This window comes from Heteronotia binoei, chromosome 5 (genome assembly GCF_032191835.1).
Source record: "Heteronotia binoei isolate CCM8104 ecotype False Entrance Well chromosome 5, APGP_CSIRO_Hbin_v1, whole genome shotgun sequence".
Classification (NCBI taxonomy): Eukaryota; Metazoa; Chordata; class Lepidosauria; order Squamata; family Gekkonidae; genus Heteronotia; species Heteronotia binoei.
In genome coordinates this window covers 96,075,352-96,219,530 of record NC_083227.1, presented here as the reverse complement: position 1 = coordinate 96,219,530, position 144,179 = coordinate 96,075,352, and the positions used below count along the sequence as shown (strand labels likewise).

The 144,179-nt window shown below is 41.9% G+C and overlaps 1 protein-coding gene and 1 non-coding gene across 3 annotated transcripts; both read left to right on the top strand.

Moving 5' to 3' along the window:
* The first annotated feature begins 24,957 nt into the window (after nt 1-24,957).
* On the top strand, nt 24,958-126,138 carry PPARG (peroxisome proliferator activated receptor gamma). Of its 2 annotated transcripts, none has more exons than XM_060239866.1 (7): nt 24,958-25,072; nt 78,325-78,552; nt 88,152-88,321; nt 90,569-90,707; nt 103,959-104,158; nt 110,856-111,306; nt 125,582-126,138. In XM_060239866.1, exons 2-7 carry the CDS (start codon nt 78,333-78,335, stop codon nt 125,827-125,829), a joined length of 1,428 nt encoding a protein of 475 aa, XP_060095849.1. In that variant the 5' UTR covers nt 24,958-25,072; nt 78,325-78,332; the 3' UTR covers nt 125,830-126,138. The 2 variants fall into 2 exon arrangements, with proteins under 2 accessions (XP_060095849.1, XP_060095848.1); XM_060239865.1 differs by lacking the exon at nt 24,958-25,072 and adding an exon at nt 70,375-70,506.
* Nucleotides 65,873-65,939, top strand: TRNAS-GCU (transfer RNA serine (anticodon GCU)). Its single transcript has one exon. It is a non-coding gene; the product is annotated as a tRNA-Ser (tRNA).
* Nucleotides 126,139-144,179: the final 18,041 nt, after the last annotated feature.

The following is a 144,179-nucleotide window of genomic DNA, read 5'->3' as shown; positions in this document are numbered from 1 at the left end:
TGATGGGCTCCAGGGATAAGGGAAACCCCAGCCACCACAAGGGGCTGAGGATAGTCCAGGAAACTGGCCAGGTAGGCCACCCCAAGACACTAGAGGGTTAACCAAATTAAACCCCCAAGCCCAAGGCTGAGGATTAGTAAACGCTGCAAACTGGCTATTGGCCACAAGCCCAAATGTATCTGACTGCCCCCACAGCCAAGCTATATTAGTGCATTGTACAGACTCGCCCCTACCAAACTGCACACCTTGCCGGGCATCCACATCAGGAACTTCCACCAGAAGAGGTGACGCTCCATCCGTCTCAACAGGGCCGGACCTGCTCTCAAGAGAAGACAAGTGGTTAAGAATCTCTTCTTGCAACCATTTCCTATCAGCAGCCTTGACCCTCCAAAGCAGCCAACCTAGCTAATACAGACTGCTCAAAGGAGTCATCCTCGTCATTATACGACATAGTCTGAGGTGCCGGGCGCTTATAAGAAACTGGCCGGTGAGGCTGGGATTTTGGTGCAGGGCTCTGGCCCTTTGATTTGCCTTGCCCCTTAGGCATGGCTAGTGAACCCAATATCTAGCCTGTAAAAAATGGGGTGGGAGCTCTAAGCAGAGACTAAAAAAATAGCCGCCGCCCTGCCTAGCAACAGGGAAGTAATAAGCAGAGAAAATGGCCACTGCCTTGCCCAGCAACAGGGGAGTAATAAGCAGGGAAAATGGCCACCACCCCGCCCAGCAACAGTGCAGACCACCCCAACAATCAGGACGGGGGAATGAAGAGGGCCTCAAAGCTAGACCCCCTAAATGGCCAGGACAGCTGGCCCACAAAAAGAGAACACTGGTGGAGAGTGAGGGGCTGAAGAACCCAAGCTGCAGTGTCCACCTCCGACCGCAGACCCACTCCCAATATTCCCAGCTACAGAGGGGGAACAACCCCCGGGAAAAGGCAGAGAAAAACACTGGCTGAGCTAAAAAAAACCCAGCCAGCAGCAAACCACCATGCCAAAAAGCGCTCCCGTCGCCTCCATGTGGCCAAAAACCGGGTGATTGCCATCCCTCAATGCACAAAAGCGGCTGTGGCTGCCAGGAAACCGCTGCCACTGAGCTACAGCCCCTTCCTCTGAAGCTCAGCCGAGGGATCGCTGCCGCTTCTCATTGCGGCACGAAAACCAACGCGCCGAAAGGCCCCGTGCTGGGAAGGACAGGAGGAGCTCGTCCAAGCTCTCTGCTCCCCAAGCACGAGGTGAAGACTGGGCGGCAGAAGCGGAGATAGCCGTTAAGGCATGCCTGCTCCACCCTCACCTCCCATAATGCCCTGCCCGCTCCTCCTCCTTACGAAGGGGCAAAACAGCCCCCAGAGACAAGGCTGTGCAGCCTGCATCCAGTTGGGAGCCACATTCCATGATTAGTTCAGCTCAGTTCAATTTTATTATAGTCAGTGACTAGATCCAACAGATAATTCCATGAACTTAGTTTAAAAAAAAAAACTTGCTTTATCTTCAGTTTCCAATTCTTTGTCTTAAATTCCATGTGATTATACAGTATGTTCATTACCTGATTTTTCTTTGTGATTTTCCCTTTTCCTGATGCTTGGATGTTTTGCACCTTTTACTTGCTATTTATTAAAATTCTGGAGAAGAGACTGAAGACTAGCTAAAACTTTGTGTGTGCTCCTATTAATCCCATGCTATGTTCTCATTTATTAGAAACAGGATGCTTATCAACATCAAGATTTTTTAAAGAAAAAGACAAACCATTTTATCTTTTCCCTCAAAAAAAGTATACATAGAGAAATCATGTATAGATTTCTTTTCTCAACTACATCTTTAAGATAAGGTTTACGTGCCTATATGAATGACAGCAAAAAGTAATATATTTCTTAATCACTTGAGTTTATAAGAAGTGATCTCTTCCCCCATCATTTAAGACCCTTTTGATTTTATCCCCAAAACTCAAGAAGTGGTTGGGTACCAGGAAATACATTGGTGGGTGCCATCATGCCCCTTGACATTGTATTTAGGTTTGCCAGGCATGGCAAACAGTGGGAGACAGAGGGCAAGGGCCATAGGGTAACTGCCATCAGCAACATTGTGATGTCATTTCTGAAGGAAATCCATGGAATTCCAGAGATTTCTAGAGAGGAGTGACATTTCTTGCTTTTTGCCTGAAGTGACATCATGACCTATGACCATTAATGAGAACTGGGGGGAGGGTCTCCTGCCCTCACTGGGGGGCTCAGCTGTCCTGTCTGTGTTGGAGACCACATGTCTAGGCATTACACAAAATTAAAATCAACCTATGCTGCTCACAGGCTGTCAATTTAAACATGATCCACACAGGAATAAAGAAAGGGAATTCAGAAGTAAAACACAATTTTCTCTGTAATCTATTACTGAATGTTCAGCAAGCATTTCTGACAATGCCTTACAACTTCTAGAATTATCTCTCCGGGCTACTGAGAAATCCGCATTCTATCTTTATTACATAAATCTAAGTTATCCAGCCTCAATACTACTAGCATTGGATAGCAATATCATTACATGGCAGGTGAATTATTTATCTTCTGTTGTCCTTTAACTTCCTTTGTTCCTAATAAGACATGTCTTGTCTATCAAGGGAGTGAAAATACGTTTTCCATATTCCTCACTGAGAACAGTTTGATCTAAAATATTGTGTTGTACTCTAATTGGCAAAGAACCTTTGTTTAGACTTACCTATATTCCTTTCCTGCCAAGAAAGGAAGCCTAGTTCTGCGATCTTGGCAAGTTTTCTGGGGTTTGCTATTGTGTTCTCAGAGCACATATTCTCAAAAGGCTCTTGTGAAAATAGCAATAAATAGACTTCTCAGCATCAAGATGCAAGGAACAACATCCAGCTGTAAAGCTCTGTGCCAAATATGGATGTGACTGTTGATCCCTTTCAATCCTACATGGTACAACCACATTGCTCTTAGCTACTGGATACATACTGAAAATGATCTGTTGAAAGTAAATAAGGTTTAGCAGGACAGTTTAGCAAGCACACTTATTACTGTAAAAATATAATTAGATAGATCATTTAAAAATTAAGGTTTTTATATTACTTTTTCAACTCAATTCACTTCAACATGAGAGGAGCAATTCTAAATGACAACAGCTGACAAATCTGCTTATATTGTCTGCATAAGAGTGGCTTTGCACATTGCTCATGTACATAAACACAAGAAGTGAATCACATTTCCTGTACTCAGAAACACTTAATATTTGAAGTTGGTATTTTTAAAATTATTATTTATTCGACATAGTGAATTGCCCTAACCTGGATCACAATATGGGTTAAAACAACATATAAGTTAAAACAACACAATAAATTAATTACGGAGATGTATAAAATCTCAGATAACACCCTGTAATATTTCTACATTCTGGACCACCAGGGCATCCTGGTGGGGGGAGGAAAACTTTCATGTGTTGGAGAGGGGGGAGGAGATGGTGCCAGCTACATAGCAAACCATTGCTGCCCTCAGCCAAAAGCAGGTCCTGCGGCATTGCATTAGATCTCACAGGGCCCTGATGTAGCCTGGCAGAGAGTTCCACTGGGTCAGGGCCAGGACTGAAAAGGCCCTGGCCGAGGACAGCTGGACCTCTATAGGGCCAGGGATCACCAAAGCATTTCCAGTAGAACACAAGGCTCTTCCAGGGACATACTGGAAGAGACGGTCCTATAGATATTTGTAGATCACGTGCAACTAGAGATGCATGAGTTCCCTCTCTGCATTGTTAATACACACATCCAGGGCTTCTTTGTAGAAAAAGCCCAGCAGGAACTCATTTGAGAGAGCTCTGTGAGAGAGCAGGTAAGAAGTGCTGTAAGGGTGCTGAGAATTCTGAGTTTGTGTGGTTGCTGGGGAACTGCTGTTTGCTTGTTTTGAGTGGGCTGGAGGTGATTGTTGCTGATTGATTGGGAGTGGCTGTGTTCCTGGGGCAGACTGAGGCCCCACCCTCTTTGCATTATTAGGCTGCACCTTGCCAGAGGTGCGAGCCTTGGCCTGTGGTTCTTAGCCTGGGGGCTGTGTAAGAAGCCCAAGAAGGACCAGGAAACCGGATCTCTATTTTCCTTGTGTTCCCAATAAGGTAAGTAGAACCTTCAGGAGGAGAGCAACATAAACACAACAGGATTTAAAGGGGGACTGTATATTTTAAAAAACTATCATGAAGGTAGAAAGCCAGCAGGGGGGTGGGGGCTTTCCAGTGTTTTGCACTGAGTGTCACATATATGACTATCTGCCCACAGGACAGAAGTCTTGGGTGTGTGCTCGATGCAAGGAGCTCCTGGTCCTCAGGGAACAAGTTCGTACCCTTGAAACCGAGGTGGCTGACCTGAAGAAGAGACAGTCAGTTAGGCACTCGGAGAAGACTCTCGGGGACATGTTAGATGAGCCCCACTCTGAACATGGCAGCCCAGTTGCTGCCAGGGAGCATGAGGGTCAAGAGGGAACAGGACACCGTGCTGAGGATAAGGGGAATGCACCCTCAGAAGGTAGCAAATGTCACCCCCATCTTTAAATAGGGTTCCAGAAAAAAAGGCCAACACCATGCTGGGAATTATTAGGAAGGGGACTGAAAACAAATCAGCCAGTATCATAATGCCCCTGTATAAATCGATGGTGCGGTCTCATTTGGAATATTGTGTACAATTCTGGTCACCACACCTCAAAAAGGATATTATATCATTGGAAAAAGTGCAGAAAAGGGCAACTAGAATTATTAAAGGGTTGGAACACTTTCTCTATGAAGAAAGGTTAAAACCCGTGGGGCTCTTTAGCTTGAAGAAACGTCGACTACGGGATAGCATGATAGAGGTTTACAAGATTATGCATGGGATGGAGAAAGTAGAGAAAGAAGTACTTTTCTCCCTTTCTCACAATATAAGAACTCGAGGGCATTCAATGAAATTGCTGAGCAGTTGGGTAAGAACGGATAAAAGGAAGTACTTCTTCACCCAAAGGGTGATTAACATGCAGAATTCACTGCCACAGGAGGTCAGCTTCAAGAGGTGATTGGATAAAAATATGGAGCAGAGGTCCATCAGCAGCTATTAGCCACAGCATATTGTTGGAGCTGTCTGGGGCAGTGATGCTCTGTATTCTTGGTGCTTGGGGGAGGGGGCAAAGTGGAAGAGCTTCTAGCCCCACTTGTGAACCTCCTGATGGCACTTGGGGGGGCGGGGTTGGCCACTTTGTGACACAGAGTGTTGGACTGATGGGCCATTGGCCTGATCCAACATGGCTTCTCTTATGTTCTTATGCATATTAGGCCTCATCCCCTGACACCAAGCCAGCCGGAACAGGGTTCCTGCTAAAAAAAACAAACCCCTGCACACATCTCTTCTCAGCAAAGACACCTGAGCCTCCAGCTCAAGCTTGAGTATGTGTTAATACAGGAACTGCTTCTCCCTTGAATTTTCCTGTATTCAGATACTCTGCGGGACTAAGAACAAACGCTCTCAGGAAGTTTTGACAGTAAATTTACTCAAATGTTGAAATCTTTTAATTAATTGTTAATAAAATTGATCTCATTCTCATTATGAGATTAAAAAATCAGACTTAGGTAAACCTTCCTCCAGCAATCCTATTTCTGCTGGGTTGGATACATAGCTTCATCCTACACATGACAGTTGGGGGAAAGAAAAAAGGAAAATTTTGTATCCAGGCATGGACTGTACATACAACTAAATCCACAGCTAGAATGGCACCAGAGGCTGAAAAGAGAGATGAGCATACAAACAAAAAAATGTTCTCACCTACCTAGGAATATTATCTAGGATTTTTTTTTTGTCCTCTGAAACAAGTTTATTGATGAGAAGCGCTTGAGGCGGTCCCAGAAAAGTGTAGTCCTTTTTGGGTCCTTCATTGAGCATGCTTCGGCGGGAGTGCAGGATATAAATAAAATCAGATAGATAAACAAAATTGAAGAAGTCAGCAGATTGAACATCCCAGGAAGTGTCTTGAGGGAGCAAAGCTATGAACCAATACATTTAACTCAAGGTTTCTTCAGCAGATTTTTTTTTTTAAACCCTTTAGATGCTGTGCCCTTGGTTACTTGCAGAAAACCATTTATTGTTGAAGGAGCATATTTCATAGTAGTGAGTAGTTTGGCTGAGCTTCATTTCTTGAAGGTAGTAAGAGTCAGTCTTTTGAACTTCTTCAGGTGTTATTCCCACGCACTCCGGCACCATAGTTGGAGGAAGTTAATGGTGAGTCGTTTCCAAAACAGTTCAGAACTCACAGTAGAGCTCAGGTGTCCTAATTATGCCCCTGTATAAATCGATGGTGCGGTCTCATTTGGAGTACTGTGTGCAGTTCTGGTCACCGCACCTCAAAAAGGATATTATAGCATTGGAGAAAGTCCAGAAAAGGGCAACTAGAATGATTAAAGGGCTGGAACACTTTCCCTATGAAGAAAGGTTGAAACGCTTGGGGCTCTTTACCTTGGAGAAACGTCGACTGCAGGGTGACATGATAGAGGTTTACAAGATAATGCATGGGATGGAGAAAGTAGAGAAAGAAGCACTTTTCTCCCTTTTTCACAATACAAGAACTCGTGGGCATTCGATGAAATTGCTGAGCAGTTGGGTAAGAACGGATAAAAGGAAGTACTTCTTCACCCAAAGGGTGATTAACATGTGGAATTCACTGCCACAGGAGGCGGTGGCGGCCACAAGCATGGCCACCTTCAAGAGGGGTTTAGATAAAAATATGGAGCAGAGGTCCATCAGTGGCCATTAGCCACAGTGTGTGTGTGTGTATATATATATATAAAATTTTATATATATATATATATATATATAAATTTGGCCACTGTGTGACACAGAGTGTTGGACTAGGTGGGCCATTGGCCTGATCCAACATGGCTTTTCTTATGTTCTTATTATATTTAAAACTTCTCCACTTTGCTGTTAGAGAAGCTTGTAGAGGCTTTTCAAAGTTACAAAACAAGATTTATAAAACAAAATAAAGAGAATGTGGAGCCCACCATTACGCCCCAGAGCTGGATGCCACCCAATCTTCCTCCTCCAAGGGCTTCAGCAGCTTCTATTTCATAGTAGTGCACTTGAGGACCATGGTCCACATGGACCAAGGGATTCTTCTGCTCACTTATTTGGTAGCTCCTGGAAAGCTCAACTTTAGTGTCAAGCTTTCTAAGGAAATCAATGTACAAAAAAGCAAGATAGACAATTGTAGGATACATAATAATCTAACAGTGCAGTCCTAATAACACTTTTCTGGAAGTATGTCCCATTGAATGAAATAAGGATTTACTTCTGAGTAGACCTGCTTAGGATTGCTCTAACTAAATGTTGCCTCAGCTAAAGCATTCTTGCCAAATGCTACCAGTGCAAACTGTTATGAGATAGTCCATTCCCAAAATGCTATGTTAAAAGAAAAAACTTTGCACATAGTAACAGCATAGGATTTCAATGAGACCAAAACAAAAGGGTATGCTTAGATCCCCTAATTTTGTGTGATTTGCATCAAGAAACACTGCAAATAACCTCATCTCTCCCCATCCTCTATTCCACAAATTTTAATCTCATTTTTAGGACCAATTCTGCTCATACCCATACATGCAGTTGGTCAAGGCAAACTTACACAGTAGGCACATTGCCTTACCATGATACTTTTAGGGGCCCACAAAAATGTTTTAATTTCTTTTTTTAAATGAGAAGAAAAAATGAACTTTTAGGGTCAAAGAAAACATTTTAATTTTGTTCTTACATGAGAAAAGAATGAAAATCTATTAAATTTTGCTTTAAACAGAAAAAAATGAAGTATTTAAAGTTATATCAAAATACTTTTTAATATTTATATTATTATGGTAGGAGGGGCCCACAAAGGGAGAAGTGCCTACGGCCCATGAAAGTCATAATATGGCCCTGGGGTTGGTTGTTTCTGACCAATTAACACTGTTGTCTTTCAAGTGTCTTGAGTCCCCCTCTTTTTTTCTTCATTAATTACATTTCAACAGCTGATGTTATTTTGAATGCCAAAACTATCCAAAAATTATCTAAAGCAACACAAATATAATGACAGTATGTTACCATGAGACTAGATTCTAAAAACAGTTATTTTGAGGAACAATAAATGTTCTGGGGGGGGTGGATTACTGGTGGCAAAACATATATAGCTAAGTTTTGTTCTAATTATGTTGAATACTCATAAAAACGAAGTATGCCACTTGCTGATATCAAACTAGTTTACTATTATAGAATTACAGCAGTAAAACCATGATTAAAATCCCCAGTTACAAAGTACACTGTGACTAATCACTATTCCTTATTCTAACCTACCTCACAGGATTGTGACGAAGTGTGCAAAGACGAAGTGTGCAAACTTTTTTAAATTTTTTTTTATTTATTTGATTTGATTTATATCCCACCCTCCCCACTGAAGCAGGCTCAGGGCAGCTTACAGCATAAACTACACCAAGGTCCTTGAAAAAGTGCACAATAAAAAAGTAATAACATAACTTTATTTGAAATAATTTTACAGACACACATACATAAATAACAATATACATTTTGATGTAATTTTAGATTCAAGGATGTCCAAATTAACCCTGCCCATAAAAAACACACACTGAAATGGCACTATAGCACTATTCAAAAATACTACACAATGCAGGGTTTTGTTTTGCACAGAAGATTCCTGAGGACTGGAAGCCATCCAGCATAACTGTGCTTCAAATATGAGTCTAGGGACACATTTCATTGGGAAATTAATTATGGGAAAAGCTCTCAGTACTTTTTTTTTTGTGTGTAAAGGGACACATGAGGCAGCTCCCAGGCTGGTTCAGTAGTTATTGTTACAAGATGGGAGGGAAAATGTCATACAAAAAATTGCTACAACTAACTACTAAGACTTTCTCCTGAAAGTCAATCTGTGTCTTACTAGGAAAGGTAGTTCATGATATTGTAGCTGTGTGGTGTTAGCATATGCCAGGTTAAAACTGGTGCATGGCTAATTTTCCTCAGTATTCTCTGAAACAGAGAGCTCAGGAGGATGGGCCTTGCCTTACACTGGAGATATTGTTGGATATTTTAACTCTGCATGCAAGAGGATCTGGAAGAGAAAGGGTTAAGAGAATAATCTCCATCAAGTACACTTGGCAGTTGGTCCCACCCTCTCAAGTTAGATGTTGATTCTCTTTAGCTGTTGCTTACCTTCTGTGTTTCATCTTATATAGAACCTCTCGTCTCTCTTACATGGGCTAGAAGCTCTAGCAAGTTCACCTTTTCGAAGTTAATATGTTCACAATAAGTTAAATGTAAATGGCATGTAAGATATGCATCTATTTTTGTAAGTAAAAATTCTTTCGTTTATTACCCTTGGAGTCAGATCATCTTTGTAATTTCTTTAAACAAATTTTCCCTTTAACTGCGAAACATGGAGGATTAAGGATAAGGTGTAAAGCTTCTATGCTTCTAAGTTATTTTTTTTTACATTTAACCCAATAAATATAGGATGGATGAGTTCTAGGATCATGTTTTCATAATATGAATATTAAAGAATCTTCTAAGATACCTGGAGAAGTTTGTGGAGTGAGGCTGAATAATCCAATTGTTAAATCAAGAAATCTGGACTTGGAGGAAGTTTGTTTGGGAGTTGCCAAACATTTGAAATGAGCCTAAGTCACTCTGACCCTGTGTTTAAAATAACTTTGTACAATTTGCTGCTTCTCAGACTGTAAAAAGGCTGTTCTCAAGACCCTGGCAGGCCAAAACACAAGGCTGGTGGACTTCATTTGGCATAATGGGTTGTCAGTTGGGTAGGTGATCTAATTCTGAGAGGATAAAAGAGCAACTTGTGAGCTGTTTACCTATGTATTTTACTAAAGTTTTTCATTTATTCCCCTGTTCTTCAGTATTGATTGTGGGATTTTTTTTTTAAAGAACCCTATCTCTTTGCAATTTTCAAGCTGCATTTTATTCTGTTGCTAAAGTGTTTCATTTTGCTGTGTTCCTTGACACTTTCGAGTTCAATAATTTGTTTGTTGCACTGTTTACAAGTACCAGGCATTCTAGAAATTCTGGTTTGTCAGAAACTAAAATATGATTCAAATATTTGATTTCAGTTTTTAAATTTCCACTGCCATTATATCTTGGTCTCAAACTATTAGTGTTTATGAACATTCAGAAATAGTTGGTTCTGTCTTCTACATACACACACTTTTTAAATTGAACATTTGGAAGTCTCAGGATCTTTAAAAGAACATTATATCCTATTTTACCATCAAACCAGCCTTCTCTCTGCTATTCTTAACCGTCCTGTACTCTCATCTACTCTTTTTCACAAAGCCTTCACATACATACTTATATGCATAACCCTCTGCTTGAATGCTCTTCTGGATAATGTCATAGTACTTAGCCTTCTATTAAATAACTCTTAAAAACATTTTTTAAAGTCTAGTGGCACATTTAAGACCAACAAAAAAATTATTCAAGGCCTTATGTGCATGCACACTTCTTCAGATATAATGTGTATCCTTAACTGTGGGACACTGAGAGTAATTAACTAAGACCCTGGCATTGCATTCCATTCCATCCATCTTCTCTCAAGCATGGAGGTGACCTTACAACATCTTTTTTGAACTGGGGTGACTGGCTGTGTAGAATTATTTGTTATTATTCACTCTTAGCGTTCCACAGTTAAAGATACATCTGCTCATCAATCTCCAATTTTGAGATTTATTTCCTTCACTATATTTTCTCCCAGAAAATGGTAACCTAAGCTTATTATTTCCGTTTGGTCCTTGCATCTGTTAAATATCTCAATTATGCTGTATGCTAATTTGCTGCTCAACCTCTACCTATATGTACGAAGTGGTAACTTTCATTCCATTGAAGCAATGTGTGTGCACAGATTTGCACAATCAGAAGAAGTGGGAGTGCACACAAAATCTTATACCTTGAATAAAACTTTCTTGTCTTAAAGATGCTATTGGACTCTAACTTTGTTCTACTGCTTCAGATGAATATGGCTGCCCATCTGATTCTGTCTTTAAAGCTTTGTGTACATCAAAGAATATGCAATTACATAAGATTTTCATAGATGTTATAGCCCTTTAAAAGGACTTTAACAAAAAAAGCATATCTACCTTTAGCTTCGAGGCTGCCCTGACATTGTTTTACCCCCTCCTACTCTGATCCTCTCAACTATTTAAATATATCTGAATGTGTGAACACACTTCCTAGAAAAAGGTTCATAACTCTTCTTTCCATGACTCCTTTGTTCAAATGCAGTAGAAGAAAACGGAAGCTGTGGCTTCTACTGTATTGAGTGTCTAACTCACAGGTTGGTCTCTAATAGAGACTTTGTGAGTTTTAACACCGTTAACTGAATACAGAGCCTGTAATGTCACAAAACTAAGTACCAAGGTTAAAGGTGGAGTTGCAAGCACATAGTGGGCAAATATCCTAGTGCACTTAAAAAGCAGTTATATGAACAATAATGGAGCTGTGCCAAATACTGAAAGTTATCAAAGATAATTAGAATTGTTGTAGATATAATGGTGTTCAATGACAACAGCTGTTTTGGAACAAGAATGTTACTTCCTGCAAATTACTGCAGTATTCTTTTTTTGCGGGGGGGGGGGGGGGGAGGAGCTGGTGATTTGCTAATAATGTTGCCTCATACCACAAATATCCAAATATCCACAGTAACTTACAACCTATGTGATACATTTATCTTGTAAAAAGGGGTCAAAATTGTCAAAATCACCCTCACACCAAAGGTAGATAAACCGTGTGGAATGTCAGTGTGAATTATCCAATGACTTGCTGCAGGAGGAAATATTGTTGCTTCATTTCTGTCCATTATATGCAACAGAATGGTCCCTCAAACTCCTTATCTTGCTCAAGTTTCATGATGTGTGAAAAGTACACTAACCAATTTATTGCTCCTGAGAACACAGAGGCAAAGCAGTTATTTTGTCAATATGAACTGTAAAACCAGAAACTGTGTGCTTTAAAGAAAAGCTATTCACTTTAAGAACAGCTGAAATTATCTGATTTACTGTTAGCCTACCATAGTATAAGATTGTCCTCTAGATGCTGTAAATTTGGCTAGATACTCTATTATTCATTCCAGAATACAGGGATTGATAGGCTCAATGATTTATGCTATTAGAACTGTGCAATATATGAAGAAAAGATGTGGGAAGTCACAAGTAGGGGAGAAACAAACAGAATTAAACAGGAACTAGAGGTAAGATGTTTACAAATAGAGAGAGCAGAATTAATCTTTCCCTTCCAATTTTCTACAATTTTTAAACACTAATTTAGGAGTTATTATCACCAAAGAGCTGGGATTCTGTTAGAATCATAGAGCTGGAAGGGACCTCCAGGGTCATCTAGTCCAGTGGTCCTCAACCTTTTTGGCCCCAGGGCCGGTCCTCCCACTGCAGTCTCAGGGCCGGCAGGGTGGGGGTACCGAATCTGGATCCCCTGTAGTGCCTCCCCCTCTCCCCTTGGGGCGCCTCCTCCTCCCCGCCCCCCGCGATGCCTCCTCCTTCCCACCCTCTGCGGCGCCTCCTCCTCCCCACCCCCATGTTGCCTCCTCCCCCCCCCCACCCCATTTGTACAAGTTTAAGGCCGGGGAAGGCAGCAGTGAAGCACCACCCCCGCCTTTTTAAAGGCTGATGTCTTCCCCCTGCCGATCACCTGATCGGCAGGGAAACCACAGCAGCAGTGCAAGTGACCGGCTGAAAAAGCTGCGCTGCCCTTGCCTCCTTCCCACTTCCTTCCTGGATGTGGGAAGGAAGTGGGAAGGAGGCAAGGGCAGCGTGACTTTTTCAGCCGGTCGCTCGCACTGCTACCATGGTTTCCCCACCGATCACCTGATTGACAGAGGGGGAGGCGTCGGCCTTTAAAGAGGCGGGGGTGGCGCTTTACCACTGCCTTCCCCAGCCTTAAACTTGTACAAATGGAGGGGGGAGAAGGTGCCATGGGGCGGGTGGGGTGGCAAGGCTGCCCATCACTGTGCATTACTGTGGGGGGCAGGGCAGCGGGGCTGTGCGGCCCGGTTGCCAACACACCACGGACCAGTACTGGTCCACGGCCTGGGGGTTGGGGACCCCTGATGTAGTCCAACCTCCTGTACAATGCAGGAAACCAACATATACCTCCCTCCCACACCCCCAGTGACACCTGCTTCATGCCCAGAAAATGGCAAAACAAAAAAAACAAAAAACCCCACCTCCAGGATCCCTGGCCACACTGGCCTGGAGAAAAATTACTGCCTGACCCCAAAGTGGTAAACAGCTTTCCCTGGGGGTGTAAGAAAGGACCACAGGAACTAAGCACTGATGCAACCCTTCCTGCCCTCCCTCTTATGGTCTGCCTAAGTTCACAGAATCAGCATTGCTGTCAGATGGCCATCTAGCCTCTGTTTGAAAACCTTCAAAGAAAGAGAGCCCACCACCTACTGAGGTAGCCTGTTCCGCTGTGGGGCAGCTCTGTCAGGAAGTCCTTCCTAATATTTAGTTGAAAACCCTTATGATTTAATTTCAACCTGATGATTTTTGTCTGACCTTCTGGGGCCATAGAAAACAACTCCACACCATCCTCTATATGACAGCCTTTCAGGTACTTGAAGATGGTGATCGTATAAGTATCTTCTTCTTACCATGCTGACTTAGTTGTTAGGATGAACTTGGCCTGATATACAGTGCAATCCTTAGCAGACTCAATGGGTGCAGAACAGTGTGACTCTGTTTAGGATTGCGCTGCCAATATTCTATATTACAGCTCATTATTCTTGACCAGCTGCAGATATCCTATCAACCAGTCAACAAAGCATGAATGGCACTCAGGAGCTTCTCACAGGCTCACTTTGCCCCTTCCTCTTTGTTCCTTATCCACTTCCTGATGTGTCATAATTTGCAAAAACAACTGAATCAGGTAAACTAAGATAATCAATAGCTAACCTTCCCTCTAACTGTAGTTAAACTCAACTACAAACTATATGGTTTCCAAGCATGATTTGGAGGCTTTGCTTGTTTAGGACTAACAGTTACCTTGATGTGGCCATCACAGGGAGCCAGCATGGTGTAGTGGTTAAGAGTGGCAGACACTAATCTGGAGAGCCGGGCTTAATTCCCCACTCCTCCACATGAAGCCTATTGGGTGACCTTTGGCCAATCACAGTTCTCTCAGAACTCTCTCAGCCCCACCTACCTCACAAGGTGATTGTTGAGGGGAGAGGAAGGGAAGGCAATTGTAAGCTGCTTTGAAACTCCTAGAAAACTATGTTGGGTAAACCAGGAGAAGATACCCACCATGCACCAGAAAGGAGAGATAGAAAAGAGGGAGCCCACAGAGTGCTCTCAGCTGCCAAAACCACAATCTGATGATTGGTTGCCCCATCTAAATTATTACACTTTGCTCAATACAAAAAGACCCTTTCATTATCTAAGTAGTCAGACAACTTTTAAATGTCTATTGAAGAAACTGCTACTCAAGTTTCAGTCCCAAACACTGCATTCTTTTTGACTACATGCTAGAAAAATGCCTATCCCAGTAGCTAAGATGGCCCTCAGGACACAACAAAGTAGTGATAAGCATGTCTACAAAAGTTTAGATTTTCAAACTGCAGTTTGATGATAAGAGCTTGTTCAAATGATGTCACACTTGTAAAATGGATAGTCTATTGAGAGCATGGATGGGATGACTCCTCTAGGACATGTCTGGACTGGATGTCGGTATGTTGTTGCGTTTATTTACTTGTTGATCTATTGAGGTACAATATTTATAGCTTAGCACACTGTAACCCTCTAGTTTCTATTGTGTACCCTAGTTTCTGAGTGCAATTTGAAGTTGCAATGTATGCTGATAGCTTTGTTGACAAGAGGTCTGTTGAAAGAAAGGAGGGACAATGCTATGGCTGCTGGCCTGTTTAGAAATTAGCAATCTTAAAGTCTGATCATGCAAAATCACCTGTTTTACTGGGTATCCTCCTAAGTTTCTTTATGATTCACCAATTCTGTATTATTTTGTAAAATATCTGCATAATGAATCTTCACTCATTGTATCTGCAAAATCATAAATGATTTGGAGTTGGGAGTAAGCAGTGAAGTGGCCAAGTTTGCAGATGACACTAAATTGTTCAGGGTGGTGAGAACCAGAGAGGATAGTGAGGCACTCCAAAGGGATCTGTTGAGGCTGGGTGAGTGGGCGTCAACGTGGCAGATGAGGTTCAATGTGGCCAAGTGCAAAGTAATGCACATTGGGGCCAAAAATCCCAGCTACAAATACAAGTTGATGGGGTGTGAACTGGCAGAGACTGACCAAGAGAGAGATCTTGGGGTCATGGTAGGTAACTCACTGAAAATGTCAAGACAGTGTGCGATTGCAATAAAAAAGGCCAACGCCATGCTGGGAATTGAAAACAAATCAGCCAGTATCATAATGCCCCTGTATAAATCAATGGTGCGGTCTCATTTGGAATACTGTGTACAATTCTGGTCACCGCACCTCAAAAAGGATATTATAGCACTGGAAAAAGTGCAGAAAAGGGCAACTAGAATGATTAAAGGTTTGGAACATTTTCTTTATGAAGAAATGTTAAAACATTTGGGGTTCTTTAGCTTGGAGAAACGTCGACTGCAGGGTGACATGATAGAGGTTTACAAGATTATGCATGGGATGGAGAAAGTAGAGAAAGAAGTCCTTTTCTCCCTTTCTCACAATACAAGAACTCGTGGGCATTCGATGAAATTGCTGAGCAGTCGGGTTAAAATGGATAAAAGGAAGTACTTCTTCACCCAAAGGGTGATTAACATGTGGAATTCACTGCCACAGGAGGTGGTGGCAGCTACAAGCATAGCCAGCTTCAAGAGGGGGTTAGATAAAATTATGGAGCACAGGTCCATCAGTGGCTATTAGCCACAGTGTGTATGTGTGTATGTATATATATATATATATATATATATATATATATATATATATATATATATATATATATATATATATATATATATACATACACACATACACACATTATATATATATATATATAATTTTTTTTTGCCACTGTGTGATACACAGTGTTGAACTGGATGGGCCATTGGCCTGATCCAACATGGCTTCTCTTATGTTAAGTGAGAACAACTACTATCAAGTGCACTCAGCCATTTTATCAGACTATTTAAAGCCATTCAGTGGTCTCATATGCAGAAGGCTGCGGGTGATGGTATAGTGTGAATGTGAACTATTTTGGAATATTCAGCTCTATAAATTGCTAGCCGGAACTCCAAAGCCCATGATAAAGCAACTGTAGAATATCCTTTAAAACGTTTAATGACTGCTCTAATTTGGCATGTTAGAAGTCCACCTGATTCTTTTAAATGACGCCCAAGAAGAGATCAAGGGTAATCAAAGATAAACTATTGTTTCCTGGGGTATCATGAATGCATAATGACTCTAAAACCAGTAGGTCTCCAAATACTGTCACTGGATTACTCTTTCCCACAAGAACAAGGTGGCTGAAATGGAAGGAGCTGGTTTACATTTCTGAACTTGCTTTCAAAAGCTGGTGAACTTTTGAAAGCAAGTTCAGAGAAAGCACCCCAGTATAATCTGTTTGGTGTTCCTTCTGTTTTCTTGAACAAATGTCTAAATGACATTTAAAGGTTTTTTAAAAAATCAATGTTCTTTCATTAGTGAACTAATATTGAGAGGGGAAAAAACATTTTTTCCCAGTATATACCAAAGATACTTCTGGAGGGACTGTGGCATGATATAGCCCAGGAATGGCCAAACTTGTTTAACATAAGAGTTGCACAGGACAAATGTCAGATATCTGAGAGCTGGAAACAAAGCTACTTTAACTTTAAATGCATTCTCCAAGCTGCTGGCTGGCTTGGCTTGGAGAAGTGATTTAAAGAGAGAAATGCCTACTCCAAGTGGGCCATTGGGGTGATGGGAGCTTTGAGAGCCACAAGTTATGTGTGAAAGCGCCACAGTTTGGCCACCCCTGATATAGCCCAATCTTGTAAGGTCAGATCTCAGAAGCTGGGCAGTGTCAATACTTGGATGGAAGACCACCAAGGAAGAGTCTGCAGAGAAAGGCAATGGCAAACTGCCACTGACTTGCCTTGACAGCTGGTTGCTATGGTCGCCATAAATCAGTTGCAACTTGTACCTAAGGAATGATGAAATCCTTGAGTAAATTTATGTCTGCTTTAAACTGAAAACAGTAGAAGCAACAATTATCATGAACAACAAGCCTCATGTACATTGATGGAGAAGAAAGCAGGAAAAAACATGAGAAACCTTCCAGTGCATTTCCCCCCTCCATGTCATTTATCTTCCTGCTTTAAGTTCATCTGCTTAGATCTGAGTTCAGACCTTATAGACTACACTTATCATAGTATTAGTAGGACCTATTGAACTGAATCAATAGTAGCAAAATTATTTAAAAGATGAAAGAGAAATGAAGATCCCATTAATATCTGGCAAAGTAGGCTGATGAAAGCTTATGGCACAATACATTTGTCTTTATAGTGCCAGAAGCCTCTTCTGCTTTAACTAGATATGATCACTCTAGCAGGGGGACCCACAATAACTTGCAAATAGCATCTATTTTTCCACCCCACCCCCTACTGTTTCCTCTTTCCCTTCCCTGGAAAATTATGGCTCAATGTGCAGTGCCAGCTTACAGGCCAGACGCAGTTATGTGGGAAATGAAGGGACACCTCATTTTCCCATTTCCCTTCCCCACACTATTCTCTCTTTTCCTCCTCCCGGCAGCACCATATTCTTCCCCTGCTTTCTTTTCTCCTTCCCATCTGCCAAGTAACCTATCTTTTATATGCCCCCTTCCCAATATTTAGATCCATTTATTTCATTTATACCCTGCCCTGCCTTTGGGGACCCAAAGCAGTTTACATTATTATGCTTTCCTCCACTAATCCTCACAAGAACCCTGTGAGGTAAGTTAGGCTGAGAGAATGTGTAACTGGTAAAGTGACAATTCAAACCTGGGTCTCCCAGATTCTAACCACTATACCAGACCTGCTTTTGTGGGGTGGTTGCTATTGAACAGCAGTGAGAAGCCAGGTCTGGGTAGGTCATTAAAGTCACCAGTTGATTCGCCTGGTGGCTGTTGTCAGGCCTTGCCCCAATGAGTCCTCTTCAAAAGCTAAAACAGCCCTGGAAAGGGCCTGCCTCCACCCTGTCTTTTACTGAAAACACCAAGGCTTGAAGGCTGTGTGCTCGTCTAGCAACAATCATAGAGGACATTTGTTTCTAAGCTAGGGGTAATGCTTCTATCATTTTGGGGGGCTTTAACTCCCATTTATTTACTTATTTGGTTTTGTTTTTTTTTGAAAACCTGGGCTCTTTTTCAGCTTTGTAAAAAGATCTGCCTTGCCTATTCATGGCTCCTCTCCAGTCTCTGGATTTAAGTATCCACAGATTTAGGAACTAGATATATTGATATTCATCTGGTTTTAAGAAGAAACAAAGCCGTTTCAAAGTATGTTGAAATTATCTCCAAGGAAAAAGTAACGCTGACTATGAAGCTGACATGAATAATTGCTAATTTAATTTATAATATCAGATTGAAGTCCTTGAGGAATCAAAGTAAAAATCTCTGCGTTAAGAACACGTTATTTAATGTACTCTGATATAGAGAAAGCACGGGAGTATCAGAAAAACGTCTATTTCTGCTTCATTGACGATGCTAAAGACTTTGTGTGGATCACAACAAACTGTGGCAAATTCTTAAAGAGATGTGAGTACCATACCACCTCACATGTTCCCTGAGAAACCTATATAAGGGTCAAGAAGCAACTGTCAGAACGGGATATGGAACAACTGATTGGTTTAGAATAGGAAAAGGAGTTCGACAAGGATGTATATTGTCACCCTGCTTATTTAATTTACATGCAGAGTACATCATGCGGAATGCTGGCCTGGAAGAAGCACAAGCCGGAATTAAGATTGCACAAGCGGGAATTAAGATTGCCGGGAAAAACATCAACAACCTCAGATATGCAGATGACACTACTCTATACTTTACAATACTTTAGCTCTAGAGAAAAAGGCCCAGCAACGACTATACTACTTAAGACTCTTAAGATCACTACAATTGTCAGGGAGTCTGCTGGTTGCCTTTTATCGTAGTTCCATTGAGAGCATTTTATCTTATTGCCTCTGCGTGTGGTTTGGGAGCTTCACGGAAGCAGAGAGAAGGGTGCTCCAAAGAGTGACGAGAAGAGCACAAAAGATTTGTGGATGTTCTCTCCCCTCATTGGTGGATCTGTATAATATGGGATGTAAAAGGAAGATACAAATGATCCTAAGGGACCCTTCACATCTGGGCCATTTGCTATTTAAGATCTTACCGTCAGGTAGATGATATAGAGTGTTGAAGGCTAGGACAAACAGATTTAAGGACAGTTTCTATCCAAGTGCTGTGGTTAGGTTAAATGGGGGGTTATGAATGATTATTTGTTTTAGATGTATTTAAATGGTTTAAAGGGTTTAAATGGTTTATGAATATGTGTGTTTGATGTGTTGGTATGTTTGTGGAAGAGCACCTCATTTCGTTGCTCTCTTTTTGTTGAGAACAATGACAATAAATTTATCTATCTATCTATCTATCTATCTATCTATCTATCTATCTATCTATCTACCTACCTACCTACCTACCTACCTACCTATCTATCTATCTATCTATCTATCTAATGGCAGAAAATGAGGAGGACCTAAAGAACCTCTTGTTGAGGGTGAAAGAGGAGAGCACAAAAGTAGCCTTGAAACTCAACATAAAAAAAACTAAGATCATGGCATCTGGCCCCATCAGACCTTGGCAAATAGAAGGGAAAGACATGGAAGTAGTGACAGACTTCACATTTCTGGGATCCAAGATCACTGCAGATGGTGACTGTAGCCATGAAATTAAAAGACATTTGCTCCTTGGGAGGACAGCTATGGCGAACCTGGGCAGTATAATAAAAAGTAGAGACATCACCCTGCCAACAAAAGTCCATATAGTTAAAGCGATGGTATTCCCAGTAGTAACGTATGGCTGTGAGAGCTGGACCATAAGGAAGGCCGAGTGCAGAAGAATAGACACTTTTGAGATGTGGTGCTAGAGAAGACTCTTGAGAGTCCATTGGACTGCCAGAAGATCCAATCAGTCAGTCTTAAGGGAAATCAGCCCAGACTGTTCCCTGGAAGGTCAGATGCTGAAGCTGAAGCTCAAATACTTTGGCCACCAAATGAGAAGGGAGCACTCCCTGGAGAAGATCCTGATGCTAGGAAAGACAGAAGGCAAAAGAAGGGGACGGCAAAAGATGAGCTGGCTGGACAGTGTTACTGATGTAACAAACACAAATTTGAGCAGACTTCGGAGGATGGTGGAAGACAGGAGGGCCTGGTGTGACTTTGTCGGAGTCGCAAAGAGTCAGACTCAACTGTGCGACTGAACAACAAAAGATTACTATAGAGTTGTATTGCACAAGCAATTTCAATAGGATAAGAAAAATAATTTGCTTATTGTCAAGAGATCAATAAGAAATGCAATTTATTCTCTATTTGGAACAGAAGATGAATGTTTGGTATTATCAAAACCCAGAATGCTTGCTTTAAAATAACATTAATAGCTTTTTTGGGAAGCATTTAGCATGCCAGTATTTTATACTTGTAAATGTTAGCCTCAGTTATAAGATTCACAACCCTCCATGTGCTCCCAACTCATTTATCAGAGTAGAAACAGGTATGGTCACTGTGAAAGCAAGACTGTGGATTGCTGCTATTCTTTACTGGTATAAACTAATGACTCAGCCCACCAGTTTGGCGGGGCTGATAGCAAGAGACTCGTTTGTGCCACCGTGGATTAGAGAAACGGAGTCCAAGTTGGGTTATTATGGACTATCTAAACAATATCTGCTCAACATGGAGTACAATCTGGTTAAACCCTTTCTTAAACAGAGAATCTTGGATGTCGAAAGACAGCATGATTTGAATCAGCTTAAAGGTTATTTACCAGGAATAGAGGAACTACATAAAATAACACTAATGCCATACTTGCTTAATCTTGACAAAGTTGAGTATAGGAGAGCATTTACCCTTCTCAGACTTGATATGTTACCGTCAGCCATTATGGAAGGCAGATACACAGGACAACCATATGAGGAGAGATTGTGTATTTGTGGGGACAAGAAACCGGAAGACAGGGAACATGTATTATTCCAATGCAAATTATATCAGTGTATTAGGGCCGACTATATACTCCCGATCTGTTCCAGTGTCCCTGGGAGGAATATTAGACATCAGCTAGACAAATTATTGGCGGATAGGAATAAAAGAACCACTTTATGTGTGGCAAAATTTGCTTCGCGAGCTATGAGTCTCCGGAAGCAATTCCTAAGGGAAATATCCAACTGAATGCCTTGGCCATGGAACCTAACTACTGTTCTGGAGGGAAATTATATCATACTGTGTATGTTTTATTCTGATTATTGTTTTACCTGATTGTATTTTCTTAAGTTATTTGCATCTAATTTGACTGGTCTATGACTGTTTTAAACTTGATTTGACTGTTAAGCTTTCATCCAAATTTTAAATGAATTTTATGGATGTTTTTATCCGATTTCTTTGTAATAGTCATAGGCACCCAATTTTATGAATGCTACTGTTGGTTTTATTCTGTTTTTGATGCAAAAAGTTTTATGTGATTCGATTGTACAAGCTGGTCACTGACTGTAACAATAAATTTGATTTGATTTGATATAAGATTCACAATGCTGAAAGGGATGAAATTTCCTCTTTTACCATTTTAAATGATTTAAAAAAAAATTATGGCTCCTCTTAATTCCAAGAAAATTCCTCGAGTACTGATAGGGAGAGTTATTTTGAAAAATATAAAGGAGACAATGCAGCTACCATCCCACCAACCTATCCATACATCACAGTAAATCTCACTGGGAAAAAGTGCATTTACTTCTGAGCAAATATGTATAGGAGTAATAGTACAATCCTAAACAAAAAAGAGTTACACACTTGTCCATTGTGGGCTTTCAGGCTCCCTTGTACCTCCAACCCTTTTAGAAAAATTATCAGTGGCTATCATCTATGCCTTCCAATTACAGTAATATCACTGAGCTTCCTCCCTTTGGTTCTGGTTGCCAACATGATTAAAGGGGGGAAACACTCTATACCTTCAATGGAGGCTAAATGGGATTCTATTTATTGGTTGATGCCAGGAAAGGTCCCACTACTCTATTTAAAGAGACAATTTTTTTCTTCAGGACTTTTGAAAACCAGCCTTTAGTCTTGACTCCTCTTTGCCAATTCAACAACAACAACAAAAATTCCTGAAATCCAACAATCCATTTCTTTTCCTCTTTTTCGTTTGTTTTGGGAGACTGTTTTTGAAGCAATTCCGGTTTGATCAGAAGGAATGAAACAGGAAGGGAAGTTCTACACAATTTCATTCTGTGCATTCTTAGAGGCAGGCAACATCTTTCCAGATTTACCTAGACTGCCCTGTGTTGTGTAACATAAACAACCCAACAAGGGCTTAAAGTACAAAAAAGACGTAACAGAAAACTACACATTTTTTGAAAGGAAAAAAAGAATTACTGGCTACATCATTAGAAAATTAATCAGGGGGTCCCAGTCCCCATAAAAACGCTACTCCCCCCCCCCCCAAATTGTCTCTACTATTTATCCCTTTGCTATGAACATATGAAGCTGCCTTATACTGAATCAGACCTTTTGGTCCATCAAAGTCAGTATTGTCTTCTCAGACTGGCAGCGGCTCTCCAGGGTCTCAAGCTGAGGTTTTTCACACCTATTTGCCTGGACCCTTTTTTGGAGATGCCGGGGATTGAACCTGGGACCTTCTGCTTCCCAAGCAGATGCTCTACCACTGAGCCACCGTCCCTCCCTTGCTAGGACTCATTCACTGTCCAAGTGGCTGCTTAGGTCAGCCAATATGGCCAAGCGCAATCGTGGGGGAAGGCAGTAGGCACGGCTTGTGCCTTCCTCTAGGTTAGCAATCCAAGGCAGAGTACAAAGGCTCTTTGTCTGTACACAGCCCTGTACCCAGAAATTTTTGGGTGGGGGGGGGGGGGCAGGACATAAAATTTTGGGTGGAGGGGGGCCACGGAGTCTTGGCTGCTTCTTCCAGCAACTAGCCTCCGGACCTCAGCTCTCTCTCTCTCTCACGCTCTTGGGGGTGGGAAGAAGAGCCCAGGGAAAGCTGCGGTGGCAAAAATGGGGCTGTGGGGAGACCTCGGGAGGCAGGAAGAGCCCAGGGAGAGCAGCGGCAGTGAAAACAGGGCTTTGGGCAGTGTGGGAAGAGCGGGAGAGGCAGGGAAGAACCTGGGGAGAGCGGCAGTGGCGAAAATGGGGCTGCGGGGAGAGCTTAGTTGGCAGGGAAGAGCCCAGGGAGAGCAGTGGCCGCGAAAACGGGGCTGTGGGGAGAACATGGGAGGCAGGGAAGAGTCTGGGGAGAGCAGCGGTGGTGAAAACAGGGCTGCAGGGAGAGCGGGAGAGGCAGGGAAGAGCCGAGGGAGAGCGGGTGGCAGCAAAAACCAGGCTGCAGGGAGAGCGGGAGAGGCAGGGAAGAGCAGCTGCAGCAAAAACAGGGCTGTGGGGAGGCAGGAAAGAGCCCGGGGAGAGCAGTGGCAGCAAAAACTGGGCTGCAGGGAGAGCGGGAGAGGCAGAGAAGAGCCTGGGGAGAGCGGTGGCAGAAAAAAACAGGGTTGCGGGGGAGGCAGGGAAGAGCTTGGGGAGCGCGGCGGCGAAAACGGGGCTGCAGGGAGAGCAGGTGAGGCAGGAAAGAGCCCGGGGAGAGCTGTGGCAGCAAAAACGGGGCTGCGGGCAGTGTGGGAAGAGCGGGAGAGGCAGGGAAGAACCTGGGGAGAGCGACAGTGGCGAAAATGGGGCTGCGGGGAGAGCTTAGTTGGCAGGAAAGAGCCCAGGGAGAGCAGTGGCCGCGAAAATGGGGCTGCGAGGAGAACTTGGGAGGCAGGGAAGAGTCTGGGGAGAGCAGCGGCGGTGAAAACGGGGCTGCAGGGAGATTGGGGGAAGCAGGGAAGAGCCGAGGGAGAGCGGCGGCAGCAAAAACCAGGCTGCAGGGAGAGCGGGAGAGGCAGGGAAGAGCAGCTGCAGCAAAAACAGGGCTGTGGGGAGGCAGGAAAGAGCCCGGGGAGAGCAGTGGCAGCAAAAACTGGGCTGCAGGGAGAGCGGGAGAGGCAGGGAAGAGCCTGGGGAGAGCGGTGGCAGAAAAAAACAGGCTGCAGGGAGAGCGGGAGAGGCAGGGAAGAGCAGCTGCAGCAAAAACAGGGCTGTGGGGAGGCAGGAAAGAGCCCGGGGAGAGCAGTGGCAGCAAAAACTGGGCTGCGGGGAGAGCGGGAGAGGCAGGGAAGAGCTTGGGGAGCGCGGCGGCGAAAACGGGGCTGCAGGGAGAGCAGGAAAGAGCCCGGGGAGAGCTGCGGCAACAAAAATGGAGCTACGGGGAGAGCGGGAAAGCAGGAACCAGGTGGGAAGAGCCCAGGGAGAGCAGCGAGGGAGGCAAAAACAGGGCCGCAGGGAGAGCAGCGGGGAAAGGCGAAGCCGCACAGATGGAAGTGGGGGTTGGGTGTAGGGGCCGTGCTCCCCCCCCCCCCGAACCTCTCTGTAAGCCTTGGGCTTTACCAGGAGACACGTGTTTGTTGTGGATGGATCCAAAGCAGGCACGAGGGGTAGGGCAAATCAGCGAGTGGCGATGGTATACCACCTTCTGTGCACCCAACCTTTAGCCGTCAACCCTGGGAACAAATGGCCCGTTTTCATTCACCGTCTGCTTCCCTGCCTCGTGCCTGCCGTCCGAGCGCTTGGTTTTGACGCCCGCCCCACACGCCGTCTGAAACTGCCTCCTCCCGCCTTTCTCCGCTCCGGGTGGTGGGTGGGGCGCCGGGGGGTTGGCTAAAGGGCGGGGAGGGATGTGCCGCTGGCCTGAGAGGCGGTGCTTGCCCATAGGACGGGCTGGGAGGGGGGAGTTCATGCCACTAGAAGGGAAGAGTTTCTGCGGCTGAGTTGACAGTGCCAGGTCAGTGTGTGAGCGAAAGCGGCAGCGAGAGCCTCGCGCGGCGCGGCGGGACTGGGGCTCAGCTTGCCTGCCTGCGCTTTTCGGGTTTGCGTCTCGGGGCTCTGACGCAGGGCGCTCCGGCCATGCGGGGCGCGTGTCTGTAGTCATAGCGAAGCGGGAGGTTGGATCGGCAGGGACTAGCATGCTCGTGGGGCGTGAAGTGAAAAAGGAGTAGCGTAGCCGTAGAAACTAACCTCCGCGCACGTTTTTGCCTTACTGGGAGAGGTTCAAAGAAGCCTGACAAGAGACGGACAAACTAAACGGGAGGGATTGTCGGCTGCAGTGTTTGGGCGGTAGCGAAAGCAAACACCTCGTTGATACGCGGAAAGTTTTTGTGCTCTGTGGGGAGCGTAAGCGTAGTGGTTGGTGCCATAAGTTATCTTTCTGGTTGGTGCAAGGTCTGCGGGGGTTTCGTAGGTGAAGCTCTGTGGGACAACAAAAACATGAATCTGTCGAGTCAAGGAGCACATCTACGTAACACCAGTTTACCAAGTTTCGTGAAAAGAGCATGTCATGTGCATGGACAAACAAGTCAGGTGGGCTTGGACACCTGGAGACCAGACCTCTGTGCAGTTCAAAGGCCAGAATTCAGATTAGGGTTGCCAAGTCCAATTCAAGAAATATCTGGGAACTTTGGGGATGGAGCCAGGAGACTTTGGGGATGGAGCCAGGAGACATTGGGGGCGGAGCCAGGAGCAAGGGTGTGATAAGCAGAATTGAACTCCAAGGGAGTTCTGGCCATCACATTTAAAGGGACAGCACACCTTTTAAAATGCCTTCCTTCCATAGAAAATAATGAAAGATAGGGGCACCTTCTTTTGGGGCTCGTAGAATTGGACCCCCTGGTCCAATCCTTTTGAAACTTGGGGGGTATTTTGGGGAGAGGCACTAGATGCTATACTGAAAATTTGGCACCTCTACCTCAAAAAACAGCCCCCCCAGAGCCCCCGATACCCGCAGATCAATTCCCCATCATTCCCTATGGGAATTGTTCATGGAGGTGCATAATGGCTGTGGGGAAGGGGCTTCCCCCACCGGCCAGCTGGCTGGGGGAGGGGGGAAGTCTGTAAAACCAGGGGATCCCCCGCTGGGACCTGGGGATTGGGAAGCCTAATTCAGATACTGGTAGATGAGTGCAGAGTGTATGTGTGTCGGTGATGGGGTACTATTTTTGTAAGTCTCCAGAAAAAGAGTATAAAAATCTTTGAAGCCCCTTTAGCTGTATGCCTGAGGTCTGACTTCCTAAGATCCAGCATGAATTATAAGGATAATAATAAGACAATAGTAGGAGATTTGTATAAGTTATAAAGGTGTATAGGTTAGACACACAATCTGGGAGGAGAATGTGGGCTTCGGAGTTATCAGATTCCTTTACTGTATTCTTTCATATGTCCAGGTGATGCTTTTTGTGGCTGTGAAAAAGTAGCTTGCCCCAAGGAACTGTACCCATGTTGCTGCATTTGTGATGCTGGAATAGTTTGAAAAACTCAAACTGTTCCTGTGTGGAGGTCCATTCAGGCAAGATATTGAGCAAAAGCTTTCTCAAACTTCTGATTTAATTTTCCATCATTTTTTTACTTTCTACCTAAGACAGGGAGTATAAATAGAATTCCAAGTGTGATCCTGCCATAATAGTGAATATATATTGTGTTGTGAAAGATATTATTTCTTCGTGTCATATCCCAAATCTGTGTTGTGTTTTGTAAGTTTCCCAGTGTCATTTCTCCCTAGGGCAGACTGGCTAGAGACTGCAAGTTCCTGTGGGTGTTGTAACGTTGAGGCAATATGTGTGAGTTATGATCCAACGTGGTAACAAGGTCATGATTTAAAACTGCTGTAGCAGAGGACCAGTTTCTTCTGGTAGCACTTTACTGATAAGGCAAGGAAGTTGCTGACCTCTTGAAGTTTAGAACTCCTAATGTACAAGGCATATTTTTTCTTGATGATAGGTTGAGACCATCAGTTATCTGATCAAAATTCTAGATCCAGGGTGTTAAACTGTAAGACTTTGTGTCTTTTTCTTTCTTTCTTTTTGCTATCAAGTAACAGCTGACCAGTGATCCTGTAGGGTTTTCAAGGCAAGAGATGCCATTGTCTGCCTCCGTATCACAACTTGGTGGTCTCCCATCCAAATACTGCCCAGTATAAAATTAGCTTATGAGATCTGACCCTTTGTGATGACATATGCTGCACAACAACCACTGTCCAATACACACACACACCACCTCTTTTTGAAGTAACAATTAACATTCAGCATCACTTTTAAAAAATACACATAATCAGGGTTCCTGAACATATATATTAGGGGAGACACATGGATATCAGTAACTCTACATTAATTTGTGAATCATCTGTCATACTGGATCCTGCATTACTTTGACTGAGAATGTTTTCACACAGCTGAAAACTGAGTGTCTCTCTGGCATGTGAGAATGTTGCTAATGTAAGAGAGATGGTAAAAGAGAAATCAACAGTACCATGTAGCTTTTATATTTGCATTATAGAACAGTTTATAGGGGGAAAACAATTTAAATTTGGTATGGGAAAGCCTTCTTCCAACTACTGGGTCCTATTGATTGTACCCAGGCTGGATTTTTGTACTGAAGCTGGTCCTTTCTGGGTGCCTACAGATAGCTGTGTAAAAGTTCCTTCCATTCCATCACTTGTCTCAACAGTTATTCCTATACAGATCTTGATAATCTGAATTCTTTAAAAAGTCCCATAATATCTCTGTTGCATTTGCTTAAAGGTCTTCATAAATATGTACTCCATCATATAGTACAGTGGTCTTCAATCTGGGAACTTTAGGTTGGCCCCAGAACCCTGCATGCTAAATTGCAAGACGTGTGTGCGGGGGGCGTGCCTTTTGGAGGTTTCTACTGTTAATGTGTATTTGTAGAGAGCAGGGGTCCCCAGCCTTTTTGAACCTGTGGCCAACATTAGATTTCTGACAGTGGGTGGTGAGCACAATAGTGAAATGGCTGCCACAAGAGGCAGAACTAACTGCAGAATGAAATTCTTCAGCGTAACTTTTCAACTCAAATGCGTTAGCATTTTAGTCAGAAGCTCTATTTAACAGAATGTCTTTTAAAATGAACATATTGTTTTAACATATTTTCTTGGATACACACAGTTTATCTTCAGTCATACGGTAAAGCTCCTCATGCTGGGGTGGCATGCTAAAAAAATCTGCATAGACTCTCCAATCTCTAATGGCCAGTCAGAAGCCCAGTTGGGCAAAAGTCTGACCTGGCCGCACCCGTTTTCTAAAAAACACTTGGCAAAGCCAGGAAAAGTATCTGTAAATGCTATGGCACCCACAGGCACCATGTTGCAGAACTGTGGTAGAGAGTAAAGGCAGAACCATTGTCCCTGCTTATTTTTTTTGCCTATACATAGAAATAAATGACAGTATAGTAGGTGATCCCTATCCCTTCCCTCCATGCCTCTGTCTGTTGGTTTGTTCTTCACTATGGTATGCCTTCTGGTGTTTGGGTTATATTTCCTGTATCCAGTTCCTAGTTTGTTGCCCACAGGCCTAGCTTTGACACTGGTGGCGTCATAAGACTTTCTGGTGATTCTAATGTCACATAATTTACTGTCTCCCTTTTCTTGTAGCTCAGGGAGTCTCAGGTCTGTTCTACTATAATCAGGCCCACAGCTAGAAAATTTTAGGTGGGGGGGGCACCAGGGGATAAAATTTTAGATGGAGGGGCCTCGGAGCCCAAAATGATGTCACAATTTTTTTTAAAAAGGTAAATAGCACCCTGAGCAGCTGGCTGCAAGATAAATCAAAGCCTTGTGTGGCAGCCGGCTGCAAGAGTTCCCTCCCCAGCGAAGGCTGACCACCCCTGCTGTTTTTCCCATCTCTGCAACTGCACATTTGGGTTGTGGGAGAGGAGAGGGCGGCAGGTGAGCTCTGGTGTTGGACAGCACTTCCTTGTCCCAGATTAGGGAGGAGCAAAGCCCCTCCAGGAGGGCAGCCCCTCCAGCTTCCTACTCTTATTCAGAAATGTGGTGTTCTGACTTAGGACGGAGGAAGGGAAGGAAGCACCAGGGTGAACAGGGAAAGAGTATGAGCGCCTGCCCCTTGCTGCTTTTGCTATCTCCGCTGCTGCTAGTGAGACCCCTCGGCAGTGGAAGACGGGAGAGGCAGCATTGCTGCTCAACGAGAGCAGCAGCAACATATGAAAATAAGGTGGTAAACCAATGGTATGTGATAGTGTCATACTTAAGTGAAGAAAATATTTTGCCAAAAAATGCTGTACATGAGAAAATGATTTATTTTTAAATATAAGACTACCTAAGGTTAAGTCAATAATACATGATCATTATGTGCTTCAGCAGTTATTGCTGTTATCTTAAGGTTTATTTTATTTTATTTTAATTTTATTTTGTATGAATATCGGATACTTGTGCATTGTAACAAATATCTGAAAATCTGTGAAGAATGATTTGTATATATAATCTGTTGTGATTTTGGGTTTAATAAAAGTTGAAAATTAAAAAAAGAGAGAGAGAGAGCAGCAGCAGCAGCAGGTGCTGTTCGTTTGGAGCGAAGGCAGAAAATAGAGGCAGGCAGCATTGCTAGTAGTAATTTGCTACAGTAGCAATGCTGCTTTTCAGAGTGGCGGCAGTGAGCAGTGGTGAGCAATGGGGGACAGATTGGAGGGGCCATACATATGGAAAGGGGGTTTGATTGAAAGGGCACTCCATTGCTATGGGCCTGACTATAATCACAAAATCCATGTGAAACTCAGAATGTTTAGGAGAACATTCTGCGCTGAAACTGGTTTACTTATACTGTTAAAGCCACCACTGACAAAAATGAAGATTTGAGCATTTTTCATTCATCATGGTGCCTTCTTTTATTTTTCTTTTCATATAGGAAATTCTACTGTGTGAACTGACTCACAACTAGGCAACATTTATATGGGATTTATTCTTCTTGTCTTCAGCATCCTAATTCTAAAATTAGTTACAGTTTAGTCCTATGCAATATTTACTCAGAAGTCAGTCCCAAATAAATGCACTGGGGCTGCTGCTTTAGGACACATCGGCTGATTACAGACCGGCACTTTGGGCCGACTCAGAGACGCCCCTGAAGTCAGCCCAAATAATCCCTCCACACACAAACATCTGCCCGGCGTCCCCAGCCCAACTCACCCCGTCCTTCCGGCCAATCCACCTGGCTCAAAAAGCAACCACTTTGAAAGTGGTCACAAATGTTTGAGCCGCCCGGTAGTCGCCTCCCCGCCGTCTGGAAGGGGAAGGGCACAAATGAGGTGGCTTGGTGATGTGGAACTTCCAAGCTGCCCAAAGCTGTTTCCGGGTTTTTTTTAAAGAGCTCAATGAGAGTGCTGGTGCGCATCAGCACTTCCCTCAAGGGGGGAAAAAAAGAAATCTGTCTTCTAGGTCGCCTTCCCATGCGGAGGTTCCTAGCTGTCTGATGGACCAGAGGCGGGTGGCTTGCGGGTGAGTGTGTGGAGACTCCCGAATGGCTCTTTTTGCACCGCTCTGATTTGGGACGCCTCCCAGCCGCCCCAAAATGCCCGTCTGTACTCAGCCATCATAATATTGACTTTCAGTGGGACCGCCAAACATGGAAAAGTCCATAGGGTTACAGTTTTAGATCATTAACTTAAAATTGCCATATCTTTACGCGTTGTTGTCCCTTCCTCCATTCTCTCACAACAACCCTGTGAGGTAGGCCAGGTTGAGAGTTTATGACAGGCTCAAGGCCACCCAGGAAGCTTCCATGCCAGAAGTGGGGATTTGAACCTAAGTCACCCAGGGCCTAGCCTGCTACTCTATCCACTACACCCCTTACCTAGCTTCCCATACACAGTTTTGAATTAGCAGGAGGTTTTCCTTGGGAATTTTGAAAATAATTTACTACTGGATTCAGATCTAGCTGTGGTACTGTAGACTACCTTCCTGAACTTACTAGAAAGAATAAATGATTGCAGGAGTTATCTGGTAAGCAAGTAATACCCAATTTCTGAAAGTAAAATTCTTCAAACTGTCGCCTTCCAATTAGTTATTAATAATTCACTATGTAACATCTTTGTTTTTATCAGCCTTTACTTACAACCCCAAAAAACACTAAGGCTATCTATATGTTAATATTCTTTGTTCCAACAGTAGCTTCTCACAACCATCATGTTATTTTTTACTGTGTGGTATTTCAAAAGAGGTTTGTAGTATGTGCAGGAGGATTACTATTTGGAGAATACCTAAGAAAAGCAGCAAATATAGTTGTGTGTAAATTCGATTTGATGTGAGTTGCTCAGATTGTAAACCCAGATTTTTAAAGAAAAAGTCCTGTAGGTATCACCTAGCCCACACTGGCTTGATTCATTTGCATCCTTTGAAATGCACAGATTTTATTTTTTTCAAGCAAATCCATCCCATACATCTCATAAAAAGATGCAATGATGCTATGTAACAACATAGAAAGGACTTTAGAAGCGCTACTACACTAAACTTGATCTTAGCCAAAAGTCCATGAATCTACTGCTATTCCACTCTCCTTTAAAAATTCCTTTCCTTGTGTACACATACACAGGTTTCTCTTACTTCTAGAAGGAGACATAGGCACCTACCCCCAAAATCTAGTTAGTAAATTAGAATTATATTTCTACATGAACTAGAATTACATAGCTGGAAGGCCTCAAAGACATGCAGAATTTACCCCTTTCCCTCATGACTCCATGTATAATCTGCGTACCAGGCAGACTTTACACTGTCAGGACAAAGTCTCTGTGAATCCAATATTATGAATCCAAAAGTTCCATTGTGCTAAACATTAAGCAACTGACTTGCTACTTTGCTAGTTGATAATTAGCAATTAAATATATATTTAAACACACGCACACATATATATGCACGTGTGTGTATGTATACACACACATACGCATACAAATATATATATACACACACACACACACAATTTTGGTGCATGTATGTTGTACAGTATCTTTATATAGCTATTGCAGAGCCTTAAAATACAAACATGTTGCAGTTAACAATATATGAATTCGCCCTCAGAAGAAAAATGTTAATCGCTCATTATTTCTGGCCAGAAAATATTTCACAGGCTAATCAGATATTTTTCCAAATAAAAATATTTTGAAACTGAAGTTTGGCATCAACTGTAGTTTGTTTGGCATTTGTGAAAACATTTCTCCCATGATTTTTAGAGGATCTGAAATGGATTATTGGGCTGGCTTCCCACTGAAATTGTCATTGAAGTAGACATGCGGGGTGGGGTTGCGGTGGAGAGGAACCATGCAGTGAGAATAATTTATCAGCAGACTTCTCCCTGTTGTGCTGTGGAACAAGAATGCAGAATACAGGGATAGATCCTACTTCCTTAGCCATGAATCTCAAAAGTTTAGTGCTTCATTGCTATTGGTTTCCGAAGTTCTGCCTTTGAACCAGAATGACATAATGTAGGTAGAAGATACTTTTCTCTCTCCCTGCCTGCATAGGGTTGCCAGGTCCAATTCCATAAATATCTGGGGACTTTGGGGATGGAGCCAGGAGCAAGGTTGTGACAAGCATAATTGAACTTCAAAGAGTGTTCTGGCCATCACATTTAAAGGGACCAAACACTTTTTAAATTGGGCGTCAAACTCATTTGTTATGAGGACTGGACCAGACATAAATGTGACCTTGTCGGGCTGGGCCATGTGTGTCATAAAACATAAGGCCAGGTAGTGGAGACATAAACTTTATAAAGGACACAAATACAAAGATATTTTTTAAAGCTTTAAATCATGCATAAAAGATTAGCACTCTTGCAATATTTTATTTAACAGTCTCTGATAACTGAAGGAAACAAGAGAGGGAGAAGGAAGCAGACTTGCTCACAGGCCTGATTGGGTCACTGGGCTGCATGTTTGATGCCTGTGTTTTAAATCAAGGGTGTCAAACATGTGGCCCAGGGGCCAAATCAGGCCCCCAGAGGGCTCCTATCAGGCCTCTGAACAACTGGCTGTCATCTGCTTCCTTCTCCCTCTTGCTTCCTTCTGTGTCACAACTTGCTTTGCCAGACTTGCTCAATTGCACAGGAGTTACAGAGCAAAACCTCTATTTTCTCCATTGACTGAGGCTCCTCCCTTGGGAAGGAAGGCGGGGGAGGCAGAACTTGCTTTGCTAGATTCTGTCAATCGCACAGCAGAGCTACTGAGCCAAGCCTCTCTTCCTTCTATTGGCTGAGGCTCCTCCCTCTCCTGATCCTCTAGGGAAAGAAGGAAAGAGCCAGAGCTTCCTTTGCCCGGTTCCCTGGATCCCTTGGGAGAAATACAAAGGAACACCTTTTAGACCAATGAGTGCTAATGTTTTAAGCATGTTTTATTTTTTAAAAAAAATCTTTAATTTTGTTTGTTGTGTCCTTTATAAAGTTTATATCTCTGCTACTTAGTTTTAAATAGGTACACACATGGCCTGGCCTGACAAATTCTAATTTATGTCAGATCCAGCTCTCATAACAAATGAGTTTGTCACCCCTGAAAATGCCTTCCCTTCATTGGAGATAATGAAGGATAGGGGCACCTTCTTTTGGGGCTCATAGAATTGGACCCCCTGGTCCAGTCTTTTTGAAAATTGAAGGGTGTTTTGAGGAGAGGCACTGGATGCTATGCTGTGAGCCCCAGATACCCACAGATTAATTTTCTATTATATCCAATGGGAATTGGTCTTCAAAGGAAATAACTGAGTGCCCAGCAGATGTTTTCTCCCCACCACCACCACCACTTTCTGATAACCTTGAAGCAGGGGGAGGGCCTCCAAACTGAGGAATCCCCTGCCCCCAACTGGGGATTGGCAACCCTATGCCTGTGTGTTATTGTTGAGTTTGGGAAGGATCCTTTAATTTTACCCCTAATTCCAGGAGATGGGAAAATATTAAGGCCTTGCCTCCCAAACTTAGAAGTGATGGAGGAGGTGGGGCTTTTTAGTTTAAGTTAGATCAGAATTGATAAAAGCTTATTATATCCTGAAGCATAGTGGCTTTTTTTTCCCCAGGGGAGCATGCCTCAGGTTAGGCATCTCACAACCCTAATTTCTCAGACACGCTATAAAGTGTTAAGGGCTCAAAAGTGCAACTGTTTGCTGTTTTTTCCTCTCCAAGTTACCTCCACCCTGAGATGTTTTCCTTCCAGTGGGAGAACTATTTGAATGTTTTCTCATCTATATCTTTTTCTCCCATGGGAAGAAAATCAGTTCAGGGCATGTGTGAATTTGATAGGGCAACAGTAGGAAGAGAATAGGATTAAGTAGCCTTACTCGTATTCTACCCCCACCAGTCCTTTTCTTACATTTCAGCATTCCTAAACTGTTTTTGTTTTTTAAAAAACCACTTTGGGAAGAAGCACAATATAACTGCCTATCTCTTCCAGCGTTGCCAGTTGTTGCTGAAAGAATTCTGAAAACCTGTTCTCTTAAAAAAAAAAAGAAGGGATTGGGTGTTTTTTCAGCAGAATCTGCATTTAACACAGAATTCAACCTGTCTGCACAGCTCCTGCAGTTTCCCCCCTTTTATTTATAGTTGTTATTCTTTCTTGATATACCATGCACAGCATCCCTTTAGCAGAAATTTAAAATTATACATTAAAAATCTATCCCTTGTTCTGTTAGTCAGAAGTTATTTGGATAAATTTCACCTACATTTATATAATCTGTAATATATTTTAGTGAACTGCCTAGGTTTTGAGTTACATCAGTAAGTTTTTAGTGTGGGTTTCTAGACATGAATGCAGTTTAGAAGAGTGAGTAATATATTAAGAACACAGATTACAGATTTTTGCAGGTTAGGTGTGTTTCTTCTGTTCTTTGTCATCAAACCACAGTATCTATCATCATCAAAGGAGTCTAATATATTTGTAGCAGCTGAGGGCTGTAGAATAAGTTACTTTATGCTGTTTTACAGCTCATTCATGATGATGATAACAAACTGCCTGAGGAGCCAGGATTCCATTATTCATTCTCATGGCTGAGTGGGACAACTATATGCTTCTTTTATTCCCATTAAACAGGAAAATGCTGAACTACTGTTTGTCTAACTATATTTTGTGGACTGTAACTTGTAGCTTGCTGTTCCTAGAGGACTGTACCCAATGTATACATAAAGTAGCATAAGAGGCTAGTCTATATAACCCAGTATTATTCCCCAGATGTTAGTTTTCTATGTGCAGAGAGATTTTTCTTTTTTCTAGAGAGAACATTTAATCATGCATCACCCCACTTACATTCTGAAGTAGCACAGACCAACAAAAACATTGCCACTTTGTTCTGCTGAGTATGCATGCAGGCTGCAGCCTTAAACAAACGTATGAGGGGAAAATTCCCATTAAACCTAGCTGAATTTATCAATAAATATATTTGGGATAGGCAGTAGGAGGTACAAAACAGATAGGACACTAACTTTTGTAAAGCTTTGGTTTTTTTGTTTTTGGTGTAGAAGTATGTAGAAGTTTGTACATCTGAAGACTTGGTCCTACAAAGGGTGCACCTGACCTGTTCTATACAAAGTTGAGTCAGACTTTTAGTCTGCTTAGCTACTCTGTCAACCATTCTCCAGGGCAGGCTGAGATTTTTTTCTGAGCGTGCTACCTGAAACTGGAATTGAACCTGCTGCTCTATGCATGTAAAACTTGTATGCTAACCCTGCCATATTATTATTTTTATACATTTTGAGACTGTTTCATGATGCTGATACTTTTTGTAATGAGAATAGCAGTTGCAAATTGGTTCTACACATGTTGTGGAGAGTTAATATTTCAATATACTAAATGTGGGTTTTAAATTTTTTTGGAAGAGATGTTTATTGCTCTTTTCTTTTGGAAAGTGTGATATTCTATGGATTCTTGATACTTGGATTTAAAGTTTAAATTACAATTTTAATTTTATTTCTCTTCTTTTTTTGTATTGCTACTGTGAAAGGCATTCATTACATCACAAGGCTGTTCTATTAGTTCAGATCAGGTAATACATAAAAAAAATTAGAGGCTTTGGAACTGGCTAATCACTTAACCTGTAATGGTCAGAAGAACAGGTTTTACCACTGAAGGGGAGGGGCTTTGATAATCTATATCATGAGTTTGAGAAAAGTTGCTGTATTTTCTACTATTCATTGGCATTGCACTCTTCTTTTCTAGTCTGGTATCTACATTGATTAAAGGCAAGGGCCCTGATCCACAAGGAATTAGATGAGTTGTATCCCCATGGAAATGAATGATTAAATCCGTTGTTACTAATTGTTCGCACTGGTGTCATAATTGCGATGTGATTCCTCCGAATTCAGGCCAATGTTTTTTTTATTTTCTATTTGTGAATGTTCTATTTTGCTTTAGTTATTGAATATCAAAATGGAAATATTTTCTATGCCAGTGAATGGCTTTAGATGGGTGAATACTTAATTGATGCACTAACAGGTCACTGCAAACCACAGTATCAACACTACAGCCCAGATTCGGCTTTATTTTTAGAAGCAGAGAGTTAAACCTAATGCCTGGACCACTGCAGCAAGTTCCTGGGCTTGATCCTGTATTGTCAGCTGCTATGTTGTTTAATAACAGTCAATTTTAGTAGATTTCAGTATATCTCCAGTCCTTCATGGGAAAATGTAATGTTCTTTCATTAACAACATTTAGTTATGCTCAGGGAAAAAATGGTGAGTGTTGCTTATGAGCATCAACATCTGATTGGGAGCTCATTGCATATTTTCTAAAGAGATTTTCAACCTTTCCAAGAATCTCTAAGATTACACTAAATGTCACAGTCTGTCTTTGAAATGATCTAGCTATTCCTAGAACTGACAAACATTGCTACTGAGTATAAGAATTTAGAAAATAGTATTTCAGAATCTTTATTATGGCTAGAACCTATTTGTTTTCATAATACAAAAGTGCATACTGATGGTCGGTCTGAGGTTTTTGTTTTATTTTATTTTTTTACAAAATTGATTATTTATGAATCACATCTCACCAAAACTGCCAATGGTGATATGGAAGAAAATACATTCCACTGAGGTTCCAAAACTTTATTTGCAGTAGCTGCTTTCCATGCTGGCATAGGGTAATTGAGCCTATTGTTTATCCTCATCAGATTATCTAATGAAGTATTCTTTCTGCTCTCTGGGCAAAATGCTTTTTTAGCAGCTGAGTGGGAACAGTTGATAGAGGAAGGGGGCACTTCATTAGGAATGACTTGGAGAGCTGGATGGCAGGCTACTCTCATCGGGCTGTTTTGTCTTCCTTAAAAGAAAGAGCATAATTGAGTGTAGAAGTGGCCAGACTTCCATATCCCCTTAGGTATAGAGCAAACATGAAAAGTAATAACAACAGAATAACTTTTACTTCAGAATGCCCTAAACTAAAATAAGATCTCTCTGTATGTTTGGTGGTGTTGATGCTCTTTCCCTGTTTCAATATGGTGGACTTAGTACAGTTTAAAGCTACACAGGCCTGACAGTAGCATGAGGTTGTCCTTGCCTCTCTCTGTGGTTCTCCAGGGTATTATATCTGTTAGAGTAGCATGAGCTTGGTGAAGGGGCAGTCAGCACTTGTTAAGCAGGTATGAGCTCTTATCTATCGTTTCCCATGCCTGTAACCCCAGAGTGTTTCCCAGGACACCATTCTAGTTAGGTTTCCTATCTCAGCATCCTAAATAGCCACATGAAGTGTGTGTCATCTCTCCTGATTGTTTGATAGTGCTGGAAGAAACTGTCTATGATTTTTAACCCCACTCCTTACTTCCATTGTATTGCCAGGAAGCTAGAGGAAAAGGAGGCTCCTATGTTTGTTAAAACATGGCACAAATATTATCCCATCGTGGTACACAAATGGTTTTAATTCTAGAAATAACTTATATGGAAACATTGTTTCTGATGGTTGATTTGTGGTTCCTCATTTTGTTGATGAAGGCAGTTTTTTCCTGTATCAGCAGAGAGTCACAGAAGTCACATCAAACAGCTGACCCCATGCATCATTTGCTAATGCAACCACTGCATGAGGTAATGTTGTGGTTGTGCAAGTCATGTGCACATCTTTCCATTCATTTTTTTTGATTGACAAGATGTCATTTCTATGTAGGTGAAAGTTCAAACCAAGAAGTAGAAAGCCTCCCAAGTGATTTATCTTTGTTTTTAGAAATAAAATTTATAATTTTCTAAACAAGAAACGTTCTCCATACAGAAAAAAAAAGGCACAGAGCAGCTTGTAAGATGTTGCAAGACTGTGACACAGGCTGTGCTTGCTGTGTTTGGAATATTTGCAGTATTGTTACTCTAAAACACAGGAATCTTTTTTCGATGCTTTGTACACATTGTTTTCCAAAATCATAGTGATAGGATTTCTGGGATGCAAGCCCAGTTTTCTGGAGGAACCTGGTAGAAACCAAATATTGGTCTAGAAAGATTTATAGGAGAGAAGGAATATCAGGTATTTAAAGAGGAGCCAAGAAGAAGAATTTGAGAATGCCCGATGGTAAGGTTTAAAAGTTAGTTTTCCCATATGGTGTTGATTTCAGAAATGTATTCCTATGACAGGACAATCTCAGATGCTGGCTTGGAGCCTTTTTTTCCCAGACCATTCACCTCTTGAAATACTCCTATATTTGCATCATTGGGAATTTTTGGTACTTGTTGAAATCAACACTGCCTTGAAAGATCTTTGCTATACCTTGAAACAGTATATCAGAAATTATCAATAATATTATTGGAAAAGAGATAATAGAACAGTGAATGCAGGTTAATGTGAAAATTACATTAATTTCACATTGCTTCTTTGCTGTCACCAAGGTGTGGTAGTAGCCTCTTGCCCAAACAGAATTTTGTTTCATATTCACCAGCTAGCTCAGACACAGTTGCATAACTGACTGAAAGTTTTTCTACCCATTTGCAAACTGTTATAGCAGGTTTGCATATAATAAACATGAAAAGGTGAAATGGGGAAGGATAGACAGTATTACATGCAAATCTTGGTATCACATTATTGTTCATGAGCAAATGCTTCATCAGAGTTCTCTAATCAGAGTTAGGAAGGGACAGAAGTAAATACAGGGATTGGATTGTGAATATTCAGTTGCTTCTTCAAGCAGAGATCAAAACTTGGTAACACTACTAGGTTTTAGTATCTATACACATTTTTGTCTTTGCTGAGTTATGTTCTGTATAAACCCAAACATACGCTGTCCCTGATACAATCTATTACAAAGACAGACAAAACACTTCAGAAGGCTTTCTTTTTCACACAAATGTTTTTGCAAAGCTGGAATTTTAGCCAGCTTAACTCAAGTGTTTAACACATGAAAGATATTCCTTAAACTAAGATTTCTGAAGTTTTCTCCACATTTTTTGTCAGATATATATAGTGTAGGTATAATGTTTGGTACTTTGTAGTACAGATTATAACAACTGAGATGGTGAACATGTAAATATACACTGAGAATTTTTTTTTCAGATTATCCCTGTGGTCCTCAGATAATACTTACCGGGTCACACCACATTGCATATTTCCTACATAGAAATATATTCCACAATTCAACCCTAGTAGCTAAAAATGTGTTACATATCTTGGTTTTAGAAAGTGGATGCTTGTTCAAATGTAGATTAGCAGGGCTAATCTCCCATTGAAATCTATGGAACTGAAGAGTACTAAACTTTGGTTGACTGAGTACATTATCCTGTACATCATACATATAATTATAGAGTTGGAGAATCATCTAGTCCACCTTCCCTGCACAATGCAGAAACTTCACAAATACCCCCCCCCCACATCCTCAGTAACCCCTGCTCCATGCCCAGAAGATATAATATATATTTTCCTAAAAAAGAAAAATAGCTATCTGTGTGTGAGCTTCAATAATCAAACAGCAATTCTGTGTGCAAATTACAATTAAATGTCTCCTGATATTATCATAAGGATTTGTTCAAATGAACATATGAGCTTCTTCAATTCTACTGGTGCACTATAGATGTTAATAGAACAAATACATTTCCGCTTCTCCCATGACATTCTAAAATATTGACTTCTCGAGATTTTAAAACATAGAGGGAGGTATGAATAACAAGCCTATGAGATTTGATTCAGCATATTTAAATGTCAGCTATCTTAATGACAAAATCTAGCTGCTACCGTATAACTATGATTTGTTTTGGCTCTTTACAGTCATTACCACAATGTCTGTTCTGCTGAAATACCATCATTTGCAAAGACAAAATAAAGATAGCTAAGTGACCTACTGTAGATAACTGGTTAGATAAGAAAAACAGTTGATTAACTAGAAGATTCCTGAAAAGCTGTAAGAAAATGATTTGACAAATTGGTAAGTTAACAGCAATGTTGTCTCATTATTAAGCAACTTGATCTGCTAAATGGGACAGTGCTTCATCAGGATGTCAGGCAGCTTCATCTTGCAATGATGTATGACATTGGGGGAGTCGCATGCTGAGTGTTGGTAAGGAATGCTGAGAGGAGGAGGAGCCCATTCCATGCTACTTCTGGGGTGGGGATTATTTATTGTTAAGATTTATGCAGTGGGATAGATTCAGCATCTTTACCCTGGGGGGAAACATATGTGCATAATATTCAGTGACTTAAATAAATTGTAAAATTCTGCTATGAACTGATGTACAAAAATGACTGGGTGGTGGAAGGCAGTATGTGCTTGTACATCTCTTTAGATTTCCTGAATCTTCCTCTTGCTTGGACTAGCTCTGACTTCAACCTTCCTGTTCCAAAATTTTTCTCCTAAATTGGTGCCTTGCAAGGGATGTTATACTCCTCTGGTAGAGTCACCTTTATATCCTCTAGCATGTGGGGGTCTTTGATTTATAGGAGCCAGAGATAATTAAGGGGCTAGGGAGAATCCTGTGATCAGCTGCGTAGATATACTTCCAGTCTCATGGACTCAGACAGAAATAGAGCATCACTTAAGTCAATCGAGGTTTTGTTTTAGTTGTGTTATTCTATTCAAGCTTGGGGAGAGCTGTGAGTTCACTTTTATTATATACTGAATTAATGACAGAGCAGGGTTTTTTTTCATAATTAGCAGTTTATAGAATGGGCAGCACTTCTAAGAGCATCTTAAACCTGCATGTGGCTTATCAGTGATGACTTTTCCATTTATTTTTGTTTGGGGTTTGTGCTTCAGTGCATCAACGACTGAAGTTTGAGAACAAGTGTTTAAAAAACAGTTCTAAAAGTTTGGATTCTGTTATGTAGGGTTTTTTAATGACTGGGATATTTGGTCTATGGGAGAGTCAGTTCCAGGGTTAATTTATAACCAAAGCAAATGGATCTATAAAAAGAACAGTTGCATAAGAAATATGCCAAGAAAAAGTGACACACAGATAAGGGTATCTGAGCATGTTTAGTCCCAGTGCTTTTATAACTGAGGCATTCAATTAAAGGTGTGTTGGGAGTAACATATCACAATTCTGTAAATTAATAGGACACAAATATCTTTATCAAATCCGTGTGTGTTCACATGCAAAGTCCAATCCTACCTTCCATAAATACACTCTTAGAAGTTATGTTGGGAACCTGTGCTGAAACTTGAGGCCACAGCAGTAAGAAATGCAGATACTGCATGAACTGGATGGATTTTCAAACATACATTGTGATATAAAGTATTGTTTAAAATGAGATTAACCAAACCAGTTGCTTTTTCCTTTAGAGAAGTGTTTGGTTGTGCATTTGCAGCACTGTTAAATCAAGTCCAGGATACAAAGGACATTCTTACACCTCTGTGTGTGTGTGCAGCTTTGAGTTTTGTGTTCTCTAATGTAAATAAAGACGATATTTACTTAAGAGCAAGCAGATTAGGCTCTAGTTAATTGCAAATTAATTGCTATAACTTAATTTATATAGATGTTTTAAACTGCCTGGTACTGGCTTCTCACGATAATAATTCAGCACCATTTTTCAGTCATGTACGGTGCAGCAGCCATGGAAAGTTGTAACCCTGCTCAGGAGTGCAGTGTTAAAGAGGAAAGGCCTACTAAAATGCTGTGAAGTAGAGACTTGCAATGAAAGATGTACCATACTGTCATGATCCAGTTTACACAAGGTATAGTAATCTAGAATAAACCCAGTAGTCTTCATGCTGTGATAGGATCAGAAATTGTTTGACATGAATGAGGAATCTGTTCAAAGCTAAGTGCTAGAGAAGTGTTGCCAGAATGACGAATCTATTCAAACGGAAGTGCTAGAAAAGTGTTGTCAGGGTTGCCAACTGCCTGGAGAAAAAAATGCCCCATCTTTTCAGTAGAGTGTAATGGGATGTTATTTACCAGGTGAGCCATGAAAAGCTTCAGCTGCCCATTTCATCTTCCCATTTCCATACATGAAGCCTCTGTTAAAAGGACAGGACATTTTCCTCCAAGCTGTTGTCAGTTCTAGAGGTCAAGGTAAATCCAAGTGTCCCATAGCTAACATAACACTATAAGATTAATGGCAAGTCTAAATGTGTCTAATACTATTTCTGTGACTACATGAATGCTGTTAACACAGAAAAAGAAAGTGCAGAGAAGCCGTTTTTAGATTAAAAGTACATTATAGTATAGATTTTGCATTCATGTTACAGGTGTTGAACCCAAGTTAAATTTCACATTTGAAAGTGTGCATTTTTATGTGAATTCCTTGGATTCAAATATCACAAGCTGTAAAAAAAGATGTTCCCCCAATGAGGTGACAGCAGCAATCCTGTTCACTACAAATTGTCTGGCATAAGATATTTTCATAGTGCATATACATATTCAATTAATGACTCCTGCTCCACAGACAAATCACCTATTTGCTCACTGTGCATTATTGTCCTTATATGCTGAAACTGTGCCTAAATTTTAAGTATAATGTTGCTGGTTAGCTGACAAAGTATTGTGTCTGCCTTGGGAAATGAATTATGCAGCATGCTAGTGTGTTAGGGTTGCCAATCCCCAGGTGGGGGCAGGGGATCCCCCGGATTGGAGGCCCTCCCCCCGCTTCAGGGTCGTCAGAAAGCGGGGGGAGGGGAGGGAAATGTCTGCTGGGAACTCTATTATTCCCTATGGAGATTTATTCCCATAGAAAATCATGGAGAATTGATCCGCGGGTATCTGGGGCTCTGGGGGGGGGCTGTCTTTTGGGGGTAGAGGCACCAAATTTTCAGTATAGCATCTAGTGCCTCTCCCCAAAATACCCCCCAAGTTTCAAAAAGATTGGACCAGGAGGTCCAATTCTATGAGCCCCAAAAGAAGGTGCCCCTATCCTTCATTATTTCCTAGGGAAGGAAGGAATTGAAAAGGTGTGCCGTCCCTTTAAATGGGATAGCCAGAACTCCCTTTGGAGTTCAATGATGCTTGTCACAGCCTTAATCTTGGCTCCACCCCCAATGTCTCCTGGCTCCACCCACAAAGTCCCCAGATATTTCTTGAATTGGACTTGGCATCCCTATAGTGTGTACCCATTCCTTCCCCCCCTGCCCCCCCACCCTTCATTGGACCACCATGAATAGATGGAGAGCAACAAGTGGCTTTCCAGTGACTGCAGTGTCCTTTGTTTCCCTGTTTGTTCTACCTGAAATGAATGTGAAGGCCCTGAACAGCAGACAGACACAGGGGCACAGCATCAAGAGGAGGGTCTTCTTGCGATTCCCCAGTCTCAAATAATCTTCCAGAAGGAAGGAGAATTTGGAGTCTTAATTGAACAGCTGAAAAGCCAGACAGGCTCCCAGTGACGCTCATGAGTCAAGTCATGAATGGTCATTTGCCCAAATCTATTATATTACATTTTGAAATTCTGAATCCGGTAACTTTTAAGAAATTGAAAGGTAAGCGTATTTGTTCGATTTACAGGGGAAGTCACATTTTAAAAATTCATGGTCAGAAATGGCACTAGACTACATCAAAATGTCTTGTCTATTTGACTTCTTCCATTTGGCCATAAAATGCAAGAACTGCCAAACAACTGTATGATATAATCTTGCACTCTCAAGGAGACCTGGTTTTTAAGATTAATTAATGTGTATTAATGTAATGGTTTACTAATGTATTGTTGTCTTTTGTTGTTGTTAGCCGCCCTGAGCCTGCTTGGCGGGGGAGGGCGGGATACAAATAAAATTTTACTTTACTTACTTAACATTTAATGGTGATCCCTCACCATTACGTTATTAACACTTAATGGAGATGGAGATGTGGGCTGGCCAGAATTGCCTTGCAGTACCAGTCAGAGTTACCCCCTTCTAGGTCTAATAAAACCAGTAGTCTTAGCAGGATGAAACCCTGCATAGGATTGCATTGTCCGTATATTACATTAATACATTTTTGCCCTCTAATGAATATTTATACAGTTTTATAACTTTGAGGTCATGCTCACTGCCAGTGCTGTAGTAATTCAAAATGATGGCAGAAAGTTTGTTTGGAGCCTTAGTTATTTTTCTTTTGTTCTTTTTATCTGACAGATTGGGAGGTATTGGGGAATGTTATGGAGATCCACAAATACTAGAATTTGGGTAAATGAAAAAAAATGTAGTTTAGCATATAAGACAGCAGGTATTTCGAAAAAAATGAAAAGGGATTGTCTAAAAACAAATAATTGGGAGCTGTGTCTGGGATCCTATAAAAGTTAGTTGCTCATCAGTCTTGCTAGAATTAATAGAAGATGTAATTACAACTAGCATGTCTCCTTAATTTCAATGGATTTTATGTGTAACCTGTCTCTGGATTGAGATGTTTGAGTTTTTAAAAATCTCTAAGGAAATATTGTTAGCTTTGTGGTCAATAGAGTGTTTAAATCCAGTGTTTACACCCCTTCTCCACACATTCACTTGCTGACAGCAGCTCACAAGACCATTTTGCTTGACATCCAGAGCGCAGAGACGGATCTCTGCCCAAGCAGGCAAGGCACTGGCAGCATTTCTGAGGCCATTGGCATTAGGGTTGCCAATCCCCAGGTGGGGGAAGGGGATCCCCCAGTTTGGAGGCCCTCCCCCCGCTTTAGGGTCGTCAGAAAGTGGGGGGAGGGGAAGGAAATGTTTTCTGTGAACTCTATTATTCCCTATGGAGATTTATTCCCATAGAAAATCATGGAGAATTGATCCGCGGGTATCTGGGGCTCTGGGGGTGCTGTTTTTTGGGTAGAGGCACCAAATTTTCAGTATAGCATCTAATGCCTCTTCCCAAAATACCCCCCAAGTTTCAAAAAGATTGGACCAGGGGGTCCAATTTTGTGAGCCCCAAAAGAAGGTGCCCCTATCCATTTTTTCCTATGGAAGGAAGGAATTGAAAAGGTGTGCTGTCCCTTTAAATGTGATGTCCAGAACTCCCTTTGGAGTTCAATTATGCTTGTCACAGCCTTGATCTTGGCTCCACCCCCAAAGTCTCTTGGCTCCACCCCCAGTCCCCAGATATTTCTTGAATTGGACTTGGCAACCCTAATTGGCATGGAAGAAGGCAGCAGCCATGATTTATATCTCTCATCACCTCCCAGACCTACACAGTCTCCAGGTTAAACCAGGGCAAATCCATGAGAAACTGGCAGCACCACTGGGGACTTGATTTGCTCCAACTGTACCTGGCCATGCTATACTACCAACACTCCTGTCTTTATTTGTTAACACACCAGGGTCTTTATACAGGTGAGCTCCTACACTGAAAAAAGAATTGTCTATCCATGGTTTGAAGTGTGAAAACTGAGCGAAGTGTAACACCATCTCTCTAAGTGTTGGGCTGCTGCAAGTAAAGACTCAGGGAAATACCTTTGTTACGTTTTGGTGTTCTTTAACAAGCCATTAAACTTTGTTTTTGACCTCTAGCAATACTTTGGACATCTGTCAAGACCTCAGTGATGTGTACTGTAGAAATATATGGGAGTCCTTTCTCTAGAACTATGTCACTGCTGTTTTCCTTATCTGTGAAGGAAGCACAACTACTCCCAGTGGAGAAATTTCATGGTAGCTTGGTCTTAAAATAATTTAAAAAAAAAAAAATCTGAGGGAAAGGTCACATCCTAATAACTGTGAAAATCTAAATTCCCAGGGAGTTTCAGAATGATACTGAATGACTACTGCATTGACAGTTTTCCTGTATATGTGGCTGAAATGCTGCCAGGGAAAGTCTTCTGTGTATGGGTATAAAATGCTATCAAGTTATGGCAACCCCAGCAAGGGGCCTGTCCATGTGGTCACACCCCTTCAGAAAGTCTGCAGGTGAGGAACAGTGATGTGTGATGGCTGTCTTTTGTTTGAAATTACTATTTATATTTCTGTAGATGGAGTTATCCTAATACTAAGAAATCTTGTTACACCAAAGTACTGTTAAAATCCATTAGATTTAGTGATACTTAGTAATTTGTCCGGTTGATTTCAACAGAGCGAACGTTCTTTGAATTAGGGGTACTCTTTACTCTAAAGGCCCAGTTGACCACATTCTGAAACATATCATTCAGAAGAACTAGAAAACATTAGGTTTTCCACACCAATCTTACATAGACTGAGTAAAATTTACATATTACTGGGTGTCCCTGTTGAATTTCTAGGAGCCTGGAAGTACAGTCCTAAACAGAGTTACACCCTTCTAAATCCATCAAAGTCCACTGATTTAGAAGAGTGAAACTCTATTCAGGATTACACTGTATTCAGTCAAGCATGTTTCCCTACTCACAAGATGGAGTCCAAGTCAACATAACTTCATTGCCAGTGACTATAGATCAATGATAGGTTGCAACAGTACATGTCAATATTACAAGAAAAAGCAAAATCCAGCATGCAGATTAGGGATGGCAGCCTTCAAGTAGGATTTGGGGATCTCCCAGAATTACAGCTCATCTCTTCAGACTACAGAGATCAGACTACTGGAGAAAATGGGTGCTTTGGAAGGTTGACTGTGGCATTGTACCCCACTGAGGTCCCTGTCCTCCCCAGGCTCCACTCCCCAAATTTCCAAGAGTTTGCCAACCAGGAGCTGGCAACCCTACCTCCTCACTATCCATGGGTGGCTGGGGGCGGGGGACACCTGGCAACCCTAGTGTAGAGCTTGGTTGAAAGAAGCCCATTTTCAGATCCCTACTCATTCATGAAGATCCCAAGGAGCCTTTGGACAAGTCAGGCTTACTGATGTCACAGGGTTGTGTTGCTGCTGGGAGCTGTAGTCTTGGTACAGATACGAACAAACAAATCCCAGCTATGGCTAGAAGACATCAATCTGAAATATGTTTTGATTGTTGTGTTGCTGTGATGCTGAAGTCATTAACTCTCTTGATAGACTGTTCCAGAAGCTATTCACTTAGAGAATGCAAGAATATATACATGTTCAAATAGAATTTGTCCAGTCTTAATTTTCAATTATGTCTTTTAACCATGTGTGCAACTAAAACAAAACAGAACATAAACATTTGTTCCAATTACTACTAAGTAATTAGTAGTAGCTTAGTTTAGTGCAGCATTTTGAAGAGTTCAAAGCACTTCACGTATATTATTTCATCAACCTTTGCAGCTGCCGCACAAAGCAGATCAGGATTATTATAGCAGGTAGAGTTCTGAGACTGAGCGACAGTTGCTTGCCTAAGGCACCAATGAGTTCATGGCAAAGGCAAAATTTGAACTGGGGACTCATAATCTCAGAGCTTCTATGCTACACTAGATGATTCAGCTACTTATTAAGCTGTAATCAGCCATGCTTGAAGATACTTGTTAAACCATAACCTCAAGCCTGCTCAAGTCTCTTACTGTGGACATTGTCCTGGTCTCAGTCTGTGTGTGTCTCTCTGCATCCACCACAGTGTTGCAATTATTTTTCCTTCATGTATCATATTGCCTTCATGTGCTCATGACAGAAGCTTGTCCCTTGCTGTCCTTGCCTTTTTTGATGTGGCAATGAAATGTGTGCTTTCCCCCCCAATTGCACAGCATCTCTAACCTAACTTGCTTGAGCATGGTCAGGAGACTCATGTACCCATGACTTCCAGAGTGCTGTATTTTCACTCAGCTATGTCTAAAGAAGACTTGTAATGAGGCAGTGTTTCATTGATTGAACACCCTTTCTGCAAGTGGCTTTTTGTGTGGCACACTGTTTTTACACTACATGATCTAAGTATCAAACAAGTATATATACTCCTTGATCCCTGTGATTTTCATTTTGGTAGAGGTAATCCACTAATAATGAACTAAACCATCTCCCTTCTTGAGTGCAGATGTACAAATTAAATCCAAGAGTTGTGTGTAAAGGATCCCTCCTAAATCTAAATGGAAATTGATGCAGGATAGCTAAAGACAGTGAATGTTTTGTGGAATTCCTTGTGAGATGTATGAATATGAATTTTTTGTTTTGCTTTGTGTCAGTGTTGGCATGCTTTTTTAAAAAAAAATCGTTTATCACTGGTTTCAACTATTTGCAGTGAAATTAGGATATTTTCATATAACTTTGTTTGTTAATCTATACAGTCTCTACACCTCCCTGTTTGTTAATCAACAAATTCAAGCAGCGGTCAGATGAGCAGCTTGATCCAATGTTGTTGCTGTTCCCTTCTGGATTTAAAGTGCATGATCAGACAGCAACATCTCCCTCCCATTCCCCAGTCATTGGCACCCCATCTTGACCTGTCTTCAAATCAGAGTTATTTGATATCGAGGAAAGTCTGGTCTTTACGGTTGCCAGCACTTTCACCGCACATTTTCAGCTGTTTGAACTTCCTGTTGCAAAGTCAACCCATTATGGAAGTCTAAACCTTTCCTTTCATTTTCATCTCATTTTTTAGGAATCAGTGATGTGCGCATAAGCAGATCTTCACCCCAGGGTTTTGAATCACCACTTGCATGTTTCTGCACCCAAACACTATAACAGGATTGGGAGCCCTGGGGAAGTTGTCCTTGAGCGATGAATTCCCCCCTCCCCCTAAAAAACCCTCTCTCCTGTTTCTTAAGGTTGGAAAGCCATTGAAATAATCCCTGGTTAGGCACCCATATTTTTATGGCTTCAGAGTTACTGTTTGAGAGCAACTCATGATTGACACAAGAATAAATTATTGAATGGGGCTACTCTAATGTAAATCTGCATGATGCTTACACTCCCCCACCCTGTATTCTGGGGAAGAGAGGCACAGCAAAGGGGTCTGAGAGGGGCCACAGTACTTGGCAGAGGGATCACAGAGCTGTCAAAAAGGAGCTGGTGCTTCAGCTATATGCTTATGTGCATGCATGAAAGATAAACAAAAAAAAGTCACCTGCTCAGCCACTCCATAGTTGACGTGCAGTAATAATCTGAACAATCGACCACTGGGTGAGCACACAGTGAAGCCGGTTCAAGGTGGATGTCTATCAAAACTTCCTGTTATGAATAAAATGGTATACAGGCATGGCCAGACCACACCAAGCTTGTCATCTGACTGCTTATGAGACCGTGATGTATTAGGAACATTAGAACAGTGGTTATCTAGAAAAATGGAATACATTAAGCTGCCTGTACTTAGTCAAACCATTCCTGTCAAGGTCAGTACTGTCTAATGTCTGGCAGCAGCTTTTCAGAGTCTCCTGCAAAGAGGTCTTTCACATCACCTGCTACCTTGATGCTTTTGAACTGAAAATGTCACTGCTGAACCTGGGTCTTTTGCATGCAAAGCAACATCTACCACTGAGCCACAATCTTTTCATGTGATGTATCAAATGTGATGGAATGCAATTTCCTAGCCCTCATATTTTGCTTCAGTGACTAAAAATATGTACAGAGTTAGCTGAGAGATGTTCCTAATAGGAATGGATCTCAGGATTTGTGTGCTCAGCACTTAATTGCTTAGATCCTCATAGCTGGCTTTGCCCTCCTTCATCCTGGTTCTACAAAATCCAATATTGCATGATGAATAATTAACAAATGAATTTGTATAATTTGTTCAAAACACTGAACTTCAATATCTTTCCATGCATGTACTGGGACCCTGTCATATTGTATGCCAGAAGTTATAGAATGTCTTAGAACACTAGAGTGAATGTATAAATAAGAGTGGCTATCTCATGTGAGATAAATCCTGCTAATTTATTCTTTGCACTGGAGAGGGTTCCAGACCATGAGTGAGCTACTATTGCTGTTTCCATCAGAGGATTTTGGAAGTAAAGACCAAAACAAAGTTTTTAAAGTTTCCCTGTAAGGCTTTAAAATCAAAATCGCTAGCATGGATGGCAGAGAATGATTGTTCAAATAGCCTGTTTCTGGAACAACTGAACAATTCCAAAAAAAGGATTGTTGTTGAAAACTGTATGCTACGTGGAAATTATGTGAGACTACTTGCTTTTGCCTTATTTCACAAAGTACAGGAAGGGCAGGATGTGGGATGATGTTGCCTCTAAGGACCCATCATGGATATAAAATGGTTCCAGTTGTAGATCTGCATAGGGAAGGAATGCAGGAAGTATATTATTCTTGATTTTCTGTATTCCTTTCCAGCAGATTGCATTGGAGCATCATCTATGCTTAGATTCAGAATTTATTTTAAGGTATCATCAAAATTGTAGATGGGGTATGCGTGTATGTATAATTTTTACTTTATTTAGAAAAATTAACTTTATGTGCATGTATAAATGTACACACGCTGAAATATATTCACTCATTCTAGATATATACAAAATTTTAGCTGGATTACATTTTCAATTAAACTCTAAGCGCCAGCTTTGGGTGCACTCAGACATCTAGTAAGGCTTGTTTTGGGGGACGATGTCAGATGTTGATTAAAGGACTGTGAATTTTCATCTGATTCAGCTGAACAGTAAAGTGCCACAGTTACTCAGTTAAGTAATACATCCCACCAGAAGCACATGACACATAACAGCAGGCAGCATGCTTCAGGGGTAACAGAAGTCACAGTTTCTTCTTAGTTCCTCATAGACTCCTTCCTTAAACAGAAAAACAGTTCCATGTAAAGTATTTCAGCTCTGTCCGTAGGGAAAAACGCTGCCCTACCATTTTAGACATGAAGTGAAAATCAGCTTATTTTTAAGTAGTTTCTTTCCTAAATGACCCAGAGTACTTAAATATTATATTGACAAACATATTTTTCAGTTTTTAGTAAGGAAACAATATATGATTTAAGTTATTTCTCTACCCTAAGATATTTTCTTTTTAGATGTTTTCATCTAGTAAGGCTTGTTTTTGGGGATGATGTCAGATGTTGATTAAAGGACTGTGAATTTTCGTCTGATTCAGCTGAACACTAAAGTGCCACAGTTACTCAGGAAATAACTGGAAATAACACCAGCACCAAAATGTTTTGTTTTAATATGTTTTCACTGTTATATTTGTTCAATGTTTTAATGGTTAAAGTTCAGAATTGCAAATGTCTTCTATTTCTGTGAGTAGCCCTGAGCCTGCTTCAGTGGGGAGGGTGGGATATAAATCCAATAAAATCAAATACATAAGTTTCAGAATTTGTACATTTTTGTAACATATATAATAGGGAAAAAGAAAACTATATGTATATGGACAGGCATAAGTGAGACTGAGTTTTCTTGTTTCCAGGATATTCAAGTGGCTCTCCATCTGTGGACTGATGACCTCCTTAGGTCAGCAGCATTTGTTCCATGGATTATTAGGAAGTCCTGGCTATAATGTGTAACCAATGGTTTTGGTAGAATGATAGCCCAGGAAATACCAACACATGGCTACACTCCTTTGAATAGAAGGTACTAATCACAAGGAATGGAAGCAAATATTTTGAAGATTACACATACGCAAAATAGTGCATTTTCAGTATAAGACTATAAACAATGAATTGCCTCATTTAAGTGATTTGTGAGAATGCATTATACTTCATAAGACACAATGAAAAACTAATTTTGTAAAACAATTACATATTAATTGAAACATTTGTATTACAAGTGTGAAATAGATTTTTGTGTCAATTCCATTTGAAATATTTCCATTTAATTAATTATTAGTTCATTCATTTTGATTATTTTATTCATTACCATTTCAGTTGGCTTGAATGGGAAACACATTTTTATAGGGAAAACATACAGTGAGAAGATATCTTTGATTTTGTGCAACATGGATGAAATTTTCTGGGTTTGTAACACTTGTCTAAAGGAGCAGCCCTGCCACATTTCAGGGGGTTGGGGAAATGGCTGCAGACATGTAATACCATTAAAGGGTCATGAAACTTTAAAAAAAAATATGCTGCAGTATGTATTTTATATTATTTATAGACTGCTTAATTTCTCCTCAGCAGGGACCCAAATCAACTTAGAACATTGTTCTTACCTCCTCCATTTTCTCACAGTAACAACCTTGGGAGCCATAGGGTTGCCAGGCTGCCACTGGGATTACCTGGGAGCATTTAGGAGGTGAAAATGGCACACAGCTTCATGCTAGCATGCTGATATCACTTCCAGTGAAAACTACAGCGTTTTTGCAACTTCTAGATCATCCCATGATGTGACTTCCAGGTTCCACTGGAGGCAATATCAATATGCTAGCAACATGCACACACACACACCCCCATTCCCCCCATCACTGGGTGCCATCAACAACCCTAACGTGAAGTAGGTTAGGCTGAGAGAATGTGACTGGCCCAAGGTCACTCAGTGAACTGTCAAATTGATTGTATTAATTCACTCTATGTAATCTGCCGAGTCCAGTAAGAAAAGCAGACTATAAATAATGTAAATAAATAAAAAATAAAGTAGGAACTTGAACTTGGATCTCCCAAAATCCTAGTCCGACACTCTATCCACTATGCCACACTGGCATAGTATGTACTATGGATAGATAAAAATAGATATGCTACAGATAGACTAGAAGTGTCTTTTTATTTATAAGAACATAAGAGAAGCCATGTTGGATCAGGCCAATGGCCCATCCAGTCCAACACTCTGTGTCACACAGTGGCCAATATATGTGTGCATATACACACACACACACACACACACACACACATATATATATATATATATATATACACATACAAACTGTGGCTAATAGCCACTAATGGACCTCTACTACATATTTTTATCCAATCCCCTCTTAAAGCTAGCTATGCTTGTAGCCGCCACCACCTCCTGTGGCAGTGAATTCCACATGTTAATCACCCTTTGAGTGAAGAAGTACTGCCTTTTATCCGTTTTAACCTGACTGCCTAGCAATTTAATCGAATGCCCACGAGTTCTTGTATTGTGAGAAAGGGAGAAAAGTACTTCTTTCTCTACTTTCTCCATCCCATGCATAATCTTGTAAACCTCTATCATGTCACTCCGCAGTCGACGTTTCTCCAAGCTGAAGAGCTCCAAGCATTTTAACCTTTCTTCAAAGGTAGTGTTCCAAACCTTTAATCATTCTAGTTGCCCTTTTCTGCACTTTTTCCAATGCTATAATATTCTTTTTGAGGTGCGGTGACCAGAATTGTACACAGTATTCCAAATGAGACCGCACCATTGATTTATACAGGGGCATTATGATACTGGCTGATTTGTTTTCAATTCCCTTCCTAATAATTCCCAGCATGGCATTGGCCTTTTTTAATTGCAATCCCATACTGTCTTGACATTTTCAGTGAGTTATCTACCACGACCCCAAGATCTCTGTCGTGGTCAGTTTCTGCCAATTCACAACCCATCAACTTGTATTTGTAGCTGGGATTCTTGGCCCCTATGTGTATTACTTTGCACTTGGTCACACTGAACCTCATCTGCCATGTTGACGCCCACTCACCCAGCCTCAACAGATCCCTTTGGAGTGCCTCACAATCCTCTCTGGTTCTCACCACCCTGAACAATTTAGTGTCATCTGCAAACTTGGCCTCTTCACTGCTTACTCCCAACTCCAGATCATTAATGAACAAGTTAAAGAGCATGGGACCTAGTACTGAGCCCTGCAGCACCCCATTGCTTACCGTCCTCCACTGCGAAGACTGCCCGTTTATACTCACTCTCTGTTTCTTATTGATTAGCCAGTTTTTGACTCACAAGAGGAGCTGTCCTTTTACTCCATGACTCTCGAGCTTACTAAGGAGCCTTTGATGAGGAACTTTATCAAAAGCTTTCTGGAAGTCAATGTAAATAACATCTATTGGGTCCCCTTTCTCCACATGTTTGTTTACCCCCTCAAAGAACTGTAACAGGTTAGTGAGGCAAGATCTTCCCTTACAGAACCCATGCTGAGTATTCCTCAATAACTTGTGTTCATCAGTTTGCCTAATCATTCTGTTCTTGATAATGCTTTCTACCAACTTTCCCGGTATTGAAGTCAGACAGACTGGCCTGTAATTTCCCAGATCTCCTCTGGAACCCTTTTTAAAGATAGGGATGAGATTTGCTACCTTCCAGTCCTCAGGAACAGAGGCAGATTTCAATGAAAGATAACATATTTTTGTCAGGAGATCCACAAGTTCAACTTTGAGTTCTTTCAGAACTCTTGGATGTATGTCATCAAGACCTGGTGACTTATTAATTTTTAATTCGTCAATCACTTGTAGGACCTCCTCTCTTGTCACCTCAATCTGACTCAGGTCTTTCAACACCCCTTCCAAAATTAGTGGTTCTGGAGCAGGCAAACACTTCTCATCTTCCACAGTGAAGACTGAGGCAAAAAATGTATTCAGCTTCTCAGCCATTTCGCTATCCTTCAGTAATCCTTTTACCCCTTGGTCATCCAAGGGCCCCACTGCCTCCCTGGCTGGTTTCCTGCTTCTAATATATTTGAAGAAATTTTTATTGTTGGTCTTTATGTTTTTTGCAATATGCTCCTCTAGTCCTTCTAGCATTTGTATACAAACATCTATAATTTCCCAGACAAGCTAGGCCCACAACCTTCCTCCTGCCGCCTCGAGACTTTGGCAGACACTCCATACTGTTTGTCACCATCTCAGTGGACAACTCTGATCCATTACCCGGTAAAAAAGTAACAGTTAATCCTTCATCTCTTTGAGATGAGTCCTCCTGAACCAGAAACATTTCATCTCCTGTCGGCTTTCCCCCAAGACTTAATTTAAAAACTGCTCTGCCACCATTTTGATTTTAAGCGCCAACAGCTTGGTCCCATCTGGGGACAAGTGGAGACTGTCTCTTTTGTACAGCTCCCGCTTGTTCCATCTCAGTGCATAACAGACTTAAACCTTTCCTTCTGACACCATTGTCTCATCCACACATTGAGACTTCTAATTTGTGCCTGTCTCTCCAGCCCTGCACGTGGAACAGATAGCACTTCTGAGAAGGCTACCTTGAAGGTCCTGGCCTTAAGTCTCCTGCCTAGCAGCCTAAATTTTTCCTCCAGGACCTCACGACTGCATTTCCCCATATCGTTGGTGCCAACATGCACCATGACCACTGGCTCCTCCCCAGCACTGTCTATCAGCCTATCTACAACACACATAATGGCCGCCACCTTTGCACCAGGCAGGCAAGTCACCATACGGTCAGTACGCGGTTTTGCCACCCAGCTGTCTACTTGCCTAAGGATCGAATCACCAACTACCAAGACCCCCCCCCCCCTCTCTCCCTGCCCAGGGATGGTTCCTTGGCGCGAAAGGGTACCCGCTCACCAACTGAAGAAGAGGTCCCTTCTGAGGGCGCATTCCCCTTATCCTCAGCACGGTGCCCTGTTCCCTCTCGACCCTCATGCTCCCTGGCAGCAACAGGGCTGCCACGTTCAGAGTGGGGCTCATCTAATACGTCCCCGAGAGACTTCTCTGAATGCCTAAATGACTGTCTTTGCTTCTCCAGGTCAGTCACCTCGGCCTCAAGGGTACGAACTCATTCCCTGAGGACCAGGAGCTCCTTGCATCAAGCACACACTCAAGACTTCTGTCCTGTGGGCAGATAGTCATACATGTGACACTCAGTGCAAAACACTGGCAAGTCCCCACCCCCCTGCTGGCATTCTACCTTCATGATAGCTTTTTAAAAAATATACAGTCCCCTTTTAAATCCTGTTTGTTTATGTGGCTCTCCTTCTGGAGGGTCTACTTACCTTATTGGGAACACAAGAAAAATAGGGATCTGGGTTCCTGGTCCTTACACAGGACCTTGTGCCTGTCTCTCCAGCCCTGCATGTGGAACAGGTAGCACTTCTGAGAAGGCTACCTTGGAGGTCCTGGCCTTAAGTCTCCTGCCTAGCAGCCTAAATTTTTCCTCCAGGACCTCATGACTGCATTTCCCCACATCATTGGTGCCAACATGCACCACAACCACTGTATAGTATCTATAGAAGATACTTAACCACTTACTATAAACTATGGAAAGATATCTGTACATCCAAGGGGATTCTTAGATGATATAGTGGTCAAGATAAGACGTTTTGCCCTCCTGAAGACTGGCCACATTATACAGCGGTTACAGGGAGGCATATATTATCGAGTGGTATAGTTACAGAGCAGGCCAAGATGAATTTGGATAGACCCAAGAACTTAGGTGCTGTGATTCTTTTTGTGTGACTTTTGATATATACCTTTTTCTGACCAAAATGCATGGCTCTTTAAGTGGGGAGATTATCAAGAAAGATTGCTATGGTGGGAAAACGTCAATCAGGATTGCACATCAGATTGTGGCATTAATTTGGCACCTCAGGAATTCGGTCAGCCAAACCATTGAGCCTGCAATGTAATTGGGAGATAACACTGGAAAAAAAGGCCTATCAGAAACTTTCTACAATATAGTCAAATGATACATGTCCATTCATTTTAAATCCTATTCATTTTCTTTAGCCTATTGCCTAAAACCAACATGGCTTTAAAAAAATGTAATTTTTTGAGTAAAATAATTGTTTAAATTAAAAATACACATCCCTAACATTACCAGATTTTCAGAGGAGAGGACAGTGCAAAATAATAGTAAAAAATGGAAGGGCAACTGAAATTTACTGACTTTTTAAAATCTTGCTTATAGTACACTGTAAGTAAGTAAGTAAAATTTTATTTGTATCCCGCCCTCCCCCGCCAAAGCAGGCTCAGGGCGGCTAACAGCATCCGTAAATAAACAATACAATAAATAAAACATTAAATTAACATATTAAAACCAATCAATACTTAATTAAAACATTACTAAATCTGACAGTAACGTTGTTGTTTGACGCTATCCCTGTCAGTTGACATAATAATAACAAGATCCCTGAGCCGGACCGTTTTGGCGTTTTCCTTTGTTACACACTTATAATTCAGCAGTTCATAAACGCCAGCTTGAAGAGGGTGGTCTTGCAGGCCCTGCGGAACTGATCAAGGCTCCGCAGGGCCCGCACCTCCTCTGGGAGCTGATTCCAAAGGTATGGGGCCGCGGTAGAAAAGGCCCGTGCGTGGGTATTCTGAAGTTTAACTTCTTTTGGCCCAGGGATGGTCAATTTGTTTTTCCCTACTGACCTCAGTGCTCTCTGGGGCTCGTACGGGGAGAGACGGTCCCTCAGGTAGGTCGGTCCTCGGCCATATAGGGCTTTAAAGGTAATGACCAGCACTTTGTACTGGACCCGGTATACAATCGGCAGCTAGTGCAGTTCGCGTAGCCCTGGCCGTATATGCTCCCACTGTAACAAATGCTATGTAAAGTTATGTTTGTTCAAATTGCTAAACCCGTTACTCAGAAGCCTCTCTTTGGCCCAAAGCATGCTGAATAAAAATTACTAAAAACAAGGGTTTCCTGTTGTGTTTTTTAAAAGGGAAACATATCAACATGCTTTTTCTGTATTTTGTAAGAAAATTGAGTAAGTAGAATGAGTTAAATGCTGTGACCTCTAATCTGCAGTCCTATGTACTGTATTGATACCCTGAAGATGTACAAACTGAAATCTTCAAACCACATTATTCTATAATGATTTCTATTTCATATTAAGTGACTGGATGTATTTTACCTGTCCGTGGGAAATCCAGTTCCCTGATCTGAATTGCTATTCCCATCCTGCCAGGGCTGAGGGACAAATGCAGACAAGTAATGGAATCTGATTTGGTTTCCCTGTTCAGAGCTACACTGTTGAGGCACAAATTCATCTATTTAATTAGTACTGGAGATGTAGTTGCAATTATACAGCACTTGAAATAAGACTTTCGAACACAGTGAAGACTAGGTCTGTCCTTCATTGGTAAGAATATTGTAATCTTTTTAGTGAAATTTAATACTTTTCAGACAGCAATCATAATGTTTAATGTTAACTGCTGTAGCATGTTTTACATCAAATTGCCCTGATGACTGACCGGCTTTCAGTTTTAGCTGTTAGAGAAAGTGGTGCCCCTTATCCTAATCCAAGGAAGACTTATAGGAGCAATCTCTTTGCCAATGCCTTTTTTATCTTCATTTTGGGGGTTGGCTTATATGCACGTTAAGTAGTGCCATACAAAGAATAATTTAATGGGAATAAGACCAATTGAATAAATTAAATTTACTTTCAAGTAAATCTTTTTAGGATTGCTTCCTGAGTGTACTGCAGAAGAATCTCCAGCAGCTCCTTGGTGATTGAGAAGACATACTGAGACATATTGTGTTCTTTAGAGGGCAATCACTATTAGGGTTTCCAACCTCCGGGATCTGGAGATCTCCTGGGATTACAACTGATCTCCAGATGATAGAGAAAATGGCTGCTGGGGGACCTCTATGGCTCCACCCCCAAATCTCCAGGAATTTACCAATCTGTGGTTCGTAACCCTAGCATGATCCCCAGAAGTACTGGGATTCCAGCAGTAATGCCAGAAAAAGAGAGGATTCATAAACCAAATCTTTACCTTATAGCAACCCAGAGTGAACTTTAGTTCAAATTAGTACTTTATTGTTTGAGGACTAATGGCTTTCTTAAGTGTGAATGCAGATAAGAGAATGCCATGATTTATGATGGTCTGATACTGACCGAGAGTTAATTCTCCGGCCTCCCCACAAAAAAAAACCTTTCTTGTGTATAGCAGCTGGCTGTTACACTGGATAACTACAGCAAATAGAGCAGCATCTTCAGTGGTCACCTGAAAGGTGGGAAGTTGCTTCCATTTAGCATGATGAAATCTACCCAGTTGTATGCATGACAGTACATCAGAGACCCTGGTACAGCCTTTCTCCCTTTAGACCGGTGACTCCCAACCTTTTTGGCACCATGGACTGGTTTCATGGACTGGGAGGGGGGGTGGCGCTGGGATTTTTGCCGCTCCAGGGTGCCCCCCCACCCGTGCCCTTTTCCTGCCCCCTGGGGGGGGTCTTTAAATGGGGGGGGAGAGACTAAAGCTGTTTCTGCCACTTCCACACTAGGTGACCAGGCAGCAGAAGGCCAATCTGCCTCGCCCTCCCATTTAAAGGCCCCTGCTGATCAGCTAAGGTCACAGCAGCACTGTCCCTTCTGCCAGCTCAGGACTTGGGTGGATGAAAGAGACAGTGTGGCCTAGCTCCAAGGCTGCCTTTCCCTGCAAGAGGAGGCAGCCTCAGAGCGAGGCCGCGCTGCCTCTTTCATCCGCCCAGGTTCCAGATGGGTGAAAGGGGAAGTTGGGCTGCTCTGCCTTGCTCCATGGCCTGGTTGCTAGCAGGTCACGGACTGGTACTGGTCCACTGACCAGTGGTTGGGGACCCCTGCTTTAGACTATACATGGGTGGTTCCTTTGGGGATTTTTAGCTGGTGGTATAGTGAAAAGAACATAGGATTGTAAAGTTGAACTTTTAGAAAAACTTGAGCTGGTCATCATCTCTCTGTCCAATTTACTTTGCTTGGCTGCAGATCACCTGTCCTAAGTGCCTTAGAGCCAGGAAAAAACATCTTCAATCAGGATAAAAACATAATGTTGCAATAGAATGAACTGTGTCCCTTCTTCAGCAAGGGAGAAGTGTGATCTTTCCACTGCATTACATTTTTAAACCCATAGATGAATAATATGTAATATATGTATGTCAATAAGTGCCACACCGAATTAATATTCCATTTACAGAGAAAAAGAAATAAAGAACTACTTCAATAATTAATAATGCAGTTGTTTAGGAAAGAACTAAAACGGAATCCTAATTTCACATTAAGGTAGGATTGTAATATGTTCAGAGGTTCCCAAACAATGTTGTTTTTTCTGCTGTTACACAAGAGCAGCATAATTGAATTTCATTTTGAATGCACCATGACATGGCAAAAATCTCAGTGAAGATGGTTTGATAATATGATACTATTTATATGTTATGACTCTAGAGAACTACCAAACTGATTTGTACCTATGCATGTTAACATAAGTTAGCATTCTTAGAATGGATTCTTTTAGTTCAAAAGGACAGTTGTATGAAAAAAGCTTGATTTATCAAAAAAGAAAGTAATCAGGCAGTTTGCTTTTCTTGATGAGAAACAAGCTACTTTTTTCTTGTTGAGAGGTCATTTTGGGCCCCTGTAGTCTTTGCTAAGCCAAGCGTGATTCATTTTATTTACAGTATTTTTTGCACCATAAGACTCACTTTTTCCCCAAAAAAAAGTGGAGGGAAAAGTGTGTGCGTCTTAAGGAGCAAATACTGCAAAAAATTCACACAAATGCCTCTAAATTCACACAAACGGCTCTAAAAACTAGGTGCGTCTTATGCTCAGGTGCGTCTTATGGAGCGAAAAATACGGTATATACCTTAAGAACTTCTGTGGGAAAGCTAACAGTTGTTGAGATGTTTTTTGGTATAAGACATCTTTGGGGTTCAGTAAGATGTACCCCTTTGGCTGGCAATGTTCTTTGCCCGTGAAATGGAGATGGCATAGAAATTTGCATACGTGTCTAACAACATTTGTCAAAAAGATTCAAGTTACAGGAAATAAGTACACAAAAAAGAGACATTTTAAAGAGGGATACTAGATAAGGAAACATTACTACCAAAAGAGAATATAGATATATGAGGAAATCGCAGAAACTCAATTCAGAAGTCCAAAATAGTTGTTGTTGTTCAGTTGCACAGTCAAGTCCAACTCTTTGTGACCCCATGGACCAAGTCATGCCAGGCCCTTCTGAACATATGAAGCTGCCTTATACTGAATCAGACCTTTGGTCCATCAAAGTCAGTATTGTCTTCTCAGACTGGCAGCGGCTCTCCAGGGTCTCAAGCTGAGGTTTTTCACACCTATTTGCCTGGACCCTTTTTTGGAGATGTCAGGGATTGAACCTGGGACCTTCTGCTTCCCAAGCAGATGCTCTACCACTGAGCCACCGTCCCTCCCCTTCTGTCTTCCACCATCCTCCAAAGTCTGCTGAAATGCATATTAGTTACATCAGTAACGCTGTCCAGCCATCTCATCTTTTGCCATCCTCTTCTTTTGCCTTCTGTCTTTCCCAGCATCAGGATCTTCTCCAGTGAGTGCTTCCTTCTCACTTGGTGGCCAAAGTTTTGAGCTTCAGCTTCAGCATCTGACCTTCTAGGGAACACTCTGGGTTGATTTCCCTTAGGACTGACTGATATGGTCTTCTTGCGGTCCAAGGGATTCTCAAGATTCTTCTCCAGCACCACAGCTCAAAAGCATCTATTCATCTGCTCTCAGCCTTCTTTATAGTCCAACTCTCACAGTCATATATTACTACTGGGAATACCATAGCTTTGATTATACGGACTTTTGTTGGCAGGGTGATGTCTCTACTTTTTATTACATTGCCTAGGTTCGCCATAGCTGTCCTCCCAAGGAACAAACGTCTTTTAATTTCATCGCTACAGTCCCCATCTGCAGTGATCTTGGATTCCAGAAATGTGAAGTCTTGTCACTACTTCCATGTCTTCCCCTTCTATTTGCCGAGGAGTGATGGGGCCAGATGCCATGATCTTAGTTTTTTCGATGTTGAGTTTCAAACCTACTTTTGTGCTTTCCTCTTTCACCCTCAACAAGAGATTCTTTAGGTTCTCTTCACTTTCTGCCATTAGAATGGTGTCATCTGCATATTTAAAATAGTACTCACAAGTAAACCCCACTGATCTGAAACTATAGTTTATGCTTAAGTGTGTTATGACTTCCTTTTTCCCCTTTTGAGATGGCATTATTTTGGTCTTTCCTGCTTATTTTGCTGTGATGTAAATGTATTTAAATAACAAATAGGAGATTTCACTACTAGAGAACTGTAATTTAAACAGGAATTAAGCTATTCTGAACTAACTCCATAAAACTGATATTTTGTGTGCGCGTGCGTGCATGTGTGTATGTGTGTGTGTGTGATATAAATGATAAAGCTGAGACAATTTTAGAATATTGGTACAATGTTCTGTGGTTTTTGCCACTCCAGGGTGCCCCCCCCCCCACCCTGGGATTGAACCTGTTTTCTGTTAGGAAAGGTCTAATTTATATGTCAAAGTTAAGGAGCAGAAACTTATATTCTGTTTTAGCCTTGTTTCCTATGAACATTTGGGATTGGATCCAAAGGTTCCAATCCACTTATTTTAAAGGCCTTCTCTGAAGCAGTGAGCATTGCTCCAGTGGAATATATCTTTTCCAGCACAGCAAGCCACAGCATCGCCAGAAGGATCCACTCTTAATGTGGGAGGGGGGGGGGAAGTCCTTTGGATCTGTCCCAGTGATTTTGCATCTGTTCATATAAAGTCATAGCTAAAGAAATAGCTGTGTATTCTAGTTTTTAATCCTGAAAGTAAATAGATCTTCAGTTTATGAAAAAAATGAAGAGAGATAAATTTAACGTAACCAAAATACTGATTTTTTTCTTTTTAGAAAGAAAATGGTTCTCAGAAAAACATATTCATTTGTATTGCATCAGAAGTATTTGCAATAGCAAGTGAAATCTTGTTATGAAAGTCATAAGTGCTGCTCTCTATGAATCATGTTATTAAAGTACTAGTGGGAGGGTGATATATCACTATCAGTTCCATAATCAGAAAACCTGGCCAACTTAATTGAGACTTTTGCTCCTTTTGGCAAAGATCAGGAACAATGTATGCCAGCCTACTAATGTAGAACTCTGTGCCCCTCTGTCACATAGGTGATCTTAATATTGTTGCATTGAGTTGCAGTGAAAACGAAACACATCCAAACCTTGCAGACCCTGAAATAAAATTCCACAAGAAGTACATTTTTTTTACAATGGCAGTGATGGTGAAGTTCTTCAGATCAGCACTTTATGTCCACTGTGTACTTTAAGAAACACAACAGATTTTCACCTCCTATGCTAGGGATATAAGGACAAAGACAATGTGAGAACAGCAGAATTTGTTGTGTGTCTGCCCTGTTAATGTATCAACTAGGAGATAGTGGGGTCTAATTTTAACATCCATTCATTATGGGGGAGAAGGAAGCTGGACCCTCAGATTCCTCTACCTTACCTCTTTACACTGTCAGTTACCCTTTCCCCAACTAGGACATAGTGGAAAGATCAGATGGCTGGTAGGAAGAGTTCTCTCCTTTCACTCACCTTCTTGCCCATTTTTATGTTAAAATTAGATGCTCCTACTCATTACACATGAAAACCTTGGCACTACGAACTGTTTTCATGGCTAGTTTGGCCCTTAATACAGCACACAAGGTTGACTTATACTAGCCTTGTTCACAAGTTACAGTGAATGCTCATACATTCTGCATGCACACATGTACATCTGTTTGTAAGATGCATTCACTCAACAAACTGAACCAGGATAAATTTGCAGTTTCAGACACATGATCAGCTATACACACAGTGAAGGTAAAATGAGAATTACTCAACTCATGTATAAAATGCAATCAAGTTTACACTTTCATGGATGGGCTCCCACTGTGATGTGTGACAGGGCTATTGAAGCAGACTATTGGTTGATTGAGTCAGTATTGTCTACCCATACTGGCATTAGCTCTCCAGGTACCCAGACAGAGAGAAGTCTTTCTTATCATCTACCATCTGATCCTTTTTATTAGATTGAGCCTGGGACTTTCTACATGCAAGCAGGTGTTCTAACACAGAGCCATAGCCCTTCCACAAATACCCATAGGCATAGAAACCTCTGGGTTTGGATCTGTAGATGTCTTCCAAATATTTGTAGAGAACATCCATAAAATTTAACATGGATTTGCAAATATATAGGACAAAACATTTGCCAGGGTTGGTTACTCACACATACTAAATATAATAATATATGACGCATCAGTAGCTTAAAAGAGGGAGGGATCCATTTCCAAAAACTTCCCCACCTCTTTGCCTGAAGGTGAATCTTGCATGCTTTAGGCGACTAAGCAGGTGACTATTTACAAGCTTGCATTAATCACATTTACAATGATTTGAATACATTGTGAAACAGCACAGAACATTTCCGTGTTTTAAAAGAAATAATTATTTTACCACCTACATTGACTTCATTATGTTAAAAAGGTCATAGGCTAATTTTAACATTTACTAATTAACAGAAGGATTTAAAAGGGAATTTGAAAGCAGGATGGTTTACTAGATTATTGTTCCTAGTTGCTGAAACACAATTGAGCCTCCGGGAGCCCGCCGCAACGCGGCGTGGCGAAAGGGGGAATTTCCCCCCCCCCTCGGAGGGAGAGCGGACGCTTCGGCGCACTTTGAGCACGTCCCGAGGGGGCGGGGGCTTCAACGTGAGTATGGAAGCCCCGTCTGTTGCCGAGGCAGTCCTCTCGGCGTCTTTGGCCCACCCACCCGCCCTGTTTGTTATGTAGGCAGCTGCTGGTCGCTTCCATTTGGAGGGGCCGGGTAGGAATTTTTTACTCCCCGGCTATTTGGCATTTGACTGGGGGGTGTTTTTTGCCTACCCTGCATAGCATATCAGTGGATTGAGGAATTGGCTTTGGGTTGGTGCCTTGGTAGAGTTTGGTCACTTTAGGGCAGGTTTTACGGGGTTTATGGCACCATGTGCCCTGGGGAGGACTGGTTAGCCTCCCCCTTTGGGGGAGTTAGGGATCAACCTTTGGTGTGGCCCGAGGTGTGTGAATGCAGACTGTCCTGGAGACTCGATTGAATGGGTGCCTTTTGCTGAAACGCACGTCTGGTGTTTGGGCCCTCCGGTGCGAGCCTCCCTGCTGGGCCTGCCTAACGGGAGCTGTGGCTCACAGCTCCGGCTGGGGGGCTGGGTCTCTCGCCCGCTGAAAAGGCAGGGGAGCGGTCTGAGGAGACCCCTGGCCCTGACCTGGCCGCAGTTCGGTTGCCCTTGCCGTTGGCCATGTTATTTAATAAAGTGGCCCATAGTTTCACCAATATAATTGTGTCCGTCTCTTTATTCCGACTTGGGGGGCAAAGCAGTACTCCTTTATTTCTTAAATATTGCTGTTGGCAAAAACTGAGTTTAGGTGACCTCATCTACCATGTCACAAGCATCCTTAAAATCCATTCACTTAAACCTAGATAAATTGGTTTTCCTCTAGGGTTGGATTGTAATCTCTTGACTAACCTCATCCCCACTACTTCCAAAGGCACAGAAATTGACCATTGTATAATTTTTTTCTGTACACTTGTAAATGTGTAGAACATTTCCATATTCAGTACTAGTGACAAAAGAGCATATAATAGTTAAATATATATACCCAATTAGTATTAAGCTAGATCAAGATGGGAAGCCGCATTAGTCTGTCTGTAGCAGTAGAAAAGAGTAAGAGTCCAGTAGCACCTTAAAGCCTTACACAATTTGTGGCAACATAGGAGCTTTCATAAGTCACTGCTCACTTCTTCAGATACAGCTAGCAGTGACTCATAAAAGTTTATAACCTATCACAATTTGGTCAGTCTTTAAGGTGCTACTGGACTCTTGCTCTTTTCTGCTAGTATAAAGCTGACACCAATGAAGTTCACCTGCAGCAAGTCTCATTCTAATTATCCCAAAAGATGATTATGTCAATGAAATGGAATAACGACATTTATGCTTCACTGACTACCCTGAAGGAAAGACAGAAATCAAAATCAAATAAGTACAAATTCAAATGGTGGCTCACTGGTAGAGCATCTGTTTGCTAAGCAGAAGGTCCCAGGTTCAATCCCTGGCATCTCCAACTAAAAAGAGTCCAGGCAAGTAGGCATGAAAAACCTCAGCTTGAGACTCTGGAGAGCTGCTGCCAGTCTGAGTAGACAATACTGACTTTGATGGACCCAGGGTCTGATTCAGTATAAGGCAGCTTCATATGTTCATGTTCCTGTAACATTTGGAGGTGATGGCAATTTAAAGAGTAAATTAGGTTTGGTGTCATTTTAGAAATTATATTAGTTTAACTTTCTTCATATGTTCATGTTTGCATATTCCCCTTACAAGCACAAGCATTTGGGGGGAAAGTTGAATTATCAGCTTCTAAAACTGCAGCAAAGCTACAATCAAGCTCTAAAGCAGGGGTGTCAAACATGTGGCCTGTGGGCCAAACCAGCCCCTGAAGGGCTTCAGTTAGGCCTGCTGAACTTTCTTCTCCCCCCTCCTGTCCTCACCCTGCAAAGCTCCTTCTGCCTTCTCTTTGCAGAGGCTAAAGCAGAAGCAAAGCTGCAATGAAAATGTGGAATGGATTTCCAGCTCAGGCCTTTAGGCAGAGCAGACTGGAATGGGAAATCCACTCCACATTTTCCTTGTAACTTTGTTTCAATGGAGAGGTTTAACTTCCCAGCGTTCCTATGGCCAGCTGAAGCTTCCTGGAGTTGCAAATCAAGCATGAATGCTTTGAGTCAGCTTTGTCTCTTCTCAAATGGAGTGAGAACTGGCATCTAGTGAGTATTCTAACTTGGGAACCCCCAGCTAAAGGGGGATATTACACTGAAGAGCTATTGCTAATCTGAGTAGACCGGGGGGGGGGGGGCGGAGCTTGCAATGCCTTGCCTTGCCATTTCATGTTTTCCCAGGCTGAGAGCATTTTTTTTTTAGTTTTCTGCTGTTTGATCCTTGTGCTTTTCCTTGATGTTTTATTTTTAAAATTGCATTGCAAAATCCCACTATTCCCCTACCTTTCCATTCTAAACAAAATTTTGCAAGAGTTTTAACATGTTTGTAAATTAAGTTAAAAAATAATATCTTTAATTATGTTTGCCTGTGTCCTTTATAAAGTGTACTTCTCCTCTCTCTGGCATTACATTTTAGGACATGCATGACTCGGCCCCACAAAGTCCCATTTATGTCAGATCCGGCCCTCCTAACAAATGTGTTTGACACCTCTGCTCTAAAGGTTGGAACAAAAAAAATGTCCCTGGATTATTTCTGAGGATTTAGCAAATTAAACTTTGCATGATCATGTCCATGAGGATCAAAATATTATTTTTCTTACATCCATTTAAAGCACTGCAAATATAACAGACTTCAGCTGAAAACACTTCCATGTTGACTGTAAAGAATGGAAAGAACTCAATATATTTGAAAAGGACCACTTGGCTGTAAAGAAAGGAATGTTTTGGCTTTGAGAAGTACCAGTTAGAACCTGAATGACCTGACTGGTAAATTTAGCTCTTTTCTTTTGTGATATGTAAATCCTGAGACCAAATTTTTCCTCTTTCTTAAAGTGATTATGAGAAGACTGATGGAATAGAAAACAGGATGCGGTCCTTGGTATAGTATGCAGTTTAATTTTGATAGATTGCTGTAATATTCCCATAAAGTAGGGGTGGCCAATGGTAGCTCTCCAGATGTTTTTTTACCTATAACTCCCATCAGCCCCAGCCATTAGCCATGCTGGCTGGGGCTGATGGGAGTTGTAGGCAAAAATCATCTGGAGAGCTACCATTGGCCACCCCCGCCATAAAGGCTATTTCATTCCTGCTCTGGTTAGGGACATAGGGTTGCCAGCTTCCAGGTAGGGCCTGGAGATCTCCTGCTTTTACAATTGATCTCTCGCTGGCAGAGATCAGCTCCCATGGAGAAAATGTCTGCTTTGAAGGGTGGATTCTATGGCATTGTACCATGCTGAGCCCCCCTCCCTTCCCCAAACCTGCCCTCTCCCAACTCTACCTCCAAAGTCTCTAGGTATTTTCCAACACAGACCTGGCAAACGTAGGGACATGTTGATCAAAAGTAAGAAATAGGATTAGGATTGCCAAGTCCCTCTGCTGCTGTGGTGGGGTACTCCTCTCTCACATGCTTTGCGTGTGCAGCACAGTGATGTCACCCAGAAGTGATGGCATCACACTGGGCATGCTCTAGAATTTTCAATAAAACTCTATTGTACCAGGGTTTTACCATAAATCCTAGAGCATCCCTGCAGTGATGTGCCCGGCATAATGCTGTCACCACACAGGGCACGTCGCACGACAGCGGGGTTCTTTGCTCCATGTTGATGGGTTGGGCCCCTCCAAACCAGGGGATCCTCTGCCCCCAGAAGAAGCTTGGCAGCCCTAAATACGACTAGAACATCCTAATTCAACAAATACAGTAAAGATGGAGGAAGTGTCAGTAGTCTTTGATCTGCTTGCTGACTTAGCACTGCAGATTTCATTTGCAACTTTGGTGGTGAAACTTATTATATCCTTTTATATCTGAACTTGTATAGCACAATGACAGTGCAGCCCAAAGTAGAGTTACACCCTTCTAAGTCCATTGAAGTCAGTTGGCTTAGAATCTGTAACTCTGTTTAGGATTGGATTGTAAGAAAATGAACTATGACCCAGAAGATTCCCAGTTCAAATATCACCTTTACTGTGAAATCTCTAGGTGCTTTTAAGGCTGTCAATTTCCAGATGGGGGATTAGGTCTCCCAGAGTTACCCTTGATCTCCAGACTATGGAGGATTGTTTCCTTGGAGAAACTTTCCCATTTTGGAGAGGGAATCTATGACATTAAAGCCTATTAAGGGTATACATCTGACAAACATAGAAAACTCACAAGTCCAAAATTAGGGTATTTATATAAAATTTTTGCAAACCTGCCCTTCTTCCAGAAATCTGTGACATGGTTCGCTGCTTGTATTTCTTCCACTAGCCAAAGCACAGAAGCTTAGATTTTCTAATCAAGATGAATCACATGGTATTTACAAAAGACAGTGTACTGCTATGCCTATTTTTATAAACTTTATTTTTACTGTTTCCCACTTATTGTGCCAAAGTCGCAGTCAGATGGACCAATGAGTAAAATCAGTGGGACTTACTCCAAATAAACTGGTTTCAGATTGATCTGCAAAACTGTAAACACATGGATGTGTTAAGTGTTAATCTATTATACATATGAATGAATTGGTTTAAAAAATCAGATTTAAAACTCTTCATCACATTAGCTTGATGCTGTTACTTTGAATTTCCCCCTTCAACTTTAACTTCACTGCACTCTGTCAATTACATCTTTTTCCTATAAAATGACACAAGAGAATGGGACCAGTGCAGCTCTAAGTTTATTAGATATGTTGTGCTCCCTCTGCTGATTCTGTAGCAACATAGCAAGCTAGCACAGAAAATCATTATTTTGTGGACAAGGGTCTTGGTTAGTGTGTGTTGGTATAGCAAGAGACAATGGAAAACAGAAACATTACTATTTACTTGCTGTTCTCTAAACAACTGCAGTGACATTAGCAGCCAAAGGAGGGATACAGTGCGCCAAAGCAGAATATACTCTACTTTACCTCATGGTAGAATTTGGTGGCAGCCAAGTAACTGTCTATTGGGGATGATAATAAGTGGAACCAGCCATAATGTGGAGATGGCAACAAATTAAATGCCACCACACCCAAACTTACATAGATCCCATGGGGGGTGGCTCCTCTCTTGCAATATTAATAGAATAGTATATATTTATGTACCGTAGCAGTTACCTCTGGGCAGACACAGCTTCAGAACTGGTTGGTAAGAACACCCAATACTCTTGGGGGGTGGGGTGGAGAATAGCAACAGAGTTCTTTCACATATTAATTGTAAACTTTCATACTGTTCTTGCATCAACAGAAGCCTCTTGAAGAACCTTATCAATTAACCTGTACTGTTTCATTAGAATCCTGTTCACCTCTGTGCACAAACAGTGATTATTTACCGCTTTAATACGTAGGATTTAACATTCCTATGTATAAACTGCAAGGTGGCTTGTTCAGAATGTCCTGCTTTCAAAGCCAGCTATGAAAACATTACAATTAATGTATATGTTCCTGTCCCAGAATGGAAATACCCAAATATTTCCGTTGCTATACAAGCTCTGATTCTGTGAAGGTGCTGAATTAAACACAGCACAATTTAGTCTTATCCCCTGGAGTGCACCACATGCATAGAGTAGGATTGTCTATTGTAGGTAGCACAACAAAATGGATTGCACCTGGTACAGCCGACACAACTGCAAAGCACAAAGAAAACTGTTGGTGGAAGATGCACTTTATTCACATCCCTGCACCATTCCCTAGACACACCTGACCTTCTCAGTGGTTCCACATGATCAGATTGTTAGATATTCTGTATACAGTGTCACAATTTAAATATACATAAAACCCACATTTACCTACTTTTCCTTTTCTTTTTGCTCTTCTTCCCTTACGGGTTTGTGCTTTTCCTCTGCTGGTTTTGTAAAACCGATATTAAAACAGGATGTTGTGGCCGCTTCCTTTTGACAGCTGTAGGGACAGAAATCACTAGTTTTTGCCTGTCTAGGATGTTTTCTGTGTCTAGAATGCAGACATTCAAGTTAGTGGAGAGCCATCGTGGATTACAGTAATGAGTAATTTGTTATCTGGCATGTTTTTCATACCGTGATGATTTCATTTGTGGTGTTATTGGCATTGAAATAACATGGAAAAACCACAGTGAAATTCTTAAAACTTTAATACTGTTTTAGGTACAATTCCTGTATGATTATTTATTTTACAAGGAATGTAATTGCTTTTCTGGTCAGCAAAAAGTTCACTGTAAATAAGGGTTCTTTTACCCTAGTCTTTGTCCAACTGCTCAGGGTAGGTCTTCCATCTGTCCTGCAAGGCGGGGGTAGGCTGACAGAGAACAACTAGACTAGATGAAGGTCACTTAGTGGGTTTCACAGCATAGTGGGGAGCTGAACGCTGTCTTCCCAGCCTTATTGTGGCCATCTAATTGCTGGATTTCTATAATATTGGGAACAACACTAGAAATGAAGCCAGGTAACTTATCCAAGCAGTAGCACACATTTTACATTTTATAATTTTTATTGTTTTAAACTACAAAAGAAAGAAGCATTACAAAGAATACATTAAAAAGGGCAAAAGGGGGGAAAGGGGCATTAACAGAATGAGGAAAACAGAAACAGAAACCAGTACAAATATATCAATTATAATTCCACCTCCTAATAAAATACTCAAATCATTCTACCTACAAGTATAAAAATCTCCATAAATTTTACCTTCCTTCCATTACCAGGAAAGAAAAAAAATAAAAACTTCTTTTAATAAACTAGTAATAGCAATGTAAATCTTAAACATTTCTTCTTAAACACAAATAGATATAACAAGTTTAAAAAAACAAAAAAATGTTTCAAATCTTTCTCAATGCCAATTTTATCTAATTTACCTTAAGCCTATTATAAGCACAAATTAGATTATTGGTTTAACAAGATCCTTATTAAAACAAGCACATAGGAATCATTTCTTTTTCCTTAGTAAATTTCATAAGATACAACTGAATAATTTGTCTATCTCAGTCTATAGCATTTCTCCAAATAACATATTAAAAACAAATCTACCAAATTACCAAACCTACCAGATTACACAGCAATTAGGCTATCTGCCTTTTCAACCCTTAATCCAACTCTTACACCGTTATAAGCAATTTCACTAAGTAGGCATACTGTAAATACATCTACTATATAGAGAAATATGTTATCTGCACTCATTAACATTAATCCCAAATGACTATGTATTTAATTACAATTTTACCAACTCTCTACTTCTTCAAAATCTCCCTTGTTCTTTTAAAATCGAACATATGTTCATTATTAATGGTTACATGTTTGTTTATCCACAAGGAAAAAAAGAACCCAAAGAATCCTTCTTCCCAAAGGTTAAAAACTTTTAAGTTCCTTTAATTTCTGCACCCATATTACATCCGAGGCACCCCATTTAGTCACAGTTACCTTTTAAAATCATCACCACTTCTTAATCAGAGTTTTATGTCCAGCCATTCACAAAAATAAAAGAAAAAATCCAAAATCCTTTTTCCGAAAAGCTTTCCATATCTTGATTTGTTGATTGGAGTGCAACTTTTCTCTTCTCAACATGGCCTGCCCCCTCAACCACAGGAGGAAAAATTCAACACCATTTTTCCCTCTCAGCTTAATTCCACTGGGTCTTGATTTCCGGCCTGGTTTTAAAACTGTGACACAGGAGACCATCTTAATTTTCCTTTGTTTATTTCGAATCGTATCACTTTCTCCTTCCAATTTCAGAGCCGTCAGTATACTCTCTTTAGCATTCAGCCCCTGTAGGTTTGCAATTTCATTAGCTGTCAGCATAAAACCACTCATTTGGTCTTTAAGGAGCTGCATAAATGAGATAAGATCTTCTTTCAGAGAAACGAGATTTGAACAGATATCTTTTCCATGAGGCATTTCGCTAGGCAGTGCCATTTTTCTCCGATAACAAAACTCAGTCTCTTAGATCAGATTGTAAAGTAGCTTCAAGCTCCTGCTAATCCACATTCCACGTTAGCTCCATCTGAAGTTTTAAATGCCATTCTTTCAAATACAGTCAGGTGATAGAGAGAGCTGTCTCTAAAATATATCTCCTTTGTGTTCAGATCATATTGCGACCTCTTAATGATCTCTTTAGTATGTGTCCAATTATAATCCGGGTCAATTTTAGTAAATGTATTCAATCCAATTTAAATAGTTGACTGCTCATGACATTCCAAGGCCTCTTGTTCTTCTTTTGAGCTAGTCTCTCGTTGTTATGCAGAGTGACCCATCAGGGAGTAGAATTAGAAAAACACCTACTTGTTAAGTAGAATCATCACTTTAGGAGTAGAAGAACACTACTTCAAAGACGTACTGGAGGAAACAAAAGCAAGAAAGCGGTTGGGCGTTCTTCTTTTTCTGCTGACATGCCAGCTTTCATGGCCGCGGAGCTTCGGGATATACAGGAAACACAGAGGCAGCTGCCGCTGAACCCCTCTCTTCCCGTAAAAAACCCATGCCGAAGAAAAAGCCTCTCCGGGCTTTTTCTATGGGGACATCACTTCTGTGACACCCCTCCAACAGCCAGACTCAGAGTTGCCACAGAGAGGTGATCTGCAAGCCCCTCTAAAGCCAAGATGACGGAGCCCGAAAGTTTCAGTATCACACATTTTAATGTGCTCATTTTAAAAACTATTTTGATGGTTTATATGGCAATTTTATTTTTTACTGCCAAGTTATATTGCTCATTCATAGAAGGATAATAGCAATATGAATTCTCAGCATGCTTCCATCTGTTGATACTTAAATCTGGAGACTGGGGCCATGGACAGACAAAATGGATATTTCTACAAATCTGAAAAAGCCCCAGGATTGAGGAAAAATCTGAAATCTTAAAAAAGGACATGGGGTTACCTTCTTCCAATAGAGGGAATGCTTGTAACTGTCTTATTTTCGTAATAAATGCCCTCTCTGTGGCCTGAGGCCATTGTTAGGCGACCACAACAGTACTGTTAGTCTTCAAATCTTGGTTTCTGTCAGTAAAAGACAGGAAGGAGGTAAGGCCCTTTCCAGGGCTCTTTTGGCTTTTGACGGAAGACTCATTGGAGCCAGACATGGCAGCAATTACTAGAAAACTTAACACCATTTATCTAGATTATTTATTTACTTCATTTATGCCCCACCTTTTCCACAATGGGGACCGAAAGCAGTTTCCATCATTCTCCTCCTCTATTTTATCCTTACAACCATGCTATGAGGCACGTTAAGCTGAGAATGTGTAACTGGCTCAAGGTCACCCAGTGAATTTCCATGGCAGAGTGGGGATTGGAGTATTGGTCTCCCAGATCCTAGTCTGAAACTCTAACCACTACACCCACTCTGGCTTTTGTAGGGTAGCTACTGTTGAATAATACCAAGCAGCCAGGCTATCCATGGCTAATGTAGTGGCACTGCCAGTGTGCAGCATCATTATTGGTGGAAGCTGCAGGATTGGCAGGGACACTGTGAGAGTAACTGTCAGTCTTGTTGTTTCTGCAGCCTTTAATGTAGAGACTTCAATGTTGTGTGGTTCCTAAAATTTCCTTTTAAGCCTTGGAAATGCAGGGAGATATCACAGAAAGATGTTCTTATCTGTGATTTGTCTCCTCAAACAACACAGATTATTGTGATTTGTCTCCTCAAATAACACAGATCGTTGTGATTTGTCTCCTCAAATAACAGAGAGCAGTTTCAAAAACTTCATCTATCCATCTCTTCACCAGCATGCTCCTTTTCTGAACCATTAGATTTTATTAGATTTTACTTAGTGTGGCCATTAGATTTTATTTTTGAAGCAGAAATGGCTAATTTATGGACAACTACATGTTTTCCACAGTCCACAGCTGATGTGGCAGCATTTTATTGACTTCATAGCTAGTTTTCATTTTATATTTTCATAGAGATACAAAAGTGTTTCAAACAAAAATAAACTAAGCCTACTGAAAATCATAAATGTTATGCTGAATTGTTTGTATCTGATTTTTTAAAAACATCCTATTTAATCAACGTTAAATACTTTGGTATATAAAAATTCCAAAACAAGAAAAGAACAGATGATATTATATCACTGAATCCTCAAACCATGAGAAAAAGGATGTGGCAGTACAGCAGTGTTTTCCAGCTAGCACAGATAATCATTTGTTTTGAGATTGTGGTTTGAAAATATTAAGTCTGACTGGCTGCTAACATTTTAACAGTGACCCAGCAAAATTCAGTGATTGGTTCAGTCCACTGATTCTTTCCTTCCAATTTAGGAGTTGGTTTTTATACCGTGCCTTTCATTACCCAAAGGAATCTCCAAGCAGCTTACAATTTCCTTCCCTTCCTCTCCCACAGCAGACACCCTATGTGGTAGGTGGGACTGAGAGAGCTTTAAGAGAACTGTGACTGACCCAAGATCACCCAGCTGACTGCATGGGAAGGAGTGGGAAAATCAAGCCCAGTTCTTCAGATTAGAGTCCGCTGCTCTTAACTGCAGTACCAGACTGGCTCTCCATTGTATACATGGAGTGGATTCTAAGCTCCTTCCCTAGAGTGAACAGCAAGAGAGATCTTGGCAGGACCTTCCACTTTCATACCTTTACTGCTCACTTTCATTTGCTTTGTAGCCGGGCACATAGGAACAATCTGCTCAAGAGCATCAGAGGGGGAGGGCTTTGCATTGATATTTCCACTAGGTAACAAAGAGTTGGAATTCTTGGTGATTGATGGAGCCCTTTGCATAAGATGTGAGAAGGTGTGCGTGCATGTAATAGGAGTCCTTGGGATCAGGGAAATGCAAAGCTTTTGTGGTTTCAAATGGACCTTCAGTTGCCTGTTATTGACCTGAAGTCTTAGGAACTGATGGGATACAAGCATAAAGTGCATGAATAAATAAGTATATTCTATAAAGAAAGCTGGTGGGGGGGAACACATCTTTCCCTCACTATCTTCAGTTCTTCCCTCAAATACATCTACGCTTCCTGACTCTGTCCAGTTTTGCACTAGACCTTTAATCCTGGTTTATCTCTGTCCCCAAGCTGACATTCTACACTAAAATCATAGAATCGTAGAGTCATAGAGTTGGTTTCTCTGATTCTAGTGCAGAATGCCAGTTTGGGGACTGGGCTAAACCAGGATTAATGGTTTCCCTCCAATGAATTCTGAGAGTTGTTGTTTGAAGAACATGCTGGAAATTTTGTTAAAAATGTACAGATCCTTTCCAATGCTCCCTCTAAGCTGTGGAGTCTTGTGAGTAAAAATCTTACTTCGTGAGCTACTAGCATTTAAGTTGTGAGCTACTGCATAAATTAGTTTGCTCTGGGGCCATTTTTCCTAAGCTAAGACAAAAATATGTGAGCCAGAGGCTAAAAAACTGTGAGCTAGCTCACACTAATTAAGCTTAGAGGAAACATTCATAGAACTGCAGAACTTCCAGGGTTTCCTAAGGATAGGGAAACACTGCTCAAATTGGTTTGTTTGTATGGTGAAGATGTCTCTTCATCCCTTCTACCTTTTTGAACTTCCACTCTAACTTGTTTTTTCTGGATCTAGTTTTAGCAAAAGTATTAACAGTCAAAAGTGTTGTGTGGGATATGCGGCACCTGTTTACTTTATCCTGACAAAGAAAGGCATAATCACTGAAATAGATTCTTTCAGCCTACTCCCAGATGTGTTTACTCAGGAAGCTCTATTGATTCCAGTGGGGTTTATTTCCAAATAAGTGTGTTTAGGATTGCAAATCTCAAGGCATGCCCAGGCTCACCCCAGTCACAGAGTACATCTGCTGCCTTAACAGTGGCACCAGCTACTGTGAAATGTTTGTATATGTCACAGAGGAAGTTAAAAGTTGACACAAGCCTCTCCTCCTTATTCTTATAATGTTAAGAGTCGATAAAACTTTGCTGCTTTGGGGCAGAAAGACCAAGCAGTGTTAGCTCATTCAGAGTAAACAGAATCAAACAGATTTTTATTACATAAAGGTGTAAAGTCCACACATGCCAATAGGTCCCAAGTTCAAGTGAAATACCCAAGCCAGCTAAACTCTTTAAAGTTCCTGATGTTTGTTCTAATATCAGAAGGCTTCTTTAAAAAGAAAAAAGATAGAGAAAATGTTCCTAATAAGCAGCATCCTATATGAATATTGTACCTTTACCCTGCTCCACATATCCGCATTTCTCTGTTGTGTTGCTATATACCCAACTGGGGATTGGCAGCCCTATCACCAGCTAAACAACGGAGAGATTTAAGAGCTGGTGCAGTTGTGAGCTTGGAAATTCCCAGTTTGACCCTAACAATTCTGCTCATGTTATGTAGTAAGAATTGGTTAAATTGGTTAAAGGACTGGAACTACAGTGTTACAATAGTGAGACTTATATCTATAGTTAGGGCTTAATTCAAAGGCTTATTTTTAACGAGTTGGGTCCAGATTCCTTGGGTTTCCTGTAGCCACACAGAGGTTTCAGGGAATGGCATTTAAAAAAATAAGCAGAACCCATTTGGGCTAGGAACACCACCATAGGGGAAGGAAGGGCTCTTGCCTCTCCGCCACCCCAAGCCATTTCCCACACCAAAACAGTGCTAGGGGAGTTCTTTCCCTGCTTTTGCTGCTCTACATGAAGTTTGCTGTGCACATGGAGCAGCAAAAATGGGGAAATAACTGCCTGAGGAAAGGAATATGATTGCTTTGAGACTCCTTAAAGTAGAGGAAAGTAGGGTATAAAAACCAATTATTCTTCATTCCCTGTACCAGCTGTATGGCTTTAGGGAACCGATGTTGGATCCAGGGAACCTGGACCCAACTCTTTAAAGTTTGGTGCTGAGACAGGGTGGAATCCAACAGCTGGCTATAATGGTTTTGGTGAAAGCACGTATATCTTCTCACTGCAGGGTCAATAAGGAATGGATGCTAAAATCAATACTTCTGCATTCATATAAAATGGTATTGTGAGGAAATTGTTCCTGGTAGCTTTGTTCACAATGGTGTGAAATATGGAATTTACTCCTTGAGATGCCCCTGCTCCAATAAGTTATCAATGACTGTTCACATATTATACTTGATAAATGCATTACATCACATTAACAGTGCCTCTGTGTTTGAAATCAAATGCAAAAGCTTTCTGTTACAGGATCCAACATATACGCTGGTATAAAGATATTAAGCTGTAAACTGGTGTGGCATTTGTATCTATTAGTACCCCTCCCCCCGCAATGCAAGAAATACAGGTAACACCATGGGTTTTCTCCTAGTTGGAAATGAATGGGAACAACCCAGAAATGCTATGGGTATCTGAAGGGTACAGAAGTAAGAGACTTTCTGTAGAATTTAATTGGTGATTAGAAAGAGAATTAGATGCCACAGAATTAAAAGAGTTCATACTTTCCCATTTTTTTATTTTGAGGCATATATTTTTAAATCAGAAGTAATAATATTCACGTAATAGTCAATGAAATTAAGTAGCAAGTTTGCATGGATCCTTATATGATTCTTACTCTAAACATTACCAAAACTGAATTTGTGCTTTGGCCAGATAGAATCATTTGTTTCACATTAACTGCATTTGCTGTTTTCAGGGTGAAAATATTGGCTAAGATCCAAAAAAACCCTATACTACTAATTCCCTGTGTGCTTTCAACTTGTTCCCACTTTTAAGTTCCATAGCAAGCTGCTTTTGTAGCTGTCTAAGTTAAGCACCTTTTAAGCATCTGGTGAAGCCCATTATATTTACTGTGCTTTAAATATGATTTATCATGTATGCTTCAGCTTATTTTAACATCTTAGTTTTATTATTTACTTATATCTAGATACATTGTCTTACTGTGATCCCCCCTTTTTTCCATTTCAGGGTTTACAATGGTTGACACAGAAATGCCGTTTTGGTCCATGAACTTTGGAATTAGCCCAGTGGACCTTTCTGCAATGGATGATCACTCCCATTCCTTTGATATAAAGCCATTTACCACAGTTGATTTTACCAGCCTTTCCTCACCACATTATGAAGACCTTCCCCTTGCAAGAACTGACCAGACAGCTATTGATTACAAATACGATATGAAACTTCAGGAATGCCAAAGTATGTCATGTTGTGCTATTGTTGCTTAATTGGGTTTAACCTTTGAGAAGAGTTTCTGGGTCTTCAATTCTTACTGATATATATATAGCAAAATGCTTATATCTTCACTGAAAACCACACACAGCAAATAGTCTAGGCCAAGGGTGAGCTTAAGGTCAATCAGAAGTAACCAGTGTCTCTTCAAACATTTAAAAGTGGCTCTCCACCCTCCTGAAATTATTTTCTCATTCTTATGTTCAGAGGTACCACACCAGCCACTGTCTTCTTCTGTGCAGAGGAGGCGGCATGCACATATCTTTGCTCTGGGTGGGAAAACAAACAGCACCACCACCCTTTCCCATCCACCTCTCATTCTCCTCCAGGATGGGAAAGGAGTGTACTGTTGACTTCCCCCCAAAAGCTAGTTTTTTGCCTCTTCCAGAGAAGATATAAAAGTGACTGTATATTTTTCCACTAGAAGGCAAATTACACTTTGGGGTGGGGTGGGGCGGGGGATGGTTTTCTTAGGGAAAACATCACAAAGATTTCCCCACTTGCTCTGCTCTGAAATGCTGTATTTGTACAAACCTCCATTTTGACTGGTGGCTCCCAAAGCTCTTGAAAAAAATCAGGTGGCTCCCAGAAGCATAAAGTCTGCTCTTCCCTCATCTAGATTTTCTAAACCTGTTGCATCACACAATCTGGGATGCAGAGACTGGTTTTGTACCTATAGGGAATTTTGTGGCTACATGAGAAGAACTGAACTTATCTTTATTTTTTTTCTTTAGTTGATCAATCACCTCTTCATTACTTTTAGAAATTTTCACAGCCTTCATCTCCATTTGTAACTATCTATCCCATTTTTGTCCTGCCCTTTCTTCAAAGTGTTCAAGTCAGTATATGGATTTCATCCCATCTCCATTTTATCCTCACAGCCACCAAGTAAAGTAGATTAGGCTCTGAGGATGAGTGGCCTAAGTTAACCAGTAAGCTCCATAGCTGGCAAATTAAAACTGTGCTGCCCTAGTCCTAGTCAGATACTACACTGGACATCAATATACCACAGAGATACCATTTAATATACAATCACACATTTTAAAGAGGGGGAAAGAACCTTTTACATATTTATAACTCTTGAATTAATTCCAGAGAAGTAAAGTTACAAAATTGTTAAAAATGTTATGATATAAGAAATACATTTTGACAGTTTAAATTTTTATTAGTTTTCCAAAGAGTAAAGGGAACAAGGGAAAGGAGAAATAGAAAAATAGATATAATCATCTATAATAATATAGTTAACCTGAATAGAAATACTTCCTTAAATTCACACCTTATCAAATATTGTTATCACTTTACACTATATCAACATACTCTTAGTAAAATATTTTAACGATTGTAAGCCTATGGCTAGGTTATCCACTTAGCTTTAGATTTCGAATATATATGCCATTATACTCTAGATTACAGGAGAAGGGGGCAAAAGTTCACACCAGAGAATCTTAAGTATCTAACCACACATATAGCTTCACCCAAAGTTTTCTTGCTTCTTCCTTAGATTTCTCGGCAAGTAACTGGGATAAATAGTCCATCTCAGCCGTTTCCAGTATTTTCTCCATCGTCCGATCTCGTGGGAATTTCTTGGAATTTCCATTTCTGTGCCAAAAGAATTCTAGCTGCTGTATTAATATGCGCCAATAGATGTCTCATCTTTTTCATATAGTCATCAGGATATATGTTCAATAAGAATAATTCTGGTTTAAATTGAATCTGAGTCTTCAGGATTTTCTGTAATAACTCATGCACCATCTTCCAGTAGTCTTTCACCACCACACAAGACCACCACATATGATAAAAGGACCCAACATGCTTAGTACATTCCCAGCACTTATTTGATATATTTGAATACATTTTAGAGAGATTTGCGGGGTTGCATACCATCTATAAAACATCTTCTACAGTTTTCTTTAAAAGCTACTGTCTTAGTTAATTTGATATTACGTTTCCATAACTTCTCCCATTCCTCTAACATGATATTACGACCTACGTTCTTGGCCCATTGAACCATGCATTCTTTTACAGTCTCGTCTTGCATCTTCATCTGTAATAAATATGAATATAACTTGGAAATTAGCTTGGCTTGAAGCCCCAGGAAAATTTTATCAAATGGGTATTGTTCCCTATTAAAATCTACTATCTTATCTTTAGCTGGACTCTACTTGTGTGCTCAACCACCAACTCTTTTTAATATCCATGTTTTCCAGTTCTTCCTTGGTTTTCAATTGGTTATCTTTTTTCAGCAATTCTTCATATCTATAACTCTGGTTTGGTTTTATAAGATTTGGGGGTGTAAATGCTTCCACAGGAAGCACCCATCTTGGAATTTTCTGATAGATTCTTGGTTTTAACCAAGTTCATGTATGGTACAGGGATTTCCTGAACCAATGATTCTTGAAATACGAATGCCCTTCTAATCTTTGGTAACATAAATACACATGCCAACCCAAAGTAAGATTATGGCCCTCTAACATGAACTGTCTTCTATCATTCGAAAGAACCCAGTCTCTTGCCCATTTCAGCACCGAAGCTCTGTAATATAATTGCCAGTCAGGTAGACCCACGCCCGCTCTTATTTTAGAATCCTGTAATGTCTTCAGTTTAATTCTTGGTTTTTTCTTTCACCAAATAAATTCAGAGACCATTTTGTTCAATTCCTGAAAGAATACATTAGTTAAAAGCCCTGGTGTAGTTTGGGGGGGGGGGGGAAAGCAATCTTGGCAAAATGTTCATTTTTACTGAAGCTATTCTTCCCATTGAGGATAAATTCAAAACTTGCCATTTATCAAGGTCTTTTTTGGTCTCTTAAAGCAGTTTATCATAATTGTCGTCCTTTAAATTACTGCATTTATTTGTAATATGAATGCCCAGATACTTAGCTCTTTTCTCATAAGAAAATGCTGACTTTTGTTGAAGTAGTTGGGATTGTTCTGTCATCATATTCTTAGTTAAAAATTTTGTTTTGTGATAGTTTATCTTCAATCCAGCCCAATGGTCAAATTGATTAATCTTGTTCAGCAAATGTTCAATAGAGTCTATTGGTTGTTCTAGTATAAAAACCAAGTCATCTGCAAAGGCCCTCAGTTTGTATTGTTCACCCTTGATCAACGCTCCCTTAATACTTGAATCTTTTCTTATTTGATTATTCAATGTCTCTAAACACAAAATAAACTAAAGTAGTGACAGTGGACAGCCTTGTCTTGTACCCTTTTGAATAGCAATTGCTTCAGATAATTTGCCATTCACCAACACCTTTTCCATTTGTGAAGAATATATTGATTGTATTGATCTCAAGAAGTTCTCACCACACTTCATATTCTTTAGTTGTCATGACATAAATTGCCAATGAATGTTGTCGAAGGCTTTCTCAGCATTAAAAAAAAAATAATGCTAATTGCTTCTCTGGATGGTTCTCATAATATTCCATTATATTGCGTATTGTTCTGATATTATCTTTCAGATATCTTCTGGGAAGAAATCCTGCCTGATCTTGATGAATCGTGCTCAATAATACTTTCTTTAGACGTTGTGCCAGTATTGAGTGAAAAATTTTGTAATCCACATTTAAGAGAGAGATTGGCCAAACATTCTTTATATCTTTCAAGTCTGTACCCTCTTTAGGAATTAAAGATATTGTGGCTTCTTGCCATGAAGCTGGGATTTGGGCTTTAATTTGGATCTTTTCAATAAGAGATTTAAATGGTAACAACAGACAGTCTTCGCAAGCTTTATCGAACTCTGCAGGCAAACCATCTGGTCCTGAGGACTTACCATTCTTTTGAGATACAATTGCCTCTCCAATTTCTCTTATTGTTATTGGCTCATTTAAAGTTTTCCATTGCTCCTCTGTAAATTTATTAAGATTGTTCTGTTTGAAATATTCTACCAGATCTTCCTTTTGAACTTGTTTGGCTTCATATAATCTTTTGTAGAATCACTCCACAATTTGGCATATCTCCTGTCTTTGGAATTTCTCTTTATTATTTTCATCTTTCAATACCCGAATTATTCTTTTTGCACTCTCTTTTCTCAGTTTGTAGGCTAACCATCTTCCCGACTTGTTGGCATGCTCAAAATAATTCTGTCTAGCAAATCTTAATTTTCTCTCCACCTCCTCTACAAGTAATAGGTTAAGTTGGTGCTGTACTTCTTTAATCTTATTTTGAAACTCCTGTTTTGTAGGTTGTACTTTTAAATTTTTCTCAGCCTGCAACATTAAATTTTGAAAGTTTTCGGTTCTTTCCTTCTTTTTCTTGGCACTAAATCTGATTTGCCAAATATTTAAAGGTTTTCCTCGTTATAGGAGAGTTAAGTCCATTTACATTAATAGAAACAATTGAAGCCATTATGAATTTTTCTTATCACTATCTTTTTTATCTTTTTTAGTCTGAAGTCTTGTTGGGTATTTCCTTGCTCCACTTGGGTCCTCTTCATCTGAGATTTCCTCTTCCTCTTCCTCCTCTTCATCTTTTTTCTTTTTCTTCCCTTCTTTCTTCTCAGTTTTCTCTAAGAAATTCTTGGCTTTAAAGGAAAAGTTAATCCTGTACCTATTTTCTTCATAAGTAAAAAGAAGACCTTCTGGAATTAGCCACGTATACAGTATCTCTCTTTCCTCAAAAAGTTTGTCAAGTCTTGTCGTTTGTCTCCTCTTTTGTCTAATTGGCCATGGTACCTCTCTTAAAATCTTCACCGTGTTTCCTGCAATTGTCACTGCTTTGTCTCTTGTTTGTTTCAAAATGTTGTCTCTGGTTACCTTCCTTGTCAGCTTCAGATGGATTTTGCTAGGTAATTTATTTATTCTCGTGAAACTTGAAGGTACCCGCCTCACCTGGTCAAACTCTTCTTCCATTTTATCAGGAGTCACTTGTAAGATTTCTGAAAGAGCTGCGCTTCAGATTTTTCTTCTGGTACATTTTGAAACCGCAGCATATAAGCTGCTTTGTCCATTTCCAATTGAAGACATCTACTTTCATAAACTTTCTGCTCTTTTTCCAGTTCCACATTTTGAGTGTTATCAGACACTTGTGTATCTAAGGCCTTCAAAGCTTCATTAGTCTCTGCCTTTCTGTTCTCTTGAAGTTCTTGTTTGATCTTTGCCATCTGTTCACCTATATTGTCTACCTTACCAGTCAGTTGTGCTATGGCCATTAAAAGGGTATTTTGCATCTCCTTCATATCCCCCTGCATAGTTGCAGGTGTGAACTTTCCAGGGCCAGATGCCAAGCTAGGTGAAGGGGTCAAAGGTCGACCTTCTCGGTTCTCTCTTTTCCTTTGTAGCTCCTTAAACCCAGTAGATGCTTTATTGTCCATCTCCTTTAGCAAGTTGGTCCCCAGACCTAAGCCACTTCAGATATTTTCACTTCAGCAACCTGTTTTGGAACACAATGTTCCTGTTTGTATCAACAAACTCACAGTTCAACAAGAGATGTCAGGATTATGAAAAAAAAGTGGTTTGTTTGGGAACAGAACCTTCTTATTTAAAGCAACAATTTAACCAGCCCCAAACAATACTAAGCAAAATGTTAAGCAAAACCTTTTGGGTCAAACCAACCTCCCAGTGACTCAAACACAAAGCGTTCTAACTCACAATAACAATTCACTAAAGTACATTCTCCAGCTAGAAAGGTCCAACCTCACTGTTCCTTTAAATTCCCTTCAGGTATTCCAAAGTGGAGGAATATAGAGATTCCAACAATTATAATCCAGGGCTGGATGCCCAAAAAACACAACCCCCCCCCCAAAGGACAAAAACAAAACCCAAAGGAAAAATTGAGAGCGAGGCAAGGATCTCCTTCAGCCAGCCAGCTTTTTATAATCCAACAAAATCCATTAAAAAAACAGGGAAAAGATGCTAATAGCCAAGAGCCTCCAGTATTTTTATAATCCACTTAAAGGCTTGGGAACTTCACAGTTAATCTTTTCAAAGTCAACCCGATAGTTATTTTGGTAATCCACTGAAGTGTCAAGCCTGCATATTTCTGTAACATAATGGTTCCTTCGACAAGGAGCACATCACCCATCCTCCACTGCTCCCCCTTCCTTTACTATCTTTGGGCAAGTAATAAATCCATCTGGCCCAAGGATGTTTACGCTACAGCCTGGCTGATACCACTTTCATGCTGCTTCTCTCCCCAGGTTCACACAGACAGTCTTATCTGAGCTGAAAGAAGTGTGAGAAAGGGAGATTTTTTTAATAGCCTAAATTCCTTAGCAGTAAAAGAGATAGTAGTAACCTCTGAACCCATGACTCAAGCTGCATCTCTATGATACCCTTTGAAGTTATCCTATATAGCAACTATGTAACACTGTGTGCCTCATTACTTCCAAGACTTGTGACCTTGGTAAAGCTTCTGAGTTTCTTAAATAAAGCAACTTTTGATTAAATAACAAAAGGCTGTTTATTGGGAAATATCAATGCTTGACACCGGATAGCTCCACAGGTATATAATTAAGACCAACAAAGTTTTATTCAGGATGGGTGCCTTCCTTTCAACACAGCCGTGGCAAATCTTTATATCTTTAAGACCAGAGAAGTTTTATTCCAAAACTGAGTCCTCGAATCGATACAGAGTAACTCCCAAAGTCATTCGCTGGAATTGCAGATTTAAATCAAAGGCTATACAGCCCAGTATGCTTGCCAGACTTTTAAACTCCTTATGCATCCACCGCAGCTCCACACACACCAGAAAATGAGAGGTTGCGTGGAGAAACAAGACAAATCAGGTCCATGTAAGCCAGTTAGATAGCATACATGCTAGGGTTACTGATAAGTAGCAAAATCCTTAAGGCACTGAGTCATAAACACAAGCTCCAACTTCTAGGCAAGTCTTTGGAAGGCCTCAGAAGCAGGAAAGAGGGAGCTGGGGGATTCCCCCCCCCTTCTCCCTTAATGATTGCCTCTTCTCTTTGCCTCTTAAGTTGCCCACTCTCTGAATCCCAACACCGCAACAATCCAACTTAAAAAGTAAATAAAAATGTAGAAAGGCACTTACAATCTGCTTGTCAAAGAGAAGTAGATCAAACAGGCATTTAAAGTTGAAGTTGAAAGAAAAGAAGAAAGCCGGTGTTCAACTCTGATGCTATTTAAAATGGCAATCGGGGTAGCGAGGCTTGCAGCTACAGCGGGCTTGGGATACAGCTGCCGCAATTATTCCTGCTCCACGCTGTCAAGCGGCCAGCCTTCCCAGATCCTCCCTGGATCCAGGAATTGAGCCCCCAACACTGAGGAGCCCCTCTGCTGCCCGATTGGTGAGGGATTCTTGGGAGCCTTCCCAGCTCGCTCACCACCTTGGGTCGCAGAAACCAGAAGTCAAGAAATACATTTTGAATGATCCCAGTGGCTGGGAGGAGGCATCATTAATGAAAGATTAGTTTCTCGCCTGCAAAAGATGCATTATTTATATAGCTGTGACATATTGCATGGAGCAGAATCTGTCAGATAACAAGAAAGTATAAAACACTGGTGTTCAGCATAACTGATGTACATAGTCATGTGAAATTCAGACAAAGTCACATTGATTAGTGTTATACAACGGGTGCGCTGCCAAGTCTCAAAATGCTACATTATTTCTAGGATATGGTACTTGGCTGGTTTTAACTTCTGGAAAATGTCTGGATCTTTCACTCTTTCACAGACATACCCTGTTTGCTGCTCTACTGAAATTCAGTAAATAACCTCTGCATTACAAAGTAAAGCCTCTGACTTATTTGTTGTATGCACAAAATCTGAGCCAGAGGCTAACAGACAATGATCATAATACTGATACTAATATCTGTATAGATTCATTGTGACATTTTCTATAGTGTCTTTTGGAAAGTTCTTCTAAAAAAGTATCTTTATGTTAAAAATTCTTTTATTCTGTAATATATTTGGTTTTTTTCAAATGGAATGAGTACTTTTCTAAGTACTTTTAGATCAAGAGTAATAATACACAAAGAATGCTGTCTTTTCTTAAAATTGATATCACATTATGCAACAAAACTAAGATTCTTTGTTATTCATCTTAAGGTAAAATTCACCTCATTTATGTAAAATATCATTGAGAATATCATTTATTTTCCCAAACCATGGAAATCTTTAAACCACCATTGTTGTGGAATTACATCGTTATCCAGGGATCATTTTGTAGAAAAAGCCCAGCAGGAACTCATTTGCATATTGGGCCACACACCCTGACATCACCATTGTTTCACACAGGGCTTTTTGTAGAAAAAACCCAGCAGGAATTCATTTGCATATTAGGCCACACACCCCTGCCACCAAGCCAGCCGGAAGTGTATTCCTGTCATTATCTGTTGTCCATGGATACAAAGGTTCCATTTCATTAACCAAGGATTATTCTCCTTATACCTAGAAGCTTCTCCCTGCACAAAGAGCCTCACTCCAGTAGAATAGGCATGTTCTATCAGCAGAAGGCTTCTCACATGAGAATAAAGTTCCGCTGATCGCAAAATAGAACCTTTGGTTCCAATCCTTAGAAGACATTAATGATCTTCCATATAAAGTAATTCATGAGATGAAAACTGCATAAGGTGTCTGAGTTCCTTCTCTAGTTTTGGAAATATCTAAAAGATAGAATGTGTAGGTAAGCTGTGTCTGCTCTGGAGAAAGTATTTGTATTAGATAAACCCTTATTTCCCCATTTGTCCCATAACTTGTGGTGAAGGCTGCAGTGAAGGCTGGCAATATGAGAACAAACCCCATAGTACACATTAATCTTTGCCAGCTGAAATGGTAAACAAACATGACAGTGAATCGAACACTGCTCCAGCCGTGTTTTTCCTCTCACCATACTGCATGTATAGTGCCTTCTCTTTTTTCATCTTTGATATTGCCACATATACATTCATGCAATTACCTGCTCCTATGTCAACTTTTCTTTAGGGACACTTTAAAAAATGCAAAAACTCTTCAGGGGTTGGAAGGGAGATTTCTGGGTGACATCAGATAACAACTTACTTCTGCTTCAGAGTAGCTAGGCAGGTCTTATTTCAGAGCAGAACTCCAGAGGAGTGGGTGTATGTTTAAATATTAGACAGTTGTGAGGCAAAGATGTCAGTAGCTGCAAAATGGGTTACACTCTCACTGTCCACTCCATTGTGTGTAAGAGGAGTGAATCAGTTCACCCAGCCTAATAACTTCATAGCTATCCATTCCAATCTCATCAGAGCAGAATATTGGTAAGAATAATTGGTCCTCAAAGTACCTCACATGATTATTTGTTACAGCAACCCTGTAAGATGAGCTTGTGTATCTCCACTTTATTCAGGAGAGAGGAGAATCTGAGGCTGAGACAGAGTTTCTTGTCTGACTGTCCAGTAACTTTATGACTGAGCTGAGATTTGAACAGGCGTTATGATGTTCTGAACTTCAACAGTACAACCAAATAGCTCCAATAATAATTTGCTAGTTGTTCGATTCTTATGTGTATCTAATTCTCAGGTCTGGGGGGAGGATTCTAATGTGGATAATTATATACTGGTCACATATGTCACTATTATTGGTTATGTCTGCATGCAGTTCAAGACTATAGTGAATCTCCCTTTGGAAATCTTTCATTGTTCAGGTGCCATCAAGATGGAGCCTCCCTCTCCACCATACTTCTCAGAAAAAGTTCATCTATACAATAAAGCTCATGAAGAAGCTTCCAATTCTCTAATGGCTATTGAATGCAGGGTGTGTGGAGACAAAGCATCTGGGTTCCATTATGGAGTGCATGCATGTGAAGGCTGCAAGGTAGGGTGGTCCAAAGTATTATGCTTCATTGAAAAAAGTATTTGCTGCTGTTTCAGATCTCTTATTCCATTCCTGTTTTCAGAAATGCTTAAGCATCATGCTTGTAGTCATTTGATATTACTAGAATAGGGAGCCTTTACTTGGAACATCTGTTATCTGCCATTTTCACTTGAAATTTGTCATCTCTGATAACTAATTTGATGCCCCACTTCAACTTCCATTCCTCAGAGGCAAAATTTTCCCTCCATTTTTCTTTCTCTTTACTGACTTAGTCACCCTAATAATGTGTTTTCTTCTTTGCTGAAGAACTCTGGCTGTCCCACCCTGTTACAGTATGATCTTTTGGCTGTTGGCTCAGCCCAGGAACCTGAGAGAAGGCTCAGGAGCCTGCTTTAACTTTAAAAACTTAAATGACACTCAAGGCATTGAAAATCAAAAATAAAATATTTTATTTAACACAGAGGGGAAATGTCAGGTGAAATCAGGGGTTGAAAATTTCTGAGGTAAAATGAGTTCTTATGTTTCAGGCAAATGAGAGTTTCTTAAGCTACTCACAGTTACTTAAATCTTTATGTTGAGAGGCTTTTGTTCCATTGTTCCAGTACACTTTGAGTATTCTCTGACTCTTTTGGTTTCCAGAAGCTTGGTACACTTTTTCTAGTACCCAGTTCTCTTCTCTGGAAACACCAGTACTTGTCTTGAGTTTTTAACTGACTCTGAAGGTCTCCAAAGGCAATTTCTAACCACATTAGACCAGGGATCTCTCCACTCTTCAGAATTAACTCCCTATTAGACTGGTAGGGAATTTTCTTCTCTCTCTAGAAAAGCTATCCTTTTCCTTGGCCCAAATGGGAGTCTTCACCTACTTCCCAAACTTCCTTGCCAACTTTCCCCCAGTTCTCCTGTCTGTACTAAACTGCTCTGTCACGGCTGTATTCTGAAACTGTCAGTACTTGACTCTTCTCAGCTATGGCTGAAATCAGACTGAATTCTCCTTAGCATCCTATTCGGAAGTCTTTCTCTGCTCAGCTGATGCTAATCAATCAGATCTCTTGGTTCAGTCTGTCACTCAAGGCTCTCTGGCTCTGAGAAGAATTAACCCTTCACAGTCCTTTATCTGTTTACACAGCACTTGTAAGCTTTTAAAAGTGCAGTCCATCACAGCTAACAGTTATATGATAGTCAGAAAAGTTCTTTGCTAAAAGTCTGCCTGCTCTACAACTAATTTCAGTTGGGAAGGCAATGTCTAAATCCACAAGTGCCCATAAGTTTTTTTATTTGCTCGGTTCCACAAAGCAAAATAAGAGAATCAAGCAAATTGAATTGTATTGGTCTAAATTGTATTGGGCAAATACCTTTTCAAGACTGTAGGTAAGAGATTTTTCCACGCAGTCATGGCACATGACATAAATAGAAAGGTATTTCCCACCAGACTTCAAAAAAAGCTGTTCAGGCTACACTGGTTCCTTTGCAGTCTTCCTCTCAAGATACAGATACAAGATACCAATAACCAGGGCTTTTTTTGTAGCAGGAACTCCTTTACATATTAGGCCACACACCCCTGGTGTAGCCAATCCTCCTGGAGCTTACAGTAGGCCCTGTACCAAGAGCCCTGTAAGCTCTTGTAGGATTGGCTACATTAGGGTTATGTGGCCTAATATGCAAAGGAGTTCCTGCTACAAAAAAAACCCCTGCCAATAACTCTGGTGAAGTGTGCATGCACACAAAAGCTTATAACCAGAATTAAACTTTTTTGGTCTTAAAGGTCCTACTGGACTCAAACTTTGTTCTTTTTAGAGCATTCAATTCATAATGTTTTTCAGTAGCTATAATTTGGCAACATTATTTTCCCCAGTAATACTTATGAAATTAGTTTTGCAATGCTATAACAAGCAGAAAATGTTTCCACACAACAGCCTTTCTTTTTGTATTATTCAGTCTAAAGCATATTTGTTAGATATGGTGTTATTAAAGTATAAGCATAAACACCAGGAAATAAATTCCATGAAATCAATGTGACTTGCTTCTAAATAACTGAATTGATGATTTATAGTTCATAAATGTATGTTCTGAGGTATTGTATTGTCCAATATGATTCTAAAATGAAAAGAGAACCAGCCCTTGCATTTTGTGACACAGAAGTTAAAAGCAAGTTTCTATGATATAATAGACCATAGATGTGTCAGGGAACAATGGAAAATTCTTTTGAGATTACTATTTCTAACTATTTCTTTATTCTTATTGAAGGGTTTCTTTCGAAGAACTATTCGGTTAAAGTTAATATATGACAGGTGTGATCTCAACTGTCGAATTCATAAGAAAAGCAGAAATAAATGTCAGTACTGTAGATTCCAGAAATGCCTTGCTGTTGGAATGTCACATAATGGTGAGCATGTTTCTATCATCTGTATTTCTTATAGATGCCACATATAATAGCTTGGTACTATTAGTTATTTGATTGTTGCAGCTAAGGATTGCTTTGGTGTAATGGGGCAGCATCTGCAACTGGAAAAATTAGACAAGATAGGGCTAATTCTGATAAATTTATTGGTCTTAAAAGTGCCACTGGGCTCAAAATCTGTTCTGCTATTTCAGACCTACACAACTGTCCACCAAGATTGTACCCATTTACCTACCTTCCATGAGTGCCTATCCTAGTTTCAGACAATGAGGTGTTGTTCATCTAATTATAAACTATGCCACAGAGGATATGATCAATAGACCTACAAGATGTAACAAGGGACAGATGGGGGCGTTTCTCTTCAAATCTGAAGGGAATCTCAGGTTTGCAGAAAAATCTTAAATCTTAAATGAAAACTACACCAGGGAATTAAAAGATCCCCAAAATAACACAAACAATGCATGCAGCTTAAAGAAACTCAGGGCTTTTTTGAGCAGGAACACAGTTCTGACTGGCTTGGTGTTGGGCATATGGCCTAATATGCAAATGAATTCCTGTAGGCCTTTTTCTGCAAAAAACCTGTGTGGAACAATGGTGATGTCAGGGGTGTGTTGCCTAATAGAATCATAGAGTTAGAAGGGACCTCCAGTGTCATCTAGTCCAACCCCCTGCACAATGTAGGAAACCCACAAATACCTACACCAAATTCACAGGATCTTCATCGCTGTCAGATGGCCATCTAGCCTCTGTTTAAAAACCTCCAAGGAGAGCCCACCATGTCCCAAGGAAGCCTGTTCCACTGAGGAATCACTCTAACGGTCAGGAACTTCTTCCTAATGTTGAGCCAGAAACTCTTTTGATTTAATTTCAACCCACTGGTTCTGGTCCTACTTTCTGAGGCCATAGAAAACAATTCCACACCATCCTCTATATGGGAGCCCTTCAAGTACTTGAAGATGGTGATACTTCTGTTGATACAGCCCAAAATAACATTTGCCTTTTTAGCTACCGCATCACACTGTTGACACATGTTCAGCATATGATCCACTAAGACCCCTAGATCCTTTCCGCACATACTACTACTAAGACAAGTCTCCCCCATCCTATAACTATGCATGGGATTTTTCCTACTGAAATACAGAACTTTACATTTCTCCCTGTTAAAATTCATTTTATTGGTTTTAGCCCAGTTTTCCAGCCTGTCAAGATCATCCTGTATCCTGTTTTTGTCTTCTACTGTATTTGCAACCCATCCCAATTAGTATCATCAGCAAATTTAATAAGCATTCCCTCTATTCCTTAATCCAAATCATTTATAAAGATGTTGAACAAAACAGGTCTCAGGACACATCCTTGAGGCATTCCACTTGTCACTCCTCTCCAAGAGGATGACAAACCATTCACAAGCACTCTTTGGGTGTGATCTGTCAACCAGTTACAGATCCAACTAACGGTAACAGGATCCAAACCACATTTTACCAACTTGTCAACAAGGATAATATGTGGAACCTTATCAAAAGCCTTACTGAAATCAAGATAAACGTCTACAGCATTCTCCTGATCCAAGAAGGTAGTCACTTTCTCAAAAAAAGAGATCAGGTTAGTTTGACATGACTTGTTCTTGAGAAACCCATTCTGGCTCTTAGTAATCACATCCATTCTTTCTAAATGTTCCAGGACCGACTGATGATTTGTTCCAAAACTTTTCCAGGTATAGATGTCAAGCTGACGGGTCGGTAGTTACCCGGATCCTCTTTTTTCCCCTTCTTGAAGATGGGGACAACATTTGCCCGCCTCCAGTCTTCTGGCACCTCTCCTGTTCTCCAAGAATTCTCAAAAATAATAGCCAGAGGCTCAGAAATTATATCCGCAAGCTCTTTTAGAACCCTAGGACGCAGTTCATCTGGCCCTGAGGATTTAGTTTCATTTAAAGAAACTAGGTGTTTATGTACTGCCCCTATGCTGATCCTAGGTTGAAACTTCATACCCTTCTTATATGTTCTGTTTTTGCCGTGTTGAGCACCGTTTCCCTCAGAAGAGAAGACTGAGGAAATATGCAAATAGGTTTCTGCAGGACTTTTTCTACAAAAAAAGCCCTGAAGAACCTAATGCCCATTAAATTGTCAGTGGCCATGACAGATGTTGTTAGGCAACCAGATGTTGCTAGGCTGAAACTTTTGAGCCTTGATTATTATGACTTGGATGCCCAAATAGCCCTGGAAATGTTGCCATACCTGTCCCCTGTCATGTCCCCAGGTGAAGGAAGCCTCACTGAGGGCAGAGATTTGTGAACGTATATGTGACAGAATCGAAGGGTTAATGGAGAAGCTGAGGACTCAGAGAGCCCTGAGTCAGAGCATTGCTGGAGGGTCTAGTGGACATAATATATAGCAAATGTTATTCCTACAAGATACAAACTAGCCTCTGTACATACATCTCATCCCCCATTTAAAGCCTATTTTGTAAATAAAGAACTATAGTTTGCTGTTACGTTCTCTGGTGCCTGTGTGATTGGGAAAGACTTCAAATCTGCAGTGGTCCCCTGTTCATCTATCGTATCAGACCCCCGAAGAGACTAACGTATATTTAGCTGCCCTCGCTGAGGCAGGAGGCGATAGGCTGGCATCGCCATAGCAGGGTGTGATGGTATATTAGATACACACAGGGCTTTTTTTGTAGCAGGAACTCCTTTGCCTATTAGGCCACACACCCCTGATGTAGCCAATCTTCCTGGAGCTTACAATAGGCCCTGTACTAAAAGCTCTGTAAGCTCTTGGAGGACTGGCTACATCAGGGTATGTGTGGCCTAATACACAAAATAGTTCCTGCTACAAAAAAGCCCTGGATACACATAATTATTATTGTTCTAGGACCACAGATCTAAGGATGTGTGAGAAGCTTAGACAAGGGGCAAGTAGGAATGCTAAAAGGTAGAAATATTCTGCTACAAAGGAGAAGATAGCACATATGGGAGTTTGATATCAACTAGTGGCACTAGTTTGGACCTCTGGTACCACATAACTTCTGCACCAGGAGGATTAAGGACTGTGATGTTTAATGTCCTGGTTGTTTCTGCCTTCATTCCCCTCTTTGACCAATAGCCATGATAGCATTTGGAGCCACTGTCTGATACAAGCCTTATGGCTTGACCTTCATGTAGGGGTCCCATTCCCCAAGAGATGGGGATGGTGGATTCCCTGCTTCCATTGTTGGCTGCCAAAGTAGCAGTGGGGGGGGGGGGGGGGGAATCCCAGCAGCGTTTCATATGGTACTATGTGGGTTCTGTTAAAAAAAAAATGGAAGTGACATGTGGTACCTCTAGGAATTGCTGGAAACTGATTCTAGAGTTATCTATAATTATCACTTCTGGTTTTTTACCAGCCACAGCCAACATCATGGCCTCCCCCCATATTCTTACCCACAACTCTTTCACCTGGCAACCCTAGCTTCACGGCCCCTGATATTCCCTTCTGAAAACGTGCACAAAATTAACTTCTGTGGCAAAGATTAAAGAGACAAGATTTAACTTTTTAGATAACATTTCTAGAGTTGTCAAAATGAATCATTTTTGTGAAAACATTTTTAGTTTCACACCCACACACATATGAAAGTATCTTCTTTCAGCAATTTGGAAAGAAATACAAATAGGGATAAAAGTATTTACATTGTGTGAAATAAAGAAAGAGGAACAGGTCTCTATGTTGCCAAGGCAACCAAAGCTTCTTGTCCTCCTGCACTGTGCTGTGGCCATTTCATCCCTTGCCTTTACAGCACAATTCAGCTAAATAGAAAATACATCCCACTTTACTTGCTTTGTTTACTTACAGTCCCCCCTCCCATCTCTTCCTCTGACAGCCACTGTTTCTTCCCCACCTTTCTGATACACCTTCCCTCTTTTATGTTGCTTCTTTTTTTTTTGCCTTACCTGTTCCCCCCTCTCCAGTTTCACTCTTCCAATTCCATCCCATCTTATCCCTTTCAGTTTATTTCCCCTCCCCCAGTATTGCTACTAACTGAGGCTGAGAATTCACAGCAAAGTTGAAAAGTAAGATCAGTGTTGTTCTAACTTTAAACAAATATGTCTTTACTCTACTTGTATGTATTTCTCAACATATATTATTATTTCCTTCTCTAATTTCACTGTTGGGCAATAATCAAATTGAGTAGGATGGGTGTATCAGCATAGGAAAGAAACAAAGTATTGACAGGATCTTTTTTTTAGTCTATCCTCGATTTTATACTAAATTTATATGTTTATAGTTTAAAATGGCATTTCCTTTTATAATAATTGTATTACCTCTGTAGTGTATCGGCAGCCACAAGCGCCATGCGCAGAGGCGACTGGGCCGTCCCAGGCGCCTCCAGCGCGGGGCGCGTAATCCCCGCCAATCAACAGCTGCGGCGGGAAGTTCAACAGGTCCGGATTGGCCCAACCTGTCCAGTAGGCTGTACCGGAGATTGTACATAAGCGGGACCCGGCCCGCGTGTTCGCTTTCTTGCAACGTGCTCCTAATAAACTATGTTGCCCTACTCTCGTCTCCGCTTCGAGTACGTTACACTGGCGACGAGGATGGGATTCTAGCCTCATCAGCTACATCGGAGACCAAGGGCATCACCCAGCTACAACCGCCGCCGCAGCCACCATGGCCAGCCAGGGCAGAACCACCGGTCACGTTGAGCCGTTCGACCCCGCGAATCCAGAGGCCTGGGAGTCCTACCTGGAACGGGTCGAATGTTACCTGAGGGCCAACAAAGTCACGGAGGACAGCATGAAGAGGGACGTTCTCCTGAGCGTCTGCGGGGCGGCCACATTCGAGATCGCCAAAGGTCTCACGTCCCTCGTCCGCCTCACGGAGAAGTCCTTCGCGGAGATCAGCAGACTCCTCACCGGCCACTTCTTGCCTCAGCCTTCACGCGTGGCCCGTCGGTTCCTGTTCCACAGGAGGGACCAGGCTGCGGGAGAGTTGGCCGCCGACTACTTGGCGGCCCTCCACAGGATCGCCGGGAACTGCAACTTCCCCCAGCTGGAAGACACCCTGGCCGATCGCTTCACGTGGGGCCTCCGCGACGAGAGGCTCCAGCAGAAGCTCTTCGCCAAGGAAGAGCTCACCCTCCAGAGCGCCTTCAACGAAGCCGTGGCGTTTGAGAGGACCTCCAGGACCTTTCCCAAGGCCCGGACAGAAGCCGTCCACCACGAGGAGCTGGACCACGACCGCCCAAAGGAGGGAGAGGCCCACCAGCTGCGCCGCCCAGCCGGGCAACCCAGCAGAGCAGCCCAACCGCCCCGAGCGTCCGAACAACCCCCAGCGGCCCCTGCCACCAAGCCCCTGCCACCAAGTGCGCCAGCTGCGGCGACCCACACGACCGGAGGGACTGCCAGTACCGGACCTGGGACTGCCGGAGCTGCGGAAAGACCGGCCACATTGCACGAGCTTGCCGAGCCAAGCCCAACCGCCAGAAGCCGACCACGCATCGCGAGTCGGCGGAGTTCCACACCGCAGACTCCACAACCCCGCAGGTACTGAACTTGCCCCTCAACACCCCCGGCAAAATTAAACTGGCGGTCCTCATAGAAGGGAACCCCTGCCAAATGGAGGTGGACTCAGGTTCCTCCCTTTCCATCATAGCCGAGGAAACCCTGAGGAAACTGTGCCTCGGCCAGTGGCTTCGACTACGGCCGGCGGACTTAACACTCTGGGACTTCCAGAAGAATCCGGTGCAAATCGCGGGGTGGGCCCGGGTGCAAGTCGAGCGGGGGTCCTTCTGCAGCCCACTAGACATCCTGGTGGTAAAGCGCCAGCTGACCACCCTGCTAGGACTGGCATGGTTCAAAACCTTGGGGATCTGCGTGGAGGGGGTGGAGCAAACCCTAACGCCCAGGGGGTTCGGGGAAATATGCCGAGAGTTCCTGGACGTGTTCGATGGGTCTCTAGGGAGCTACAAAGGGCCGGCCATTTCCCTACCACTAGGCCCCACGGTCAGGCCGATTAGGTTCAAGGCGAGGAGGGTCCCGTTCGCCTTGAAGCCTAAAATAGAGGCAGAGCTAGACCGCCTCACGGCCCAAGGTGTCCTAGAGCTGGTGGACTACGCCACCTGGGAAACCCCCATCGTAACCCCCATCAAGCCAAACGGGGAGGTGCGGATCTGTGCCGATTATAAATGCACCATTAATAAGGCACTACAGGACAACCCCTACCCAGTGCCGGTGGTGAGCCACGTCCTGGCCGCCCTAGCGGGATCTAAGATATTTGGGAAGCTAGACCTGGCACAGGCCTACCAGCAGCTCCCAGTAGACAACAAGACGGCGGAGGCCCAAACGATCGTGACGCACAGGGGGGCCTTCCGGGTGAAGAGGCTACAGTTTGGGGTTAGCGTCGCTCCGGGGATTTTCCAGAGTATAATGGACGCTCTCCTTAAAGGGATCCCAGGAGTCCAGCCGTTCTTCGATGACGTTTTAGTCGCCGCCCCGGACCCCGAAGAATTCGGCAACTGCCTTCGAGAGGTGCTCCGCCGGTTCCAGGCAGCGGGGCTCAAGGTTAAGAGGGAGAAATGCTTGCTGGGGGTCCCACGGGTGGAGTTCCTGTGGTTCGCCGTCGACGCGGCAGGAATCCACCCAACGGAAGAAAAGACCCGAGCCATCGTGCAAGCCCCGGCCCTCACGTGTAAAGCGGAGCTACAAAGCTTCTTGGGGGTGCTCAACTTTTACCATTCATTCCTCCCCCACAAGGCAGCCCTGGCAGAGCCCCTTCACCGGCTGCTGGACAAAAAAGCCCCTTGGGTTTGGGGCAAACGACAGGCCGCCGCGTTTCAGGCGGTCAAGGACGTCCTGGTGTCCAATGCGGTGCTCCACCATTTTGACGAGGGCCTCCCCGTCATCCTGGCCTGCGATGCGTCGCCTTATGGGGTGGGAGCAGTCCTGGGGAACCAGCTTCCGGATGGGAGGGAGGTACCGGTCGCTTACTACTCCCGCACAATCACTCCAGCCGAGCGCAACTACGCGCAGATAGATAAGGAGGCTCTGGCAATCGTGGCGGGGGTCCACAAGTTCCATGAGTATTTATACGGGAGAAGGTTCACCATTGCCACGGACCACAAGCCCCTCTTAGGTCTACTGGCCCCAGACCGACAAACCCCCCAAATACTCTCACAGCGCGTGTTGAGGTGGAACCAATTCCTCAACTCATACACGTACACACTGGTCCACCGGGCCGGCAAGGCTATGGGTCACGCGGACGCGCTCAGCCGTTTGCCGCTTCCTGAAACGGGTCCAGACCCCGCCCCCGTACACCAGGTCATGCTGATGGAGAGCCTTCCGGAGCAGCCCCTCCACGCAGCGGAGGTAGCCAAGGCCACACAGAAACACAAGACACTGGCGCGGGTGCTCGACTGGGTGGTGAGGGGCTGGCCAGAAGGGAACATGGGGGAAGAATTCAAGCCATATAAGACCAGGCGGGAGGAACTAGCAGCCCACAAAGGGTGCCTATTATGGGGAAGCAGGGTGGTGGTCCCGCCCCCGCTGCAGAAGCGGGTCCTGGAATCCCTACACAATACCCATCCCGGCATAGTCCAAATGAAGCGTTAGCCAGGAGCTACGTCTGGTGGCCGGGGATGGACGGGGAGATTGAGACCTGGGTTCGGAGGTGCCAGACATGCCAGGAAACGCGGCCCAAGCCTCCCAGCGCCCCCGCGATACGGTGGGAGTCTACCAGGAAGCCATGGTCGAGACTCCACCTCGACTTCGCGGGGCCATTCCAGGGGCAGATCTTCATGATAATCGTGGACGCCTACACCAAATGGCTGGAGGTCATTCCCGTAGGGTCCACCTCATCAGCCGCCGCAATCAAAGCGCTGCGCAGGGTCTTATGTACACACAGTATCCCGGACACCATAGTCTCCGATAACGGGACCGCGTTCACCTCAGCCGACTTCCAGGCGTTCCTCCAGCGATATCTGATTAGGCACATAAGGTCGGCCCCCTTCCACCCGGCCACCAACGGCCAGGCAGAGCGGATGGTCCGCACAACAAAAGAAGCCCTGAGCCGAATTGTACAGGGCGACTGGGACCACAGGTTGGCCGCGTTCCTCTTCGATAATCGGATCGCACCCAACCCGGTCACAGGGGTTAGTCCGGCAGAGCTCCTCATGGGGCGCAAGCTCATAACCCGACTGGACAGACTACATCCCGACCGGGCTTCAGATACCCGCGAGAGTCCAGAGGTCCGGGACGCAGCCAGAAGTTTCTTTGCGGGCGATCACGTATACGCCCGGAACTATGCGAGGGGCCCCAACTGGGTGGCGGGCCGAGTGCTACGAGTAACTGGGTCCCACCACTATGATATATCCACGGAGGGGGGCCAAGTATTACGGTGGCACATAGACCAGTTGCGCCGCCGCACGCTACCAGAGGAACCAGCAGACACTGAGGGGGAGAGAGCAGGGGTGGAGCCGACTGGAGACCGATCAGAGGACGCGGCCCCAACACCAGTTATACCCCCGCTAGAAGCGCCGGGGCCAACAGAGCCCGAGGGACCAGCAGAACCAGACCCGCAGCCCCCGTCGGCACCACGATCCACAGACGCACCGACAGCGGCGACCGCGCCCCCTCCACAGGACCTCCCCAGACGGTCCACCAGGGATCGCCGGCCTCCCGCGTATCTTAAAGACTATGTTCATTAACCAGGGGGGGAGGGGTGTAGTGTATCGGCAGCCACAAGCGCCATGCGCAGAGGCGACTGGGCCGTCCCAGGCGCCTCCAGCGCGGGGCGCGTAATCCCCGCCAATCAACAGCTGCAGCGGGAAGTTCAACAGGTCCGGATTGGCCCGACCTGTCCAGTAGGCTGTACCGGAGATTGTACATAAGCGGGACCCGGCCCGTGTGTCCTAATAAACTATGTTGCCCTACTCTCGTCTCCACTCCGAGTACGTTACAACCTCCTACTTCCTGTTACCTGGATTCCTATGAACAAATGCCTAATAAAAGTTTCAGTAATCAGTACTTTGTGAACCCAGCATGTCTGGGATTACTCATAGAGGAAGAAGAACCAGTGGCTAAGGAGATGGGAAACATAGTGGCTGTGAGCAATCATGAAGAAAGGGGAAAGAATATATTTGGTGTTTTTTCTTTCTCCAGGGAGTATTTGGTATCTCTCAAAATCTTGCTTTTTATGCAGGAATGTTTTGTGCCCAGATTTCAGCACAACTCTTTTTTTGTTTTACATTTTATGTTGTATCTATTTACCTATCATCATAATAAATGAATTTCCCTCTAAATATAAAATCCTGCTTAGCTCTTCAACTATGAGTTCATACTTATGCTAAGCAATCAGGGGAACCTTTGGCAAATTGCCCACAACTAAGGGTAGCCAACATCTTTGTGTGGCATGGAGGTCTCCCAGAACTACAACTGATGTCTGCGCTACACAGGAAATGGCAGTTTTGGAGGATAGGTTTTATGACAGCACATCCCTGTTGAGCATCCTTCCCAAATAGTGTTTGCAAATCTTCTGGAATTTCCCAATCTGGAATTAGCAAACCAACACAACTGATAGTGTGGATCTGGAATTCCCTGGTGGGCAGAGAGGCTTAAGTGGGACAGTGGCAAAGTGGTGGAAAGAGGCACAAATTAGCAGACATACATGCATGCTTCTGCCATCCTCTTGCTTCTCTGTTGAAAATCACTCCTTCCCATAACTAGCATTTAAATACACTGCACAGTTTAGGCCTCATGAAATTTGAAAGGTTAATCTTGAATGCTTAATAGTCTGGTTGATTGTACATGACCATTTAGGGCATCCTTGTCTGTATTTTAATGTCATTTTATTAATTGATACAAAACTATTCAGCATCAGGATTCTTGACCGAATGAATTCTAAAGAAGATTCTGTACACTTTCCCTTGGCAAAGCAAAGTGAAAACAGGAATAGGATGTCATAACACAGAGACTTACAGAGTAAAGAATTGCAAACATGAGTGGGAAAATAACTTCTCTGGGGGTTTTGTTGTTCTCTGTATATTAAAGAAGAGTTTATTGATGCCAAAAGAAAATCTTAACTTGGGAATCGGGATGACACTACGAGTGGTAAATTAATAGTTCTGAGAAATATTTTCTCAAATGCAGTTTAAAAAAAAATTGAAGGACAAAAATCATACTTGAAAATATTACTGTTGAATTTCTTACATCCGGACACTCTGTTGAATGCATGTATTAGTGATACATTTTCCCAAATTCAGATGAGCCCTTTGTTTTGTCTTGGGAGGCACAGTGCCTTCCATGAGCTTGCCTGCTGGATCCATGCAACCCTCTATTTTTGTCATGTTGATATCAATCTTTTAAAGAAAATAACTAGACAGAATTCTAGGAGATCCTTGAGGGGTTTTCCCCCGTGTTAAAAAAAAATATCAAATATCAGCAGAATGGAGCAACAATGTGTGTGGGAGGAGGAAGGACTGTAGCCCTTCCACAACCATACCAAAGTTTCATCAATTGAAATTGAGCCACATGCGCTGCCATGTTACTAGCCCTGGAAGAGAAAAAAGAAATGCACCATTTTGGGGGGTTTTCTTCCTTTTTAATAATATGCAGGGGAAGGGCTGGTTTTGTTTGCCAAAGCTGTACAGAGATGAAAGAGTTAACCTTGCTTCCTCCCACACAGCATCCCCAGTCTGTGCTGGGGACCTGTGCAGCTATTAGTTTACTTTAAAAAAATGCTGGCAGGATCAGATCATGGATCTCCCAGTGTGTCATCCAGTGATGCATCTCTTAATTTCTGCCTTTAGTAATGATTTGGCAAATTATATATCAACATTTCATTATTGTTGTAACAAGTGGAGATGCTTTCATTCTTGAGTTATAATTGACAGATATAAAGATTTGCATGAAACATGCACGATTTGTCTCAAAACACAAAAATCAGAATTACTGCCTACAGTGTCCTTGCTACTGGAACGCTTTAAAATAATGAGGATATTACTATACATTTTCCACTAAAGATTGTAGCAAAACTATTCTTATTCCCAAACCCATTAACAGTTTTCAGCACAGCAACATACTTTCTAACCCTTCCCTTCCACAAAAAAAACCCTTGACCATATTTTTCATGAGATAATGTGAGTCTAATGCAATTGTCTCAAACTTCAATGAGCTTATCACAGAGGTATTTCTCATCATATTTTGTATTCACTGTCTGTGACTGGGGAAGGGAAATGGCAGGACAAGCTGCTGCTTGTATTGACCTCCAGCATTTGTGGTTTATGGCACTTATCTAGGATATTCTCAGATTGTTAAAAGTATTATGTGGTTTGCTATGAGTTTATTGCAGGCAGATAGAACAGCATGGTTTTGGGAACATGGGAATTGTCAGTTGTCTGCTGTGATAAGAACTATAAAGCTCTGCTTACATGGAAAAATGCTATTGAAATGAAGGCTATGAATAAGAATGCCACCATACAGATCTTCAGAGAGGCACAGAATAAGTTTTGGTCCAGAACAATACATTGGCCCTGATTTATATGTTACCACCCACAACCAGATGTGGTAGAAAAAGCTGCTGGGTGCCCTTTGCCTCCATGTGACAATGCAAAGAGCCTATGAGTCTGTCCACATCAACATATAATCATGTGAAAAGTATGCTCATAAGATTTTCTTTCTTTTTCAAAGGTTTTAAAGTAGAAATTGTGGCATAAAGATTGTTTTAAATTTAAAAGTTTCTCCCTCAAGAAAATAAACAGTCTCCATCCATCTGATAACACGATAAAGCCCAATTTACTCATTCTTGGAGGCCATTGCCAGCTTATCTTCTGCATGAGGACTATTACTGCTAATGTATGCACCAGAGTTCTTATTGAGAAGTCCCCTCAGTGTACTTTTAGATGGTACTCAGCATACAGAAGCTGGAGAATGAACTTTGTAACTTGTCAAAGTCTGCCAGGACAACTTTTAAATCTGCGTCATCTGAATTTCCCTTTGCATTATTTTATTTTGTTGTTGTTTATATTGTGCTTTCACAATTCCAGAATCTTATGCAGAAGATGACCAAGTACTGTAACAGCTGTAGAAAACCTCCCAAATCACAGAGTAGCTTTCATGTGGTCAATCAGAGTTGCTGATGTTACATATAGTACATGTAGCAGTTCACTGAGAAAGAATAAGGCTGACCTATTTGGATACAGATCCACTTCATAATATATGGGAGTCTGAGATTTGGGAAAGTGTTTCCCCAAAGACAACAAAAGCGGCAGCTTGATGACAATTTTTTACTGGCAAATGTTACTGGCAACTACCAAAATGTATCTGTTCTCTGCAAGAAGGGGGGAACCGACCCTACAGGCTACAATCCAAAACCAATAACCATAGGCAATTATTCAAAGGTTTCTATTGGAAGAAACTGAAGGCAGGAGGTATGCTCAGGAAGAAGTCTAAATTTAAATGATTCAAAGTAGCCCTCTGTTCCCAGTGGAGTTGCTAAGTCCCTTACAGTACAAATACTACAGCCAGATAACAGAAGAATGGTTGCAAAAAGTGAAAGAGTAAAACGGTAGTCTTTTGGCAGTAGGCTTCACTACAAAGAGCAATGGAGGTCAAAATTTGGAAGCAAATCAGTGTCTGTTCTAGAAGTGAAGCCAGAGTCAATCAAATGAATGATGAAGAGCTCAATGACTTCCTTGTGTTACAGATCCATCCAGGTGCGAGGAAAATGCTATTTCTGACCCAACAACAGACATGTGCCAAGTATTCACATGACAGGAAAGAACTAAAGAGAGCTCAAAATAAATAACTCCTTTATGCACTTGGAAATATTTGTAGTTAATGGTGGACACTGAAAAGACTTCCTGTATCATTTTATTTATGTATATTATTTATATTATACAGTTCAGCTATAATGGATCTCAAAGCAGTTCTGCTCTTAAGATACTTTCCCATTCCTATCCCTCATCCTCACTTTAGTTTCAGAGACTGAGATGGATCTTCTTGAGTTTCAGTGTGGTTTACATTCGTTTACTGATTGGCCTTTACATTCTGATATTTGACAGCTTTAGAGCTGGGTGACTGTTGGGGCCTGCCAGTGGCCCTGCATATGACTAGTGCTTTCATTCTTCTTAATTGGCTTTCACAATCAAAACTGCATCCTGTGGATTTCTCTTTAGAAGTTAATGAAAATGGTAATTTCAGCTGCATGCGTATACATGAGATATAGTTCATAATTTGTAACTGTTTGTTTTTTTTCCCTCCTTCTTTAGCCATTAGGTTTGGGAGAATGCCACAAGCAGAAAAGGAGAAGCTTTTGGCAGAGATTTCAAGCGACATCGACCAACTAAACCCTGAGTCCGCTGATCTGAGAACCCTTGCCAAGCTCTTGTATGATTCATACGTAAAGTCCTTCCCTCTGACCAAAGCCAAGGCGAGGGCAATCTTGACGGGAAAGACAACAGACATATCAGTTAGTGTTCTCTCTGCTTTCTGTTCTTTTATTTAAGCAAATTATTTACCATACCAACACATCTGTATTGTTTTTGTTTTTTAAAAAAAGACCAACAACAACCTCCTGTGCTTGGCGATTGCATATTTCAAGCCAGGGCTGAAACACAGGAAATGTTTTTAGATAGGATAAGTAAACATCATTTGAAATAACCTAATAAAATATTTGAATGCAGTACAAGAATGTGAAGGTCAGCATAACCTTGCTGTCCTCTCGAGCTCTGCTTCTTCCTGTTCTGTCACCCCTTTTCCATAGGTTATCTCCCACATTATCCAACAAGACTATCTGTTAGAGAAAAGTCTCTAATATTCATTCCAAACATCCTTTGAGCAGTACTAAATAGCTGAGACCATCAAGATCCATTCTTACAGCTCTGGTCGTTCTCTTACTTTCCTTTCTTAAATGTATTGGCTGTTTTCTGACAGCTCTACTGCCAAACTCTGCAGTAGGGGTTGCCAATCCCCTGTTGGGGGCAGGTGATCCCTGGGTTTGGAGGCCCTCCGCCTGCTTCAGGGCTAGCAGAAAGTGGGGTGGGGGGAGGAAATGTCTGTTGGGCACACTATTATACCCTATGGAGACTGGTCCCACAGGGTATAATAGAGAATCAGTGGGTATCTGGGGCTCATGGGGGGTGTTTTTTGGGGTAGAGTCACCAAATTTTCAGCATAACATCTGGTGCCTCTCCTCAAAAAAAATGGCAGGTTTCAAAAAGACTGGACCAAGGGTCCAATTCTATGAGGGCCACTTCTTTTCAGATTTTTGTATTTAGGTACAGACACAAGAGTACAACATATGCATTTGTCACATCAGGCATGAAGAATATATGCATGTATAAATTTCAAGTTTTCTTTAGAATGCTCATAACTGGTGATCAGAAGAGAACTTTGCCACCATTTGTGAATATTTTGATGAGAAAGGCTATTTTTTTTTTTTACATGCATGCTTCCTTCATACCTGGTGCAGTATTTGTGTTTGTGGTGTTTGTGCCAAGATGCTGTTCTGAGACACATAAGGCTTATGTAGTTCCCCAAAACTAGGATTGCTAGGTAGGGTTGTCAGGTCCAAGATGGGAAACTTCTAGAAATTTGGAGGTGGAACCTGGTGAGGACAGGGACCTCAGTGGGGTATAGTGCCACAGAGTCCACCCTCCATCTTCTCCGGTGAAACTGATCTTTGCCTTCTGGAGATGAGCTGTAATTCCAGGGGATCCCCAGTTCCCACTTGGAGGCTGGCATATTTTCTCAAAACCTACAGTTGCCAGAATGTTTGTTCACATGAGAAGTGGCTATGACCAGGATAATCCATATGGCCTGCTTTAAGAATGACTGTAACACAGCTGGACCTAGTGTTTGCTAAAACAAGGTGCAGAGAGAAGGAGAAGGGATCAAAAAGCCTTAAAACTGTGGTATAATTTATCCTGCCTTTTTATGTGCTCCCCAGCATTAACTTCTATCAGACAATCACATAAGTAGTGCTATATATATGAAAACACTGATGCTAAATTTGATTAGCAACAACTTTGTTCCTAAACCCTCAGGTAGTTTTTAGATAGATGTTGTGATGCCCAAACCTGAGAATACATACAAAGAAAAAAAATGTGAAAACCATATTCTGTTGTAAGTTTAAAGGAAATATTAAAAACAGGCAGAGGCTTGCTCAATGTTTATTAAAGCAAATCTAAAACTACAATCTTTGTACATATAACCATAGAGAACTTAACCTAAGATATATGAGAGACTGATGCTAATAGAAAGTCAAAGATAGTATGATTCCTTCAAAAGGAAGGGAACAAAGAAACTTGAATTACAGCAGACATAAAACATTTATGTATGTAGGATATATTGCTGTCTATAACCATATAGTAGTATAAAACATTATATTATTATTATCCACATTATAACACAATAAAACATTTAGCATTTTATAGAATATAGTTAACTCCCTTGTTCTCTGCCTTATTTTTGTGCAGTTAGTTATGTTAATTTATGCAATGAATTGGCCCTAAAATGTTTTATTATGCCATTGTGCATTGGACAACTGCAATTATATTATTTGTTCAACATGGTAGGACTTAACAGAGTAAAACCCAAATTTCCAGCTTGTGACTTGGAAGACATACATAAATAAATATGAGTGACATTCCTTCTTACATTGTGTTACATCTGCCTAACAATATATCTTGCTGTTATTGGGCACAAGTTAAGTATTATCAAACTGATAGGCCAAACCTATCAAAACTGAATCAGTAGGATTTAAGAGGGCCTTTTGCTGACGATTGCATATGTGCCAGCTGGGTTTGGATACAGCAAAATCTCTCATCAATTTAGTTTGCAGTGTCTCCTGTGTTTCACTGACCAATTCTTCACAAGCATTTGCTCCAACCCAGGCTTCTGCCTTCCTTGGCTCAAGTGATTAATTAATGGGTTCCACGCATTGAAGAGGCAAAGTAGTAGTGAACACAGGCACATTTTGATCCATGGCAATTTCCAGTTTCCCTCACAGCTTTCAGATCTCCAAAAAAAAAAACAAGAACAAGAAACCGTGAGGGAAATTGGAGGGAGCTGTGGATCAAAATTCACCTACACAGCAACTGGTGGGCAATTGATTGCTTGAGCCAGGGAAAGCAGAAACCTGGGAGCACAGCAAGTGCTAGTGAGGAATTGGCTACTGTCCTGTCTCAAAGCAGTGCTGAGATTATTTTCAAAATTGTTCTAAAATACAGCTTTGGCAAGGCTTACTTGCAAAGACACCACGTTATGGTATGGTTCTGGTTGCAATATTAACTGACAAATACAGGCAGTATGCAGGGCATTCATCAAATCCCTGAGAATACCAGCTTCAATCCTGCCACTCCACTCAGCGGAATTTGAAACTTTCCTCTAGTTTGAGGAATCTTTTTCCAAAGGAAAAACTACTTCCATTAGAAGAAGATTCCTTAGATTGGAAGAAGGCTTCCTGCTTGGCTAACCAGAGCAGTCGGATAAGAGCCACTGCTTTTGTTTAAACGAAGGGCATCCAGATCATTTGGTTAATTAACCAATGACCTCTAAAGAAATTAAAATTAGACCGGGATGGGGAGCAGCTGACAATGGCCCGAATTAGACTGTTTTTTTCAACTAATATTGCATAGTTCTCCTTCCCTATTGGGTCAAATAGCAGCTTAGAGGGGCCATTGAGGAGGTGGTGCTGGAGGAAAAACTTGAATTCTCTATTATTGAGTGCTGAAGCCCCAGTCCAGATTATACTCCCTGCTTTATGGTTGATGGCTAATATTAAAGGAACTATGGGAAGATCTAATAATGGATGTCCTTTGTCTAAAGTTGCCAGCTATAGGTTGGGAAAAACCTAGAGATTTGGAAGGAGTAGAGCCCGAGGAGGGTGAGGTTTGGGAGGGAAGGGACTTCAGTGGGGTATAATGCCCTAGAAATCCAGCTTCCAAAGCAGCCATTTTATCCAGATGAACTGATCTCTATCGCCTGGAGATCAGTTATAATCCCAGGAAATCTGCAGCCACCAGTTGGAGATTGGCAACCCTGTGCCATGTCACATGTAGTTCGATCCTCTGTAGGACTTTTAACATGAAGTGGTTTGCATACAAACATCCCAGCTGCTGCCAAACTGGCTAAGCTTAGGTGTTAGCTGATCTTTAAATTAGATAAAGGAGTCTTAATGTTTATCCATTTCAGAGTCTGAAATCTTCTGTATCAGCATTTCTAAAATTTCCTTGATTCTGCTGTAGTTTGGGGGTTGTCAGATTTTAGTGTTTAAATCTACAATAATCAAAGGTTTCTCCTTTCTCTGCTTACTGCAAACTGATTCAACATTAACAAAATAGGAGATTCCTGTGTCAAGAAAGTAGAATCACAATGTCATTTTTAAAAGGTGAAATGTTCCTTTTTCTCCTATCCACAAAATATATTTGTTGATGTTCATGTGTGCAGACACACACAAAAAATAATCTTTCAGCTACAATTGCAGAATGTGTAGTCAGCCAACTGTAGTCTGGCAGTCCAAGTACTCTGAATAGGCTAGAAGACCTACTGCTGCAGCCACTGTAATTGCAAGTATTCTGGCAGCAATTTCAGAAGCTTCTTGTGCTGTGTGTCTGCCTGAATAGGCTATGCTACCTGGGGGTGATTGTATGGAAAGTGAATCTGAACTAGTGAATCTGAACTAATGGGACCTTGTAAATGGCTTTGTGATGCTTGAATGTCATGCCATTTGCACTGCCCACATAAATTATATAGGGTGTATTCATGTGACATTGTTTGCCTCCGAACATTGCAGAACCAGCCACCAGGCTATAGCTTGCCAGCATAAAGCTATAAATGAAGAGACACCCCACTGTAAAATTACCCAGTCTTCTCAAGTTTAAGTTTGAGTACTACAGTCAGAGTAAATGCTCTCATTCAGTAAATAATGAGTAAAACTTTTATTATTATTTGTACTGTAGTGGACTTTGTGCTCAGAAACATCAGAATGTTTACTATGGCCACAATTTTAAAGTTATGTTCCTCATTTTAATTGTGGTCACATCTGCGTCACATGTAAATGATTGGTAATGCTCAAGGAGTCCATGGAATTACTAAGTAACCAAGACTTTTCTGGAATGTTCACCATTCACTGGCCATGACAGGTTACAGAGTCCATTTCAGTAGTCTCCAGTTGGCACCAATGTGTATCTTCCTCTGTTAAATTGGTGACTTTGCACTAGAGCTGTGATGGGTTTCCAGTGCACAGCTGCCTCTTTGCTGACCCAGAAAGTCCTGGAACCAAAATATTAGCCACACACTGCTGTGAAATGGTTTAGTCTCCCATTGCTTCCCAGCTTCTGCATATATGGACTAAGTCTTCTTAATTTGAATACATTGCTCTGATTCTATACTTTATGTCTTTTTCCATATAACACAGCAGTTAACAGGGACAACATTATTAATGATATACTGCTAGATTGGCTGGAAGAGCAATCCATGTTGCATTGAGGAAACAAGAATAATTATGCTTATGCAAATATTAAGATGACACCTTAATTTTAAATACAGATGCTCTGGCATATTAGTCTGCTTTGGAGATTGCAGCCATGTCTCCTGATCCTTAAACATATTTACCTTAATTTAATGGAATTAAAATGTGTTCTGCATATATAGGTTCATTACTCGTTAATAATATCATGTGCTGATTTACACGTGTGAAGAAGCTAACATACACAAGGCACCTTAGCGCATCCATAAGAAGTGAGAATGAGGTTGTAAGCTGCTTTGGGTTCCCATTGGGGAACCAAGTAGGGTATAAATTTCTAAATAAATAAATGTTCCCAGTTGGCATTTTGTTAAGCAGAATAATTTTTTCAGTGATAGTTGTTCATACATTGACCTGTGAGTATGTCTTTAGGTTTAATTTTTACATGTTTAAACAAGGTTATTTTGAAGTGGTTCTCAAATTAACAATGGATATTTTTTCCAAACCAGAAAAGGCCACAGTGCCAAGTGAGTTTGGTAATCATTTCTTGCTATTAAGTATGTTTATCATGATATTCCTACACATATTTCAGTATTTAAGCTTTGTAACTTTATGCCAGATATAAATATAATCAAACTAAATATTTAAATTTTGGTTTAAAGATACGGTTGTGGTCTCTCAACAAACTATGGGTGTTTTTAAAAAAAGGCTGTTTTGTGAGACTAGGAACAAAACCGGTTGTTGAAATAGTGTGTTTGTGCAGTATGGTTCTCAAATGATAAAATGTTCCCAGTTTTTCCACGATTGCTGCTACTTTTCATTATGTTTATCTTAAGGGAAATTATGGCTTTATTTACAGCAGTGTTTCCCAAAGTTGGCGATATTGCCCCCTGGGGGGGCACTGGAACGATCCAGGGGGGCGATAATAGCCTTGAGTGCAATTGGGGGGCAGTGAATAAAAATAAGTCTTTGAAGGTAGATTTCCAGGGAGGCACTGAGTAATTTTTCTTCTGAAAAGTGGATGTTAGGCCAAATAAGTTTGGGAACCTCTGATTTACAGGAACAAAAAAACCAGCTTGTTAGCTTGCAGCAATTCGTAAAATTGATTTCCTCAAAAAGCGTAGTGTCCTTGCAAATGACAGAATCAGACTTTGTTGTCATGGTAATTGTTTAAATGCTGGAGCCTGTTGATTTTCCTCTCTTACTTGCTGTCAAAGTAGTTACACTCTTGAATTGAATTTGGAGCCCATTGGCTTCAGTAGACTTAAAGGAGTGTAAGTCTGTTTCGGATTCTACTCTACGGCTATTCATCTCCAAAACGACGACCATCACTACCATGTTGTAGGAGACATATACATACCCCGTAAACTTATTTCCCTTTTTCAGCTATGATTTATCCTCTCAAATTTCAGTGTACTTAGATTCAGCAGCACAACCTTATGCCTTATAGAATGACAATAATCAATAATGGGATTACCGTGGAGATATATTACAAGAAACAAACAACATAACTGTAATATAAATAGGCTACCATACTTTTTTATATATAATTACTTTTCAATTTACATACTTTTAATATATAAAACTACTTTTAAATTGGTAAATATCTTTGATAAAAAAAATCCACAGCAACAACCATAAGCAATTAAACCAATTTCAACAGAGCCTAAATTAACGTCAATTGCATTGTTCTTTTCAGCCATTTGTCATTTATGATATGAATTCCTTAATGATGGGAGAAGACCAGATCAAGTGCAAACATCTGACCCCCATGCAAGAGCAGAACAAAGAGGTAGCCATTCGCATTTTCCAGCGCTGTCAGTTTCGCTCAGTGGAGGCTGTTCAGGAGATCACCGAATTTGCCAAAAGCATTCCAGGCTTTGTGAGTCTAGATCTGAACGACCAAGTAACTCTCCTGAAATATGGTGTCCACGAAATCATCTATACTCTCCTGGCCTCCATGATGAATAAAGACGGTGTTCTAATTTCAAATGGACAAGGATTCATGACTCGGGAGTTTTTGAAGAGTCTGCGGAAACCTTTTTGTGACTTTATGGAGCCCAAGTTTGAGTTTGCTGTCAAATTCAATGCACTGGAACTAGACGACAGTGATCTGGCAATATTTATAGCCGTCATTATACTCAGTGGAGGTAAGTGTGACAGAACCATAGATATTCTTGAGCTGCAATAAGTCTTGAGGCAGGTCTGGACACCTTGTGTCCCCTCAAACCATATTAAGTCAACCTGTTGTGTATTTTGTGAGATGCTTGATGACCTCCTTTTTTATTTAGTTCTAGGCAGGTAACTAAAACAGTCTCCCATATGTGACTGATGGGTCTTGGTTGCAAATATTGAATAGGCTTGCTTTTACATCTCCACAGTGAACCCTGTAATAATGTTTGATGAGGAACTTCTGTCTTCTAAAACTCAGTTAACTTTACATATTCCCAAAAGAAGTTGTGGTCCAGTGATGGGTGAAGGCAGGAGCTGATGGAGCTAAAAGAACCTTCTTAACCTTGAGGCAGAAATTATGCAACCCTTGGCTTGATCACACAGCCACTGAGGGCAGTTGGAAGGAAGGATGAACTACATTATGTAGAAGTTCTTGGAACAATCCTGCCCACACTGCTGAGAATTTATGCAGATTCTATCACAACATATATTAGGGATTCAAGGAGAGCCATTGTAGATCTAAGGAAATTCTCACAGTGAAGGTACGTGGACATATCCTCTGAGTTCCCACTGAGCAAGTCTGTAGTTGCTTGTCAGCATATGCATTGTGGAGTGCAGTCACTCCTGCAATCCCCAAATGCATCTTTGTGTGTGTGTGTGTGTGTTTTACATGATTTGACATATGTCAAGTTTAAAAGTTCTTAAATTGCTAGTTGGCACTTTTGTTCATTTACAACATAGCCCAGTGACTTTTTTTCATTAGACTAATTAAAGTCCCATTTAGCAAGTATACCTGCCCTCAGAATGCCTATACTTGAATAGGATTTCCAAGCAAATTGCTCCCTGCAGGCTCTGAATTAAATGAGTAAAAGTGAGTGCGATGCTGCGTGTGATCCTTGGATGGTTGTACAGAACGGTTTTGAGCCAAAAGGGGCCTTTAGAATATAGGCCAATTGAGAGAGTTTTGCCATATTAAAAACTTTCAGATGAGAAACAGACTGTTCATTCTTCCATTCTTAACTGGAAAAGTATTCAGTCTTTGACTGCAAACCAAATTGTATATAAGCTCGACCATGTTTTTAGTTTTGTTTGACAAAACAGTGTGGTCTTTGTAATTTTAAATTTAAGCTCCCAGGAGTGTAACTCTTTCCAAAGTCTTTTAATTATTTTGAGCCTGATTCATCAACTAATAGCAATATTAATTTGGCAGAGTTGCATCATTAATTATACCAACAGTGTAGCAGAGAATTACTACATAGCCCCTACTTTAATCTTCAGCTTCTCTGAAGCTAATCCAATTGCTATATTTAAAAATTATACTCAGTTCCCCTAAAGCTTTCTAGCTTGAAGCATCAGAGTAGGAACCCTCCATGCCTACAAAAGTATAGTGTAAAATGGCAGCTAGTTACATCTTAGGGAAAGTCTGCACTTTCTTCAAGTTTATAAAGATTCTAAGTGTAATCCGCATGTCTTTAGGATGTTAGTGTTAACAAATAATGAAGCTGACTGAAACAGCAAAAAACTTACTGGGAAAAAATCAAAAGAAAAGAACACTATATCCAGTAGCACAGTATTTTTACAAAGATGTGCAGCAATGATAGTTGTATTCCTAATGATCTCTAGTATCGTTACTAATATATGCAAGAGTGTTTGCATACTTGGAGAAGAAAATAACAATGTGAGGCTGTGTCACCACAAGATGGTCATAGTTCGAGGTTAAATATCAAAGATATCTACTGTGCTATTATTGGATTCAGAACTGAAGAAATGTGTTACTGGTAATAGCCTTTGAAAACGGAAATCAAAGGTGCTGTTTCTATGTAAGTGAACCTGACCCAGATAGGAAACCATTTCTGGAGCTAAAGAGCACAGCCCGATGGAAGGCGTCATCTGTTATTTCTGAAACAAATAATGCCAGGAAGAGAGAGAGAATATATTGTATTCTAATAGTCAAGTGTGGACCCCTCTGCAAATACTTAAATCTGCAGATTTGGTCCATGCTGACAGATAATTCTGCAAAATTGCGGGGCATGCCCAAACATACATGGGAGAGGGGTTTAAACCACCCCTCTTCCGAGACAATAACAGTTGTGCACAGAAAGATAACTCACCAGACACCATCAGCCTCTAGGCAACTTCTTCCATCATTGCCATGGTAGTGACCAGGCCCTGTGGTGGCATGGCTTGCAGAGGTCCTGCCCTGCTGCAGCATTGCCTGGAGACTTTTGCAGTTGATATAGCCACTGCACCAGCACCCAGGAACTCTGCAGCCATGACTCCTGAGCAAGCCGACATGGAGGTCAGATAGGGTTGCCAAGTCCAAGTCAAGAAATATCTGGGGACTTCGGGGGTGGAGCCAGGAGACACTGGGATGGAGCTAGGAGCAAGGGTGTGACAAGCATCACTGAACCCCAACGGGGGTTTTGGCCATCGCATTTCAAGGGACGGCACACCTTTTTAAATGTCTTCCTTCCCTCCACCCTCCCCTTCTCTGATTTCACTTCAGAGAAGAGGCGTGCAAAACTTTGGTTGGATTTGCCTGCGATGGAACTCGGCTCTGATGCCTCGGGGAGGGGGGAAAATCGTGTGGGATGTTCTCAAGTTTTTTTGTTTGCAGCTTTACTTTCCAAGCCCCCCACCCCCGCCGCATCGGATTTCCATTGCTGCATTCACAAATGCTTCCTAAACTCAGCTCCAGATCCCTCACTTTTTTACAAATTGCAATTGTGTTTATGGTACCTTTTTTTTGAAGGAGTTGTGAAAGGCTCTCCACCCGCTGGATCCAGGCTGCTGGGTCGAATTCTAGGGCTGCAGCATATGATCCCGAGCAGCCAGGCTTACCTAGAAGTACATTTCAGGGATGCCTGGCAGCAGAACAAGGAGTAACAAACTGAGGCCTGCAAAAAATGCCTGCTTTGCAAAAGAAACATCTGGGTAATCAGGCTGGGTTCCAGCAGGAGACAAAGACCCGCGGCAGCGGCCTGGCGTGGCGTCTTTGCTAAGGTTTTCTCCTGCAATCCCAATTAAGGTCTGTTGATCTCAGCGGGAGTTAGTTCCACCCAGGGGTGCAGGGGATCGGGTTTCAAAGCCGCAGAAACCTTTGCAGGAGATAGAGTGTGCAGAGCTGGGATCTTAAGTGCGCTCGCTAGAGAGTAAGCGCCTCTGAACTCAGATGGTTGCCAAGTCCTGCCTGGCCATCGGTCGGGGATGGGGGGAGGGCGTGTTTCCCCCGCTTCCGATTTTGGGGGGAGCGGGGGAAGAAGCCTCAAATCCTGGGGTCCCCCGCCAGGGTGGGAGGTTTGGGAAGCCTAAGGTCAGAGCAGGGCAGCTGTGACACAGTCAAGTATGGCAGCAGCCCAAACCCTGGCAGAAGCAAAGGAGGGAGTCAGCATGGGGGTGCTGAAAATGAGGAGTGGTAAGGAGAGAAAGAGAGAGGAATGAAGATTGATGGAGAAGTGGTGAAGAAGACAGACATGAAGGAAGATTGACTAAGGAGGGATAAGGAGAAAGAGAGGGGCATGAGGGAAGACTGTCAGGGAAGAGGGAAAGATTGACAGAGAAGGGGGGATGAGGGAAGAAAGCCAAAGCACGAAAGATGGGAGGCCCCCCACAAGTTTCTTGTGGGTCCCTGATTAAAAGCTTAAAATGATGACACAGTTCTAAATCTGTCTGTCTTGAAATTAAACTATTTATTTGAAGCATTTCTGTGCTACTTTTTGATACAGCTTAGGGTCCCCAAGGTGGTAAATATTAAAATATGTAAAAAATTAAAACATTAAAAACATTAAAAACAGCATTTAAATACAAATATATTTTAAAAGTTTAAAACAATTAAGCAATACACAGAACACACAGCCAGGGAGAAGAGCTAATAAGAGTGAGGAAACATAAAAAAAACCCCCAAAAATGTGGGATTCGGTGTATTTCCTTGGAAAAATTTGGTGATAGTAGCATTTAAGACACCTTTTCCAAGACTATATGCCCTTAATATATCATTCAGAAGTGAATTCTGAATTAACTTCAAGATCCCTCCGAAAGCAATACCATATCTATGGTTTCTAACTGTATTTCCTGCTGAGCCATCCAAGCCTCAGTCAAGCCAAATATTATCTGCCCTTCATAGAAAATATTGCTTAAAAGTAGTATTGGAAATATTTCACCAAAAATGCTCAATGGAATTAGGACTAATAATGAAAGAAATCTTTTATTGCAGAATAATAGTACTTTAAAATTATCAAGGTTAGTTATTTCTTTATGTTAGCATGTCAAGTTTTCATGGCAACCTTTTAAAAGTTTGCTCCTTAACAGGCTGGTCTTCTATGCTACACTTACCACATAGCACCAATTATATTCAGAACGAGCTATCTGGATAGAATCTTTTCTGAACCTCCCAGATCCTTTCTTAACCTGGCTGAGATCAGATAAAGAAGCATTCAGTATTTCATTGTATTTGAAACCCTTTGTTACCCCAGATGAAATGTTTGTTCTATATCCTCCACCCATACCAAGTCTAGCTGTTAAAGATAGCTGCTATATTGACTCTTCAGATCAGGCTATGCTAGCTCTCATATTAGAGTAATAATAATTTAGGATGGCTGTTCAGCCAATACACACAACTGTTTCCATGTATTCTCATAGGGTCTTGTTTGAAATGTAGTAGTTTGTGCAAAGGAGACAAAACCTGCGAAAAGTTCTAAACAAAATTACAAAAATGCATGTTTCTAGATTTCATCACTGGCCTACCCTCCTCACTATATGGGATGATGCTACAGCCACTGTCAGCTTGATTCTTTTGTTTTAATGGCTTCTTGTGCAAGATGACTATGATATAGACTAACAGACATTGTGTGCAGGTATTAGTCTTACAGAGTAGATCCCATAACATGGTTGGGGTTTCTTCTGAAAGCTCAGCATTGGGTTTAGCAAAGATGATTGGAGTTCAGTGCATTAGTTGGTCCAAAAAAGTCTTTGTGAAGGGACCAGACATGGATCAGGACTGTGGTGCAGTGCAAGGGGGTTCCTTCTCATCTCTGCCTTAATATTACACACATGCACACAAGCTGCTTTAAGCCCCACCAGAGAAATGACAAGTTTTAAAGCAGTCCATGAGGGACTAATGCAGCACTGTAGCCCCAATGTACTTTTTCCACCAGAGCTTATCCAAATAACACAGACTAGAATTCCAGTCACAGAACTCCATCCCACATGACTTTTAGCCCTTAGAAGTCAGGGCCTAAGTGAGATTAATATTGGTGTCTTCCCTGGGTGCAGCTTCCAGTTCTTACTACGCTTCTCTCTCTGTGTTCCAGTAGTCTTTCCTGATTACCTATTTCAGTTCTATGCAGCAAAAAATAGCAGTTGAACACAAATGAAACTTCTGTAAAAACAAAGAAACATGGAGTGAAGTATTTTAATTAACCACAGGCTGTAAATCTAAATATAAATGCTTATTTAAATGAGGCACAGCAGTTAATTGTTTCCATTGTTGGCTAATTAAGCACACAACTGTGTCATTTTTCCCAGTTTCTTTCTTTGTGGTTTCTCTGAACATGACTCGAGATTAATGTTTTAGTTTGCTATTACCCGAGAACAGGAAAATATAAAATTATTTCAAGAAATGTTCTATTTAAATTAATGATTAACAGAGATCTTAGCTACTCAGAGAGCTTTAGCTAATCTGAACTCTTCTGACCTTTTATTTCGGGCATATTCACTGTCGTTTGAGAGAACATGAAACACTCAGATATGAACTGCCAGATTTCCATTAAAGTAAACCCAAGTGTATGTGTTTTGCTTTCAAACCTGAAATCTCTAATTTTCAGTCCAGAATATCTGTTGGGGCGGGGGGGGGGGGTGGAATATTTGCTCCAGGGTTTTTTTAGATTTAGGGGAGAAACAGATACCATTTGCAGTACAATTAGATGTTTACGTACAAGTATCTGGATCTAATATTGCTAAGTTTCTAAGCAGAATTTGTATTTTTTGCTGCTGCTGTTGTTCTAACCAAGTGATCATTGTTGGCCTAAGAATGTTGTTTAAAACTCAGGTTTGTAAACATGGAGCACAGTTTGAATTTTAATTGAACTGGACTGGAAGCATTGTGCAGGGGATTGGATTGCCACCTCTATGATTCTATGATCCAAGTACAGCTCTCCTGTTTCCAATGGTGTCCTGCTGAGCAGCTTTTGCATATTCCAAGGCCTAGAAAAGGAAGTACAGAGCTGAGATAAACCCTCTGTTCATTTGCACATTGTGACTTTGTACAGAGAAAGACTGATCCCAATACATTTTTTTTAAACTCCTCCTATGGTGAATGTAACCACATAGATAGCAAGCATCCTGTATGTACTCTGAAAAAAGCTAAACAGTCATATTGACCCGCACAAAATTCAGAACAAAACCCAAAATCTATGCAGTGATGGTGGAATGTGCATAGCAACCCTGTAGGGTTTTCAAGGCAAGAGACATTCAGAGGTGGTTTGTCATTGCCTGCCTCCATGTCATAGCCCTGGTATTCCTTTGTGGTCTCCCATCCAAATATGGCACTATATATGTACTGTCACTATTATAAAAAGTGGTTAAGTGGCCCCATTAAGTGTGAGACTGAAACCTTAGAATAATTGGCTCTCTAAATGGTTAGAATCGCTATGGGAAAGTTTGGAGGCAACAAATCATGCTGTATTTGCTACTCTATAGAGCAATGAGGGGACCTTAAAGGCATTTTCAAATCAGGATTTTCAATCAGAGTCATATTTACACTTAGAATACATTCTTATACTGGTCTTTCTTCTTAACGTGCTTTTTGAGCTTAAGTTGTATTGTGTTACGATTTTTTAAGTGGTTACTTACAAACCAAACATTTATTTCCAAGTTTGTTTTTATTTACAGCATATCTGGCTTTTTAAAAATATGTAGTCTGTGCAATCTTTTTAGAATAATCAAATATGTTTTAATCATATGGACAGTTGCATGCTGTCGCTTTGGACCTGAAATCTGATTTGTGCAGCGCCTACTGAAATTCATTACGCAAATGCTGAGTCATGCCTGAGCTATACCAATATGATAAGAGTCTTTCTCAGCCAAGGCTTATTCATACTCTAAATGGCTTTCAGTAGCAATTGCTCTTAGAGATAAGAAATGCATAGTAATTGTGCATGTGTACATGGAACATAAATTCATCCTTAGGAACATTCATAAATGAATGATTAACAGAAAGATCAGTTAACTTTAAGACTACAAGAGAAAGGGGGGGGAGGCTGTTGAGAGTGACTATCCCTCTAAATCAGGAGTGGCCAGCGGTAGCTCTCCAGATGTTTTTTGCCTACAACTCCCATCAGCCGCAACCATTGGCCATGCTGGCTGGGGCTGATGGGAGTTGTAGGCAAAAAAAATCTGGAGAGCTACCGTTGGCCACCCATACTCTAAATTGTTTTAGCTACTTTAGGTCTGCTCTTAAGTCTTTATTGTTAAAACTTTTATATAATTTAAAATGGTTTTTTAAAAAGACTTGAAAATGTTTTTTTAATATTACAAATTCACAGACTAGGCTTTGCAACTAGGCTGTAGCTAGGGTTGCAAATCTTCAGGTGGGGCCTGAAGATCTCCCAGAATTACAATTGATCTCCAGGCTACAGAGATCAGTTACCTTGGAGAAAATGGCTGCATTACATCCCACTGAGGTCTCTCCCTACCCTAACTACACCCTCCCCGTTTTCATTCCCAAATCTCCACAAATTTTCTAAATCTGAGTTGGCAACCCTAGCTTTTATGGAGGAGACAGTGGAAGACAGGTTTGAAAATTAATTTTAATGTATTAATATTACCTCTTTAGTCCTTGGCATGCAATCCCAGGAGCAATCAAGTCCTTGGCATGCAATCCCTGGGGGTGGGGGGACTGCTGGGATGTCACTTTCTATTTCAAAACAGGAAATGATAGCCTGACATCAACCACCCTCCCCTCATTTCTCTCCTGCCATTCCATTGAATGAGGGTGGTGGATAGTGGGAGGTTCTGCACTGGAACCAGGGAGCTGGCAACCTTCGGCCTAAGAACCTTAATACAGGGATGTCAAACTGCTGGCCCGTGGACCAGATCCAGCCCCTGCAGGACTCAGATCCATTCCATGAGCAACTGATCTCCCTCCCCCTGCACCTCTCCAACTGTCCAAGAGGTGCCGGCTGGTTGGGTTTTCCTCTTGCAAAAGCAGAACGAAGACCTACCCCCCACCCAATGCCTCCTGGGCTGCCTGAGAGGCACAAGCTGGCTTGGTTTCCTCCTGCTTTTGCAGCCTTGGCTGCAGAAGATGGAAGAAAACCTCCCCAACACACACATCTGGCATTACATTTTATGACACGCATGACCTGGCCTGACAAGGTCTCATTTTTGTCAGATCTGGCCCTTATTAAAAATTAGTGTGACACGCTGTCTTAATAGATGTATCATCCAATCTAGTAAGCGATTTTCTGCAGCAGTCAGCAGTCAAAAGAGCGATAATCCACTGCCATTGTACAGTCCCAAAACCTGATTTTTCATTTATATAGTGTCCATGTCCTGGCTAATGACATGTGATAGGCCTGTCCTCAATTAATTTGTTGTAAAAAAGCTGCAGAGTGTAATAGCGACAGGTTAGGGATGGATTTAATGGTGAGTGTGACCCTGAACTTGTATCTGAACAATTTCCAGTTCTATATATTTTTTTTAGATTTGCTTACATCATAGCCGTATGTAAGGCTCTGTTATACAAGCCATTTCATAATTCAGTTGCTTTACAGAGTTAAAAATTCTCCCTGACCTATCCACTATGACTTCTAGTTAGTCTGGATAGTCGGCAGCCATTTCCGATCCTATCTGTATATATGCAATTAGGATTGTTAGCATCAATGTGTGCAATTCCTTACAAGAACCCTCTATTCTTTAGCCTGTTGCTGATCCATAAGAACCCTGCCCTATCATCCTGTAAAAAATTACTTATAAGCCTTTGATAAAAAAATTTGGTCAAAAATTATTGAGGTCCAAGAATGAGGAATTCTCTACCATTTTCAAATACATTGGAAATTGAAGCCGTATATTTCATGCATGTTTGAGGTTTACATTGCTTTACATTGAGTTGTATCCAGACGTTTCAGCATGTTTAAAGTTATACTATCCCCTCAAAAGACCAAATTAGCAACATTAGCAAGTACACATCTGAAATTGGCTTATGTGTTCCGTTATAGCAAAGACACTTTCCTTGGCTTCCTAATGTACTATGTTTTATGACTGGTAGTCCCTATAGATTATTATGTAAAATTCTGTATATGAAAGAGCCTTCAAGAGCATTCATTCTTTGTTTGTAGAAGCCTGCTCTTGATCTTTTGGGACATCCTATGCAGAATGTCATCCTTCTAAACGCTTTGACTTCAGTGACTTTAGAATAGTGGGATTATGCTGTCAGGTCACTTTGTAGTTCATAGGCTATAAATCTTCACAAAATGTAGCCCAGTTCCTCTTTCAAATAAGAGATTATTTTCTTTTTCTTGTCTTTATATCAAGTACATTTGTGTGAGCTCTGGTAAAATCCTATTTGTCATCATTTTAGTGAGGAAAAATGTATTATAATTTTTTTAATATAATGAAGTTGCTTAATCCAGATAACACACAGCAAAAAGATTTGCTAACCAGGTGAGTTGCAGTGATAAAGTAAATTGACCTATAATGTTGTTCTCCCAGTTCTCAAGATAGTTAAGTAAGGCTGAAATGGCTTCTCACCTCACAGGCATGAGGAAAGTATCTGGTCACCCAGCAATACCCCAACTCCAATCCCTGATGGGGCTAGACATTGTGATGAGAGGGTGGCATTTGCCTCATTTGTTCCTCAGTGTTTCAGGGCTGAGCCTCAGGTAATTGACCCCAAATTAATTTCTGCCACTACAACCCAGGTACTGTATGGAGGTATGCTTCCCTTTTCGTGCCTGATACCTTCAGTGTTGGTTGGAGTAGCCCTAAACAGACCACACTCAGCTTTTCAGTTTAGTTTGATGGCCTAGTAATAATCTGAATTATTAACTTCTGCTTTGCAGCGTGCACATGTTGGGTTCTTGTTATCTAGATGTCATTTCCTGTGCCCAAGAAAGTGTAACTGATTATACTTTAGCAAGAGAGGCAGCAATAAGTTATAGGCAATTGTTGAACATGAACATGTTGCAGTTAGCAAAAACATTTGCTCAGGTCTTCAACTCAAGTGGTTGTAGAATCTTGTAGTTTTTCTTACTTTTAAATTCAGCATGGAACAAGATTAGACAGTGATTTTAGATGCAATTTCGGGTGGCTTGAGTTAATTTTTACAAATATTTTGTAATCCACCCTGAATCTCAGTGAGAAAGTTGGGCAATAAACATAGTAGATAAATGAAAACAAATCTGTGCTGAGGAAATAGTTTGAAAAATGTCTGCCTTCAGTTTCACATCAAATTTTTAAAAAACTTGAGCAAACGAGCTAACAAAATACAATATAATAGCTATGTGTTGAGTGAAAAATATGGATGGAGGAGTGGATGGATGCTCTAATTCCCCCCATTGAAAAAGTAGGATTTCATCCCTGATGTAAGCCTTTGTACAAGTTATACTTCCTTTGAAGATTATTTTATTTTGCTAAGACTGGATCCATACATGATTGGAAATTGTGCTATTATAATCACCATTAACGTCCTGACAAAGGGATGTTTTATTCTTGAAAGCTCATGCTTTCATTTTGTTGGTCTCTAAGGTGCTACTGGACTTGAATGTAGCTGTTCTAGCACAGACCAACAAAGATATCTTCTGAAATTAACATCCTGCATATTCCTGTCAAAACAGGGAAATCCAGAAGGCAAATTATTATAACAGCACAATATCTAATGCTCTTACCCTGGTTCCACCCTGATCGACAGGCTCAGGCTCATAGAATGGCCATCAAATGGTGTAATGTGTGTTAATGTAGCTTAGCATTCCCTGAGCAGCAAACTGGTCTGTTCTTGCATAGCTGCTGCGGTCTTTTTCTACAACATCTATCAGATGGCAGGGTGCTGCTAGCATAGATGATTCAGTGCTAGCCAGACTGCATTTAGAATAATATATAGATGAGCCCATCCTGTCCTTGCTCTACCCCTCCCATGTCTTCACAGGGAGAGGCCATGGCTCAATGGTGAAGTATGTGCTTTACATGCAGGAAATCCCAGGTTCTATCTCTGGCATCTCCAGCTAAAAGAATATAAGAGAGCTAGTGGCAGGAGTTCTGCTGCCAGTCATAAAAAAAACAGCAGTGTGTGAGGGAACCGGCCCGGTTCTGCCTTCAGACCTGGTCCCATCAACTCCTTTTTGAGTTGCCAACTCCTGAAGGGAGCTTATCTTCTTCCCACCACTAGTGCACGCTGCCACCACCTGTTCAATTTAGGAGTTCCTGAACGAGAGGAACAGGACTTCCAATCCCCCTTCCTGCCTGTTCTGAGGCCTGGCCTCAAGGTCCTCTGCCAGCCCAGCACCTGGTTAGCCCAGAGACCAAAGTCCTTCTTTGGGAGATCCCTGGAGGATTGGCACCCTTGCCAACTGTATGCCTTCCCTGGACTCCCCTCTTGCAGTACTGTGGTCTAAGGCAGTTGGGGGAAACTGTGTGGTACAGAGGGACTACCTTTTTAAACAGACAAAATATTTATTTAAAATTTATAACTATATTCAGGCATTATAAAATTGTGAACAGAAGAACTAAATCAAACCAGGGAAAAAAGCTCCTTCTTTCCCTCTTTCCCTATTATACAATTCCCTATGGCCCTGACCATACCATCCAGAACCAACTCACCAGTCTCCAAGACTCAAATCAAACTCCCTTTCCCTTAGGGTTGCCAAGTCCAATTTAAGAAATATCTGGGGACTTTGGGGTGGAGCCAGGAGACATTAGGGATGGAGCAAAGATCAAGGTTGTGACAAGTATAATTGAACTCCAAAGGGAGTTCTGGCCCTCACATTTAAAGGGACGGCACACCTTTTCAATTCCTTCCTTCCATAGGAAATAATGAAGGATAGGGGCACCTTCTTTTGAGGCTCATAGAATTGAACCCCCTGGTCCAATCTTTTTGAAACTTGGGGGTTTTGGAGGGAGAGGCACTATATGCTATACTGAAAATTTGGTGCCTCTACCCCAAAAAACAGCCCCCCCCCCGAACCCCAGATACCCACAGATCAATTCTCCATGATTTTCTATGGGAATAAATCTCCATAGGGAATAATAGAGTACCCAGCAGACATTTCCCTCCCTTCTCTCCACTTTCTGACGACCCTGAAGCGGAGGGAGGGCCTCCAAACCGGGGGATCCCCTGCCCCCACCTGGGGATTGGCAACCCTAGTAATGACCTAATATGTGTCTGACCTAAAATGCTAATATTAGGGGATGTGGTCTAATATGCTAATACTGAGTTCCTGCTGGGCTTTTTCTACAAAAAAACCCTCGACCCAAGGGTCATTTTGTAGAAAAATGGGTAGTGGAGATCATCCAGGGATTGTTATGCAGCTGCACATACTATTCAATGGATAAGGAGATGGAGCTCTCAGAAGGAGGAGGCGGAACTCTCAGAAAGGTTCAGGAGCTGTGCACCTGTAATAGGGTTGCCAAGTCCAATTCAAGAAATATCTGGGGACTTTGGGGTGGAGCCAGGAAACATTAGGGGTGCAGCCAAGATCAAGGCTATGACAAGCATAATTGAACTCCAAAGGAGTTCTGGCCATCACATTTAAAGGGACGGCACACCTTTTCAATTCCTTCCTTCCATAGGAAATAACAAAGGATAGGGGCACCTTTTTGGGGGGCTCATAGAATTGGACCCCCTGGTCCAATCTTTTTGAAACTTGGTGGGTATTTTGGGGAGAGGCACTAGATGCTATACTGAAAACTTGGTGCCTCTACCCCAAAAAACAGCCCCCCCAGAGCCCCAGATACCCACAGATACCCCCCTTTCTGATGACCCTGAAGCGAGGGGAGGGTCTCCAAACCGGGGGGTCCCCTGCCCCCACCTGGGGATTGGCAACCCTACTTTCCCTCCCAAAATCTATATTATATAAAACCCAGTTCGTGCCCAGGAATTGGTTTTCCCACCTGCAGCCTTCTGGGAGACCAGCCTGAAAGACTTCCTGTCTCTCTAGGAGGCCTCCTCAGAAGTGCTGCTTCCAGACGGGAGGGGAAAGGAGGAATAGACTAGGCCAAAACCTTGCCTAAAGTTTTATAGACTTTTCTAGCCAACTCCCAGACAAGCACAGGTCTAAAATGGTGTTTCTCCACACCGTGCTAGGCAGACAAGTGGCCTGAGTCAGCACAAAATCCTGCACTGAACACCATCATCGTACCTATCAATTTCTGGGCCATGTAACAAATCATGCCACTGCAGTATTACCAAGTAATGGCAGGATGGTAGCATTGACCCACAACATGCCATGGTCATCAAAGCCATTCCATTGTGATATACTGCTGGCATGTCTACTTTTGTTATAACTGGATTATGTGGATTGTAATTGGAGGAACTCAATTAGATTGAATGGAGGTTGTGAAAGAAAAAAAAATCCACATCAGTTCTAGTTTCATTTTTGCTTACATTCAAAATGCTTTTGGTGCTTTTTTCACTGCTCCTGTCAACAATGTGTATTGTTACCAGACCATATATAGTCTTCTAAGTATTTCATAAGGGTGTCATGCCCAAGTGAGTTATCCATCTTCAGAATCATATGGGCCTCAGGCAAGCCATACTGGAACTTGCCTGAAGAAAGGACCTAGCCAGTCCCTAAGAAAGTCCCTTTTCTTAGGCTTATCAATTTCATGCTAGTTCAGGGACTCCTCATTTCATACCTGGATACTTTACAGTATAATCCTACACACACTTGCTCCAGTCTAAACCTATTGACTTCAGTTGGCTTAGAAAAGAGTAACTCTTCATAGGATTCCACTGTTAGTGAGAGTTTATCTTCAGAGCTGATGCAGGAAATCCACAGATCTGAGAATTGAAAACTGTCCACTAATTTCCTCTAAAAAAATTAGCACCAAAGATTTTTCAGTTTCTTGATTCAGCTAAGGGAAAGTTTTTAGATGTGCACCAAAACCAAGATCAGTGCAGAGTTACTTGCAGTCTGTGTGTGTGTGTGTGTGTGTGTGTGAGAGAGAGAGAGAGATGTGCTTAGCATTGGGCTGGAAATATTACAGAATTTTCTTAAAAGAGGATGTTCTGTCTAAACAAATATTTGTTTTGTTCATGCTTAGATCGCCCTGGATTACTGAATGTGAAGCCCATTGAAGAGATACAAGACAATTTGCTACAAGCTTTAGAACTCCAGTTAAAACTGAATCATCCTGAATCCTCACAGCTGTTTGCAAAATTGCTGCAGAAAATGACAGATCTCAGACAGATTGTAACAGAACATGTACAGCTGTTGCAAATCATAAAGAAAACGGAGACAGATATGAGTCTTCATCCACTCCTACAAGAAATTTACAAGGACTTGTATTAAGAGCTGTAGAGTTTCTAATTCATTGACATTATGTACGTTTTTCAAATTGCACTATTTCTTTGAGGAGGGAAATATTACGTACCCACAAAATTACTGTGAAAAAAATTTTGAGAGAGAGAGAAAGCATTACTATTATAGATCTATTTTATGCATATTGTTTATAAAGACACATTTACAATTTACTTTTAATATTAAAATGTCTATATATATCAAATTTTGGCAGTATTTTCAAGATTACTTTAAAAAAAACCTGTCTTATTTCATAAACCAAAATTACTTGTTCAATATGATTAAACAATAATCATTGAAGTTGGTTAGCTGTGCTGTTAAATTTTCAGCTTCACTAAATGGTATTATTTTCTATACAAACCATTCTGGGTATGTCATGCAGTTATGTAATGATGTGCAAATAACAAGTATGGATCACTGCATCTTCCCAGAAGAATAGAATTATATATGTTTGTGTTTCTGATTGTTTTAAATTCATGCTAGGGAAGATACAAGGAATCTCAGAAGGAAAATATCTAAGTTAGAGTTGCCGGCATTCCAGTTTTGAAGGTGGCCTATCTAATATTCTGTAATTAATTTGCCCTTCTGGTTTCTGTGTTCATCCACTGGTAAAATTGTTGTCATTATTCTTAATGACATTTGTATTGTGCCCTTATCCCAGCAGCTCAGGGCATAGTACACTCGGTTGTTAATCAGTTGCATATTGTATTCTCATTCCAATGCAAATACATGTCCATCCACAATGGCTGCAGTGCAAAACCTGCGAGTTCACAGGCAACGTGACAGCCCACTCCAGTAATCTGCTGCCAGCCACCCATTGGAATTAGCACAGGACAACAAAATTAGATTTGCTTCTTAGGCTGCCCCTAAAAACCCCAGCCAAACACTGTGTGGGGTAGCAGTAGCAGCAGCATGCACACTCCTTTTGATCTTGGCAGAGGGATCGTTTTTTGTAATTGCCCTAAAGCAAGGCGAATGTTGCAAAGCAGCAGGGATTTTTACAAGGGCAGATTATGCATGCTTCCTGCTAGGCTATTCAAGTCAGGCACATCATGTTTATTGAGCAACAAGTCAGGGCAAGAAATGTTCAAGTATTTCAGACCATAGGAAAATCTAAAAAGAAATATTCTGATCTTTAAAACAGTTTCACGGTAGGAAGAGGTTCTGATATTAACTGTTCTTTTCTGAATGGAGACACACACACACCAGATACATTTTACTATAAGTGTAAGCAGTATCTGCTCTTCTGGTTTTACAGGAGAGTTTGGACAATTAAGCTAAAAGCACATCCAAATGAATACTCTCTTCCCAACACACACAAAAATGCAGACTTCCCCCTGCTTACATTACATTGAGCTGCAAACAATATCATCTGCAATTGCTCACAGTAATCCCCTGATCGAGTACAAATGTGCAAGTGACCTTCATGAACCACTGTAGATCATAGAGAGTTTGCACAGAATGAATGCAAAGGACAACTGCTGCATACATAACTGCTGGACAAATAATGCCAAGAAACCATTGGTCTGTCTAACCAAAGAGGATGTATTTTGACTGGTAGCATCTCTCCAGACTCCAGAAGAACTCCATGCTGTGCTATCAGAGATCCCTTAATTGGAGCAGCAGCAGCAAATGATGACGACATAAATGGCTGCCACCACTCATTATGACAAATGTCCCAAAAAGATGTTGAGTAGCATCACAGATCATTTAGCAGCCATACTACTACATTATGGGGACACCCCCCAGCACCACCTGCCTCCAAACACTATTATATGATATCCTCCAATAGGGGTGTGTATCTTTTGTCTTAAGTGTCTGTTTGATGGCAGCTGGTTACTACCAACCACATTTCTTGACCAGTAGCAATGATCTATTTATGCCAGGGACCTAACCTGGGAATTTATACAAAGCATATTTTCTACCGCTAACACCAACATCTTTTCAAATGGTGGATTTAACGTACCTAAGAGAACATCATATATACAATACAAACAGGAAAACAGCAATTAACATTACACAAACAAATTTAGCTGCATATTTTAATGTCACTTGAGTTTGCTGGTAAAATGATATATACCATTCTTGCAATTAAAATGTGTTCCGTACGTATTTAACATAAGAAAAGTCTAGCTGGCTTGAACAAATCAAGTCCAGAATACTGTTATGTAACATGGCCAACCAAATGTCCCTCTGGAAGGCCTACAAGTAGGGCATGGATGCCAAACCCTCCTCTTGTTTCCCCATTGCAACTGGTATTCAGACTTAACACTGCACACTCTAGTAGGCAACTAGCTAATTTGGACTGGTACTGGTTCACTATCAATGACTTGCATTTGACATCTTTTTGTACAAAGGAAACATACATTGAAACATAGGGAAAAAGTGTTGGGTTAAATGTAAAAAAAAATCATTTGCCTTGAAAGCACAGCAGCGTTATACAGAATCCCCAATCCTCCATGTTTCCTGGTTAAGGGGAAAAATTGTTTAAAGAAATTCCAAAGATGATCTGACTCCAATACTAATGAAAGAAAGAAATTTTACTTACAAAAAATTAAAGTACATTTTACATACATATTGATGTTGGTACATTTAACTTATTGTGAACAGATTAACTTCAAAAAGGTTAACTTGCTATAGATCCAAGTCCAGGTAAGAGAGAGGAAGTCCTATATATATAAGATGAACCAGAAGGCTCAACATCTAACCAGTGAGAGGGTGGAGCCAACTCCACTGAGATAATTCTTTTAACCCTTTCCCTCCCAGATCCTCTTGTATGCAGAGTTACAATATCCAATACCCCTTCTTAACGTTGCATGCACAAGTTCTCAAGTTTCAACTCATCTTGTAGGTTTTCAAATCTCTTTCTGGATAGAGACTTGGTCAAGATGTCAGCCACCATCTCTCCATAGTAAGTGAAACTTCATGCCAAGTGTTCAGTGCATGCAGCCATTTTTTTCTGATTGAGAAATCTTAATGCAGTTCTGCTTGCCTTCTTTAAGTTAAATTGGCTTTTGTTCATCAACTCCAAAGTCCCTTAGTAATTAGTCTAGCCACAACAGTTCTCTGCATGCTTCAGCATGATGCTAGATGTCAGACTCTGGGGAAGACAAATACACTGTAATTTGCTTTCTGCTGGCCCAGAAGGTTGGTCCTTGTGGATTTACTGGGTGCATTCAGATGGGCTTTTTGGCCCACCATAGCCACACCCCAACTCAAGATCTAATTTGGCAAAATCACACATGGACATCTGCCCCCCCCCTTTCAATGCCACACTTGCCCTTACTTTGTGCCCTGATGCCTCCCACATGCATTAAAGAGACACTGGGACCTTTCTGGTGGCAAAATCAATGTGGTGCTTCCATGGCGTGTTCCCAGCCGTCTGATAGACCTGGGCATGCCATGCTCATGCAGGAGCAGTGTGATTGCTCTGCCCTGAAAGTGTGTGCCCTGTGACTATGCTGCTGGGCAGACAGGCGCCATCTGATCACCACGGTGCATCTGTAACTGGAGTGGCTTTTTAAAAGCCAAGAGACCACCATCTGATCACATATGAACATGAACTTATGAAGCTGCCTTATACTGAATCAGACCCTTGGTCCATCAAAGTCAGTATTGTCTTCTCAGCTGGCAGCAGCTCTCCAGGGTCTCAAGCTGAGGATTTTCACACCTATTTGTCTGGACCCTTTTTTGGAGATGCCAGGGATTGAACTGGGACCTTCTGCTTACCAAGCAGATGCTCTACCACTGAGCTACCGTCCCTCCCCACAGCCACACCCCCAGTCTCCTGCCCAAATTACATCCATGTAACCAACTAATTTTGGATTACTGGGGGGTGGCAATTTTAGTTTCAAATATAAAGTTCCTTTTAGATATCTAGCCACTCTTTCTACTGCAACCTGCTCTTTCTTGCTAGGTGCACTTGTCTTTCTACTAATGATCCCAACGCCAGTTGCAATATGAGATCTGCTAGTAGTGCTTAGGTATAGAAGTTTTCCTATGGTGTTTCTGTACTGTACTGACTGTCTTAAGAAGAAGAAGAAGATGATATTGGATTTATATCCCACCCTCCACTCCAGAGAGTCTCAGAGTGGCTCACAATCTCCTTTACCTTCCTCCCCCACAACAGACACCCTGTGAGGTGGCTGGGGCTGGAGAGGGCTCTCACAGCAGCTGCCCTTTCAAGGACAACCTCTGCCAGAGCTATAGCTGACCCAAGGCCATTCCAGCAGGTGCAAGTGGAGGAGTGGGGAATCAAACCCGGTTCTCCCAGATAAGAGTCCACACACTTAACCACTACACCAAACTGGCTCTCCACACCAAACTGGCTCTCCACACCAAAGAACATCAGTTTCCACAGGTGGTGTTGTTCCATAGGTGTTGGCATTTTCTAGACTTAGAATCTGTAAGAGTTTGCTTATTTTCTGTCCCTGGTTTAGGAGAAATGAACCATCTTCCTCCTTTTCCATTTGTATCCCCAGGTACCAAGAAACATCTCCTAGCTCTCTAATTTCTACTTTTTGTTTAGGCACTCTACCACATTATTTCACTTCGTTTGCCTGTCATAACCCAGAATCAAGTCATTAACATACGCAGGAATAAACTTACAACAATGTCCATCTTTGTACTTAATGTACAGACATGAATCCACTTCTCCTTGCTTGAGGCCTTCTGGTATGAGCATTGTGTGTAATTTTTCATTCCAGGCATGTGCTGTTTTTTTTTAGTTCATACATCTGAAGAATCTGCTTGCACACAAAAGTTTATATCTTGAATCAAATTATATTGACCTTAAAGGTGCCACTTCATTCTAGCTCTTCTGTAGTTTGCAAACTAAACTTGGTTGTTTGGCTGCTGCTTCTGGCTGCTCCATGTACAGATCTTCCTGGATTTCCCTGTGAAGAAGTGGTGTCTTTACATCTGATGATGATGATGATATTGGATTTATATCCTGCCCTCCACTCTGAAGAGTCTCAGAGCGGCTCACAATCTCCTTTACCTTCCTCCCCCACAACAGACACCCTGTGAGGTGGGTGGGGCTGGAGAGGGCTCTCACAGCAGCTGCCCTTTCAAGGACAACCTCTGCCAGAGCTATGGCTGACCCAAGGCCATGCTAGCAGGTGCAAGTGGAGGAGTGGGGAATCAAACCCGGTTCTCCCAGATAAGAGTCCGCACACTTAACCACTACACCAAACTGGCTCTCTGGATGTTTGACCTGTATCTTCTTGAATGCTGCTATATTCAAAAATAATTTGATTGTACTATATTTCACCACATGTGCAAAGGTTTCATCACAGTCCTGACCAGGGGTAATTTCATAGAAAATTAGCTCATTAGCACAACTCATTTGCATATGCCACACAAACCTGACATCGCTGGAAGGTGTACTAAAATATATCAGCTCAGCATCTACCTTAAAATGCTTCTTGAGTTATAATTGTCATAACCTTACTTCCATCATACTCTTTAATTTACTTTCTCCTATGTGGCCACAGTGGCATGAGGAAGTTTTCCATCTGTCTGCTTTATATGTTTTGGTTATTTTCCCATTTTTTTGTGGGGAAAAATATTAGAAAGTTTGTCAAATCTTAGAGTTCAGCAAAATTCTCACAGGGGGTTTGAACACTGGAGCCCAGAAGCAAATATTTGGGAAGCAAGTGTAAGAAAGAGCACAATAAAATTTAGAGGTTCTGGAGCTCTGCTCCTGTGAGCTCCTGCCCAAAACAAGGCCTGGTCCTGACCATATTTTTGTGAGAAATCTTTAGCAACTCATCTTGCTTTGCAACATTTCTGTCTGCATGTTCTGTCTCATTTCTGAGCCACTTGTGGGAAGGGCGGGATATAAATTCTAAATAAATAAATAAATAAATAATGTTGTTTGACCTTAACCACCCACTTGCCTCCAATAAGATTCTTTCTTGGTAGTAGCTTTGTCAAGGTCAACATTTTATTTTTGTGTAGTGCAACCATCTCCTTTAGCACTGCATTCTTCCACATACCAGATTCAGTCACTGGCATCTGTTCTACTTCCTTCCAGACAGAAGGTTCAGATGGTAATGGACCTTGTGAGGTAGGACAAGTGCAAGTCTGGTCACAATCAGAGATGTGGTCCTGGATTTTCACCTTCTGTCCAGTCCACTTGTCTTCTCATTTTCACTGCCTTCCTCTTCCTGTTTTGTACTGCTGTGAATCTCTGGCATGATTGCTTTGGAATCTGCCTTCTCAGGTTGTGTGTCTTATTCTGATGTTTCATCATTACACACTGGTTCAAGGTCCAAGAGCTGGTACTGATTATCTGCCTTTTCTGAGTCATATGATGCAGTTCCTTCTCTACTGGTTCTGCTTTTGTCAAAATGAATCACATGCTGACATAGACTTCACCTGTTTCTGGGTACCGCACTCTATACCCCTTACATCCAGAACCATATCCCACAAAAACACTTTCACTAGTTCTGGGATCTAGTTTTTGTCTTGATTCTCAAGAGGAAAGAACAGTGTTTGCCTCCTAAGAGAACTTTTAAGCCATTCTCCTCAGAGCCTACTTGGACACTGATTGGCTTAAACCAGAGGCAAGCATTCTGGGGATTGTAGGCTGTCTCTCCCTACTGCGACACAGGCCTCACAGACTCCTTAGATCTACTAGGCCTCTGTCTCACAGCACAGCACAGATCATGAGAGTATGTTGTTTGGTTCTGGGTTGAAATAAGAGTCTAACTCCTTTTGCTGTTATACACAACACACACATTTGTTTATGTCATTGATGTCACATGGCTTTACTTTAATGCCTTTGGTGAAGTTCTTGTTCTGAAGGTCTAAGATTACCTTTGGATTTTGATGTCCTAGGCATCTGTGCTAGAGTTCCAGGCTCTCTTCATCTTTCCTTTCATGCACCAGGTATACCTGTTCACCTGCAAGACTAAATTCATATACTTTCCCCTTTTGGTTACCTTGTGCAAATATACAACATTGTCTTTGGTAATAGTAGTCAGTCAGTCAAATAGTTTATTATATATAGCCATAGACCATTACAAGTTGGGAAACCCCAAGATATAATGGCAAACAAAACCATAACACTAGAATATAAAAATCTGAGATTAAAACAGATTAAAATTTAACAGACTACAATTTCAAGAAAGTGCCCCCAAAAATATCTTCTCAAACTTCTTTGCAAACAGAGAGACTCTGTAAAATACATATGTATTGTTATCAGATAGAAGGAATATAATTTTCTCATCTATATATAGGTTTGCCAATTCCCAGGTCCCAGCGGGGGTTCTTCCGCTGTCCCAGGCTCCTTCCCGCCCCCAGTCAGCTGTCTGGCAGGGGGAAGCCTCGCCCCCAGAGGACCATGTGCCTTTCCACCTCCGGAAGCTTCAGTCTCCGATTGAAAGGCTTCCTCTTGGGATGGTGTGTCTGTGTTACTTTGAAGAAGTTGGCAGCAACTCGTGAGTAGAGAGGCAAATCTCTCGCTTCAGAGTCGCCAGAAACGGAGTGGTGGTGGGGGAGAGAAACGTCTGCTGAGCACTTCATTATTCCCTATGTGGAGATCGATTCTCATAGGGTATAATGGGGAACTGATCTGGAGGTTTTGGGGGCTCTGGAGGAGCGGTTTTTTGAGGTAGAGGCACCAGATTTTCAGTATAGCATCTAGTGCCTCTCCCCAAAGTACCCCCCAAGTTTCAAAACAATAGGACCAGGGGGTCCAATTCTATGAGCCCCAAAAGATGGTGCCCCTATCCATTATTTCCTATGGAAGGAAGACATTTAAAAAGGTGTGCTGTCCCTTTAAATGTGATGGCCAGAACTCCCTTGGATTTCAATTATGCTTGTCATAACCTTGTTCCTGGCTCCGCCCCAATGTCTCCTGGCTCCACCCCCAAAGTCTCCTGGCTCCACCCCCAAAGTCCCCAGATATTTCTTGAATTGGACTTGGCAACCCTATCTATATATGAATTTATAATAGATAGAATTCCTGCCAAAAATTTAACCCTGGTATTAGTGTATAATGGACAGAACAAGATATATAGTTAAATCCTCTGGTTTGAGCAATCCACAGACATGTTAGTCCATTGAAAATAGTGACCAGTCAGAACAGCCATTGGCATGGTTTAGGAACAAAGTGATGTAGAAATTGCCCTAAGAATGTGGTTCGAAATGCTGGTAAAATAAACTGATCTAGAATGGTCTAGTTTAAATAATGTATACCACGGTACTGCTTCAGATTTTAGAATTAAAGATCCATTGACTGATCAGTGTATCAAATCTAAATATTCAGTCCTTGAGCTGGGAATTGTCCACTGAAGGTTGTAACAGGTTATTCCTTATTTCCAAAATATACGTCAAAGTCTTTGTTGTCTAATGTAGATACACTCAATAAATTACACCTTGATTCAAGTACGTACAGGACACCTCCAACTTCATTTAGGAAATTTTTGTGAGGTGTGTTACATCATAAAGTGCCAATACGTATGCATTGAATCTGTATACATTCAGCGTTGGTAATTTTTATTTCTCCTTTCTGACTTTCATTAAATTAATCAAATAAATCTTTGCAATGTGTGCTGTGACTAGATACTCTACTGTATATTAGACAGTTATTCTCTTTTAATTCTGATTCAGCAGCATCATAACTAAGGCTTTTCTGGTTAATTGGTTAAAAAACCTTTTCCTTTGTATACTGTATTAGGACCATCATGCTTTTTAAAAAATTGCCTCTTTGTTTGTAACTTGTGTGCAATTCCTGTGCATCTTAGAAAAATTACTGTTAACTGGTGGCTCTCTACAGTGCTTTGAAACAAGTGATCCTTTTTGTTGCAATTAAAGCAACACAGCATTTGGTTTTTCTCTCTTTCTCTGTGTGGGACTTGTTCTTTCAAGTTATTTCTAGAAATGTAACTTGAGCCAACTGGTGATTCAAATTCAATAAGCCATTTTGAGCATTCCTCTTGTAATTCTTTTAGTGCCTGATTTTTAAGTTTTTGCATCTTTGGTGGGGTGGCTTTGACTGTACGAACTCACAAAGGCAGAAAACTCTTTCCCTAAAGTCCCAAGCATGAAATTAGTCTTTTGTTCATCAATTAGATTACAGCCACAGACTGCTAAATTGGCCCCCAACTCAGGGCCCTTGACCCAAGGCCTTCCCTTCCTGCTGCCTCTGCCACCACATGGGAGGCAGGAGGGCAGATTGCAAGAGGTCAGTCCTGTTTGCCTGCTCCCATAAGGTTCCCTTCAAATGCCCCTGCACAGGCCATGGCACTTGGTGGGCAGGCAGCTGCCTGCATGTCTGGTCTGCAAACAAGCCAGGTCTCCGCCCTCCCCACCTTGATGTCCAAGCATGGCTTGTGAAGGGAGCCCTTTCAGCTGACTGGCTGGACAGAGCTTGCACAGAAGACAGTGAGAGGGGAGGAGGACGAGGAGGGATGGGCTGCAGGTGGAGGAGGAGTGCCCAGCACCAGATGTTCAGACAGGACGAAACTGGTCAGAGAGCTAGCAGGGGCTGCAGCTACCAGCCCCAGCTGCTTCTCCCAGCACCAGAGCAGGAAAGGAGGACAAAAGTTGCAGCAAAGGGGGGGGGTTGGTCTTTTTTCTCCCTGTTCAGATACCTCGGGGGTGGGGGGCGGAGAGATTGCACTTTAGAAAGTAAGGAAGCCCTGCCTGTGCTCTGCTGTTTCCAAGGACAGGGGGAGTCCATGTGGAGTTTTTTTCTTGTCATGTTGTTTTGTTGGTATTATGTGGCAAATATCCTGTTCATTGTTGGGTTAAAGAGATGGTAAATGTGATGAGTGTGTGATGATATGTTGTGAAAATGTAGCATGTTCTTCCTTGTTCTGGTCACGTGTATGCTGAAAATATTCCGTTAGGCGAAGACAGCAGGAAAAGGTTTCCAGGTCCCCACAGAGCTGAATCTTCTGTGTGGATTTGGTGGGGGCAGAATGGAAGTCCACGTGTAAGAACTGACTCCTCTGAAGGGCTGAGTCTGTATTGTGACAGGTTAACAATATTCTTGGAGGAGTTCTTGTAGTTGGGTTTAGCAGTCTGCAGGCTAGAAAGTTTTTTTATTTTTTCATTATTTCAGCAGTTCCAGTTGGGAGTGGTAGATGGCTTGTCTTTTTAGTAGAAATTTTGCCAAGTAGCAACAACAACAACAAAATTTTATTTGTATCCCGCCCTCCCCGCTGGAGCAGGCTCAGGGCGGCTAACAACATAATTTAGGTTTAGTTATACAGAAATAGATAAAAATACATTTAAACATTATAAACATTTTAATTAAAATTCTGCGTAAGCTTTAAAAATTGATTAAATTAAAAATTAGTAAAGTGCTAATGCTATGTTTGCTGTTTATGTTGATGATGGCGGTTTCCTTAGCAATTTCCATTTTCATCAGCGAAAGCCAGTCGGAAGAGGAAGGTCTTGCAGGCCCTGCGGAACTGTTCAAGGTCCCGCAGGGCCCGCATTTCCTCTGGAAGTTGGTTCCATAGGCTCGGGGCTATAGAGGAGAAGGCCCGGTTACGGGTACTTTGCAGCTTCACCTCTCTCGGTCCGGGGATAGTCAACAAGTTTTTCCCGGCTGACCTCAGTGCTCTCTGGGGTTCATGTGGGGAGAGACGGTCCCTAAGGTAGACAGGTCCTCGACCATATAGGGCTTTAAAGGTAATGACCAGCACTTTGTAACGAACCCGGTATATGACTGGCAGCCAGTGCAGTTCGCGCAGCCCAGGCTGTATGTGCTCCCATTTAGGAAGCCCTAGCAACAGTCTAGCTGCTGCATTCTGCACCAGCTGCAGCTTCCGGGTTCGGTACAGAGGCAGCCCCATGTAGAGGGCATTACAGTAATCCAGTCTCGAGGTGACCGTTGCATGAAGCACCATTGCCAGATCTTGGCGCTCTAGGAAGGGAGCCAACTGCTTTGCCCGCCTTAGATGGAAAAAGGCTGACTTGGCAGTGGCTGCAATCTGGGCCTCCATTGATAATGCAGGCTCCAGTAAAACTCCCAGGCTCCTAACCCGGTGCGCCGTTTTCAGCGGCGCCCCGTCGAAGACCGGGAGAGGTATTTCCCCTCCCCGAGCGCCCCGACCTAGACAAAGGACTTCTGTCTTCGCTGGATTCAGTTTCAGCCCGCTCCTCCTCAACCAAGTTGCCAAATCCTGCAGGGCCCGGTCTAAATTCTCTGGGACGCAGTCAGGCTGGCCGTCCATTAGCAGATAGAGTTGGGTGTCATCTGCATATTGATGGCACCCAAGTCCATGTTTCCTGGCAATCTGGGCAAGGGGGCGCATATAGATATTAAATAACATTGGTGAGAGAACTGCCCCCTGAGGCACTCCACAATCCAGTGTGCGCCTCTGGGACCGCTCGGCCCCAATTGCCACCCTTTGTCCCCGATCCTCAAGGAAGGAGGAGAGCCACTGTAAGGCAGACCCCCTCACCCCTACATCGGCAAGGCGGCGGGTCAGAAGCCGATAGTCGACCGTGTCGAACACGGCCGACAGGTCCAACAACATCAGCACCGCCACACCGCCCCGATCCAGATGCCGTTGGAGATCATCTACCAGGGCTACCAGTACTGTCTCGGTCCCATAACCCGGGCAAAAGCTGGACTGGCAAGGGTCTAGAATGGAAGCGTCATCCAGAAAGCTCTGCAACTGTGACGCCACTGTGCTCTCTATGATTTTACCTAAAAATGGTAAATTAGAGACCGGTCGGTAGTTTGCCAATTCGGCTGGGTCTGCTGTACTTTTTTTCAAGAGGGGACGGACCAGAGCCTCTTTTAGGGATGATGGAAAGCGCCCCTCCGAGAGGGATCTATTTATGATGTCCCGTAAAGGACATTCAAGCTCCCTCAGGCAAGGTTTAATTAGCCAGGAGGGGCATGGGTCCAAATCACAAGTTGTAGGGCGCGCAGAGGAGAGGATTCCGTCAACTTCCTCCAGGCTGAGCGGGTTGAAGTGATCCAGAGTTAAATCGGAAGACAGGCACGGGGCCTCGGGCTCATGTACTGTATCCAAGGTGATGGGCAGGTCCTGGCGGAGAGACGTGATTTTGTCTGCAAAAAATTTCGCAAAAGCCTCGCAGCCTATTTCCAATTCTCTAACGTTTGGTTTGCCCTGGGGCAGTATGGTTAAATGTCCAATTATTTTAAACAATTGTGCCGGGCACGAATTTGCAGACGCAATCTTGGCCGCGAAGTACTTCTTCTTCGCTGCCTTGACTGCCATCTCATAAGACCTCATAAACATTCTGTAGGATGTTCTTGCCTCTTCGCCACGAGTGCGCCGCCACTGCCTCTCTAGTCGTCGGAGTCCTTGTTTCAGCCGGCGTAGCTCCAAGGTATACCAAGGAGCCAGCCTTGAACAAGGACGCAGAGGACGTCGGGGTGCGATCTCGTTGATTGCCCCAGATAGCCGATCTTGCCAGGCATCAACCAGGGCATCAAGGGAATCGCAAGGGGGCCAAGGATCCCGAAGAGCCGTTTGGAACCGTTCCGGGTCCATCAGGCTCCGCGGGCGAGCCAAAATAGGCTCTCCGCCCTTACAGGGTTGTGGTAGCGTCTCCATACGAGCCTTGAGGGCTAAGTGATCCGACCATGGTATCGCCTCCGTTGCGATTTCGTTCACTTGAATCCTGGTCGCAAAGATCAGATCTAATGTGTGCCCAGCCTGGTGCGTGGGAGTCGTGACAAATTGGGAGAGTCCCAGTGTCGCCATGGAAGACACTAGGTCCATCGCCTGAGTGGAGGCCGTGTCATCGGCATGGACATTGAAGTCGCCCAGGACCAAGAGCCCTGGGTACTCCAATGCCCAGCTGGACACCGCCTCCATCAGGGATGGTAAGGCGCTGGCCGGTGCGTTAGGCGGACGGTACACCAGCCAGATTGCCAACCTCTCCCCAACATCCCACGCAAGGCCAACGCACTCAAGACCGTCGATCTTTGGGGCCGGGAGAGCCCGGAAGGAGTAACCCTCCCGTATGAGTACCGCCACCCCGCCACCCTGCCCACTAATCCGCGACTGGTGAAAGACCGAGTAACCTGGGGGGGTCATCTGGGAGAGTGCTGTCGTCTCCCCCTCTTGAACCCAGGTCTCGGTCACGCAAGCCAGGTCAGCGTCCTGCCGAAGCAGGTAGTCCCAAATGGTCTCAGTCTTATTGTTTATAGACCTGGCGTTGCATAACACCAGTGTCGGACGCGGGCAATTTCTCTTGGTCCCACTACTTGTCACCATTGGGATGGGAAGTGGACTGGAAGGGGGCCAAGCACTGTTTTGTCTCCGCCTCCTTCCCTCACATCTCTGTCTATTCCCACGGTCGTATCTTCCCCTCCCCAGGAGCACTGGAATCCCCTGGCCGGACATCCAAACCTATTCTCCCAATGATCGTATTCAACTGACTAATTTGTATAGATGTACAGCATAAATCCCCAGCCCACCTTCGTCCTCAGTTCCCAATTATCTAGTTCACCATAATCTTTCCGAATTGATTAGTAAATAATTCCTACTTAGCACTATAATAAAATCTAATGCCTAACTAATTTAAGGTGCTAACATAATTAAATAATCAATTAAATTAATTAATCTATATGCATTTAAATACATAAATACATAATAAATAAATTCCGATTTCTAATCAATTTAAAATCTAATTCATTGTTAATAATAATTCTAGTTGGTGATCAATAGTCAATTAGGCAGTGAGGATAAAAATCAGGGAGGTGGGGTAGGGTTTAGTTCTTAAAGTGCTGTTGGTTGGTATAAAAGTTTAAAATCGAATGTCCAGGTTTCAGGCGTCTTTGGTGCTTCGTGGTGGCTTTAAAGTGCAGGTGCTGTGTTTTAGTATGGAGACAGTTTTAGATGCAGTTCTTAGTATAGTTCTTAGAGGCATGGGTGAGAGGGCTTCTCGGCTGATAGCCCTGCCGCGGGTGGAAAAGGGGGAGGGGAGGGGGGGTGCGGGAGCGCGGGGGGGGGGGGGGGCGGGAGGGAAGCAAGAAGGAAAAGCCAGAAGAGGAAAGGGAAAAAAGGGGGGGTGAAGCCAGAGACTGGGGTGTCCACCGGGACCTACGTCCTGGGGCCAGTCCACTCCTCCGCTCACTCACAGCCCCTCAACTCCGTCTCCCTCCACAGCTGTCCCACTCACTCAGCTCACCCTTCTCCCTCCTCGTTATATCAGCCCACGCCCCAGTCCTTTTGCAAAGACCTGCTCCAGCCGCTTGCCTATGGCCGCACCCGATTCCCAGTCTCGGCGTTGGCCCGGCAGTAGCGATGTTTCTCAGCGGCTCCGGGCAGTGGCGATGATCCGAGGCAGCAGCGCTCCTCCGCGGCTTGAACTCAGCAGAAGCCCCGCCGCGACCCCAGTAGACTCCACGCTCCGTTCTCTCCACGCTTCCATGCTCTCCTCCCCGACACCAGCTCGACTCCTCCCGGCCTCCGCTAGACGCCAGCCCATGGCTGCGTCCTGGCCCTGTCTCAGCAGCTCGATGGACCCCTGCAGCCTGGCGCTCACACCTCCAGCTCTGCCAACAGCCATCACCTAGACCTCAATTCTTTTGATGGTTTGTTGTTAGTTCAGTTCGCTCGCTGGTGTTGGTGGTTGCTATGGTTATAATAGTTGTTATTATTGTTAAATTGTTGTCGGTCAGCGGGAGCCCTAGCTCTGGGCTTCTACCAGCGCCGCCATCTTAGCAGGATTGATTCCTTGTTAAAATGTCCAATTCAGAGAGTTTATCCTTGAGCAGCTTCTTTTTTCCCATTTCAAAAGGTGCTAAGAATTTGACAGAACTTGGGGGGGGGGGGTATCAGACTTTAAAAAAAAAAGTTCTAAAATGTTTACAAGTATGCGGCAGGCATGATGGAGCTGAGATAGCTTACTGACAAAGACTTGCGCTTTATTGCAAATAAAAGTACTCAAAAAGTTCGTGTTGGAAGCCTTTAAGTAGCAAAATGATGTCAATTCTTAAGTAATTTGGAGATATATGTTAGAAGTGAGGAAAGAGATTCAGCTGTGGCTTTTTGTTGTGTATTTCTTTAGAACTTGTAACCACTGTAAGGAACAAAAACATTTCTAAAGCTCTAAGTATTTTCTCATGTGAATTATTATTACAATTTTGGTTTAAGTTTAAATATATTCTGTTTCTATGGGATTTTATTTATTGGAAAAGAAGCTTGCTCATGTCAGTTTATAAGTAGGTTGTGTTATTTTCAGAACCTCCAGGGCTTTGGTGAAAATATTCCAAGTCATAAATCACTGGCTGCTTTTTGATCATGAGAGCAAGCAAAAAAAACATTTTAAAGCTTGCAATTAGAAGCAATCAACAGCCTTTTTTTCTTTTTAAGGAATATTGCCATGTGCTCATCATGTTGTGGTAAGCTGATTGAGGGAAAGCAACCCTTGTTACAAATGATAAAACTATTTTGCTTGCAATATTTTAGAACTGAAAGTCTTTTTTCTGAGAGGAGTCGATATTTTGCCAGAATGATTATCTTCAGAGCATGGCAGCATATGCTGTTCTCCCTGCCTATTCAGGAAAAAATGGAGAATCTATCTTCCTAAAATAGCCAATCATTCTAGTAAGTTGCTATGAGTAATACCCACACCACAATATTATTCATTTTATTGTCTTGCTTTCCCTCCCCACAAAGGAATGAGTGTTAGCAACCTCCAGTGGTCTTGATGTGGTTTGACAAATTTATTAATTATTTGCTTCATTTATTCCCCAACTTTCTACCCAATGGAGATTCAAACCAGAGTCCATTTTTCTCCTCCATTTAATCTTCTCAACAATTCTATGAAGGGAGGTTAAGATGAGAATAAATGACTGGCCCAAGGTTACACAGCAAGCTTCAATAGCAGAGGGGGTACTTGAGCCTGGGTCTCTGTTATGTATCATAGTTCTCACTAGGGTACTAGGCGCAAGCTTGAAGCATGCTTCCATCACTCTCCAGGATTCTGATGCCTACAGGCAGATTATAAACCTGCAAAATAAATAAATAAAAATTCCAATTGGCTGTTCACTTAGAACCAGTCTATCAGGATGTGAGGAAATGCAAATGAAGGATCCTGGAGAGACCAATAGGAAGGATTGCCACCAACTAAAGGAGGGATGTTTTACTCAGCCACGGTGTATAGATTAATTTGAGATGCCTGTGTTGTTTGTGACTGTTTCTCCTTGAATAAATTGTTGCTGCTTACATAAGAGCTGACTGAACTCACTTTACAATAGTATCCCAGATCCTGGGCCAACACTCTAAACAATACAACACATTGGCTATCAATCTACTTGGGGTGGGGAGCTATACTCCATGTGTGGCCAGGCTTATGGGCTCTCCTGCTTTTGAGTTTTGCAAACCCATGGTACTCATGTCCCAGGCTGGTGATCCACACACATATATTTCTGAATTGATCCAGGTGGGCAGCCATGTTGGTTTGAAGCAATAGAGAGGGGCATTATAAAAATTCATGGGGCACCCAGATTTTTAAACAATCCCTTGACCTAAAAAGGAGGGGCTGGCAGGCTAGGTCTAACAGCGTCTCACAGCTTGCAAGTTCCAAGAAGCATGGAGACTCTCTGCCTCCTGTTCTCTTGTTCTCCATTCCTGCTCAGCAAGCAGGAGGGGAGAGAGAGGCAGGGCCAGCAGGCTTGGCCTTCCTGTTTCTCACAGTCAGCTGGAGAACTCTCCAGCCAGTTCTGAGAAGCAGGGAAACAACCCAATCTGCAGCCTTCCCTCCCTCCCTCCACTTGAGGGCAGCACTCCCTCCCCACAATTCAAATCATGCAGGGAGGGGTGGTAGGATCAGCCACTGGCCTCCCTTATTTAAAGGTTCCACCAATTGGCTGGTTGATGGGCTCTTTAAATGGTGCTGGAAGGCCAGCAGCTGCTCCTGCTGCTCCCACGATTTGAATTGCCGGGAGGGGAGGTTGTGGCGGAGGCCATGGCCGTGACGGAGAGGCTTGTCTGCAGATTGGGGGCCCTGAGTTGGGGGCTTCACCTGGAAGTTGGGACAGGGCCCCCACAGCCCCCCTCCCCGTGGCTATGGGCCAGATTGGCAATCCTATTGCCTTCATTTTATCCTTGTACATTCTGTGAAGTAGGCTTGGCAGAGACAATGACTGGCCCAAATCCATTTAGCCAGCTTCATAATTAAGCAGGGATTATGATTTCTATTCTCAGTCCTAATCTGATACCCAAACCACACTGAGACCCAGACCATTCTATACCATTATAGTACAACTATGTAAATACCCTGCAGCTAGCTGACCCATTCAAAAGATTCCAAACAGCTTGCAAAATCCTGACCTCTTTGCATGCCAATAGTGATTTACATGAGCTACCATTTGTGAACAGCTACTTGCTGTTTGTGTAACAAAATTCTGAGTAAAACTACCCTTAGTTGTTGACGGGAAAGCAAAAGTCTGACTCAGAATTTTCTCAGCCTAGAACAAGAATGCTGTCAGGATAAAAACCTTGTTTTGCAAGTGATCTTATGGAGTAATTGGGAGCCGTGTAAGTATTATTAACATGTTGATTATTATAGGAGGGCAGGTCTGAAAATGCACTGATAACTGGAAACTCTTTGTTAGGCCTGTGTTAGCACATTATGTCAGTTTCTGCCCCCACTGAAAGGAAATATAAAGTAGACACAGAAACCTTTCTCTAGTGCAAGAACATTACTGGGCATTCTGCTGTGGGAGCTGCACAGCAGTATGTGTGTTAAGAAGTTTTGCACCTGTTCTGCAAAACTAAGAGCAGAAATTTTTGAAAGGTAAACTAGGCAAAGGAAGATAAAACTTGTCAGGTGAGGACAAAAATAAACATAAGAGTACCCTGACTTTGCTATCTTGACAAATCCCAGTTTTTAGTTGGGATTTTTAGCTGGGACCTCGATTCTGGCCTTCTGAGTCCAGTCTCTGTACTGTCCGTTTGCCTTTACAATCCAGTCTTGTGAAAACATGCCATTGTAAAAAAAGAAAAAAGGAGCATTACCAAAGTGAATAACAATATGCAAATATAGTGTGTAGAATTGGGAGGTCCCTGGCACAGATTCTGGATTTGCAAGAGATGGAGATGAAGAGCAATCAGTCTTAATGGAACAAAGCAAATGCATTGCATGTCCACACGAATTAGCTGCAACTACTGTTAAGATAATGAAACAACTTAGAAGAAAAACCCTGCACAAACGGGTTTAATGCCCTCAAGCAAAGAGGGGAAAGTGGCACAGGGACACTGTTTTGCCAGTTAAAATGAACCTCCCTCTCATATGTACTGTTGCGATATACTGGGGGGAGGCAATTTAAAAGAGAAAGTTTCTATACTCCACTTTTCTCCACCTTAAGGAGTCTCAAAGCAGCTTAC

What these genes read in the sequence shown, in the direction of transcription:
- PPARG (XM_060239866.1), top strand. Translation starts at nt 78,333, where the DNA reads ATGGTTGACACAGAAATGCCGTTTTGGTCCATGAACTTTGGAATTAGC. An exon ending in GAAAGACAACAGACATATCA is followed by an intron (nt 104,159 to 110,855) that starts GTTAGTGTTCTC and finishes TGTTCTTTTCAG; the next exon opens with CCATTTGTCATTTATGATAT. An exon ending in CGTCATTATACTCAGTGGAG is followed by an intron (nt 111,307 to 125,581) that starts GTAAGTGTGACA and finishes GTTCATGCTTAG; the next exon opens with ATCGCCCTGGATTACTGAAT.